Source organism: Salvelinus fontinalis, chromosome 9, assembly GCF_029448725.1.
Source record: "Salvelinus fontinalis isolate EN_2023a chromosome 9, ASM2944872v1, whole genome shotgun sequence".
In the NCBI taxonomy this organism is placed as follows: Eukaryota; Metazoa; Chordata; class Actinopteri; order Salmoniformes; family Salmonidae; genus Salvelinus; species Salvelinus fontinalis.
The window spans coordinates 24,295,683-24,439,861 of NC_074673.1; the positions used below are offsets into that span (position 1 = coordinate 24,295,683).

The following is a 144,179-nucleotide window of genomic DNA, read 5'->3' on the forward strand; positions in this document are numbered from 1 at the left end:
AGCTCGGGGATTTGATCCAGCAACCTTTCGTTTACTGGCCCAACGCTCTAACCAAATGTTCTCTGCCTGATTAAACAAAAATAGAACTGTTTGGCCATAATGACCATCGTTATGTTTGGAGGAAAAAGGGGGATGCTTGCAAGCTGAAGAACAACATCCCAATCGTGAAGTACGGGAGTGGCAGCATCATGTTGTGGGGGTGCTTTGCTGCAGGAGGGACTGGTGCACTTCACAAAATAGATGCCATCATGAGGGAGGAAAATTATGTGGATATATTGAAGCAACATCTCAAGACATCAGTCAGGAAGTTAAAGCTTGGTCGCAAATGGGTCTTCCAAATGGACATTGACCCCCAAGCACACTTCCAAAGTTGTGGCAAAATGGCAAAAAGGTCAACAAAGTCAAGGTATTGGAGTGGCCATCACAAAGCCCTGACCTCAATCCTATATTAGATTCTTCAAATAAAGTGGTGATCCTAACTGACCTAAAATTTAATGTCAGGAATGTGAAAAATTTAGTTTAAATGTATTTGGCTAAGGTGTATGTAAACTTCCGACTTCAACTGTATGTATTCCTCTTGTTCAGATGGGATAGGGCAGTGTGATGGCGATTGCATCGTTTGTGGACCATTTGGGGCGGTATGCAAACTGAAGTGGGTCTAGAGTGGCAAGTAAGGTGGAGTTGATATGGTCCTGGACTAGACTCTTAAGCGCTTCATGATGACAGAAGTGAGTGCTACGGGGCGAGTCATTTAGTTCAGTTATCTTTGCCTTCTTTGGTACAGGAACAATGGTGGCCATCTTGAAGCATGTGGGGGACAGCAGACTGGGATCGGGACGGATTGAATATGTCCAGAAACACACCAGCCAGACGGCTAGGGATGCCATCTGAGTCAGCAGCCTTGCGAGGGTTAACACGTGTAAATGTCTTACGTCTGCCACGTAGAAGGGGGGGCACAGTCCTTGGTAGCAGGCTGCTTTGGTGGCACTGTATTATTCTCAAAGCAGGCAAAGGTGTTTAGTATGCAGTATGCATTTGTGTGAAATGGCTAGCTAGTTAGTGGTGCGCTTGTAGCGTTTAAAGTAGTTATTTAAGGGCCGCGGCTTTTGTGGAGTGATAATTATTCATGGGAAGCAGTTGACGTGACATCAAAAATTGTAATATCTTATCTTCCACGGAATCGTGGCTGAATGACGACATGGATATTCAGCTAGCGTGACATACGCTGCACCGGCAAGATAGAACAGCACACTCCGGTAAGACGGTCTGTGCATATTTGTAAACAACAGCTGGTGCACAAAATCTAAGGAAGTCTCTAGATTTTGCTCGCCTGAAGTAGAGTATATCATGATAAATTGCAGGCCACATTACTTGCCTAGAGAGTTCAGCTATACTTTTTGTGGCTGTTTATTTACCACCACAGACAGATGCTGGCACTAAGACCACACTCAGTCAGCTGTATAAGGAAATAAGCAAACAGGAAACCACTCACCCAGAGGTGGCGCTCCTAGTGGCCGGAGACTTTAATGCAGAGAAACTCGAATCAGTTCTACCAAATTTCTATCAACATGTTAAATGTGCAACCAGAGGGAAAAAATTCTAGATCACCTGTACTCCACACACAGAGACACGTACAAAGCTCTACCTTGCCCTCCATTTGGTAAATCCGACCACAACTCTATCCTCCTGATTCCTGCTTATTAGCAAAAATTAAAGAGGGAAGCACCAGTGACTCGGTCTATAAAAAAGTGGTCAGATGAATCAGATGCTAAACTACAGGACTGTTTTGCTATCACAGACTGGAACATGTTCCGGGATTCTTCCGATGGCAATGAGGAGTACACCACATCAGTCACTGGCTTTATCAATAAGTGTATCGAGGAAGTTGTCCCCACAGTGACTGTACGTACATACCCCAACCAGAAGCCATGGATTACAGGCAACATTCGCACTAGAGCTAAAGGGTGAGAGCTGCCGCTTTCAAGGTGCGGGACTCTAACCCGAAAGATTACAATAAATCCTGCAATGCCCTGCGACAAACCATCAAACAGGCAAAGCGTCAATACAGGGCTAAGATTGAATCATACTACACCGGCTCCGACGCTCGTCTTATGTGGCAGGGCTTAAAACTATTACAGACTACAAAGGGAAGCACAGCCGCGAGCTGCCCAGTGACACGAGCCTACCAGACGAGCTAAATCACTTCTATGCTCGCTTCGAGGCAAGCAACACTGAGGCATGCATGAAAGCTTCAGCTGTTCCCAGACGACTGTGTGATCACGCTCTCCGTAGCCGACGTGAGTAAGACCTTTAAACAGGTCAACATACACAAGGCTGCGGTGCCAGACGGATTACCAGGACGTGTGCTCCGGGCATGTGCTGACCAACTGGCAGGTGTCTACACTGACATTTTCAACATGTCCCTGATTGAGTCTGTAATACCAACATGTTTCAAGCAGATCACCATAGTCCCTGTGCCCAAGAACACAAAGGCAACCTGACTAAATGACTACAGACCCGTAGCACTCACGTCCGTAGCCATGAAGTGCTTTGAAAGGCTGGTCATGGCTCACATCAACACCATTATCCCAGAAACTCTAGACCCACCCTAATTTGCATACCACCCAAACAGATCCACAAATGATACAATCTCTATTGCACTCCACACTGCCCTTTCCCACCTGGACAAAAGGAACACTTATGTGAGAATGCTATTCATTGACTAAAGCTCAGCATTCAACACCACAGTATCCTCAAAGCTCATCACAAAGCTAAGGATCCTGGGACTAAACACCGCCCTCTATACCTGGATCCTGGACTTCCTGACGGGCCGCCCCCATGTGGTGAGGGTAGGTAGCAACACATCTGCCACGCTGATCCTCAACACTGGAGACCCCAGGGGTGCGTGCTCACTCCCCTCCTGTACTCCCTGTTCACCCACGACTGCATGGCCAGGCACGACTCCAACACAATCATTAAGTTTGCAGACGACACAACAGTGGTAGGCCTGATCACCGACAACGACGAGACAGCCTATAGGGAGGAGGTCAGAGACCTGGCCAGGTAGTGCCAGAATAACAACCTATTCCTCGACGTAACTAAGACTAAGGAGATGATTGTGGACTACAGGAAAAGGAGGACCGAGCACGCTCCCATCGACGGGGCTGTAGTGCAGCAGGTTGAGAGCTTCAAATTCCTTGGTGTCCACATCACCAACAAACTAGAATGGTTCAAACACACAAAGACAGTCGTGAAGAGGGCACGACAAAGCCTATTCCCCCTCAGGAAACTAAAAAGATTTGGCATGGGTCCTGAGATCCTCAAAAGGTTCTACAGCTGCAACATCGAGAGCATCCTGACTGGTTGCATCACTGCCTGGTACGGCAATTGCTCGGCCTCCGACCGCAAGGCACTACAGAGGGTAGTGCGTACAGCCCAGCCCATCACTGGGGCTAAGCTGCCTGCCATCCAAGACCTCTACACCAGGCGGTGTCAGAGGAAGGCCCTAAAAGTTGTCAAAGACCCCAGCCACCCCAGTCATAGACTCTTCTTTCTACTACCGCATGGCAAGTGCTACCGGAGTGCCAAGTCTAGGACAAAAAGGCTTTACCTTTTTACCCCCAAGCCATAAGACTCCTGAACAGGTAATCAAATGGCTACCCGGACTATTTGCATTGTGTTCCCCCCCCAACCCCTCTTTTACACTGCTGCTACTCTCTGTCTATCATATATGCATAGTCCCTTTAACTATACATATGTACATACTACCTCAATTGGCCCGACCAACCAGTGCTCCCGCACATTGGCTAACCGGGCTATCTGCATTGTGTTCCGCCACCCCCTCTTCACACTACTGGTATTCTCTGTTCATCATATATGCATAGTCACTTTAACCATATCTACATATACATACTACCTCAATCAGCCTGACTAACCGGTGTCTGTATGTAGCCTCGCTACTGTATATAGCCTGTCTTTGTTTTTATTTCTTTACTTACCGATTGTTCATCTAATACCTTTTTTGCACTATTGGTTAGAGCCTGTAAGTAAGCATTTCACTGTAAGGTCTACACCTGTCGTATTCGGCGCACGTGACAAATAAACTTTGATTTGTTTATAGGGTCCCTGATTCAAGCCCGGGTTGGGGCAAGGAGAGGGACAGAAGCAAGACTATTACACACACTCATTAGCTGTAGAGGGTGCTGTGAGCCAACTATTCAACTACACAGACAGATTGAGGTGCACTGAGCCTGTCATCGGCTGCATTTAGACAGCCCAATTCTGATATGTTTCCTCTCACTAATTGGTCTTTTGACCAATCAGATCAGCTTTGAAAAGGATGTTATGTCAAAAGACCAATTGTGGAAAAAAATATCAAAATTGGGCTGCCTGTCTAGGCAGTCCATGACCTAGAATGAGTTGTGAATACACGTCATGAATCAATGTTACTACTTAGAAACATTTAATATGCATGTCTTATTGGTTTACGTTACCACATGTATTGTCCATTGCAAATTAAATGAACCTCAAGTCAGTCCATTGCCATGGATACCTGGAGTGATGTCACAGGTAAGGACAAGGCAGCGTGAGTTTGACCTGTTTTGCCAGATGAACAATGCTTGGGTGTAAAACCACATGTATGCATGAGTGTTTGTGCGTGTTGGCATGTAGTGTCAATGTTGCAAACCAAAGGTGGCAGAAAAATACAAATATTAGTCTATAATCATCACAAGAAAGAAATTGAGGCCATCATTGTTGAAGGATGTCATCGTTTCACCACAGCATTTATTTTATTAACAAAATAATGGAAATTAGTCCACTAACGTCCCCATCCAATGGAAACAGACGGGTGGGGGGTTAGGGGGATATGTAACCTGAAACCATTATGAAACTTATCGTCAACATCATAACAGTGCACATCCACCCATTCACCTCCCTTTGTCCATCTATGCACTTTATATCTATGGTCCTCTCATCTGCTACAAGGCTGTAGTTGTCATCCTCTTAGTTTCTCTTTAAAATAATGATTTGGTGTAGGAATGTTACCATCCGCAATGTCACACCAACCATGTGACGTCACATTAAATATAAAGTTGCCTTTTTGGTACATGTTCCAGAAAACCAGACTGTGAAGGAGGATGACAAGTAAAAAGAAGAGTCCCTTTGTATTTATATCCACACATTCATGCATGCTACTCACTCACTCAAGCATACAGCAAAGGCACTCACACAGTCATGCACACACACAGCTCTCAATATGTAAGAGTGAGTTGGTCTATCGAGAGCAAGTTGGTCTTAAATTGGTCTATTCCATCATTTCCATGGATACAATAATTTTGGGATGTCAGTCATGGAAACCATATTTGGAACCAAATAGAGATATTATTTGTGGAAACCACATTTGGAACCAAATAGAGATAATATTTGGGGAGGGTGGTGTAATTAATTATAACATCGAAATACATCTATTACAATTTAGCTAACAAAAACAAACACACTGCAACTAAGGCATGCAAAGGCACAAGTACCTACAAATAGAAAAGTGTCCATTCTTCTCCTAGAATAAGAAGAAACAAAATGCAAAGGCCCCCCCTTTAAAAAAATAAAAATAAAACCTTGGCCGGTTAAAACAAAACCATTTTAAAAACAGTGAAAAACTCCAGCCTTAGTGACAGTTGTACAAATATTTTACACAAACGTTTTCTACAAGGCATTTTAAAACCTTTCAGAGATCAACATAAGTTAAGGTTAAAAGAGACGTTCTCTACAAAGTGTCCATGATCCGCCCCCCTCCAGTCACAGATGTCCCCAAGAAAGTCACTGAGCGCACTCTGGCCACCACACTGCCTGTACAGAAAGAGGGTAAAACAAAATGTTTAGATAACGCCCCTGATATGCTAGGTGCCTTGTCATAATGCCGATACAATCCCTTCAGACATACACACCAGGTTAGGGGGGGTTTATTTGGGCATCTGGGCAATTTATTTGGGCAATTGAGCATCTGTCCAGGCCTGACTCTAGAAAGTCTTAAAAGGTCCCGAACAGTTATTCCGATTCCCACGTAAAATAGCCTTTTGAGTGACCGAAACAATCACCCAAAATATTTTTCTCAATAAAAATGCTCAAATTCTTTCTTTACGAATTTCTCGCATGTCAAATTACCAGGAAGTCTGAAAAGAAAGACTGAGTGGGCGGGGAGCTACAAGGTTGAGTGGGTGGAGAGCTCACCTTCTCTGACAGTTCTTTGAAAACACCTATGGTGAGCAGTATTGCAGAGATTATTTCAAGCAAATTTGCTGATACACAAAGCAACAAACATTACAATTGCATACATCATCCAATCCTGTCATACATCACATAAGGTTTAACAAATTATTTGTTTAACCAACTGTTTGGTTATTATAACAGCATCAATATAGACAAAATGTTGGCTATATCATTTTGCTAGGTAGCCCAAATAGAATTGTCAGCACTGTTTATCATGCTAGCTAGCTCATCTTGGACAATTTTAGTTGAACATTTGCAGGGTGAAGTCAGGGTACATGACATATATACAGTATATTGACTGTCAGACAATATTAAGATATCATAACTATCAATGATGTCAAAAAGTTTATAGGAGTCTCCCGTTTTACATGTTTCATGATGTAAATGACAACTGCGTCAGAGTTTTGAGAAACCCTTTCTTCGCTTTTGTTCCATGCAGGCTGAAGACCTAGCTAGCCAGTAACTAGCGAACACCTGACACAGATGAAAGCGGAACCCTATAAGTATATTTGCCTTACAGTGCCTTCAGAAAAGTATTCATGGTGCAGAGGTCTAAGGCACTGCATCTCAGTGCTAGATGCATCACTACAGACCCGGGTTTGATCCCGGGCTGTGTCGCAGCCGGAAGACTCATGAGGCGGCACACAATCGGCTCAGCGTCATCTGGGTTAGGGGAGGGTTTGGCCAACCAGGATGTCCTTGTCCACTCGCACTCTAGCGATGGCGGGCGCAGTGCATGCCGACTTTGGTCGCCAGTGTACTGCGTTTCCTCTGACAAATTGGTGCGGCTGGCTTCCGGGTTAAGCGAGCAGGGTGTCAAGAAGCAGTGCGGCTTGGCAGGGTCGTGTTTCGGAGGACGCATGGCTTTCGACCTTTGCCTCTCCCTAGTCTGTACGGGAGTTACAGCGATGGGACAAGACTATCTACCAATTGGATATCACGAAATTGGGGAGAAAAAGGGGGTAAAAAGTACAACAATGTGTTATGTTACAGCCTGAATTCTAAATGTCCCGTGTAGCTCAGTTGGTAGAGCATGGCGCTTGCAACGCCAGGGTTGTGGGTTCGATTCCCACGGGGGGCCAGTACAAAAAAAGTATGAATGTATGTACTTGTAAGTCGCTCTGGATAAGAGCGTCTGCTAAATGACTTAAATGTAAATGTTAAATGTAAATGGAACACATTGTATTTTTTTCTCAACCATTATTGGACATTTTCCAGTACATATGTGCCCATTATACATTTTGTGGTATTCAGCAGGATAAGTGCACCCTGTGTGTGTGTGTCTAGGTCATTAGACACCTTTGGACATGCACCTGTCTGGGGAATGGGCATGTATGTTTATTTTTGTACCATTGCTATGGCATGTTTCTATGCCCTAATGTGAAACCAAACTACAATTTGTGCAAAGCAAAAAGATAATGGTGGCTAAATCATTAACATAAAGAAGAATTACTATGTGTGAGACGTAAGGATGAAACCTGTATAAAAAGTGTGTGCCAAGACTGGAAAGGGAATTACTTCATGAACCAGCTCGGCTTATATTACTTTGTAATAAAGTCTAATTGAACTCAGACTCCGGTATTTGAGAAATATTAGAGACAATATTTCCACGACATAAATGGCGAGCTTGCCAGGAGTGGCGAAAAGGGACCAGAGACGGTGAAAATCTGCAGCTGCGGAAGGGCTTCTTGGATGAACTGCACAAATAAATGGCCACTTGATAATAAAAGGTAAGCAACGTTCTTGCCTATAGTATAGAGTTTGTGTGGTTCGCTCTGGGGACCTGCCTCAGCGGTAGGTCACCAAGTGGGTCCCTCCAAATTTGACGAACCAAATAAATATTGGGAGCTTTTTGGTTCAATGAAATACATGCAAAATAATGAGGGGATAAAAAGCTGAGGGTTGCAACAGTGAAAACAGAGGATAGTAATTGGTGTGTGACCACTGCAGAAGGAGATTTATGTGCTTCATCTGTCTTGACAGGCTCAGTTGAGTGGGGTTATTCACTAATTTGTTCAGGCAGTTCATCTGACCAGTTTGTTCAGTCTGTTTTGAGTTGTGACTGTTGTCTGATTCAGTTTGACTGGACTTATTTGTTTAGACCCGTTTGAGTTTGAACACAAAACGCAACCCATTCATCTTATTCAATCAGTCCGAGTTGGGTGGGTCATTCAAGTCATCCAGCTCGCTCAGTCGCTCATCTGGGATGGTTGTTCCGTCTCGTTCAGGTAATCTGTCTGCCCTATTGACTGTTCTGTACAATCTAGTTTGAAGTGGCAACCGTCTATCTGCATGGTCAAATAAAATTATATATAAATTAATTAATAAAGCCTGTGCAGACATATTTATTTTCCTGTGGAATCCACGTTATAAATTAATTGAGGACCGCTCAAACAGGAAAATAAATCTGTGGTTACTGCTTTATAAATTAATTGAAGACTGCTCAGACAGGAAAATAAATCCGTGGATAGCGCTCTAGGGTAAATGTATCGACAGGTAAAACCCTGTATTATCAGGTCGCTTAGGAAAGCGTAAGAGGTGTGAAAGTGAGTGTGTAAGTTCTCTGCTGTTGGTGGGGAAGGGAATGCGCACCTCTCCCGAACCGTTGCTTAAAGTGTAACCTGGTAGGGAGGACACACCCAGTCCTACACTAAAGGGGTGGACTGTGAATGGTACATGAATAACCATTGAAGTAATATGATACTAGAAGTTTGAATAGTTAAATAAAAAAAATACATGAACATTATAGTAAAATAGTAATAAATGTCAAGATGACATCAGTGATTGCCCGGTAAGGCCATTAAATTGCATACTGTGTTGCAAGGTAGAAGAATATACAGTACAGAGAAATATAGAAATTGGAACATTTGAAGTAAGAATATACTCAAAAAGAGAGAACAATTATAAAAAACTAGAGACAGGGGCAATAACCAATAGACCGAGTACAATAATCAGAGAAAGAAAAATAACGTGGATATAAATTGGAGGGAATAGGTTGTGGTCAAGCCATCCAGGGCTTAAACAGACCTTTAGAAAGATTTAGCCCTGGACCTGTAGGGAGAAATCTAAGAAGAAGAGAAAGAGAGTGGTTTTAATAAAGTGAATAGCACAATAAAACAAAACTAGGGAGTGAGGAAATCTAAAACACCCTAGACACAGTAGGGAGAAGTTTAGGAACAATAACTATTCATATGTTGACAAATAGCCCGTTTCTCTCTTTAATATGGAGCTAGAGGATTTTAAAAAGCCATGGAGTCGCTGAGAGAAGCGCACGACAATTCTACCAATTTGGCTCAAATATGGGAAGAATTGCACAAACTGGATAATATTGGGCAACATTTCCCTGCCGAGGGAGAATTCAAATCAAATAAAGAATTCAGGGAGGCAATGATGACTTGGCACAATCACATAAAACCAAAAGCTCAATATACCAGCGTATTGAAGTTAGCATTCTATCAGCGTAAGTGCACGAACCGCACTATTTGAGTATGGATACTGTTAAATGGGGTACTTAGTAAAATCGCTCAGGCTATTTTGTTCAGATTTCAAAGCACTAGTTTGGATGTACCAGAGTGCAGAATAACTGATGAATTTACAAATGCTCAAAGCCGGGTTGAATATGGCCGGTGTCAGTAAGCGTCAGGGGAAATAATGTAATTTGAATTATTGCCAGCAGCACAGTTAGTAACCAACGTTTTTAACAAACAAGTAAAGAGCCTAACCAGCTCTGCGAGGTGAGTAGAATGGAGAGTGAAAATGTATTCTCTTGTTTATGTCTGGAAGTAGCGATAGCTAAATTACCTAGCCAACTTTAGCCAGTTAGCTTCGGTGCTTGACTGCCTTGTGTCAAGAAAATAATTATGCATCAGAGTTTGGATCAACACTGCTTCTTAGCAGAGCAGGGTTGAGTAATCCTTGAGAGAATCAAGGAGAGTGGATATTAGGTAACATATTAAAATGGGCAATATATAGGGGCAAGAGCACGAATGATGTTTAAAAATATTCTAACTTTGTATCTTTGAACACCGCATTCAAACAATTGCTAAAAAGTTGTAGATTTGGGGGTTCTGTGTTGATACAATATGTAAGGTAGTGTATTTGTTATTGGCATAAAAAGACGAAGAAACTCATATGCCAAACATCGCCACATTAGTAAACTATGTGGTAGAGCAGGGTCACATGGAATTATAGCTATGGTAAAGTACAAGCGGCGAAACAAGAGAACATATTTGGGGGTTTTGAGAACCATGTGACTCAAGAAGAAAACCCTAGGAGTTTTAGACTCGTGAGACTATTTTATTTAATTCTAAAAAATATTTATTGAATTGATGAAAGGGAGGAAGAGATTAGAGTAATTAACGTGGCCTCCCTGTGAACAGAAGTTGTTGTTTTGACTATAATTAAAGAAAAATTGTTCTCTTAGTAAAATAACGTTAGTGGAAAGACAGGTGGAGTATGGTTAAGATTGTAGAGAGCTTTCTGAGTTTAAGGGAAGAGATGTAGACTAGGGAAGGTAACAAGAGTTAGTCAATTGGAAAGGAAGAATTTCGAAGTTAAATTCTTTGGATTGATAAAAAAAAATTGGCTGATGTATTTTCTACATTTTGGCATTACACAAGTTAATCTTAAAATAACATGTTTAATGAGTGTGAAGCAGTGGTTAGTAATAAAAAAGATTGATGTAAATATATTGAGTGTTGACAGTATGTGAATAGTAATATGTTAGTGTTTTTTATATCACTCTAATGATGTGATATTTTAGTAATTTGAAAAGCTGAGGTTTCAATACAAGGTTAAATGATGAGTAGAGGGATTGAGCGTTGAGATTGTAAAAAAGATTAGCTGCGGTTGAAAGCAAGCAGGTAGTGGGATATTTTAAGTAGCGGTATGAGAAACATTATTTGAAAGTTTCTGATGGTCGTTGCTTGGTTTTATAGTTGGGTAACACCAGTGAATTTGAGCAGGAATTGAATGTATTCTAAAATTATAATCTGTTTCCATTATGTAGAAGCGTGTCCAGTAATAAAAGTAGAATGAAATAAGTATTGACTATTAAGCTGATAAGACAACACCAGCTTTTTAAAGGTTCTACATTTGTTAAACAACAGTTTTGTATTTTACTAAATTAATGCAACAGGTTAAACTGATAGGATTACCAGAAAGGGGTTCTGGGATTGTTTTTTTTAGCATTTTCACATTTGGATGAAAAGCATACCCAAATTAAACTGCCAGCTACTCATCCGCAGAAAATAAGATATGCATATTATTAGTAGATTTGGATAGAAAACACTCTGAAGTTTATAAAACTGTTTGAATCATGTCTGTGAGTATAACAGAACTTATTTAGCAGGCGAAACCGAGGACAAACCATTCAGAAATCTTTTTTCGAGGTCACTCTTTTCAATTAGTTTTCATTGGGAAACCAGATTTCCACTGAAATCTGGTTTCCACTGATTTCCACTGAAACCAGATTTCCACGGCTTCCACTGGATGTCAACAGTCCTGAGAAATTGGTTGAGGTTATTCCTTTGTTGGTTTCCACTGATTTCCACTGAAACCAGATTTGAACGGCTTCCACTGGATGTCAACAGTCCTGAGAAATTGGTTGAGGTTATTCCTTTGTGTAATGAAGAAATATGGCCACCTTGAAGTCGAGTCACTCTAGGTGTCCTGTTTGATCGAAGCGCGTGAGCAGAAGGCATGCTACGGTTGGTTTTAATCCTGTATTGAACACAGATCATCCCGTCTTCAATTTTATCGATTATTAACGTTAAAAAATACCTAAAGTTGTATTACAAAAGTAGTTTGACATTTTTTTGGCAAAGTTTACAGGTAACCTTTGAGATATTTTGTCGTCACGTTTGAGCAAGTTGGAACCTGTGTTTTTCTGGATTAAACGCGCCAAATAAATGGAAATTTTGGATATATATAGACGGAATTAATCGAACAAAAGGACCATTTGTGATGTTTATGGGACACATTGGAGTGCCAACAACAGAAGCTCGTCAAAGGTAAGGCATGAATTATATTTTTATTTCTGCGTTTTGTGTCGTGCCTGCAGGGTTGGAATGTTGTCTCTCTTTTGTTTACTATGGTGCTATGCTCAGATAATAGCATCGTATGCTTTCGCCGAAAAGCCTATTTGAATTCTGACATGTTGGCTGGATTCACAACCAGTGTAGCTTTAATTTGTTATCTTTCATGTGTGATTTAATGAAAGTTTGATTTTATAGTAATTTTCTTAGTAATTAATTTGAATATGGCGCTCTGCATTTTCTCAGGCTTTTTGCCAAGTGAGACAGCAGCGTCCCGCCTAAACTCAGATTTTTGGATATAAATATGAACTTTACAGAACAAAACATACATTTTAGTGGCAATGAAGGAGATGGGGAACAAAGTGAAAATGACATGGCTTGGGAACACCTCTCGGAACCGGGGGTCGAAAAGGGGAAGACTGGGCGAAAGCATGAGGAGGCTTTTTAGGGCTTTCATTTTTGTGGAGTCCAGCAGAAAAGTATCCTGGAGGCATAGAGTCAGGTGAAGAGAGAGTGGGAATTGTCATGGTCTCAGACTTTGGTTTATGCATATATAATTATGCATAGCTTATCACATTGTTAACTGTTATTTTTTGTGTTTCTCATTGTTTTGCAAGACTTGTGCTCTTAGAAACCAGAAGGAGAAAGTGGAGAAACTAAAAGCAGCTCAGCTGAAGTGAAGGAAGTCACCAGCTTCAGCTGGAATGCCATTCTGTTGTGTGATGAGAGATAGAACAATCTTATTTCTATGATCACACCATACAGAGGCCATCTGACTTTTTAAACCTCACGGAAAGAAGGTGAAAACCTGAACCAAGACCAGAGGTTCCCCGTCCAGTGATCCCAGGCGACCAGGTTTACATCCGAGTGTTCCAGAGGAAGTGGAACAAGCCAAGGCGAGAGGGTCTCTACAAGGTGGTCCTAGCAACACGAATAGGTGGAAGGAAGCACCACGTCGTAACATCTAAACCACTGCACCAAAGCTCCATGGGTGATCGAACGACCATTGAGCCCGGAGGGAACGAAAGGAGAGGATGCTGATACTCCAGGCAGGAGTCCGGAGGGAACGGAAGGAGAGGATGCTGATACTCCAGGCAGGAGTCCGGAGGGAACGGAAGGAGAGGATGCTGATACTCCAGGCAGGAGTCCGGAGGGAACGGAAGGAGAGGATGCTAATACACCTTATCACAGCCAATAAACTCTAACTGTTTTAAAGTCACCATTGGCCTCATGGGAAAATCCCTGAGCGGTTTCCTTCTTTTCCGGCAACTGAGTTAGGAAGGACACCTGTATCTTTGTAGTGACTGGGTGTATTGATACACCATCCAAAGTGTAATTAATAGCATCACCATGCTCAAAGGGATATTCAATGTCTGCTTTTAAAAAACCCCATCTATCAATAGCTGCCTTTCTTTGTGAGGCATTGGAAAACCTCCCTGGTCTTTGTGGTTGAATCTGTGCTTGAAATTCATTGCTTGACTGAGGGACTTTACAGGCAATTCTGTGTGTGGGGTACAGAAAAAGTCATTCAAAAATTATGTTAAACACTTATTTCACACAGAAAGTCCATGCAACTTATGTGACTTGTTAAGCAAATTTGACTCAAGACATTTCCGTTGTACATTTGTTAATTTGTACGAATTTCTACAAACATCATTCCACTTTGACATTATGGGGTATTTGTGTGTTGGCCAGTGACACAAAATCTAAAATGTAATTCAGGCTGTAGTAACAAAATAAGGAAAAAGTCAAGAGGTGTGAATACTTTCTACAGGTACTGTAGATGAGTAGAGGAAACCTGTACCGTAATTTCTGGACTATTAAGCGCACCTGAATATAAGCCGTACCCACTGAATTTTTTTAAAATATGTATTTTGTACATAAATAAACCGCACATGTCTATAAGCCGCAAGTGCCTACCGGTACATTGAAACAAATGAACTTTACAGAGCCTTTAAACGAAACACGGCTTGTAACAAAAATAAATAGGCTTTTAAACGAAACACGGCTTGTAACAAAAAAAAAATAATAGCAGTAAACAGTAGCCTACCAAGAAAGTCAAACTTCATTGCGGTGGCGATTGTTTTGGCTTTCAGTCGGATCTGCACAGTTGAAGCACCTTGGCCGTCTGATCTCTGTGTGTTGACCCAGTCTTCAAGCTCATTTTCTAGTTCGGGCCATCTGCTTTTCTTCTCTGAAAGCTTTTGTTGTCTTTTTGCACCAAGTCAGTTCCTCACACTGCTGTTTCCAACGTCTTATCATCGACTCATTAAGGCCAAGCTCCCGTGCAGCAGCACTATTTCCTTTTCCAACAGCCAGATCGATCGCCTTCAACTTGAAAGCTGCATCATATGCATTTCTCCGTGTCTTTGCCATGATGAGGGTGAAAAATGACTACCGTAATCAGAATGATGGGAAGTTTGAGTGCGCTCGATTTACGTCACATTATGTGACGGTGCTCAGTTTTTTGGCGGCGTGAATCTTGTGGAGAAAAAAAATCATAAATTAGCCGCGTCATTGTATAAACCGCGAGGTTCATAACGTGGGAAAAAAGTAGCGGCTTATAGTCCGGAAATTACGGTAATTATATTTTGCTGACACGCTGAACCAGTACACTAACTACTAGCTATGTAAACCATGCCCCTTTGCGAACACGCCTTCTGCGATGTTGGTTACAAGGTACTTGTTGGTACTTATTCCAAGTGTTTGACATGGGGTAGGGAACCAGTAACTTTATGATCAAACTTTATCAGTGTAGAAGCAACTGTAATTTTTCATACTTTGGTAGATCTACTTTGATCTGGTGTCTTCCAAGTATCATCAAATTTCATGAAAAACATATTGACTGTTCGGAACCTTTATTACAACCTTTCTGTTAATACTGCACGTAATTAATTGCCTTTTATGAACAGAGTATTTATAACATTACGTTATACACGCTAAGTTATATTTAAGCAATAAGTCACCTCGGGGGTTTGTGCTATATAGCCAATATACCACGGTTAAGGGCTGTTCTTAGGCACGACGCATCACGTCGCAAATGTTATAAATGCCTTACTGCTATTATAAACTGGTTACCAAAGTAATTAGAGCAGTAAAAATAAATATTTTGTCATACCCGTGGTATACGGTCAGATATACGGCTGTCAGCCAATCAGCATTCAGGGCCGAACCACCCAGTTTATAATTATGTTTTGCCTACCCTAGAAGAGGCCACAGTCCTTCAGGTTGTTCTTGATGATGACGTCGGTGACTGCGTCGAAGACAAACTGCACATTCTTGGTGTCGGTGGCACAGGTGAAGTGGGTGTAGATCTCCTTGGTGTCCTTCCTCTTGTTCAGGTCCTCAAACTGACACTGGATGTAGGCCGCCGCCTCCTCGTATGTGTTGGAACCTGGGAGAGACGGGGCAAGGAGAAAGTGAGCGAGAGAGAGTGAGAGAAATACCTATAAGATTAGGTATTTTAGGGATATACTGTCTGTTTTTTCTTCACCATTAGGAGTTCCTGAGATGTTAAACACTTTTCCAGGTGTTGCGAGATCTAATAATCTGCACAACGCGACTGCAATTAAGACGACTTGGAACGCACTGTGTGTTCGAGTCGATTGATCTGAGCAAGACTTCAGATTCACCAGAATTTTGAATTCAAGATGATTTGTAGATAGAGTAACAGATGGTGTGTGTGTGTGTCTATTACCTGCGTACTCCGGGTAACAGATAGTGAGAGGACTCTTCTTGATCTTCTCCTCGAACAGATCCTTCTTGTTGAGGAAGAGGATGATGGAGGTGTCTGTGAACCACTTGTTGTTGCAGATGGAGTCAAACAGCTTCATGCTCTCATGCATCCGGTTCTGAGGGACAGAAAGATAACCACACAATGCTTTTAGTTACATGTCCAGTGGTCCCATTATAGCCTGGTCCCAGATCTGTTTGAGCCGACTTGCCGGGAAAATGACCATTGTATTGGCAAGACAGCACAAACAGATCTGGGACCAGGCAGGCTAGTCTAGGCTTGGACGGTGTACCGTATACAGTGGCTTGCGAAAGTATTCACCCCCCTTGGCATTTTTCACATTTTATTTCCTTACAACCTGTAATTAAAATATATTTTTGGGGGGTCTGTAAGAAATTGTAATAGAGACTGGAAACTAGTAATAACAACATTTCAACATAAGCCATCTTTTATACAAAATACACATACTCCTCATTTCTCTTGGACATATGCTGGACTTATTAAGACACCAACTACAGACACACACAATTCCCCTCCCCCATGATAACCACAGACACACACAACTCAAGGTTGGAGCTCAAGACAAAGAACTATCTCAGGAACCAATGGAACGTTGACACCAGGCCTGTTCAGGACTACCCAAGACCCAGATCGACCAATCGGAAGGCCAGACTTCCAGATCAACCTACTTTGCTTGTTGTCTATATAAAACTGTACAACTGCTTAAACTGTCTCTCTTCCGACGATTCTATACGAATCAGACAGAAGGAGCCGTGCGGCACGATTTGCCAGATATCCTCACACTGAATAAAACTGTCTTACTAAATACTGTTCCACCCTGTCCAGCCTATTGACTTGGTCTCATTTCTCTAGTAACGAATCATCAACAGGTCTATATCATTTGATTTACACAACATGCCAACCACTTTGAAGATGCAAATTTTTTTTTTTATTATTGTGAAACAAACAAGAAATAAGACAAAAAAACTGAAAACTTGAGCGTGCATAACTATTCACCCCCCCAAAGTCAATACTTTGTAGAGACACCTTTTGCAGCAATTACAGCTGCAAGTCTCTTGGGGTATGTCTCTAGTAGCTTGGCACATCTAGCCACTGGGATTTTTGCTCATTCTTCAAGGCAAAACTGCTCCAGCTCCTTCAAGTTGGATGGGTTCCGCTGGTGTACAGCAATCTTTAAGTCATACCACAGATTCTCAATTGGATTGAGGTTTGGGCTTTGACTGGGCCATTCCAAGACGTTTCCCCTTAAACCACTCGAGTGTTGCTTTAGCAGTATGCTTAGGGTCATTGTCCTGCTGGAAGGTGAACCTCCATCCCAGTCTCAAATCTCTGAAAGATTGAAACAGATTTCCCTCAAGAATTTCCCTGTATTTAGCGCCATCCATCATTCCTTCAATTCTGACCAGTTTCCCAGTCCCTGCCGATGAAAAACATCCCCACAGCATGATGCTGCCACCACACTTCACCGTGGGGATGTGGTTCTCGGGGTGATGAGAGGTGTTGGGGTTGCGCCAGACAGTGTTTTCCTTGACAGCCAAAAAGCTCAATTTGTCTCATCTGACCAGAGTACCTTCTTCCATATGTTTGGGGAGTCTCCCACATGCCTTTTGGCGAACACCAAATGTGTTTGCTTATTTTTTTCTTTAAGCAATGGCTTTTTTCTGGCCACTCTTCCATAAAGCCCAGCTCTGTGGAGTGTACGGCTTAAAGTGGTCTTCTGGACAGATACTCCAATCTCCGCTGTGGAGCTTTGCAGCTCCTTCAGGGTTATCTTTGGTCTCTTTGTTTCCTCTCTGATTAATGCCCTCCTTCCCTGGTCTGTGAGTTTTGGTGGGCGGCCGTCTCTTGGCAGGTTTGTTGTTATTATTTAAAAAGAATAATGGATTTAATGGTGCTCCGTGGGATGTTGATATTTTTTTTATAACCCAACCCTGATCTGTACTTCTACACAACTTTGTCCCTGACCTGTTTGGTGAGCTCCTTGGTCTTCATGGTGCCACTTGCTTGGTGGTGCCCCTTGCTTAATGGTGTTGCAAACTCTGGGGCCTTTCAGAACAGGTGTATATATACTGAGATCATGTGACACTTAAATAAAGTCCACCTGTGTGCAATCTAACTAATTATGTGACTTCTGAAGGTAATTGGTTGCACCAGATCTTATTTAGGGGCTTCATAGCAAAGAGGGTGAATACATATGCACGCACCAGTTTTTCATTTTTTAAATTTCACTTCACCAATTTGGACTATTTTGGGTATGTCCATTATATGAAATCCAAGTAAAAATCTAATTTAGATTACAGGTTGTAATGCAACGAAATAGCTAAAACACCAAGGGGGATGAAAACTTAAAAGCACTGTATACCATATACCTGGGAATTATGCTTCTATATTTTTTCTTCAAAACAATTTCTTTTAAGTTTATTAATACATTTTTAGCTACTTTAAGTTAATACCTGCAGTCAACTTGTGCATTAAATTAGGAGATTACTTTACAGTGTGATGCTTTGTTCCCAGAACAGTTTAATTTTATTTTTTACTTCACCTTTATTTAACTAGGCAAGTCAGTTAAGAACAAATTCTTATTTACAACGATAGCATACCGGGGAACGGTGGGTTAACTGCCTTGTTCAGGGGCAGAACGATACATTTTTAACCTTGTAAGTTCAGGGATTGATCCAGCAACCTTTCGGTTACTGGCCCAACGCTCCAACCACTAGGCTACCTGCTGCCCCAGTTGAGCCAGTCAGGTGTTCGTAAATAGCACAATGAGAGAAAGCGGAAGCTGTCAAGTCCAGCTGTCTATTTGGTTTAACTTGCTAGTTCGCTAAGTAAGTAGCTGAATTAATAAGGAGACCGGGCATCATACATTGTTAGCTTTCTGCAGTGTTTGAGAAGTCAAAGCGCTTTGGATGAGTTCTGTACAGCTGCCACCTGGATTTTCTTGTGTTTTTTTTCTGCTCCTCCTGCTCCGCCCCCCTCTTCTCAGAGCAGAGCAGGCAGGCCCGTTGCCCTAGCGACTCCAGACAGACACAGCATGTACACATGCTGCTCCAGAGCCAGTGCTGAGCTTCCTTCAGACAAGCATGCCTCAAAACTATAATTTTCAATGTGTCCCAGTCGCTTGTAAAAGTCCAAACTCACCCAAAATGACATTCGGTAGCTACTAACTATACTTATATAACCTCATGAGCTGGATTGCCTGTTTAAGAAATTTGTTTATTTCCATTTGCGCTCATTAGCCTGTTTAGCTAGCAGCCTCTATGGAAACTCACTAGTACTTGTGCTAATTTTGTTAACATTCTGGTACAAGATGCCCAATGGTCTATTCCCACTTTTAGTGCCATCTTGTGTACTAAAACAGTAATACCGTAAATCCCAGAAGAGAGAAGGACGGTATGACGATAAGAAAATATGGATACCGCCCAACCCTCGGCTAGCCCCAGTCTCCCAAGAAGGGAAATTCATCCGGTTGTGTGTAACACACCATACAAGTACATTATTTGAAATAAAGAACTAACACAGCACAAGTTTTTAGAAATGCATATAACAGATATCACAACCGTTGCTACGGTTATGTAATTTGTCTTTGATGCAATAAAAGGGAGGAAAATGTGAAACTCAATCCATGTGAATAAATATACACTTGTTTTATATGAGAGATCACTTGGAAAGGGGGATACCTAGTCAGTAGTAAAACTAAATGCATTCAACTGAAATGCGTCTTCGGCATTTAACCCAACCCTTCTGAATCAGAGAGGTGCGCGGGGCTGCCTTAAATCGACATCCAGTGTCATCGGCACCCGGGGAACAGTGGGTTAACTGCCTTGCTCAGGGGCAGAATGACAGATTTTTACCTTGTCAGCTCGGGGATTCAAACCAGCAACCTTTCGGTTACTGGCCCAACGCTCCTACCCGCCAGTAAGGGTTGAAAAATGTGCAAAGCATGAGAAAGTGTAGGAGGGGGATGAGGAAAGGATGAAATTGAACAAGGGACAAGGATGACAGAGGGATAGTGCACAATAACAATGACTGATGAGCAGTGGCTGAGAGAGATAGAATGAGGGCAAGGGAGGGATGAATCTCACCATCTCCTCGTCCTCGGCCAGGACCAGGTCGTAGTCACTCAGCGCCACACAGAAGATGATGGCAGTGACTCCCTCAAAGCAGTGGATCCACTTCTTCCTCTCGGACCTCTGACCCCCCACGTCAAACATCCTGGGGAGGAAATATAAATACAGACTTAGCATGTACGCGCAATCACACATGAAAACTCAAAGTATTTTCAAACATCACACTACTCATTAACACTACAGCCAGCAAACTTCAGCCCTGAACTGAACACTCTAGACTATAGAGGGTGACGCACACCCAGTGGGTGTCGTGAGTTGGCTTAGACTATTGAGATAGAGTGTGTACACTAGAGACTAAGGGTCTGTGTCTCACTTGAAGTGGAGGTCTTTGAAGGTGAAGTGCGTCTCCACAATGCCGGTGGTCTTCACCCTGGTCCTCAGCACATCCTGCTGGGTGGGTACGTACGCTCCGTGGGATATCCTATTCAGGTCATTCAGATAACTGAGAGAGAAAAGGCGGAAGGAGAGAGTAGGAGTGAGATGAGGGGCAGGAGTGGATAGGGAGGTCTGTCGTAGTTGGAGTTGTGTGAAGGATGTTAGTGTACTCTGAAGCAGGAGTGTGTGTGTGTGCGCAAGGTTCTCCCCAAAGAATGTAAGAGGATCACAACAACTCCTTGTGGGCTTGTCTGCGCCACCATGTAAAAACCTCCCCTCTGAAAAAGATAATGTCCGAAAGTGCCCTGCATTTCTAATATACAGTACTAGTCAAAAGTTTGGACACACCTACTCATTCAAGGGTTTTCCTTTATTTTTTACTATTTTCTACATTGTATAATAATAGTGAAGACATCAAAACTATGAAATAACATATGGAATCAAGTAGTACCTAAAAGGTGTTAACCAAATCAAAATATATTTTATATTTGAGATTCTTCAAAGTTCCCACTCTTTGACTTGACAGCTTTGCACACTCTAGGCATTCTCTCAACCAGCTTCATGAGGAATGCTTTTCCAACAGTCTTGAAGGAGTTCGAACATTTGCTTAGCACATGTTGGCTGCTTTTCCTTCACTCTGCAGTCCAACTCATCCCAAATCATAGCAATTGGGTTGAGGTTGGGTGATTGTGGAGGCCAGGTGCAGCACACCATCACTCTCCTTCTTGGTCAAAAAGCCCTTACACAGCCTCAAGGTGTGTTTTGGGTCATTGTCCTGCTGAAAAGCAAATGATAGTCACACTAAGTGCAAACCAGATGGGATGGAGTATCGCTGCATAATACTGTGGTACCCATGCTGGTTAAGTGTGCCTTGAATACTAAATAAATCACAATGTGTCACCATCAAAGCACCCCATACCATCACACCCCCTCCTCCATGCTTCACGGTGGGAACCACACATGTGGAGATCATCCGTTCCCCTACTCCGCATCTTGCAAAGATTTGGACTCATCAGATCAAAGGACAGATATCCACCGGGCTTATGTCCATTGCTCGTGTTTCTTGGCCCACACAAGTCACTTCTTCTTATTGGTGTCCTTTAGTAGTGGTTTCTTTACAGAAATTTGACCATGAAGGCCTGATTCACACAGTCTCCTCTGAACAGTTGATGTTGAGATGTGTCGGTTAACTGAACTCTGAAGCATTTATGTGGGCTGCAATCTGAGGTGCAGTTAACCTCTCTGGGGTAGGGGGCAGTATTTTGACATCCGGATGAAAAGCGTGCCCAAAGTTAACTGCCTGTTACTTAGGCCCAGAAGCTAGGATATGCATATAATTGGTAGATTTAGATAGAAAACACTAAAGTTTCTAAAACTGTTAAAATTATGTCTGTGAGTATAACAGAACTGATATGGCAGACGTAACCCAGAGGACAACCCCCCCCCCCCCCCCCCCCCCACCCAAAAAAGTCAGCTTACCACTATTTTCAATGGCTAGTACTATAATTATAAGCCCAAGTTCTCCCAAATTGCAGTTCCTAGGGCTTCCACTAGATGTCAAGTCTTTAGAAAGAGTTTCAGGCTGGTTTTTGATGACCCAGAAATTGTACTTTTTCTAGGTGGCTTCCGTTTTGGCTGTAGTGTTTCCAAGAGCGTGGAGGAAAGCGTGTTCTTTCTTATCTCCGGTAATAAACATACTATTCTCAGTCTTAAATTGTATAGTTTATTTGCGTATTAGGATACCTAAGGTTTGATTATAAACGTTGTTTGGAAAAGTTTATTAGTAACATTTGGGATTCATTTTGTATGCATTTTGATGGAGGGAAACTGAGGGGATTATTGACTGAAGCGCGCCAGCTAAACTGAGTTTTTATGGATAAAAAGGACATTATCGAACAAAAGGACCATTTGTGATGTAACTGGGACCTTTTGGAGTGCCAACAGAAGATCAAAGGTAAGGCATTTTTTTATATGACTATTTCTGACTTTTGTGTTGCACCTGCCTGGTTGAAATATGATTTATGTGTTTGTATGCGGGGTGCTGTCCTCGGATAATCGTATGGTTTGCTTTCGCCATGAAGCCTTTTTGAAAGCCGGATTAACAAGAAGTTAACTTCTTGTCAATACGGGGGCGCTGTTTCCACTTTGGAAAAAATCGTGCCCAAATTAAACTGCCTCGTACTCTATTCTAGATCGTACAATATGCATATTATTATTGGATAGAAAACACTCAAGTTTCTAAAACTGTTTGAATTATATCTGTGAGTAAAACAGAACTCATTTTGCAGCAAACTTCCAGACAGGAAGTGAAAAATCTGAAAACGATGCTCTGCTCCAGGGCCTGCCTATTCAATTGCCTAATATTTATGGCTATGCATGCACTTCATACGCCTTCCACTAGATGTCAACAGGCAGTGGAAGGTGGAATGGGGTGTCTAGCTTGATCTGAGGTCGAACAAGAGCTCTTGGAATGACGTGTCCAGAATTTCCTTTCTCTACCTAGGCGCGGGAAGCACCTCCATATTGTCTTATGATAAGCTTTCGGTATACACGGCTAATATCTCTGGCTGTTTTTATTTGATACATATTAGAAAAACATCATAAAGTAGTTTTTTTTCAACCGAGTTTCATCAGTTTATTCAACGTTTAATGGGACTTGGAGTTTTCCATTCTTTGCGCCGAGAGAAGATGGGCATGTTCGCACCACATGGCTAGCTAAGGTTGCTAATTCGACAGAAGAAATGGACATTCTAAAACCAAACAACGATTTATCCTCGACCTAGGACTCCTTGTACAAGATTCTGATGGAAGCTCAACAAAATTCGTATTTCTGTGGAAAATGTTATTCCTATTCTCGGCCGTTTTGGCGGGCGCTGTCTTGCAATAACGCAAGCTGTTTGTTATGGGAAAGTTATTTTTTAAACTCTAACACGGCGGTTGCATTAAGAACCAGTGTATCTTTCATTTGCCATACAACAAGTATTTTTATGTAAAGTTTATGATGAGTTCTTTGGTCAGATTAGGTGAGTGTCCAAACTAGCGCCGGACATTCTGGTGAATCGATGCTACATATTCACAATGTATAACCACGGTTTGCAGCTCTAAATATGCACATTTTCGAACAAAACATAAGTGTATTGTATAACCTGATGTTATAAGACTGTCATCTGATGAAGTTGGTCAAGGTTAGTGATTAATTTTATATCTTTTGCTGGTTTTTGGATGAAAGGTGCCCATATCAAACTGCCTGCTCCTCAGTCATAGTTGCTAATATTTGCATATTATTATTAGTATTGGATAGAAAACGCTAAAGTTTCTAAAACTGTTTGAATTATGTCTGTGAGATTAACAGAACTCATATTGGCAGGCAAAATCCTGAGTTGAAATCAAAACAGGAAGTCAGAAATCTGAGCTTGCATGTATTCACCAGAGTCCCTAAAGAAATCCCCTTGAGCTATGAATGATTGTGCACTGCCTGGGGGTTCCACTAGATGTCAACCATCAATATAAATTATAAATGAGACTTCTATGATGTTGTGGGACAGAATGAGAGCAGAATCAGTCAGGTGTCCATCAAGCAGCCATTTTCTGATCATGCTTTTTCCTCGTGGAAGTCACTTGCGTTCCATGGCTCACGAAGACAAGAAGGAATACTCCGGTTGGAACTTTATTGAAGCTATATGTTAAAAACATTCTAATGATTGATTGTGTACTTAGTTTGAAATGTTTCTTCAACCGGTAATATCATTTTTGGAAGTTTTTGTCCGATATAACGCTGACCAGAATTAGCGTTTGGATATGTAAACCAGACGCGCTAACAAAAAAAGGTATTTGGACATAAATAACATTTTTTTCGAACAAAACAAACATTTATTGTGGACCTGGGATTCCTGGTGTGCTTTCTGATGTAGATCAAAGGTAAGGGAATATTTATCATGTATTTTCGTGTTTATGTTGACGCCATCTTTGCAGCTGTGGTATTTTACTTTTGAGCGCCGTCTCAGATTATAGCGTGCGTTTCTTTTTCCGTAAAGTTTTTTTGAAATCTGACACAGCGGTTGCATCAAGGAGAGGTATATCTATAATTCCATGTGTATAACTTGTATTATCATCTATATTTATGATGAGTATTTCGTTGAAACGATGTGGCTATGCAAAGTCACTTGATGTTTTTGCAACCAGTGAATCTAGTCGCCTCAATGTAAAGTGATTTTTTTTATATAAATATGAATTTAATCAAACAAAACATGCATGTATTGTGTAACATGAAGTCCTATGAGTGTCATCTGATGAAAATAATCGAAGGTTAGTGATACATTTTATCTCTATTCTGGTTTTTGTGAAGCTACCTTTAGCTGGGAAAAATGGCTGTGATTATTGTGGTTTTGTGGTGACCTAACATAATCGTTTGTAGTGCTTTCGCTGAAAAGCCTATTTGAAATCGGACACTTTGGTGTGATTAACAATAAGATTACCTTTAAAATGATATAAGACACATAAATGTCTGAGGAATTTTAATTATGAGATTTCTGTTTTTTGAATTTGGCGCCCTGCACTTCGACTGGCTGTTGTCATATCATTCTCGTTAACGGGACTGCAGCCATAAGAAGTCAATACATACATAAAATCAATACATAAGTATATATTTTTAAACCTGCATATTTAGTTAATATTGCCTGCTAACATGAATTTCTTTGTGTCACTTCTCTTGCAACAGAGTCAGGGTATATGCAGCAGTTTGGGCCGCCTGGCTCGTTGCGAACTGTGTGAAGACTATTTCTTCCTAACAAAGACAGCCAACTTCGCCAAACGGGGGATGATTTAACAAAAGCGCATTTGCGAAAAAAGCACAATCGTTGCACGACTACCTAACCATAAACATCAATGCCTTTCTTAAAATCAATACCCAGAAGTATATATTTTTAAACCTGCATATTTAGCTAAAAGAAATCCAGGTCAGCAGGCAATATTAACGAGGTGAAATTGTGTCACTTCTCTTGCGTTCATTGCACGCCGAGTCAGGGTATATGCAACAGTTTGGGCCGCCTGGCTCGTTGCAAACTAATTTGGCAGAATTTTACGTAATTATGACATAACATTGAAGGTTGTGCAATGTAACAAGAATATTTAGACTTATGGATGCCACCCATTAGATAAAATACGTAACGGTTCCGTAATTCACTAAAAGAAAAAATAAATTGTTTGAGATGATAGTTTCCGGATTCGATCATATTAATGACCTAAGGCTCGTATTTCTGTGTTTTATTATGTTATAATTAAGTCTATGATTTGATAGAGCAGTCTGAGCGATGGTAGGCACCAGCAGGCTCGTAAGCATTCATTCAAACAGCAATTTTGTGCGTTTTGTCAGCAGCTCTTCGCAATGCTTCAAGCATTGCACTGTTTATGACTTCAAGCCTATCAACTCCCGAGATGAGGCTGGTGTAACCGATGTGAAATGGCTAGCTAGTTAGCGGGGTGCGCGCTAATAGCGTTTCAAACGTCACTCGCTCTGAGACTTGGAGTAGTTGTTCCCCTTGCTCTGCATGGGTAACGCTGCTTCGAGGGTGGCTGTTGTCGATGTGTTCCTGGTTTGAGCGAGGAGAGGGACGGAAGCTATACTGTTACACACAATACTAAAGAGCCTATAAGAACATCCAATAGTCAAAGGTATATGAAATACAAATCGTATAGAGAGAAATAGTCCTATAATTCCTATAATAACTACAACCTAAAACTTCTTACCTGGGAATATTGAAGACTCATGTTAAAAGGAACCACCAGCTTTCATATGTTCTCAGCAAGGAACTTTAACGTTAGCTTTCTTACATGGCACATGTTGCACTTTTACTTTCTTCTCCAACACTTTGTTTTCGCATTATTTAAATCAAATTGAACATGTTTCATTATGATTTTGAGGATAAATTGATTTTGATGTATTATATTAAAATAAGTGTTCATTCAGTATTGTTGTAATTGTCATTATTACAAATAAATACATTTTAAAAATCGCCCGATTAATCGGTATCGACTTTTTTGGGTCCTCCAATAATCGGTATCGGCGTTGAAAAATCATAATCGGTCGACCTCTAGTAAGTATTCAGGTAGGCCTATTTTATGACGTTTCCACTGGATCAGAGCATGACATTTTTCCCCTTTTACGTTGAGTGGTTATCGAAAAGGGAGAGAGCTGGAAATATTTTTCAAAATCATTGAGGAACAATTGTCATTCTCAATTAATGTAAAAACAGACTTACTTTGCCTCATACAGCAAGAAAACATTACTTTGAGAAGCTCCACAGCTCATTTGTGGTGTTGCTTAAGCCAATCAGAAATACTATCAGATCCCCAAATGGGCACATCTATATGCCTATATTTGTGAGCAGGTCATGCAGCCTACAGGCCTACTTCTATACGCAATCCTTACTCAACATTGATAAGAGCGCTCCAAACGAAAGACAATGACTAAATTCACAAAACTCATAAATGGAATGAAATAAACCAAAACTTGTTTTCACAAGTGTTAGCATACGGTCTGCAAACAACGTGTCCACTCCGACAATGAGATTGGTAAAAGACTGGAATAATATATTGAATGCTTTAACAGAAATGACCGTAACCAAACAAACATTGTAGATTAGAAATGAAAAGAATTAACGGTAAATGTACTACTACTGATGTGTGTAAATAGGAAATTGATAGACAAACAATCAAACAATTCACACAAGGAAGTTACGAAAAAATATATGTGCACAAATTGGTGGGAGAGAGCGAATTCTGGAGAGACATGCATTGTGCAGCAGATACAGAAGAAGAGAAGGTAGAGGAGTGAGTGAAAGGATGATCAGTCCCCAGGAAGTTTAGTTTTACTCAGTTTTTCACTCAGCTGCCAGCAGCCTGTTCTGTAAGCTTGCAATGAGTCACTTGTCCACGGAGCAGGAGAGGAAGGCCTGTGGGGTTTTTATAAGGTTTTTGACATGCTTAACTAACTATTCTTATGCATTAAAGTTTGAATTGCTGACTCTTGCTACTCTTACCAGTGCTCAGGGCCTAACCATGAATATCAGCCTGAAATGTGTGTGTGTTAAAGAGAGCGCTGTACTGTATGAAATATGTGTGTGTATGCAACAAATGTATCAGTAGTGTGGGCGCTGTACTATGTGACCGGGACTGTGCCAATCTGAGAGAGACACAGGAGGGGGGTGAATCAGGAGACTGCTGACCAGACAATAACAGATAAACTATACACACGAAAAACATATGTGAGTTTCTGAGTTATGCACTATAACCCAATACTATAACAAACGTGATTAGCAACTGTATTGTATGTGCTTGAATACTATAACAAACGTGATTAGCAACTATATCATATGTGATTGAATATTGTATGTGATTGAATACTATAACAAATGTGATTTGATATTGACAAACTGTTTGAGCGCCTGGATGTCTGTGTGTGTGTGCTGGAAGTAACAGTTAGCTCAGATAAGAAGCTGGGAAGCTGTAGTTAGCCTTGAGCGAGAACAGAGGACAATGCATACAGGTGCAGATATCTCAGACAATGTTATAAAACTGTCTGACCTCAGTCTTTGGGGTGAAGGAGCGTAATCTACACAGCAACAGTATCGGGACATCATATGCGCTAAGGGGCCAGGACTGGCTTAAGGCGCCAACATCAACGATAGGCTGGGTGAGTCTAAACCACGCCCAGTCTCTACTCTGACAGGCCGGCTCGGAAGCGGGAACAATCTCTGTTACGAGTATAAAATATTATCTTTGTCAGAAACAAATCAGTTCTCTGTCTTATCCTGCGTGATGAAACATTGAACCCGTATATACGGAAATTGTATTTGCCATTTATTAACTTTTGAATTAAACAATTATTTTAACCAAGTTCAGGTGTTCCTATCTCAGTTGAACTTTCGCAACCCTAACAAATGGTGACCCCGACCGTGAACTGAGGGAACTTCGCTGGACATTGAGGCATCCAGCCTTTGGCCTAGACTGTCGCCAGATGGGGTCCTCTCACAAAAAGCCCGGGTCTACTAAAAAACAGGTAAGCAGAGCCTATTGTTTCAAAACTGAAATTCTGCATATTGGACTTAACCAAATTTATTTTGTGAGAAAACCTAACTGGTGTAAGTTGCTAAATTTTGAACCATATGTTCACCACAACAAAGTAAGGATAAAACTAACTACGTATTATTTAATTACGTACTACTTGATGGCGAATGCATTTTCAATTGGCCAACAGAATGACAATGGAATGACTGTGTGTATGACGTGATATTAAAAGCCTGTTTGTGTGTGTGTATGTATCTAAGCTAGGGTTGTTTTATTAAAAGTCTTATATATAAGACTTTAGGGAAGTGATTGAGGACAATGGCCACATAACCACCGTGAATGGCGGAATATTGGAAATAAGACAAGTTCTAATAATTGAACGGCAATATACCGGGTTCACGGATTTTTATGTATTTACATGGTATGTGGGATATAAGACAAATTGTCGATTAATAAGTCTAGGTGGACCCTCGACTAAAAGTGGACGGCAACATAGTCCAGGGGAAGGCAGAAGTATTGGATATAAGACAAGTCTAGGTGGACCCTCGACGGCAATACACTGTATAAGACAAGTCCCCTGTAACAAGTGAACGGCAAGACATTGGATATAAGACAAGTTGGGTTTATATGCGCATATTACCGAACGGCAATGTTTTGGAAATAAGACAAGTTCACTGATTGGATAAGACGTGTTGGATATAAGACAAGTCACACTGTATGTCTGTTGCTTTATGATTGTATCCCTCTGTATGTACTGTATCAGGCTTTTATGTGAAGGGGAGTAAGGACATATATACATAACGTAACCATATATACTTAAGTTGTACATTAACCACATACTATAATCTCACATTATTTGTCACGGACACTCTTGTCTAACTACGTAATAACAGATAAAAACAAAAATTATTAAACAAAAGATATAATAAGAAACAGGTATGTGTCAAATAGTTGGGGGTGGAGAGCTATGCAGAGAATGGACAAAAGATGGCAGTATTGCAGCACTCAACGGTCTCCCAGTCGAAGGGGAGCCTGTTTGAGTGCTGGTCACATAACAGAAAACTTAAAACCAATTCGGAGTAGAGAGAATACAGTTAATGACTTATTTAGGTTAAATTTTGGTACGTTTACACTTTGGAGTAGAGAAAGTTGAGAAGTTGATTTTACTTATACGATAGTTTTGATGCAAAACTCAGTTGGAGTAAATAGATGTTTTGCCTAGAGGCATGAATAAGACAGTTAGTTTTGGTATTGGCTACTAATCAGTGTATGTTGCTGGAGACAGGATGATTTGTTTTGTAACGACGTAAAATAACGTCACTAGGGGGGATACACGATTACGTTACTCGAATGGATTTGGTCATTGTTCAGGTACACTATTTCCTTTACTTCATGCAGTATAGTTTTGATTAAGAGATGTTGATTGACGTTGTATATTCTATTCAAGATCCAACCTTTGTGATAAATTGGGTTTGGTTTATCGAATCCGTACTATTGCCTGTTGCAGTTAGTTAACAGTGAGAGAAAATGTGTGTTTGCGTTCACTTTTCAAAAGTGGCTAAAAGTTATTGGTTTTTGTTTAGGTAACACCAGGGATTTCGAACAAAAAGTAAACGTAGTCTAAACGTGATCTGTTTTCATTATGGTGAACAATGACCGGCCCGCAAACTGGTATGGCTGGCTGGGAATTTTTAAAGGGACAGTACACGTTTATCACAGTTGTGTGAATGAGTTACATGAAACATCGGGGAAATTTAAAACGAATGATTTGAGGGTATTATCATAATTATTAGTTTTTGTTTTTGTGGTAAACGTTTGGGTTAAGGGGTTTTCCATGTTCCCGAGAGACAAGATAATATTAGGAGTTTTACTTTCTGAGTTTTATTTAGACAAGGGATTTTTTAAGATAAAGGGTTCTTTTGATATGTCTAGACATGGGATGGAACACGAATGTAGGTGTAACCTTTTTGACCTATTTTCGTTGCATTTTCCTGTGATTTGATCACTCACAGGGAGATGTAGTGAGAGTAATGCAATTGTGGTCATTTGGGAATACTAGTTCTGAGGTAAATTGATTATAATAGAGTTTATAACTCTTGAACATAATTGTAGTTTGAACCACTGAGGAGTCAGGATTCTGTTTTTAAACATTGGTTATGAAGGTTTTGAATTGGCTATTATTGTTTTGGTATTACAACAGAAAAATGATACATTGAGGTTTGAACAGGAGATATTTTAAGCCAATAGGGCAGGAAAGTAATAGGTTTCAGTTCTTAGAGGAGTGATCCTGGGGGGAGAGAGCTTATTTAAATAGTAAGGACTTTAGAGATTGACACTATAAGACATGTTGTTGTTATTTTTAAATCCATGATAGTCAAAAGTGAGACACTTAGTTAATATTTATTAGAAAAAGGCAGACAGATGGGTCTACCCCGCACTGTTGAGACCTTGAAGGTTTGAGAGCAGAGTGGGGAGGGGGGTACCATGAAATGAGCAAGGTAGGCTGTGAAATAAGATAGGAGAGAAGGGGTTTAACATATATAAGCAGCACAGATACATTTTAAAGTAGATAAGTCACTTGACAGAGAATTGGAAAAGTATAGATATGAATGGACGCCCAAGGTACAATTGGACATGTGGAAAATGAAAGGGGCGTTCCTATTGTATAATGTAGAACATAAGAATATTTTACTACTCATAATTAAGTCCTTATTTAGAGTAGGTAAGGTTGTTACCTGGCCAGAGCCAGGTATCAAACGGGGGAGGGGTACATTGTGGACTAGGATAGGATGGGGCCTATTGGATAATAAACTAATAAAAAAAATATATATATATAAAAATAAAAAAAATTCTAGCTAATAAATAGGCATAGAAGTTAAATATATAATCAGATAGAACAAATGACAAACTGTTTGTTAACCAAACCTGTATGTCCAAGATTTTATGCACTACAGGTGAATTACAGGTGAACTCACTCAATCCAGTCCCTGAGGCCTGTTGGGGGGACCATACCAAGGACTCCTGGTAACAGCTAGCTGAAGTAGCTACCCGGATTCATATCACACTGCGGGAGGGTAGGACACATTGACACTGTCGAACAAGCACAGTGTCCGAGAGGAGAACTGGAATTAACAGAATTCTGGGGGCCATCTCTCGGATGAAAATTTCCTTTTCCCGTCATTCCATCCCTGTGTTTGTTCATAGAAGTGAAGGTGTGTCTGGCTTCTTGCTGATGATGTTTTCTCTGGGAGAGGGTGGGGCTTTACAGGACTGCTTGTGGTCCTGAGTTGTCTGTTTAGGATACGATGGGGATGCTACCATCACAGTACTGCCAGAACCACCACCAGTTCCAACAGACCAGGTTCAGCCGGCCTCCTCCACCACTTCAAGACCAAGTCCCACACCACCACCTAAGCTCTCCAATCTGGTATAGGTAATAAATGTGAAAGACATCTCAGATAGTGACCAATCTGAAACTGGTTATGAGGGTGGGGAGAACATGTGGTTGGCCTATATGAGATACACTGCCAAAACACTTAATAGAAAGGACTGTGTCGTATGTGGACATGCCAGACCTATTCTGGCTGCTCACCCATTTGCCCTAAGTAATGGGGAAGGTTGGATGTGCATATTGGAAAGTTTAAGCCAAATTCAACCCTGTGTAAAACTCTGAGTCTTGTGTTCCCAGAAGTCCGTCCCCAGAAGACACCATGGGGGTTAAGGCATATGGGGGATATTACAGCTGTAACACTGGTACAGGTAGGGGTATAGACTATGGGAGGCTCCCTACTGCTGCCTGCATCAACTAATGTCACTATTAACTAGAGGTGTTGCTGATGTATGGTGGATGTGTGGACCTGTCAGGCGGTTGACCCCATTTTGAAAGGAGATTGTCAGGGCACATGTGTTTTGGCCAGTCTGATAAACACCATTGCCTATTATTGAGGTTACAGCTGACCAACTTTTGGGAGCTGCACATGACAGAGGCTTGGGACCAACCCAGGAGACGGCAGAAACGTGACGCTCCTTGGTCCGAGGGTACAGATAACATCCACACCAACCTGTTGGGGTCCCAATAGGGGTTCCCCACGAATTCCAGACATTAAACAGGAATGATGGCCTGTGGCATTTATTGCCCATTATTGGCCCAGCTATTGTTGATGCTAAGCAGAATGCCTGGATCAATTATATCTGGTATAATCAACAATGATTTGTTAACTACACCCACACTGCACTTACAGGGATAGCTGAACAATTGGATGCCACCTCGTAGACAAAATAGACTAGCACTAGACATGATTCTGGCCAACCAGGGGGGTGTTTGTAAAATGTTTGGAGAACAATGTTGCACGTTTGTCCCTAACAATACCAGTCTGGATGGGAGCATTTCAAAAGATCTGAGCGGGTTGGAGAAGTTATCTGTGGAGATGAAGGATCTTGCAGGTGTGGAGGAGAGTGGACTGTTCTCCTGGCTGGGTGGTTGGTTTGGTGAGTACACTGTATTCCCCTTGATGGTTACTGGATTTCTGACCCTAATAATTGTATTTTGCTATGTTTTCTGTTGTGCTGCTTGCATTTTACCTTGTGCCAAGAAATCTATTGCAGATGCTGCTAAGGCCTCTGGCATGATGCCCCTGCTTGCAGCTAGTGGGGAGGATGCAGAGACCAATGAACAGATGGGGTTGACTGAGGGTGACCCATGGTTTGCTGTAAAAGAGGTTTATGAATAACACTGTTCTCCCTAAGAAGGTTATAAGTTCCTGGGTGGTAACGAGCCCACCTGGTATATGGAAAAGGGATGGAATTTTTATTGGTTGTGACACCTTACAGGTGTCAAACGGGGGAATCAAAAATAAAAATGTCAATCAAAAATGTTTAAGTAATAAAAATGTCTATGTTAATCAAAAATTGTTTATGTTGACACCTATAGGTGTCAAACGGGGGATTGTGGGGTTTTTATAAGGTTTTTGACATGCTTAACTAACTATTCTTATGCATTAAAGTTTGAATTGCTGACTCTTGTGAACCTGCATTTTCCATTTGTCTCTACTCTTACCAGTGCTCTGTCTAGCCATGAATATCAGCCTGAAATGTGTGTGTGTTAAAGAGAGCGCTGTACTGTATGAAATATGTGTGTGTATGCAACAAATGTATCAGTAGTGTGGGCGCTGTACTATGTGACCGGGACTGTGCCAATCTGAGAGAGACACAGGAGGGGGGTGAATCAGGAGACTGCTGACCAGACAATAACAGATAAACTATACACACGAAAAACATATGTGAATTTCTGAGTTATGCACTATAACCCAATACTATAACAAACGTGATTAGCAACTATATCATATGTGATTGAATATTGTATTGTATGTGATTGAATACTATAACAAATGTGATTTGATATTGACAAACTGTTTGAGCGCCTGGATGTCTGTGTGTGTGTGCTGGAAGTAACAGTTAGCTCAGATAAGAAGCTGGGAAGCTGTAGTTAGCCTTGAGCGAGAACAGAGGACAATGCATACAGGTGCAGATATCTCAGACAATGTTATAAAACTGTCTGACCTCAGTCTTTGGGGTGAAGGAGCGTAATCTACACAGCAACAGTATCGGGACATCATATGCGCTAAGGGGCCAGGACTGGCTTAAGGCGCCAACATCAACGATAGGCTGGGTGAGTCTAAACCACGCCCAGTCTCTACTCTGACAGGCCGGCTCGGAAGCGGGAACAATCTCTGTTACGAGTATAAAATATTATCTTTGTCAGAAACAAATCAGTTCTCTGTCTTATCCTGCGTGATGAAACATTGAACCCGTATATACGGAAATTGTATTTGCCATTTATTAACTTTTGAATTAAACAATTATTTTAACCAAGTTCAGGTGTGCTATTGTTCCTATCTCAGTTGAACATTCGCAACCCTAACAGGCCGAGCGGAAAGGCGACAATGCGAATCATAGGACGCGGAAAGGGAGGAGAGTAGGGTCGAAGAAGCAGAATCAGGAGAGGTGACCGGCTGAGGGAGAAGGATTTAGCAAAAGGGAGAGATGATAGGATAGAAGACATGATGATGAAATATATATATGCGAGCGCGATAGAGAAGGTTCATGACCATCTGGGTAAGGGCTAAGATTGGAGAAAAAGAAACAAAGTAGTGACCAGAGACCTTGAGGGGGGTTGCAGTGAGATTAGTAGGCAAACAGCCTCTAGTAAAAGATGAGTTCAAGCATATTGCCTGCCTTGTGAGTTGGAGGGGATTGGGAAAGGGTGAGGTCAAGAGGCAAAGAGGGGAAAGAGAGAGTTGGAAATAAATGAATTGAAGACCAATGCAGTGATGTTGAAGTCGCCAAGTACGAAGAGTGGTAAGCCATCGTCAGGAAATTAACTTATCAAAGTGTCAAGCTCATTGAGGAACTCTCCAAGGGCACCTGGTGGGCAATATATGACAAAGTTGAGAGTGGAGAAGTGACAGCATGGAATTCAAATGAGGATGGACCGGTGAGAGTGAGATGAGAAAATCTCCAGTTAGAAGAAATGAGTAGCCCTGTGCCACCACTGCGACAACCACATGCTCTTGGACTATGAGAGAAAACGTAGTCAAATGAAGAGAGAGCAGATGGAGTAGCAGTGTTCTCTGGGGTGATCGAAGTCTCCGTCAAGGCCAAAAAAGTCATAGGACAATGGCAGCATAGGCTGAGATGAACTCAGTGTTCTTCACCGCAGATCGGCAGTTCCAAACGCTGCCAGAGATACGTAATTCCACTGGAGTTGTGCGTGCAGAGTACATTAAATTAGAAGGGTTGCAGCCAAGGCATGGGGAGCATCTGTAAAGCCTACAAGGAGAGGATTAAACAGGTATAGAAAAACAGTTGCCAAAGCTACAAAAGAACTAAATTAGATAAAAAAATAACTAGGTAAGATACTGGTGTGGCACCATTCTCAAAGATCAACTCGTCAGAACAGTCTAAGTTTTGGCGACAAGACCGCCACGACTGCTGCTGAGAAACCAGGGGAGACTGAAGTACTAATTGCCTAGCAGAGGTGAAGAGCACACCTCCCTACATATTGCTGATTGCCTAGGAGAGGAGAAACCACTCCCCCTCCACTGATTACCCAAACAAGTCACAAATTGCCCTGCCCCTTAATCCTGGTTGATGTGTCAATCATCTGCAAGTTATGAGCAGTCAGTAGTCCACACACCAAGTAGGCACCTAGGAAGACAGGCAGCACTTAACGTAGACAGACCTAGCGAGCAAAAAGATAGTACTATCACTCATCAGGGGTCCTCTAGTTATAGAATGGTTCAAAAACGCGCTGCCCCCCACCTCGTTACTCATCTACACCCCCTTGTTAAAGAACCTTGGGGCAGAACTCTGTTGTGTGTGTGTGTGTTTGCTACTCACTAGGCGGCGGAGTCGTTGAGCTGGTACTCTCGTGACCGGCTGAAGCAGGCCTGGACCCCACCGTCCTTCCAGAGGCGCTGGATGACTCCGGCCAGTTCGCCGGTCATGAAGCCCTCCTCTGCCGATCCCGCCAGCACAAACAGCTGACGAGCATCATCCTGGTGGGGGACAGGAGACATAACCAACGGTTAGGAGGCAAAAGCAGTAAGGTAGGTTTATTCTGACATTCTCCCTATTGTTTTAAACCTAATATGACTTGCAGAGCCTCTCCCACCCTAGCTGGGTGAAGTTTGGGATATTCAACTATATTCTTAGAGGGGCTAGATTTTAAAATGGTTATTAACTGGGGGGCCCCAGACATTTTCTACATGGATTACACTTCCTAAAACCGCTATATAAAACAATGCACAAACAATTACAATCTTATAAAGCACTTTTATTACAATTAAATGTTGCTAAAAGTGCTTTACAATTAAACAATTTGATGCACAGAATTAGGCTAAATAGTGGAACACATTTGTACTGATTACACACTTGACCTGTATCACGTCACATGTCCGTTTTACATAGCTTAATCTTTATTTACACACAGGAAACCTTTAACGCATGACATATCTCAGTTGACCAGAATCATATTGGCTCCTGAGTGGCGCAGTGGTTTAAGACACTGCATCTCAGTGCAAGAGAACTGCTGTACCTGGTTCAAATCCAGGCTGCATCACGTCTGGCCATGATTGGGAGTCCCATAGGGCGCCGCACAATTGGCCCAGTGTCGTCCGGGTTTGGCCAGGGTAGGCAGTCATTGTAAATAAGAATGTTCTTAACTGACTTGCCTAGTTAAATAGAAAGGTAATAGAAAATAATGAAATATAATTATTTTTTATTTTTAAATTAAATGTATTTGTTTTACACTTAGAAACTTTTTATGCGTTGCATATATCTCAGCTGACTAGCTTTTGCAGAGAAGTCTCTTGCCCCCCACATTAGTAGAGAACGGGTCCCTATAACAAACTGCACCACCTCTGTGGGGATTTAAACTGAAAGCTAACTTTGCAACAAGATTTGATGAGTTTATCTAAAAACTCTGACATCACGGGCGTGATCTGTACTGATGACTGAATATAGTTGTAAGGAATTGAGTGTATTGTTTGGGCTCAAATCAGGAGAAAATAATGTTTGTTTTTCAATCATGTCAATAACAGTTTTAAACGTCCCCGTAGTCCCAAATTGAGTCTATTCAATTGATTGAAAATGTCACAAAAAAAAGAATAGAACATCTGATACAAACTCATCAAGCATTTGCTAGATATGTGTTGGCTGTCTTTTGGCGGCAATTGAGGAGAAAAGCATCTCCTCCCTAAGCTCACATAGGCTGCTCTCGAAAGCATTATTACCCTTGCTTAGCCACCGAACATTATGTAAAAGTAGATCATGATGCTCAGCAGACTACAAAACAAGCAATGTTGAAGGCTAGATGTTGATTGGATACAGTTTATTATAAACACCATGGACTCAGTTATGGCTAACTGAGTCCATGGTGTTTATAACACCACTGAGTAAAGTGTAAAGCACACTCTGGTATCAGGCAGTGTAGTGATCTCATCTGCGGTGAAAGAGCCAATAGGCAGGCCGGCAGACAGACAGACCCTGTTAGCAGTTCTTATTGGCTGTAACTGGTATGTTGAGTGATACTGATTGAGAGCACTTAAATGGGTGGGACTACAGAAAAAGATAATTTTTTTAAAATTCATGTTTTATGATGTTGATCAAGGGCCATTCTATTCTGGTTAGAGCCAGTGTGCGCTGTTCTGTGAAGGGAATATTACACAGCGTTGTACGAGATATTCTGTTTCTTGGCAATTTCTCACATGGAATAGCCTTCATTTCTCAGAACAAGAATAGACTAACGAGTTTCAAAAGAAAGTTATTTGTTTCTGGCCATTTTGAGCCTGTAATCAAACCCACAAATGCTGATGCTCCAGACACTCAACTAGTCTAAAGAAGGCCAGTGTTATTGCTTCTTTAAATCAGAACAACAATTTTCAGCTGTGCAAACATAATTGCAAAAGGGCTTTCTAATGATCAATTAGCCTTTTAAAATTATAAACTTGGATTAACTAACACAACGTGACTTTGGAACACAGGAGTGATGATTGCTGATAATGGGCCTCTTTATATATTCCATTTAAAGAAAATAAAAAAATCTGGTGTTTCCAGCTACAATAGTCATTTACAACATTAACAATGTCTACACTGTATTTCTGATCAATTTGACATTATTTTAAAATGGGCATTTTTTTTGGGTGCTTTTCTTTCAAAAACAAGGACATTTCTAAGTGACCCCAAATGTTTGAACGGTAGTGTATGTGTTGCCACCCTAGGGTCACACACTACACAAAGCAAATGTAGAACTTTTATTAAATCAAAAACACGTCAAACCGTCAAAAATACCATATGCTATAGGTTGGCTATATCGCCCTAATCAACCCTACCCCTGCCTCTTACAGTCGAACCCTACCGCCTGCCGTTTAACCCCATTAACTCACAACCTCCACCCCTCCTAGACTCCCAGATCTAGGATCAGCTTTCCCTCACCAAATCTTAACTAGGGCCAGAACGATACCAGTATCGCGATACTTGTTTGTATCATGGCAAGGTAACAAAACACAAAGTGGATTAACTGCTTTAGGAAAACAGCCCTAATGTTGGAAACCAACATTATGTTGTCATCCAGAGTCACATGTATTTATTTTCCATACTATAGCACACCATTTTATATACAGAAGGTTTTTTTAAAGGACCAAAGAGTTTGGAAGGACCAAAGCGGTCTGCTTCATGTTTTCATTTTATCCATGGGAAAAATATTGCGATACTGGTATCATCCTAGCCCTAATCCTAACCTGAACTATAAGGAGTTAAAAGCACAAAACTGCTCTTGGATCAGTGTCTAGAGCTCCCAGTGTCCTATTCCACTCACCGCTCTGGCTGCATCGGAGAAATCGATCTTGAGGCGCCCCATGGCTCTGATGATGGCGATTATGGACTGGATGGTGTTGCTGTACACCACCGCTTTGTACTGCTTACACTCTTCCTCTGAATAGCCCGCCTCATGGATGATCCTGGGAGGGGGGGGGGGGGGGGGGGGGAGGGTTTTGGCTCTGTACTCAAGCACTTTGGATTTGAAAATGCTACAATGACTATGAGGTTATTAAGGTGCAGACTGTCAGCTTTAATTTGAGGGTATTTTAATCCATATTGGGTGAACTGTTTAGAAATTACAGCTCGTTTTGTACATAGTCTCCCCATTTTAGGAGACAAAGTATTGGGACAAATTCACTTATGTATTAAAGTAGTCAAAAGTTAAGTATTTGATCCTATATTCATAGCATGCAATGATTACATCAAGCTTGAGTCTACGAACTTGCTCGAAGCATTTGCTGTTTGTTTTGGTTGTGTTTCAGATTATTTTGTGCCCAATATAAATTAATAGTATATAGTGTGTCATTTTGGAGTCACTTTCATTCTAAATAAGAATTTATGTTTCTAAACACTTCTACATTAAAGTGGACGCTACCATGATAATGTAAAATCCTGAATGAATCGTGAATGAGAAATGTATAGAAAAAAATAATAAATCATACCCCCCAAGACATGTTTACCACTCACCATTAAAATAAACTTGGGAGGTTAGCATTTTTGGGGGGTATGATATTTGTGCGTCTAACTTTCCTCGCTCATTATTCAGGATTCATTCAGGATTATCTGTATTCATGGTAGAATGCACATTAATGTAGAAGTGTTTACAAACATATTCTATTCTTATTTACAATAAAAGTAACTTCAAAAATTACAATTTATGATGTGTGAATGTCCCAATACTTTGTGTAGATAACGAGAAACTTACTTCATCTGTTTGACAATTGTACTCTTCCCTGACTCGCCAGCACCTGAGACAGTGAGAGGCCAATTAGTGAGTGAAGGCAGACATTACACATTTAACACATTCATTCATTGTTGTTTTGACTTGAGATCATAACTTGTAGGCCTAACTCACGTTTTGCATAAGGCCCTACAAGAGTCACCTGTCCAGATACTGAGTAGCTAATAGCTATACAACATTGGGAAACCAAGTGTCTGATCAGCCCCTTACAGGACAGTTAGACAGGCATTAGTATAAATTGGATTAATCAACTGGATCCTCCCACCAATGAGATTATAGCTTCAGCGTGGCAGACCGAAACTGATTTCACATAGGATTTACGGTATTTTTCCAGTGAAAAAAAAGGCCAATGTTTATATGACCACCTTACAAACCGGCCCAGTTTTACCACATTGTTGCCTGCATACGCCTTTAATACCTCTTTTATATCTCCCATACAGATGCTGGTGATGAGTGGTAGTAGTGGTGTGCATCTATTTTAATAAATCCAGTGAATATCCACCATCAAAAAGAAATCCATTATTAATTTGTTTAGGCATGTCCTAAAACACAAGACTAATAACATTTATTTTCTAAACAATAGAGTGGCATTTGAGTTGAATTATGCTACGTCCAAATTAATTAAATCAATGGTTCATTTAAGAGACAAGACACACATACCCCGATCACAGTAAACACACATTTTATAGTAAAAATTTAACACAAATATTTGTGTCACAGGAACATGTGGAACCGGTGTCATATAAAAGTTATATTTTGTAACAGAGCTCAAACCCATACTTTTTCGATCTACCTTTCCTCTCTTTCCTACCCTCACTCCACTTAGTAAGGGAGCAGGCTTAGGGTCTTACATTGAGAGTATCCTTATGACACCGTTAGAAAATAATAGCAATCCTATTTTCAAAAGCATGTGAGTCTCATGTACAACTAGGCTTGCGCATCTTGGGGAATATGCAGAGGTGGAAACTTGCCATGGGAATTAACAGGAATATAAGCAAATTAATATTAATGCAATTTAAAATGTAGATGTTTTTTGCATTGGATATATTTACCATATATGGAGACAAACAAACCTTTTACCTTATCATAAGTAGATAATTGCAAATGATTGACGAGCTCTCTGGGATGTCTCTGGGATGACTCTGGGACGACTCAGAGAACAGTGACGTCACTTCCTCTTGAGTTTGCAGACGTGTTGCTGTGCGTTTTGTTGCTGTGCGTTTTGTTGCCAACTTTACTTTGCTAGCTGACAACTTTACGTTTTTTTTCTTCTTTTTAATTACCGTTTATATTTTTAGTTTTTCCATCGCAACTTTTTTCCCTCATTCAACTTTTCACTCCGGACGCTTTATCTGGACATGGTTCGTCAGCACCTTCAACAGCCGAAGCTAAGTAGTAACATTAACATGATGTCTTCTAATTGCAGTCGCTGTACTCATAATATACAGGAGAACGATCGCCTTATGGCGAGGATAGCTGTGCTGCAAGCCCAGCTTCAGACGCAATCGTTAGGCAAGGGTTATTTCAGTGTAGGAAAGGATGAAACAGCGTCTGTGCCACCAGTAAGTACAGATAGTAAAGTTAGTATAAATCCCCCCGCACAGTCCCCGCAGCCGGACAACTTTCTCATGGCTTCTGGAGGGAAATGCTGTTGGAATGCTCAACTGGTGTCGCTCATTCAGCCGACAGAAACTTTCAACCGGTTTTCCCCATTAAGTAGCGAGTCGGAGTCTGAGTCTTCTCTTGTCTCTACTCCTCCCGTTACGGGGTCTGAGACGCCAAAGGCTCCAACCATTAGCTCTGACAAATTGAAAACCCTAGTCATTGGCGACTCCATTACCCGCAGTATTAGACTTAAAACGAATCACGCAGCGATCAAACACTGTTTACCAGGGGGCAGGGCTACCGACGTTAAGGCTAATCTGAAGATGGTGCTGGCTAAAGCTAAATCTGGCGAGTGTAGAGAGTATAGAGATATTGTTATCCACGTCGGCACCAACGATGTTAGGATGAAACAGTCAGAGGTCACCAAGTGCAACATAGCTTCAGCGTGTAAATCAGCTCGAAAGATGTGTCGGCATCGAGTAATTGTCTCTTTCCCCCTCCCAGTTAGGGGGAGTGATGAGCTCTACAGCAGAGTCTCACAACTCAATCGCTGGTTGAAAACTGTTTTCTGCCCCTCCCAAAATATAGAATTTGTAGATAATTGGCCCTCTTTCTGGGACTCACCCACAAACAGGACCAAGCCTGACCTGCTGAGGAGTGACGGACTCCATCCTAGCTGGAGGGGTGCTCTCATCTTATCTACCAACATAGACAGGGCTCTAACTCCTCTAGCTCCACAATGAAATAGGGTGCAGGCCAGGCAGCAGGCTGTTAGCCAACCTGCCAGCTTAGTAGAGTCTGCCAATAGCAGTCAGTGTAGTCAGCTAAGCCATCCCCATTGAGACTGTGTCTGTGCCTCGACCTAGGTTGGGCAAAACTAAACATGGCGGTGTTCGCCTTAGCAATCTCACTAGGATAAAGACCTCCTCCATTCCTGCCATTATTGAAAGAGATCGTGATACCTCACATCTCAAAATAGGGTTACTTAATGTTAGATCCCTCACTTCAAAGGCAATCATAGTCAATGAACTAACCACTGATCATAATCTTGATGTGATTGGCCTGACTGAAACATGGCTTAAGCCTGATGAATTTACTGTGTTAAATGAGGCCTCACCTCCTGGTTACACTAGTGACCATATCCCCCGTGCATCCCGCAAAGGCGGAGGTGTTGCTAACATTTACGATAGCAAATTTCAATTTACCAAAAAAAAAAATGACGTTTTCGTCTTTTGAGCTTCTAGTCATGAAATCTATGCAGCCTACTCAATCACTTTTTATAGCTACTGTTTACAGGCCTCCTGGGCCATATACAGCGTTCCTCTCTGAGTTCCCTGAATTCCTATCAGACCTTGTAGTCATAGCAGATAATATTCACATTTTTGGTGACTTTAATATTCATATGGAGAAGTCCACAGACCCACTCCAAAAGTCTTTCGGAGCCATCATCGAATCAGTGGGTTTTGTCCAACATGTCTATGGACCTACTCACTGCCACAGTCATACTCTGGACCTAGTTTTGTCCCATGGAATAAATGTTGTAGATCTTAATGTTTTTCCACATAATCCTGGACTATCGGACCACCATTTTATTACGTTTGCAATCGCAACAAATAATCTGCTCAGACCCCAACCAAGGAGCATCAAAAGTCGTGCTATAAATTCTCAGACAACACAAAAATTCCTTGATGCCCTTCCAGACTCCTTCTGCCTACTCAAGGACGTCAGAGGACAAAAATCAGTTAACCACCTAACTGAGGAACTCAATTTAACCTTGCGCAATACCCTAGATGCAGTTGCACCCCTAAAAACGAAAAACATTTGTCATAAGAAACTAGCTCCCTGGTATACAGAAAATACCCGAGCTTTGAAGCAAGCTTCCAGAAAATTGGAACGCCACACCAAACTGGAAGTCTTCCGACTAGCTTGGAAAGACAGTACCGTGCAGTACTGAAGAGCCCTCACTGCTGCTCGATCATCCTACTTTTCCAACTTAATTGAGGAAAATAAGAACAATCCAAAATTTCTTTTTGATACTGTTGCAAAGCTAACTAAAAAGCAGCATTCCCCAAGAGAGGATGGCTTTCACTTCAGCAGTAATAAATTCATGAACTTCTTTGAGGAAAAGATCATGACCATTAGAAAGCAAATTACGGACTCCTCTTTGAATCTGCGTATTCCTCCAGGGCTTAGCTGTCCTGGATCTGCACAACTCTGCCAGGGCCTGGGATCGGGAGAGACACTTAAGTGTTTTAGTACTATATCTCTTGACACAATAATGAAAATAATCATGGCCTCTAAACCTTCAAGCTGCATACTGGATCCTATTCCTGCTAAACTACTGAAAGAGCTGCTTCCTGTGCTTGGCCCTTCTATGTTGAACATAATAAACGGCTCTCTATCCACCGCAGTAATAAAGCCTCTCTTGAAAAAGCCAAACCTTGACCCGGAAAATATGAAAATATAAAAAAAACTAAAATCGGCCTATATCGAATCCTCCATTCCTTTCAAATTTTAGAAAAAGCTGTTGCGCAGCAACTCACTGCCTTCCTGAAGACAAACAACGTATAAGAAATGCTTCAGTCTGGTTTTAGACCCCATCATAGCACTGAGACTGCACTTGTGAAGGTGGTAAATTACCTTTTAATGGCGTCAGACCGAGGCTCTGCATCTGTCCTCGTGCTACTAGACCTTAGTGCTGCCTTTGACACCATCGATCACCACATTCTTTTGGAGAGACTGGAAACCCAAATTGGTCTACACGGACAAGTTCTGGCCTGGTTTAGATCTTATCTGTCGGAAAGATATCAGTTTGTCTCTGTGAATGGTTTGTCCTCTGACAAAATCAACTGTACATTTCAGTGTTCCTCAAGGTTACGTTTTAGGACCACTATTGTTTTCAATATATATTTTACCTCTTGGGGATGTTATTCGAAAACATAATGTTAACTTTCACTGCTATGCGGATGACACACAGCTGTACATTTCAATGAAACATGGTGAAGCCCCAAAATTGCCCTCGCTAGAAGCCTGTGTTTCAGACATAAGGAAGTGGATGGCTGAAAACTTTCTACTTTTAAACTCGGACAAAACAGAGATGCTTGTTCTAGGTCCCAAGAAACAAAGAGATCTTCTGTTAAATCTGACAATTAATCTTGATGGTTGTAAAGTCGTCTCAAATAAAACTGTGAAGGACCTCGGCGTTACTCTTGACCCTGATCTCTCTTTTGACGAACATATCAAGACTGTTTCAAGGACAGCTTTTTTCCATCTACGTAACATTGCAAAAATCAGAAATTTTCTGTCCAAAAATGATGCAGAAAAATTAATCCATGCATTTGTTACTTCTAGGTTAGACTACTGCAATGCTCTACTTTCCGGCTACCCGGATAAGGCACTAAATAAACTTCAGTTAGTGCTAAATACGGCTGCTAGAATCCTGACTAGAACCAAGAAATTTGATCATATTACTCCAGTGCTAGCTTCCCTACACTGGCTTCCTGTTAAGGCAAGGGCTGATTTCAAGGTTTTACTGTTGACCTACAAAGCGTTACATGGGCTTGCTCCTACCTATCTTTCCGACTTGGTCCTGCCATTACATACCTACACGTACGCTACGGTCACAAGACGCAGGCCTCCTAATTGTCCCTAGAATTTCTAAGCAAACAGCTGGAGGCAGGGCTTTCTCCTATAGATCTCCATTTTTATGGAATGGTCTGCCTACCCATGTGAGAGACGCAGACTCGGTCTCAACCTTTAAGTCTTTACTGAAGACTTATCTCTTCAGTAGGTCATATGATTGAGTGTAGTCTGGCCCAGGAGTGTGAAGGTGAACGGAAAGGCTCTGGAGCAACGAACCGCCATTGCTGTCTCTGCCTGGCCGGTTCCCCTCTCACCACTGGGAGTCTCTGCCTCTAACCCTATTACAGGGGCTGAGTCACTGGCTTACTGGTGCTCTTCCATGCCGTCCCTAGGAGGGGTGCGTCACTTGAGTGGGTTGAGTCGCTGACGTGATCTTCCTGTTTGGGTTGGTCCCCCCCCCCCCCCTTGGTTTGTGCCGTGGCGGAGATCTTTGTGGGCTATACTCGGCCTTGTCTCAGGATGGTAAGTTGGTAGTTGAAGATATACCTCTAGTGGTGTGGGGGCTGTGCTTTGGCAAAGTGGGTGGGGTTATATCCTGCCTGTTTGGCCCTGTCCGGGGGTATCATCGGATGGGGCCACAGTGTCTCCTGACCCCTCCTGTCTCAGCCTCCAGTATTTATGCTGCAGTAGTTTATGTGTCGGGGGGCTAGGGTCAGTTGGTTATACCTGGAGTACTTCTGTCTTATCCAGGACCATACGTCACGGCAAACCGGGCATGATGACTCCTTGCTGTCCCCAGTCCACCTGGCCTTGCTGCTATTCCAGTTTCAACTGTTCTGCCTGCGGTTATGGAACCGCCACCTGTCCCAGACCTGCTGTTTTCAACTCTTAATGATCGGCTATGAAAAGCCAACTGAAAATGATTCATGATTATCATTTGACCATGCTTGTCACTTATGAACATCTTGGCATAGTTCTGTTATAATCTCCACCCGGCACAGCCAGAAGAGGACTGGCCACCCCTCATAGCCTGGTTCCTCTCTAGGTTTCTTCCTAGCTTTTGGCCTTTCTAGGGAGTTTTTCCTAGCCACCGTGCTTCTACACCTGCATTGCTTGCTGTTTAGGGTTTTAGGCTGGGTTTCTGTACAGCACTTTGAGATATTAGCTGATGTACGAAGGGCTATATAAAATAAACTTGATTGGACGTACTGCCAAATTCTCGAAAGCGACGTTGGAGGCGGCTTATGGTAGAGAAATGAACGATCAGTTCTCTGGCAACAGCTCTGGTGGACATTCCTGCAGTCAACATGTCAATTGTACAAAATGAGACATCTGTGTTGTGTGACAAAACTGCACATTTTAGAGTGGCCTTTCATTGTCCCCAGCACAAGGTGCACCTGTGTAATGATCATGCTGTTTCATAAGCCTCTTGATATGCCACACCTGTCAGTTGGATGGATTATCTTGGCAAAGGAGCAATGCTCACTAACAGGGATGTAAACAAATTTGTGCACACAATTTGAGAGAAATAAGCTTTTTGTGCATATGGAACATTTCTGGTATCTTTTATTTCAGCTCATGGAACATGGGACCAACACTTTACATGTTGCATAGATATTTTTGTTCAGTGTACATAACATGCTGGAAAAATGTTCTAATAAATTCAGCCGACTAGATATGATCATGAGCAGCACTCACCTCAGCTAACATTTCCCCAGTTTAATTGTAGCCTAACCAATATCCAAACGGAGATTCAGTGTACACAAAAAGCTGACATTGATTTATCAATACGAGCCCCCACGCTTGTCTCAAAGCAGCCCGATAGCGCTGTCCCAATCAAAACTGTGCCAAATTGTCATCTAGTTGACCACATGCAGGTAGGCTATTGCTTCAAATTTATTACAACGATGACTTTGGGATTTTCAGTAAGAAAGAATTTGAATACATGCCTTCAATTGCATTAGCCTACTTTATTCCAATATTTTCATCATTCAGTGATATTTAATCCCACAGTAATTCAGTTGTGGTTAAGAAAACAGTGCATGCTTAGTGGTGGGCTATGCGAAGAGATGGGAGAAGTGACATGCCTCTAAGTTTTTAGAACTGAAAGTAGGACGGTTAACTGGTGCTGCTTAGCAACCATCAAGAGTTTAAGAGCGTAGTGCGTGCCAATGCCACCTTCAGCATTACAGTTTCATACTAAGCTGTAGGCAGATGTTTACCGAAATGATTACTAGGTTGTTAGGCGGATATACAATTTTCGGCTTTGATACCGGCAATACCTTTCAGATATAAGGTATGGTAAAGTCGGCGGAGAAACATCTCAGTATTAAAGGCTGGTGCAGTTCAGATATTACCTAGCAGGGATATTCTACTCTTACCCTACGAGGTCCGGAACCTGCTGGTACTGTTCTACCTGATAATTAATTGGTGTCCGAGGTCTAAAATCTGTCCCTGATTAGAAAGGAACAATATATTTTTTAAAAGTGGGACTGGCTTCGAGGTCTAGAGTTGCATTTGAAGGACCTAAAACGTCCTTTAACAGTTCTGATAAAAGCGAAAGAAAAAGTAGCAAACCTTGAAGCGTGCCCTCAAATCCTCTGAAGCCTTGGTTGGTGTATTGAGCTCCTCACACATTTTAATTACCCCCGCTCTGCTGAGGGCTTGGTTTCCCTGGAGAGCATTGCTCTCCAACTCGCTGTCCCACATGACAACACACATGGCTAACTTGTCACTTAAGTAACACACACACATGTCATGCACACACCTCAGTAAACCTCACTGATTACGTTGCTATTTAATCTAAAGTCAGAGCTCAAACACACACCAAGACACACTGGGTTGGCTGGATGGACAAATAAGACTGCAGGCCTTGTAGCTCAATTTGTAGCTCAGTTGGTAGAGAATAGCCTTTGCAACGCCAGGATAGTGAGTTTAATTTCCGGGACCACCCATATGTAAAAAATGCATGCACCCATAACTAAGTCGCTTTGAATAAGAGCGTCTGCTAAATTGCATATCAACTCAGCAAAAACGTCCTCTCACTGTCAACTGCGTTTATTTTCAGCAAACTTAATATCCCTGAACAAAAGGGGGTGTCAAAATCAAAAGTAACAGTCAGTATCTGGTGTGGCCACCAGCTGCATTAAGTACTGCAGTGCAGCTCCTCCACATGGACTGCACCAGATTTGACAGGTCTTGCTGTGAGATGTTACCCCACTCTTCCACCAAGGCACCTGCAAGTTCCCAGACAGTTCTGGGGAGAATGGCCCTAGCCCTCACCCTCCGATCCAACAGGTCCCAGACGTGCTCAATGGGATTGAGATCCAGGCTCTTCACTGACCATGGCAGAACACTGACATCCCTGTCTTGCAGGAAATCACGCACAGAACGAGCAGTATGGCTGGTGGCATTGTCATGCTGGAGGGTCATGTCAGGATGAGCCTGCAGGAAGGGTACCACAAAGGAGGAGGATGTCTTCCCTGTAACGAACAGCGTGAGATTGACAACAATGACAACAAGCTCAGTACGATGATGCTGTGACAAACCGCCCCAGACCATGACGAACCCTACCCCTCCATCAATCCCGCAGAGTACAGGCCTAGGTGTAACGCCCATTCCTTCGACGATAAACGCAAATCCGACCATCACCCCTAGTGAGACAAAACCGCGACTTGTCAGTGAAGAGCACTTTTTGCCAGTCCTTTCTGGCCCAACGACGGTGGCTTTGTGCCCATAGGCGAAGTTGTTGCCAGTGATGTCTGGTGAGGACCTGCCTTACAACAGACCTACAAGCCCTCAGTCCAGCCTCTCAGGCTTTGCGGACAGTCTGAGCACTGATGGAGGGTTTGTGTGTTCCTGGTGTAACTTGGGCAGTTGTTGCCATCCTGTACCTGTCCCGCAGGTGTGATGTTCGGACGTACCGATCCTGTTCAGGTGTTGTTACACGTGGTCTGCCACTGCGAGGACGATTAACTGTCCGTTCTGTAGCGCTGTTTTAGGTGTCTCACAATACCGACATTGCAATTTATTGCCCTGGCCACATCTGCAGTCCTCATGCCTCCTTGCAGCATGCCTAAGGCACCTTCACGCAGATGATCAGGGACCCTGGGCATCTTTCTTTTGGTGTTTTTCAGGGGCAGTAGAAAGGCCTCTTTAGTGTCCTAAGTTTTCATAACTGTGACCTTAATTGCCTACCATCTGTAAGCTGTTAGTGTCTTAATGACTGTTCCACAGGTGCATGTTCATTAATTATTTATGGCTCATTGAACAAGCAAGGGAAACTGTGTTTAAACCCTTTACAATGAAGATCTGTGAAGTTATTTGGATTTTTACGAATTATCTTTAAAAGACAGGGTCCTGAAAAAGGGACTCCTTTTTTTGCTGACTTTATTATTATTATTATAGGCCAACACGAACACCACTGGCCCAGGGGACAGAAATTTCCTTCTGAGCATCTGTGAAATAGAAACATTTCTTCTAAGCACAATAAACAATGAGACTACTCACTACACAGGTCCAACACACAATCTGTGACGATCCACCCACTCAAAACACTCATCTGAAGATGATTTCATCTGATGATTAATGCCGACATCCCCAGCGCAATCCCTGGCATAGGAAAATCAATGTGCTTATGAGTCATAGTCTGACTGCACACACACACACAAAGGATATCCCATTTAAAGCATTGAAGTGGATCAACGTGTTAAAGATTTAAGATTACAAACAACCACATGTTCTGTTGAAGACACTTGTCCACATACCCCCTCCTGTGGAGTGCTCCTGAACCGCTCACAGAGCCAGCCAGCCAAGCCCCCATACATGCCCCATGCAGGTGCTACTGTGGGCGAGGAAAATAACCTGCCATAAAAATTCAAATTAGGCTCATCTCAAATGACGCTTAGTCTACACATCACCATCAGAGTATGTGAGTGGTCGGAAATCCCACTCACTCATGGAGCGGAGCTTGGCGCTCCACATTCTTTCCAACCGCTCCGCTAAACACTCCGCTCACAGGAAAAAAAAAAAAAAAAAAAAAACTGCCGCTCAAAATCGCTCCATTTATGTAAATTTTACCACCACATCTATTTTTGTGACTACCCGGACCTACCATTTTGTTTTGAAGTATTGAAACCAAGCGATATGATTTGAAAGAAAAGTATTTTAATGTACATGAAAAGGTGAATGTAAGAAGCGCTCATCATTTCAAATAGGCTACATGTAGTATTAAAACAGCATATAAAACACTAAATTAGGTCAGGAACCAGATAAGAGCCTAAGAAGGAACAAAAATGAATTATTTTGGCTATATTATTTCAAGGCTATAGCCTACAAACAATTACATTGTGAAGCATTTGCGAGTGCGACACTAGGCTGGTAGGGACATAAAGCACTCAGCATTTCATTGTACGCAATCATTATAGTCTATAAATTGCGCATATATTCTGTGACTTACTTAGAATTAAATACAAATTAAACAAAAAAATGCCTTAGTCTGCAGTGCCTTTGAATTTATTTTTAGAAACAGAGTTTGGCCAGAGTCTGTGGCTTCAGGGTCATGCAATAGTGCCTGGAGAACAGGCCAGCAGTGGAGAACATCCTCTCCACGCTTGGAGAACCACTGGGGATGCTAAACACCCTTCGGGACACTCTTTCCAGAATGGGCAGATAGGCCTACCTATATAAAAAAATATGCATCAAGGTTTTAAGGCAAAATAACCCAAACAGAAACCTCCTTGAAAGTGGGAATATGCCAGGCCTATTGGGCCAAAATCAATTACAGTATAGCCTAGATAATAGAACAAAAATGAACAAAACTTTTAAGATCAGATTTTTTGTTTCTAAAATACTTTGCTACAATGACACACTTAGCTACCCACCTCGTTCCTTTCTTTTAGAATGTGCACGTAGTACACCATCATGCTTTCGGGATAAGTGTCTTTCCAGATTCCACAATTCTATAGTTGGACACTACATCACTGCACTCGGTCCTCATCATTGTAAGTCACCTTGATTTTGCACCTGTGTGTTGTATCAGTTTCTTTATAAAAACATTTAGTGAACTCCATGACAATAGCTAAAGCAAGAGGTTATAGCAACAAACAAGTAGACTACAAATGCATGCTGGCCCAGGGATGCCCTGAGCTCGTGAATTGAGCGCTACTGGAGTGAAATTGGAGAGGCCTCTTGGCCCAGGCAAATTGGGAAAACTTTACTCCAGCTCTGCTCACATTCTCTGATCCCCATACTGCTGCTGCAGTGAGCGTAATGTGCACCAAACAAAAAAAAAAAAACAATCCCAACTCAGAGTAGGTTTTAGAATGATGTTTTAAGACACTGCTCAGACAAACTGAGCCAGGAGTAAAAACAACAAAGGTATCTCAGCTGGTAATCACAACAGTTTGAGGTAACACAAAAGGAAAGCTAGTGATGATGGCATTCATTAACATTGGTTATTCTTCCTCATTTGCAACAATCTCGATGAGGCGTTGCCAGATGTGAACTCTATAGCACACTTTAGACAACCAGAGTGAATGTGACTGTACGTCAAAAATTGCAATGGTAAACCGTTTGATAAACAGTGCCTTCGGAAAGTATTCAGATCCCTTGACTTTTTCCACATTCTGTTACGTTACAGCCTTATTCTAAAATGGATTCAATAAATAAAATTCTCCTGTTTCCATTGATCGTTTTTATTTTTATTTATTTCACCTTTATTTAACCAGGTAGGCAAATTGAGAACACGTTCTCATTTACAATTGCGACCTGGCCAAGATAAAGCAAAGCAGTTCGACACATACAACAACACATAGTTACACATGGAGTAGAACAAACATACAGTCAATAATACAGTGAAAAATAAGTCTATATACAATGTGAGCAAGTGAGGTGAGATAAGGGAGGTGAAGGCAAATAAAATATATTAATAAATAAAAATATAAAAAAGGCCATGGTGGCAAAGTAAATACAATATAGCAAGTAAAAAAAACACTGGAATGGTTGGTTTGCAGTGGAAGAAGGTGCAAAGTAGAGATAGAAATAATGGGGTGCAAAGGAGCAAAATAAATAAATACAGTAGGTAAAGAGGTACCTTTACCATGCTTGAGATGTTTCTACAACTTGATTGTTGTCCACCTGTGTTAAATTCAATTGATTGGACATGATTTGGAAAGGCACACCTGTCTATATAAGGTCCCACAGTTGACCGTGCATGTCAGAGCAAAAACCAAGCCATGAGGTTGAAGGAATCGTCCGTAGAGCAGAGACAGGATTGTGTCGAGGCATAGATCTGGGAAAGGGTACCAAAACATTTCTGCAGCACTGAAGGTCCAAGAACAGTGGCCTCCATCATTCTTAAAAATGGAAGAGGTTTGGAACCACCAAGACTCTTCCTAAAGCCAAGACGGCGTAGCAGTGTAGACGTCTTTGTCCTGTCGTGTCCCGTGTCCCTTGTATATATCTTTTTACATCTTTTTCTTCGCATATCTTTTAAAAATACTTTCTTAAACCTCAACTTCTAAATACTCTCCTGCAACCCGCCTCACCCAATGTGGCGTGGATCTGCTTTTTTCTAAAGTATTTCTATTTACTTCTGATCTGGAATCCATCTACTGAAGATAGCCAGCTAACTGCCTACCAGCTATCAGTTAGCAAACCATTGCTAGCGATCATCAGCTAACCTTTAGCTCGGAAAGCTCTCGCTAGTTCGAACAACGTGACTAAAACCAGAGCATAACGGACCTATTTCTCTCCATATCCCCGGATTCCTACCGCAAACTCTGAACATTTTCATCTGGATCTTCGCAACTAGCTAACCACAATCCCGGGTGACCACTCCTGGCTAGCGTTTCCATCCCGGAGCAGGCACCGGAGCAGGCACCAATTAGCCTGAAGCTAATTGGCTAGGGCTCCTGTGCTACCACTGAAGCCCACTCCTGGGCTACAAGACCCGGACCCATTTACTGCCGGTACGGAGCACGGAACCCCGCCTATCCTCTACGACTGGAATACCGACATAATCTGCCCGGGGACTCCAACAGGCCCCTCAGGCGTGACGCCCGCTGAAGGCCCATTCTGCTAACCTACTAGGCCTGTTAGCTACCTAGAGCTACCTGGAACCCTACTAATTCCACGACTTGTCTATCGACGTCACCGCACGAAGAGGCAAAAACAGACTTCCCCCCCCATCGCGACGTCCCCCAAAGGCTAACTTGCCTGCCCCGGTCTGCTAACTGCTAGCTTATCTTGCAGCTAGCGCAGCCAGGAAGCTAGCACCAGTTAGCAAACACAATTCTACAATTCACAACCTCTCTTTCGCCATCGCTATCCGGCTTGGATTCTCTGTCGACACGACCACGTCTGGTTTGCAGACGTGCCCTCAACCGGCCTCCGTCTGAGCAGACCCCCTCCGTCTGAGCAGACCACCCCCCCGGGCTACTAACTTTAAACGCGTGCTAGCTTAGTGGAGGCCTCACTACTCCATCTACGGCTGCCCCCTGGACACTATGATCACTTGGCTACATAGCTGATGCCTGCTTGACTGTCCATTAATTCACGGTACTCCATTCTGTTTATTTGTGTTTTATCTGTCGGCTCTGTGCCTTAACTCAGGATCTGTGTGTAGTTAATCCGACCTCTCTGCCCAGTCGTCGCCATTTTTACCTTCTGTTGCTGTGTTAGCTGACTAGCTGCTGTTATCTCACCTGCTGTTTTAGCTAGCTCTCCCAATCATGACCTGCAATCACTTTATGCCTTATTGTATGTCTCTCTCAAATATCAATATGCCTTGCATACTGTTGTTCAGGCTAGTTATCATTGTTTTGGTTTGCAATGGACCCCGTAGTTCCACTCTCCGTACCTCTGATACCTCCTTTGTCCCACCCCCCACACATGCGGTGACCTCACCCATTGAGACCAGCATGTCCAGAGATACAACCTCTCTTATCATCACCCAGTGCCTGGGCTTGCCTCCGCTGTACCCGTGCCCCACCATACCCTGGTCTGCACATTATGCCCAGAATCTATTCTACCACGCCCATAAATCTGCTCCTTTTATTCCTTGTCCCCAACGCTCTAGGCGACCAGTTTTGATAGCCTTTAGCCGCACCCTCATCCTACTACTACTCTGTTCCTCGGGTGATGTGGAGGTAAACCCAGGCCCTGCATGTCCCCAGTCACCCTCATTTGTTGACTTCTGTGATCAAAAAAGCCTTGGCCTCATGCATGTCAACATCAGAAGCCTCCTCCCTAAGTTTGCCTTACTCACCGCTTTAGCACACTCTGCCAACCCTGATGTCCTTGCCGTGTCTGAATCCTGGCTTAGGAAGGCCACCAAAAACTCTGAGATTTCCATACCCAACTATAACACTTTCCGTCAAGATAGAACTGCCAAAGGGGGAGGAGTTGCAATCTACTGCAGAGATAGCCTGCAAGGTTCTGTCATACTTTCCAAGTCTATGCCCAAACAGTTCGAACTTCTAATTTTAAAAATTAATCTCTCCAGAAATAAGTCTCTCACTGTTGCCGCCTGCTACCGACCCCCCTCAGCTCCCAGCTGTGCCCTGGACACCATCTGTGAATTGATCGCTCCCCATCTAGCTTCAGAGTTTGTTCTGTTAGGTGACCTAAACTGGGATATGCTTAACACCCCGGCAGTCCTACAATCTAAGCTTGATGCCCTCAATCTCACACAAATCATCAAGGAACCCACCAGGTACAACCCTAAATCCGTAAACATGGGCACCCTAATAGACATTATCCTGACCAACTTGCCCTCCAAATACACCTCTGCTGTCTTCAATCAAGATCTCAGCGATCACTGCCTCATTGCCTGTATCCGCCACGGGTCCACGGTCAAACGACCACCCCTCATCACTGTCAAACGCTCCCTGAAACACTTCTGCGAGCAGGCCTTTCTAATCGACCTGGCCCGGGTACCCTGGAAGGATATTGACCTCATCCCGTCAGTTGAGGATGCCTGGTCATTCTTTAAAAGTTACTTCCTCACCATATTAGACAAGCATGCTCCGTTCAAAAAATGCAGAACCAAGAACAGATATAGCCCTTGGTTCACTCCAGACCTGACTGCCCATGACCAGCACAAAAACATCCTGTGGCGAACTGCAATAGCATCGAAGAGCCCCCGTGATATGCAACTGTTCAGGGAAGTCAGGAACCAATACACGCAGTCAGTCAGGAAAGCAAAGGCCAGCTTTTTCAAGCAGAAATTTGCATCCTGTAGCTCTAACTCCAAAAAGTTCTGGGATACTGTAAAGTCCATGGAAAACAAGAGCACCTCCTCCCAGCTGCCCACTGCACTGAGGCTAGATATCAGTGGTGACCGTGTTAAGTCCGTGATAATCGAAAACTTCAACAAACATTTCTCAATGGCTGGCCATGCTTTCCACCTGGCGACTCCAACCTTGGCCAACAGCCCCGCCCCCCCCGCTGCTACTCGCCCAAGCCTCCCCAGCTTCTCCTTTACCCATATCCAGATAGCAGATGTTCTGAAAGAGCTGGAAAACCTGGACCCATACAAATCAGCTGGGCTTGACAATCTGGACCCCCTATTTCTGAAACTGTCCGCCGCCATTGTCGCACCCCCTATTACCAGCCTGTTCAACCTCTCCTTCGTATCATCTGAGATCCCCAAGGATTGGAAAGCTGCCGCTGTCATCCCCCTCTTCAAAGGGGGAGACACCCTGGACCCAAACTGTTACAGACCTATATCCATCCTGCCCTGCCTAGCTAAGGTCTTCGAAAGCCAAGTCAACAAACAGATCACTGACCATCTCGAATCCCACCGTACCTTCTCCGCTGTGCAATCCGGTTTCCGAGCCGGTCACGGGTGCACCTCAGCCACGCTCAAGGTACTAAACGATATCATAACCGCCATCGATAAAAGACATTACTGTGCAGCCGTCTTCGTCGACCTGGCCAAGGCTTTCGACTCTGTCAATCACCATATTCTTATCGGCAGACTCAATAGCCTCGGTTTTTCTAATGACTGCCTTGCCTGGTTCACCAACTACTTTGCAGACAGAGTTCAGTGTGTCAAATCGGAGGGCATGTTGGCCGGTCCTCTGGCAGTCTCTATGGGGGTACCACAGGGTTCAATTCTCGGGCCGAATCTTTTCTCTGTATACATCAATGATGTTGCTCTTGCTGCGGGCGATTCCCTGATCCACCTCTACGCAGACGACACCATTCTGTATACTTCCGGCCCTTCCCTGGACACTGTGCTATCTAACCTCCAAACGAGCTTCAATGCCATACAACACTCCTTCCGTGGCCTCCAACTGCTCTTAAACGCTAGTAAAACCAAATGCATGCTTTTCAACCGTTCGCTGCCTGCACCCGCACGCCCGACAAGCATCACCACCCTGGACGGTTCCGACCTAGAATATGTGGACATCTATAAGTACCTAGGTGTCTGGCTAGACTGCAAACTCTCCTTCCAGACTCATATCAAACATCTCCAATCCAAAATCAAATCTAGAGTCGGCTTTCTATTCCGGAACAAAGCCTCCTTCACTCACGCCGCCAAACTTACCCTAGTAAAACTGACTATCCTACCGATCCTCGACTTCGGCGATGTCATCTACAAAATAGCTTCCAATACTCTACTCAGCAAACTGGATGCAGTTTATCACAGTGCCATCCGTTTTGTTACTAAAGCACCTTATACGACCCACCACTGCGACCTGTATGCCCTAGTCGGCTGGCCCTCGCTACATGTTCGTCGTCAGACCCACTGGCTCCAGGTCATCTACAAGGCTATGCTAGGTAAAGTGCCGCCCTTATCTCAGTTCACTGGTCACGATGGCTACACCCACCCGTAGCACGCGCTCCAGCAGGTGTATCTCACTGATCATCCCTAAAGCCAAAACCTAATTTGGACGCCTTTCCTTCCAGTTCTCTGCTGCCTGCGACTGGAACGAATTGCAAAAATCTCTGGAGTTGGAGACTTATCTCCCTCAACAACTTTAAAAATCTGCTATCCGAGCAGCTAACCGATCGCTGCAGCTGTACATAGTCCATCTGTAAACTACCCACCCAATTTACCTACCTCACCCCCATACTGCTTTTATTTATTTACTTTTCTGCTCTTTTGCACACCAGTATCTCTTCTTGCACATGATCATCTGATGATTTATCACTCCAGTGTTAATCTGCTAAATTGTAATTATTCGATTTATTGCCTACCTCATGCCTTTTGCACACATTGTATATAGATTCTCTTTTTTCTACCATGTTATTGACTTGTCTATTGTTTACTCCATGTGTAACTCTGTGTTGTTGTCTGTTCACACTGCTATGCTTTATCTTGGCCAGGTCGCAGTTGCAAATGAGAACTTGTTCTCAACTAGCCTACCTGGTTAAATAAAGGTGAAATAAAAAATAAAATAAAAAGCTGGCCGCCCCTTCAAACTGCGCAATCGGGGGAGAAAGGCCTTGGTCAGGGAGGTGATCAAGAACCCGATGTTCACTGACAGAGCTCCAGAGATCCTCTGTGAAGATGGGAGAACAACAATCTCTGCAGCAATCCACCAATCAGGGCTTTAGGGTAGAGTGGCCAGATGGAAGCCACCCCTCAGTAAAAGGCAGATGACAGCCCGCTTGAAGTTTGCCAAAAGGCACCTAAAGGACTCCCAGATCATGAGAAACAAGATTCTCTGGGTCTGATGAAACCAAGATTGGCCTGAATGCCAAGCGTCACGTCTGGAGTAAACCTGGCACCATCCCTACGGTAAAGCACGGTGGTAGCAGCATCATGCTGTGGGAATGTTTTTCAGCGGCAAGGACTGGGAGACTAGTCAGGTTCGAGGCAAAGATGACCGGAGCAAAGTACAAAGAGATCCTTGATGAAAACCAGCTCCAGAGCGCTCAGGACCTCAGCCTGGGGTGAACGTTCACCTGCCAACAGGACAACGACCCTAAGCACACAGCCAAGACAACGCAGGAGTGGCTTCGGGACAAGTCTCTGAATGTCCTTGAGTGGCCCAGCCACAGCCCGGATTTGAACCTGATCGAAAATCTCTGGAGAGACCTGAAAATAGCTGTGCAGCTACGTTCCCCATCCAACCTGACAGAGCTTGAGAGGATCTGCAGAGAAGAATGGGAGAAACTCCCCAAATACAGGTTTGCCAAGCTTGTAGCGTCATACCCAATAAGACTTGATGCTGTAAATCTCTGCCAAAGGTGCTTCAAAGTACCAAGTAAAGGGTTTGAATACTTATCACATTTACATAGAATTTTTTAGTGCATAAATTAGAAAAGAAAACAAAAAAACAGGTAGTGTGTAGATTAATGAAAAATAAACGATTTAATCAATTTTAGAATAAGGCTGTAACATAAAATGTTGAAAGTCAAGGGGTCTGAATACTTTCCCAAAGGCAATGTAATTAGCCTGACACGATCACTTTGCTTACTCTTAATTCTTTCCTAATGTTGACATGAATACCCTTTTAACCAATTCTGATATTTTGAATGCGATAGGCATATTGCACTGAATCATACATGGTTGTTAATAGCGGAATTTTGATAACACCCTAACTCTAAATCACTTTGGCACAGTAGGCATCAAGTCACTTGTCAATAATGTTGCAGAAAATGTTTGAAAGGTCTATCATTTTCACCGAAAACAATCAAAGTTAACATAGGCCCTAGGATGCTTTCAAATGCCCAAAGTATAGGCATCTAAAAGAAAATACAAGTGATTTTGCGCTCCAAAGGGATAAGTTGAACTAACATGTAGGTTAATGAAATAATCCAAAATATATTTTTGGTAAGCCTAGTTGATACTAGTTGGTATTTTGGCATTTCATGTGAATTAGGCCTCATGCGAAATCGTTGTCAAAATACTGTTGCATATAGGCCTAGATTATTTATGGGTCCGTCATTACAAAGATCCCCCCCCCAAAAAATTCTACAACTCCAAAGAAAGTTTGTCTATTGTGCAGGAACAACTGACTCGCTGCCTACTTAATATGTCGACTAGATGGAACTCATAACTAAAAAGATTCATGCATAGCTTTTATTTTTACTCATACGAGTAAAATGTCTATTCTCAGTACTTATGACCAATTTTTTATACTTGAGACACTTTGTGGATACAGCACCTGATACTGCAATTAAGCCCTGGCCTAGAACATGCCCGATATGCAGAGAACCCAATGGCTGGGAAAAGCTGCTTTAATGCCAGAGACCCTATTGAGGCAGCTTCACAGCAGCTTCCCAGCAGTCAGGTAAGTTTGGTTCACCCAATCTTAGAGCTACAGTGACTTCAGAAACTTTTCCACATTTTGTTGTGTTGCAACATGAATTTAAAATTGATTACATTCAATGTTTGTGTCACTGACTTAGCCCATAGTCAAAATTGAATGTTTTTAGAATTTGACATAAAAATGTAAAGCTGAAATGTCTTGTTAATAAGTATTAAATCCCTTTGTTATGGCAAGCCTTAAGTTCAGGAGTAAAAATGTGCTTAACAAGTCACAAGTTGTATGGACTCAAATGAGTGCAATAGTGTTTAACATATCTTTTTTTTTAAAGCAGGCTGAATTAAAAACATACTTTATTGGCTGTGATAGGAGAAAACTGTTACTTCACAATACTAAACTAATTGACAGAGCGAAATGGAAGCCTGTAGAGAATACAAATATTCCAAAACATGCATCCTGTTTGCAACAAGGCACTTAAGTAATACTGCAAAAAATGTAGCAAAGCAATTAACTTTTTTCCTGAATACAAAGTGTTGTTTGGGGCAAATCCAATACATTACCGAGTACCATTCTCCATGTTATGGGTATGCTTGTAATCATTAGGACTGGGGGGTTTCTCAATATTAAAAAAAAGAAACATAATGGAGCTAAGCACAGGCAAAATCAGAGGAAAACCTGGTTCATTCTGCTTTCCAACAGACTCCGGGAGATTAATTCCACTTTCAGCAGAACAATAACCTAAAACCAGTGGTGTAAAGTACGAATACTTTAAAGTACTACTTAAGCAATTTGTGGTATTTATATTTTTGCCAACTTTTACTCCACAACATTCCTAAAGAATATAACGTACTCCATACATTTTCCTTGACACCCAAAAGTACTCGTTATGTTTTGACATGAAAATGGTCCAATTAACACGCTTATCAACATAACATCTCTGGTCATCCCTACTGCCTCTGATCTGGCGGACTCACTAAACACAAATGCTTTGTTTGTTGGTGTGTGCCCCTGGTAATCCATCAATTAAAAAAAAAAAAAACACATGGAAAATGTGCCGTCTGGTTTGCATAATAAGGAATTTTAAATGGTTTATACTTTTACTTTGATACTTAAGTACATTTACTTTTGATACTTAAGTATATTTAAAACCAAATACTTTTAGACTTTTACTCCAATAGTATTTTACTGGGTGACTTTCACTTGACTCATTTTCTATTAAGGTATCTTTTACTTATGTATGACAATGGAGTACTTTTCCCCCAACACTGCCTAAAACAAGGCCAATTCTACACTGAAGTTGCTTACCAAGTACACAGAGAATGTTCCTAAGTGGAAGAGTTTATAACAATCGGAAATCGATATTTTTGGGCGCCGATTCTTTTTATACCTTTATTTAACTAGGCAAGTTAAATAAGAATGTGTTCTTAACTTCAATGACGGCCTAGGAACGGTGGGTTAACTGCCTTGTTTAGGGGCAGAACGACAGATTTTCACCTTGTCAGCTCAGGGGATCCAATCTTGCAACCTTACAGTTAACTAGTCCAACGCAATAACGACCTCTCTCTCGTTGCACTCCACAAGGAGACTGCCTGTTACGCGAATGCAGTAAGCCAAGGTAAGTTGCTAGCTAGCATTAAACTTATCTTATAAAAAACAATCAATCATAATCACTAGTTAACTACACATGGTTGATGATATTACTAGATATTATCTAGCGTGTCCTGCATTGCATATAATCTGACTGAGCATACAAGTATCGAAGTATCGGACTGAGCGGTGGTAGGCAGAAGCAGGAGCGTAAACATTCATTCAAACAGCACTTTCGTGAGTTTTGCCTGCAGCTCTTCATTGTGCGTCAAGCATTGTGCTGTTTATGACTTCAAGCCTATCAACTCCCGAGATGAGGCTGGTGTAACCGAAGTGAAATGGCCAGCTAGTTAGCGCGTGCTAATAGCGTTTCAAACGTCACTCGCTCTGAGCCTTCTAGTAGTTGTTCCCCTTGCTCTGCATGGGTAACGCTGCTTCGATGATGGCTGTTGTAGTTGTGTTGCTGGTTCGAGCCCAGGGAGGAGCGAGGAGAGGGACGGAAGCTATACTGTTACACACAATACTAAAGAGCCTATAAGAACATCCAATAGTCAAAGGTATATGAAATACAAATCGTATAGAGAGAAATAGTCCTATAATTCCTATAATAGCTACAACCTAAAACTTCTTACCTGGGAATATTGAAGACTCATGTTAAAAGGAACCACCAGCTTTCATATGTTCTCAGCAAGGAACTTTAAGGTTAGCTTTCTTACATAGCACATGTTTCATTATTTATTTAAGGCTAAATTGATTTTATTGATGTATTATATTAAAGTTAAAATAAGTGTTCATTCAGTATTGTTGTAATTGTCATTATTACAAATACAATTATTTATTTTTTTAAATCGGTATCGGCTTTTTTGGGCCTTCAATAAATCGGTATCGGCGTTGAAAAATCATAATCAGTCGACCTCTAGAAGAGTTACAGTTTTGACTTAAATCTACTTGAAAATCTATGGCAAGACCAGAATGATTGTCTAGCAATGATAAACAACCAATTTGACAGAGCTTGAATAATTTTGAAAATAAAAATAGGCAAATGTTGTACAATCCAGGTGTGGAAAGCTGCCGAAGGTGCTTCTACAAAGTATTGACTCAGGGGTGTGGGTACTTACAGTATGTAAATTAGATATTTCTGTATTTCATTTCCAAACATTTCCCCCCAAAAATATTCAATTTGTCATTGTGTGTAGATGGGTGAGAAAATATATACATTTTGAATTCAGGCTGTAACACAACAAAATGTGGAATAAGTCAAAGGGTATGAATACTTTCTGAAGGCACTGTAGGCAAGTTTGGTTCATCCCCAAGCCTTAGAGCCAGGTAAGTTTAATTAATAACGCCCAGGTCTTCCAGCAGCAGTCAGGTGAGTGGTTCATCATGCCCCAGTTGCGTTTGTTTAGCCCGCTGTTGACCTCACTGCTGGTAATGTGAACCAGCCTGTGCATGTTGCCAAGCAACCGCCAACTGGAGACAGGACTACCAAATGGGTGAAGGAGGTGACTAACACAATGTACTCAAAGATATAAATGAAGTTCATGGGTAAAAAAAATAAAAACTTACATATTTTCCTAATTGATATAGAATATTCTAACATCCCTGAAATGCATAAATAGGAAATGATCAAAGTGTAATATGCTTGTGTCTCTCTGGTTGTATTTATTATACTGAACAAAAATAAAAGAATGTGAAGTGTCCCATGTTTTTATTTTATTTCTTTAAATTTTAGTAATTGGTAGTTAGTCTAGTCTCATCACTGCAACTCCCCTATGGACTCGGGAGAGGCAAAGGTCGAGGGCCATGCGTCCTCCAAAACACAACCCTGCAAGCCGCACTGCTTCTTGACACACTGCTTGCTTAACCTGGAAGCCAGCCGCACCAATGTGTGGGAGGAAACACTGTCCAACTGACGACCAACGTCAGCTTGCAGGCCCCACAAGTCGCTAGAGCACGAGTCCAGGAAATCCAGGCCAGCCAAACCCTCCCCTAACCCGGACAACGCTGGGCCAATTGTGCACCGACTCATGGGTCTCCCGGGCACGGCCAGCTGTGACACAGCCTGGGATTGGGGTGGCAGGTAGCCTAGTGGTTAGAGCGTTGGACTAGTAACCGAAAGGTTGCAAGATCGAATCCCCAAGCTGACAAGGTAAAAAAAATATATGCCGTTCTTCCTCTGAATAAGGCAGTTAACCCATTGTTCCTTGGCCGTCATTAAAAATAAGAATTTGTTCTTAACTGACTTGCCTAGTTAAAAAATATATACTTTTTTTAAATTGAACTGGAGGCTGTAGTGACGCCTCAGCACAGCCTTAGACCACTGCACCACTTAATGAGCTGAAATAAAAGATCCAGTAAGCACAAAAAGCTTATTTCTCAAATTTCGTGCACAAATTGATTTACATCCCTGTTAGTGAGCATTTCTCCTTTGCCAAGATAATCCATCCACCTGACAGGTGTGGAATATCAAGACGCTGATTAAATAGCATGACCATTACACAGGTGCACCTTGTATTGGGGACAAAAGGCCACAAAAAATGTGCAGTTGCGTCACATAAATGTCACGTGCAATTGGCATTCCGAAAGCAGGAATGTCCACCAGAGCTGTTGACAGAGAATGTAATGTTGATTTCTCTACCACAAGAGAATTTAACAATATGTCGAACCGGCTTCACAAAACGCAGACGACCGTGTAACCACGCCAGCCCAGGACATCCACATCCGGTTTCTTCACATGCGGGATAGTCTGAGACCAATCACTCAGGCAGAAATACTCTTGTTTCATCAGCTATCTGTAATAAAGCCCTTTTGTGGGTAAAGATACACTGTTGGCTGGACCCGGCTCCCCAGTGGGTGGGCCTAGGCCCGACAATGGCTGTGCCCCTGCCCAGTCATGTGAAATCCATAGATTAGGACCTCATTTATTTATTTCAATTGACTGATATGAATTGTTAACCCAGTAAAACTGTTGAAATTGTTGCGTTTACATTTTTGTTACGTTTACATTTTTTTATTTTGGTCTTTTGTGAAATTTGTATATTGTTCTGTACAATGTTCGTGTGATGCAATAAAAATACTTATGGCCATCCAACGTTTAGGCTAAATCACAAGTTTAGGGAAGAAAGACTGTGGTAGACATTTCCTACAGAGGCTTTGGGTTGCACTTTTTGCAACAGATGTGTGTAATGGAGCTCGTCATGGCCCTCAAAAGGCCAGCATGCCAGGTACACTGGCCCCCTTCCAATTTGCCTACCGCTGCAACAGATCCACAGAAGATGCCATTTCCATCTCTATTCACACGACCGTAACACATCTGGACAAGAGGAACACTTGTGAGAATGCTGTTCATTGACTACAGTTCAGCATTCAACAGTAGTGATGCACCGATGTGACATTTTTGGCCAATACCGATATCCAATATTTTCCTTGCCAAAAAAAACATACCCAATATTTAAAAAGATGTGCAGCCTTTTAACAATTTAACTGTACTAGAATGCTCAACACACACACAGCGGTCTAAAGCACTTCGTGTCGGTGCAAGAGATGTCACTACAGTCCCTGGTTCGAATCCAGGCTGTATCACATCCGGCCGTGATTGGGAGTCCCATAGGGCAGCGCACAATTGGCCCATTGTCATCCGGCCAGTCATTGTAAATAAGAATTTGTTCTTAACCGACTTGCCTAGATAAATAAAAGGTTACACACACCAAAAAGTTATTTTGTTGGCATTTACGTATGTCCCCATTACAAGTTAAACATAATCAAAACCTATTTCTTTCACTTACTTGCTGTGCTGTTTTGTTGTTCATTTATTCAGTCGTTTCATTTTCAACCAGGATTTCTATGGAACGCCATTAACACTATTTGACATGTTTTTTTTATTTTTATTTTACCGTTATTTTACCAGGTAAGTTGACTGAGAACACGTTCTCATTTGCAGCAACGACCTGGGGAATAGTTACAGGGGAGAGAAGGGGGATGAATGAGCCAATTGTAAACTGGGGATTATTAGGTGACCATGATGGTTTGAGGGCCAGATTGGGAATTTATATGTCATAAGCTTGTTGGCCAATCAGGACCTGAATATGACTGCACGTCACAATTTAACATGTTCATACATTTTTTACATAGTTACACATTGATTACACCATTGCTCGTATTCAATATGTCAACGATTCATCGATACGTATGCTATGATGCTAGTAAAGATGTCTCGTGCACCTACAGTGCTGGTCATTTTAAAAAAGCTAGCTAGCTCATGGACGGAAACAATGTTCCCCAAAAACATTGCAAAACGACAATCTAGGTGTCACCTAAAATAACCCTAATTTATAAGACAGTCCTTATTTGATTATGTGAAGCTAGCCACAATAAGGATTAGCCACAAGAGTGGACGTGTGGTTAGCCTTCAAAATAAAAGTATGGCATAATTCTACTATTTATATTAATTTGCATCACTGTCAATGGCATACTTTTATTTTGAATGCAAACCGTAAATTCCACTATTCTGCTTAATCCTTATTGTGGCTAGCTTCACAACACATAACCCGGTCGAGCATCACTAGCCAGATGATGTTTGCTGGCTGATTATAACATTAGCTTTGGGCAACAGGGTTAAGTAGCTGGCTAACTATTTATTTTCATGAACTGAAGTTCAATTTCAAAAGCGAACAACAAGTGGCCACCTAGCTAATGCTTACACACAAGGATTCCTAAATCATTGCTAAGAATAATGAAAATGACTGCAGTTTCTAATAGTTATTGTTTTCAGGCTGGTTGTATTGGCGCTAGCTAGGTACCAAGCTAAAGCTAGCTACCCCAGAAGTTGCGGTCAAACAAATGTTATTACCAACGTGGTATTGTAAACACATCATTCGTGGCCGGTATTTGCAGACTTTTTTGTACAGCTTTGACAGTGCTACTGTATATTTGACACGCAAAGACCCAAACGGCGTTCTATAGTATGTATGTCATGAAGCTAATAGCAGTGACGATATTACTGTGCAACTCCGGTAGGTCAACATCTGAAAAATAGCGCAGTAGTGTGTACCGGTGCTCGACCAGTCGGCTAAAGCCAATATCACCCACGACAGAGAACTGCTGATTGTCAAAGGCAATGAATTCCATTATCTTGGCTTTAATGGATTTTGCATTCAAGTTCTCTCGCCGAATTTCTCTTACTCTTTCTTTTTTCGACTTGTTGACTGCTCGATCCACACAGCAGACATTGTGTGGGCAAGGTTAGGAATGCTGTGTTGCACAACATTTTACGTGGCGTTATTACGTCATGTACCTACGTTAAATAGGTATGCACGGTAGCTTTGACATCAGTTAACATCGGCGTTAAACTAGATATCGGGCCGATACCGATGTTGCCATTTTTAGCTAGTATCGGCCAATTCCGATATGGTCACCGATATATTGTGCATCCCTTTTCAACACTATTGACCTCTCAAAGATCGAAACCTAGATCAGAGCCCTGGGTCTGATGCCCACCAATGACGAGTCAGCGTATAGGGAGGAGGTAAGTGAACTGCCGTTGTGGTGTCATGACAACAACCTCTCCCTAAATGTCACCAAATCAAATGGAGTTGAAGGTTACATTCACCGATCTACATCAATGGGACTGTAGTAGAGAGACTGATAAGTTCCACATCACCGAGGACTTATCATGGACCAACACCACTCTTGTCAAGAAGACAACAGCGTCTGTACTTCCTAAGGTGGCTGAAGAAGTTTGGCATGCCGCCCCAGGTACGGGAATTGGTACGGGAATTGCTCCATCCAGAACCGCAACATCCAGATCCAGAACATCTACTCAAAACGGTGCCGGAGGAAGGCACGCAGCATCATCAAGGAACCCCCACACCCCAGCAACGAGTTATTCTCTCCCTTAACATCGAGCAGACGTCTGATACCAACAGGCTTAGAAACAGTTTCTGGACAAGGAGTCTTGCAAATGGTTTAAGAACTATTTGACAGACAGGACACAGTGTGCTTTCTGATGGTGTCAAGTGTAGTTTCCTCTATTATGAAAGGTGTAATGCAGGGGTCAATTTTAAAACCTGTTCTCTTCACCATTTTCATAAATATTGGTCTATGTATTAAATCCTGTAATATTCATCTGTATGCAGAAGAAAAATGTATGCATGCCATTGCACCAAATGTTGACCAAGCTATGTTAGATGCAATCTGATTGTTACATTATCAAATTTATTTGTCACATACACATGGTTAGCAGATGTTAATGTGAGTTTAGCGAAATGCTTGTGCTTCTATTTCCGACCATGCAGTAATATCTAACAAGTAATACAACCTAACAATTTCACAACAACTAAGTGTAAAGGAATGAATACGAATATGTACATAAAAATATATGAATGAGTGATGCCCAAACGACATCGGCAAGATGAGGTAGATGGTATAGCGTACAGTATATACATATGAGATGAGTAATGTAGGGTATGTAAGCATTATATAAAGTGACTAGTGATAAATTGATTACATCAATTTTTCCATTATTAAAGTGGCTAGAGTTGAGTCAGTATGTTGGCAGCAGCCACTCAATGTTAGTGATGGCTGTTTAACAGTCTGCTGGCCTTGAGATAGAAGCTGTTTTTCAGTCTCTCGGTACCTGCTTTGATGCACCTGTACTGGCCTCGCCTTCTGGATGATAGCGGGGTGAACAGGCAGTGGCTCGGGCTGTTGTTGTCCTTGATGATCTTTTTGGCCTTTCTGTGACATCGGGTGGTGTAGGTGTCCTGGAGGGCAGGTAGTTTGCACCCGGTGATGCATTGTGCAGACCTCACTACCCTCTGGAGAGCCTTACGGCCTGCCGTACCAGGCGGTGGATACAGCCCGACCGGATGCTCTCGATTGTGCATCTGTAAAAGTTTGTGAGTGTTTTTGGTGACAAGCCGAATTTCTTCAGCCTCCTGAGGTTGAAGAGGTGCTACTGCGCGCCTTCTTCACCACGCTGTCTGTGTGGGTGAGCCATTTCAGTTTGTCCGTGATGTGTAAGCCGAGGAACTTAAAACCTTTCACCTTCTCCACTACTGTCCGTCAATGTAGATAGGGGGCTGCTCCCTCTGCTGTTTCCTGAAGTCCACGATCATCTCCTCTGTTTTGTTGACATTGAGTGTGAGGTTCTTTTCCTGACACCACACTCCAAGGGCCCTCACCTCCTCCCTGTAGGCCATCTCGTTGTTGATGGTAATCAAGCCTACCACTGTAGTGTCGTCTGCAAACTTGATGATTGAGTTGGAGGCGTGCATGGCCACGCAGTCCTGGGTGAACGGAGTACAGGAGAGGCCTGAGAACGCACCCTTGTGGGGACCCAGTGTTGAGGATCAGCGGGGTGGAGATGTTGTTACCTATCCTCACCACCTGGGGTGGCCCATCAGGAAGTCCAGGACCCAGTTGCACAGGGCGGGGTCGAGACCCAGGGTCTTGAGCTTAATGACGAGTTTGGAGGGTACTATGGTGTTAAATGCTGAGCTGTAATCAATGAACAGCATTCTTGCATAGGTATTCCTCTTGTCCAGATGGGTAAGGGCAGTGTGATGGCGATTGCGTCGTCTGTGAACCTATTGGGCCGGTAAGCAAATTGGAGTGGGTCTAGGGTGTCAGGTAGGGTGGAGGTGATATGGTCCTTGACTAGTCTCTCAAAGCACTTCATGATGACGGCGGCGAGTGCTACAGGGCGGTAGTCATTTAGCTCAGTTACCTTAGCTTTCTTGGGAACAGGAACAATGGTGGCCCTCTTGAAGCATGTGGGAACAGCAGACTGGGATACGGATTGATTGAATATGTCTGTAAACACACCAGCCAGCTGGTCTGCGCATGCTCTGAGGACACGGCTAGGGATGCCGTCTGGGCCTGCAGCCTTGCGAGGGTTAACACGTTTAAATGTTTTACTCACGTTGGCTACAGTGAAGGAGAGCCCGCAGGTTTCAGTAGCGGGCCATGTCAGTGGCACTGTATTGTCCTCAAAGCAAGCAAAGAAGTTGTTTAGTCTGTCTGGGAGCAAGGCATCGTGGTCCACGACGGGGCTGGTATTTCTTTTGTAGTCCGTGATTGACTGTAGACCCTGCCACATACCTCGTGTCTGAGCCATTGAATTGCGACTCCACTTTGTCTCTATACTGACGCTTAGCTTGTTTGATTGCCTTGGAGGGAATAGCTACACTGTTTGTATTCGGTCACCTTGCCCTGATTAAAAGCAGTTCGCGCTTTCAGTCTCGCGCGAATGCGGCCATCATTCCACGGTTTCTGGTTGGGGAATGTTTTAATAGACGCTGTGGGTACAACATCACTGAATCAGCGTATTTGTCAATGTTGTTGTTCGACGTTATGCGGAACATATCCCAGTCCACGTGATCAAAGCAATCTTGAAGCGTGGAATCCGATTGGTTGGACCAGCGTTGAACAGACCTGAGCGCGGGTGCTTCCTGTTTTAGTTTCTGTCTATAGGCTGGGAGCAACAAAATGGAGTCGTGGTCAGATTTTCCGGAAGGCGGGGGAGGGCCTTATATGCGTCGCGGAAGTTAGAATAACAGTGATCTAGGGTTTTGCCAGCGCTGGTAGCACAATCGATATGCTGCTAGAATTTGGGGAGCCTTGTTTTCAGATTAGCCTTGTTAAAATCCCCAGCTACAATAAATGCAGCCTCAGGATATGTGGTTTCAAGTTTACATAGAGTCGAATTAAGTTCTTTCAGGGCCGTCGATGTGTCTGCTTGGGGGGAAAATACACGACTGTGATTATGATCGAAGAGAATTCTCTTGGTAGATAATGCAGTCGGCATTTGATTGTGAGGAATTCTAAGTCAGGTGAACAAAAGGACTTGAGTTCCTGTATGTTGTTATGATCACACGGCGTCTAGTTAATCCTAAGGCATACACCCCCGCCCTTCTTCTTACCAGAGAGATGCTCGTTTCTGTCGGCGCGATGTGTGAAGAAACCAGGTGGCTGTACCGACTCAGCGTGTCTCGAGTGAGCCATGTTTCCATGAAACAAAGAACGTTACAGTCTCTGATGTCTCTCTGGAATGCTACCCTTGCTCGGATTTCATGTGGTGCGCAATGTGCCCGTCTACGGCGCCTGACCAGAAGACCGCTCAGTCTACCCCTTCTACGGCGCAGTTGTTTTGGGTCGCCGGCTGGGATCCAATCCATTGTCCTGGATGGTAGGCCAAACAGAGGATCCGCTTCGGGAAAGTCGTATTCATGGTCATAATGTTGGTGAGTTGACGTTGCTCTTATATCCAATAGTTCCTCCCGACTGTATGTAATAAAACCTAAGATTTCCTGGGGTAACATTGTAAGAAATAACACATAAAAAACAAAATACTGCATAATTTCCTAGGAACGCGAAGCAAGGCGGCCATCTCTGTTGGCGCTGGAAATTGGTGGTGCTAAGATCCCTCCCTTACAGAAACCCCTTGTTGATTTAAAACTTGTACTTAATGCAGACAAAACTAAATAGATGTTCTCTAATTCACGGAAGCATTTGTCAGATGGGTTACATATTCACTCATTGGATGGTTCTTTCATCGAGTTGGTTCCCATCTGTAAATATCTGGGCGTTTGGATTGATAAAGATCTAATGTTTTTTTGTTTTTTTTAACATACTGATGCTAGTTAAAAAGCTGAAATAAAATGTTGCCTCTCCATGAACAGCCGGCAGCAGATTGTACAGTCAACGTTCCTGCCAGTTCTTGACTATGGCGACACCATTTACCAGAATGCAGCAGCCACTACTCTTAAACCTTTGGATACAGTCTACCATAGCGCCCTTCGCTTTATTACAGGTGACAGTTTTGATACTCATCACTGCATCCTGTATCAGAAGGTCTGCTGGAATTCACTAAAATCCCATAGATCACTTCATTACTCCCTTCTCGTTTACAAAGATCTGATCCACAAGCTTCCAACATAGCTCACTTCCCTGTTGAAACAAAAATATGAGATACCAAACCCGTTTGAATGAAAGGTCCCGTCGGTCTCTACAGTTTGATAAATCCCCCTTTAGTTAACACAGCACAGTTATGGAATACCTTATAAAACAAATTACAACCTGGATTGCCTGGTGCTAATAGGGCAGTTTAAAACTCTTGTTGAATAAGTTCACTGAAGAGTGCAACTGTATCAATTGATTTGTACAACTTGTTGTAATAACCTGATGCAATGTATTTATAGCTGTCTTGAAGTTATTTTTTGTTGTTTTGATTTAATATTTTTTGTCCTTAGGCCACCATTATAAAATGAGACACAGGTCTCAAATTGGGTTCCACTGAACATATAAAAGTTGCTAAAAATATCTACAAGTGAAACTGCTGAACACTTGAACGACGACCTGCTCTGATTCTCCGTACCTTAGCACACGTCACAACTGCTACTACCAGACTCCTATTATACACTTGACCCCCACATCTCCAATACACATGTAAATATTGTTCTATAAATTGTGCCTTCCTGTATTATACTTAAGCTAAAATGTTTATTATATTCTGCCATTTACTATGTTCGTATTCCTATTTATTTTTTATTTTTACTATTCCTTATTGTTGCTGCATTGTCGATAAGGAACGTACAAGTAAGCATTTTGTTGGATGATGTATACCATGCATATTCCGTACATGAACTCAGCAAAAATAGAAACGTCCTCTCACTGTCAACTGCGTTTATTTTCAGCAAACTTAACATGTGTAAACACTTGTATGAACATAAGATTCAACAACCGAGACAAACTAAACAAGTCCCACAGACATGTGACTAACGGAACTGGAATAATGTGTCCCTGAACCAAGGGGGGGTCAAAATCAAAAGTAACAGTATCTGGTGTGGACACCAGCTGCATTAAGTACTGCAGTGCATCTCCTCCTCATGGACTGCACCAGATTTGCCAGTTCTTGCTGTGAGAGGTTACCCCACTCTTCCACCAAGGCACCTGCAAGTTCCCAGACATTTCTGGGGAGGGGGGGGCCCTAGCCCTCACCCTCCGATCCAATAGGTTCCAGATGTGCTCAGTGGAATTGAGATCGGGCTCATCGCTGGCCATGGCAGAACACTGACATTCCTGACTTGAAGGATTTCACGCACAGAATGAGCAGTATGGCTGGTGGCATTGTCATGCTGGAGGGTCATGTCAGGATGAGCCTGCAGGAAGGGTACCACATGAAGGAGGAGGATGTCTTCCCTGTAACGCACAGCGTTGAGATTGCCTGCAATGACAACAACCTCTGTCCGATGATGCTGTGACATACCGCCCCAGACCATGACGCACCCTCCACCTAAAAATCGATCCCGCTCCGGAGTACAGGCCTCGGTGTAACGCTCATTCCTTCGACGATAACCGCAAATCTAACCATCATCCCTGGTGAGACAAAACCGCGACTCGTCAGTGAAGAGCACTTTTTGCCAGTCCCGTCTGGTCCAGCAACGGTGGGTTTGTGCCCATAGTCAACGTTGTTGCCAGTGATGTCTGCTGAGGACCTGCCTTACAACAGGCCTACAAGACCTCAGCCCAGCCTCTCTCAGTCTATTGGGGACAGTCTGAGCACTGATGGAGGGATTGTGTGTTCCTGGTGTAACTCAGGTAGTTGTTGTTGCCATCCTGTACCTGTCCGCAGGTGTGATGTTCGGATGTACCGATCCTGTGCAGGTGTTACACGTGGTCTGCCACTGTGAGGACGATCAGCTGTCCGTCTTGTCTCCCCGTCTTAGGCGTCTCACAGTACGTACATTGCAATTTATTGCCCTGGCCACATCTGCAGTCCTCATGCCTCCTTGCAGCAAGCCTAAGGCACGTTCACGCAGATGAGCAGGGACCCTGGGCATCTTTCTTTTGGTGTTTTTCAGTAGTCAGTAGAAAGGCCTCTTTAGTGTCCTAAGTTTTCATAACTGTGACCTTAATTGCCTTCCGTCTAAGCTGTTAGTGTCTTAACGACAGTTCCACAGGTGCATTAATTGTTCATGGTTCGTTGAACAAGCATGGGAAACAGAGTTTAAACCATTTATAATGAAGATCTGTGAAGTTATTTGGATTTTTACAAATTAGCTTTGAAAGACCGGGTCCGGAAAAAGGGACAATTCATTTTTTTGCTGAGTTTATAACTAATTAAACTTTAACCTGTTGGGGATGGGGGCGCTGTTTAGACTATTTATGCTAATGTGGCTAATTTTTTAAACGGCTTCCCACAAAATCCTTGATCGTACAATATGCATATTATTATTATTATTGGATAGAAAACAGTCTATAGTTTCTATAGGAGTTGAAATTTTGTCTCTAAGTGGAACAGAGCCCATTCTACAGCAATTTCCCTGACATGGAGTCAGATTTGAGAAACGTTGGCCACTTTTCTGAAGTCATTTAAACGGGCACTGTCGTTGCTATGACTATACGGACACTTCTTACGTCTTCCCCTGGATGCCTTTACGTGATGACGATTCCAACGGGCTCGATTGCTCGTTCACAGGCCCTACAAATGAAAAAAACCTTTAGCTAGCAAGTCTTTTCTTGCTGCGTAACGCGCGTGGAAGACACCGACCCTCTCCTGTTCCAAGCATTAGTTTAGCCTGTTATATTTCTCCGGTCATCTTTTCACTCGTTATAGGAGTTACAAACATCACAAAGTAGTTAATTTAAAGCGTTTTATAGCAATTTATATCCGTTTAGTGCGATTTTGGGACATTTATTTTTGCAACGATGTGAAAAGTTGGGAACGCTTTTCAGTTCATCCCGAACGTAGTTGACATTTCCACATGGCAAGAGGACAGCTTTCCACCAAAAGACGATTTCTCCCAAGAAAGGATCCTTTGCCCAAGATACTGATGGAAGAACAGCTCAAGGTAGGACATTTTTATTATGATAAATCGTGTTTCTGTCGAAACATTTTAGTGGCTTAGGACGCCATGTTTTTTGACGTAGCTTCGCTTGGCGCAAACTGTATTGAAAAGTAAGGATAAATTAAAAAATGTAATAACGCAATTGTATTAAGAATTAAATTGTCTATCAATCCCTGTCCACCCTATATTTTTTAGTCACGTTTATGAGTATTTATGTATAAGAGTAGATCACTGTCTAAGTGGCGCAAGGACGTTTTCTTTACCAGCTTGTCTACATTTCACATTGTCTAACCATGATTTTGGTGGCTAAATATAAACATTTTCGATCAAACTGTATATGCATGTTGTAATGTGATGTTACAGGAGTGTCATCGGAAGAATTCTGAGAAGGTTAGTGAAAAAATTAATATCTTTTGGCGATGTTGACTTTTATCGCTCACTTTGGCTAGAATCAATGCTGGGCTGCTAATTGCTATGTGCTAAGCTAATATAACGATTTATTGTGTTTTCGCTGTAAGACACTTAGAAAATCTGAAATATTGTCTGTATTCACAGGATCTGTGTCTTTCGATTCGTGTATGCTGTGTATTTTTACGAAATGTTTGATGATTAGTAGTTAGGTAAACACGTTGCTCATTGTAATTATTCTAGTCCATTTGTGATGGTGGGTGCAATTGTAAACTATGCCATATACCTGAAATATGCACTTTTTTCTAACAAAACCTATCCCATACCATAAATATGTTATCAGACTGTCATCTAATGAGTTTTTTTGTTGGTTAGGGGCTATAAATATCTTAGTTTAGCCGAATTGGTGATGGCTACTGGTGTTGGTGGACAAATAAAAGATGGTGGAATATGCTAATGTGTTTTTAGGTAATAGATGTACATCTTTACATATTGTGTCTTCCCTGTAAAACATTTTAAAAATCGGAAATGTTGACTGGATTCATAAGATCTGTGTCTTTCATTAGCTGTATTGGACTTTAATGTGTGAAAGTTAAATATTTTAAAAAAATATTTTTTTTGAATTTCGCGGCACTGGTTTTTCAGTGGGGGGGGGGGGGTGTGCCGCTAGCGCCACGCTGATCCTAGACAGGTTAATACTAGACTACCTGAGTTGCCAATGGACGTTCTCTGGGAAACCAGGGTGTGGAGGCGGAGTCTTTGCATGTAAACACACCACACAGACAGCACTCATGAGCCCTATACTACAAATCAGGTTTGAGGAGTTGGCAAAGTAACTTTGGTCAACTGAATTCAAAATGGGATAACCAGTAACAAGAAAGTGGCTCACCTTTTATCCAGGTACATTTCTATAGCAATGAATCCTTCAGAACTAAAACATTTATCTTACAAATGAATTGTTTATTCTAAATGCCTAACTATTTATCTGTACATGGAATTGTATTTGTTTTATTTTTTTACAGGAAAATGCCACAGGCACTGTCTAATGTGTGGAGACATTTCACTGCAGCTATTATAGAAGGAAAATCTGTGTACATTTGCAAATACTGTGCCAAATCATGCAACAAAAGATGCAGAATCATCTGGCCAGGTGTTCATGACCCCTCAGCGCTCACAACAAGCAACCCCTGACAAAAGTCCCACATTGCAGATGAGCTGAAGGCAGTATGCAATGACCTTGGACCACAGAAGGTATTTGCACTAGTGACAGATAATGCTGCAAACATGAAGGCTGCTTGGTCTTAAGAGGAGTCCTACCCTCACATCACACCCATTGGCTGTGCTGCTCATGCATTGAATCTGCTCAAGGACATCATGGCACTGAAAACAATGGATACACACTCTACAAGAGAGCCAAGGAAATGGTTAGGTATGTGAAGAGTCATCAAGTTATAGCAGCAATCTACCTCACCAAGCAAGGTGAGAAGAATAAGAGCACCACATAGAAGCTGCCCAGCAACACCATTTGGGGTGGCGTTGTCATCATGTTTGACAGTCTCCTGGAGGGGAAGGAGTCTCTCCAAGAACTGGCCATATCACAGTCTACGGCTATGGACAGCCCAATCAAGAGGATCCTCCTGAATGATGTATTTTGGGAGTGGTAAGCAGCCTGAAACTTATAGCAGTAGCCATTGCACGGACTGAGAGAGACAATGCCATCCTGTCTGATGTTCAGACTCTGCTTGCAGATGTAAGAGAAGAAATCCATACTACCCTGTCCACTTCACTGTTGCTCCAAGCAGAGGAAACTGCAGTTCTGGAATACATCAAAAAGTGTGTATTCCAAAAAGTGTGAAGACTTCTGCCTGAAGCCCATACACACCACAGTATACATGTTGGACACCAACTATGCTGGCAAGAAAAACATGTACATTTAAATTGTATTAATATTCATTTGCATATATTCCCATTAATTCCCACGGAAAGTTTCCACCTCTTAATATTCCCCCAAAATGTGCAACCCTACTGGCTATCTTTAAAATAAAACATTTAATATTTTAATAATATATACAAAACATACATCTATTCGAGAAGCAAACAGAAACATAATAAATGATAAAGCCTGACCATTACACAAATAACATGGGTAGTTGACTGACAAACAGACACATTATTATGCTGTGGGAATCTTAGAACTATTATTACAGCAAAAAGGAGAGTGGAAGAAGCCATGTCCATTTACAGCAAGAGTTTAATGACTCATACTTTTAGCTACTACGATTCGTCATATGGCTCATACTAGTAGCGATCTATGTTACTGTAAATGCAATTCCAAGTCTCGCTAGACTACTTAACCATTGGATGAATTCATTGCAGTTTTGTAGCCAAATTAGCTTGCTAATCTCATTCCAAAATCATGGGCAAACCCATATTCGTCCGTCGGAATGCCAGATGGTGAAGCGTGATTCATCACGCCAGAGAACACGTTTCCACTGCTCCAGAGTCCAATGGCGGCAAGCTTTACACCACTCCAGCCAATGCTTGGCATTGCGTATGGTGATCTTAGGCTTGTGTGCGTGCACTGCTCGGCCATGGAAACCCATTTCATGAAACTTCCGACGATCAGCCCTTGTGGTGACAATTTGGAACTCTGTAGTGAGTGTTGCAACCAAGGACAGACGATTTCTTACACGCTAAGTGCTTCAGCAGTTGGCGGTCCCGTTCTGTGAGTTTGTGTGGCCTACCACCTTGCGGCAGAGCAGCTGCTGCTCCTAGACATTTCCACTTCACAATAACAGCACTTACAATTGACAGGGTCAGCTCTAGCAGGGCAGACATTTGACGAACTGACTTGTTGGAAAGGTGGCATCCCATGACAGTGCCACGTTGAAAGTCACTGAGCTCTTCAGTAAGGCCATTCTACTGCCAGTGTTTGTCTATGGAGAATGCATGGCTGTGATCGATTTTATACACCTGTCAGCAATGGGTGTGGCTGAAATAGCCGAATCCACTAATTTGAAGGGGTGTCCACATACTTTTGTATATATAGTGTAGCTATGATTCATTATTTTTCAAGCTATCTGAGTGCACACACAGTTGTGCACACTCAGCTGAAAATTTGAGAACCCTTTGTTCAATAAATCAGTGTCAGAAAAAAGAAAAACTTGGCTGTAGTAGCTCAAACGGCTTTGCTAAGGCAGTGCAAATCAAGACAGGATACTTTGCTAATTTAACATCAGCTAGGTAAATAATTTGGTTTACTAGCTAGGTAATGTTAGCCACCTAGTTAATCTGATCATTGAGACTAACATTAACGTTAGTTAGCCATGACACCTGAATCACTGAGATACCTAGACGGATTAGCTAGGCGTTTAAACTCAATTCCATCATTCACAATGGAGTTGAACAGCAACTCGTGTAGGCGGACTGGAGCTCATACGACACAACATTTATGTTTTATTAAACTACTGATTTCATCACCCAAAGAATTTTCCGCAATTAAACACGACATTGTTGTGTGTACTTGCGGGATGTTCTTTAGGTGCGGAAATCAGTACAATAGTATATAAAATAAGTGACGTCAGAGCTCTAGTCCGCTCACACTAATTACCGCTCAACTCCATTGTACATCATTGAGTTTAGCCGGCTAGGGACTAGTTAGCCAATAAGGCTAGGGATAGTTACCTAGCAACCGTAGTTAGTTCATTGCCAGTAGGACTAACTCAACAGGACTAGCTAACTATGTTAAGTAGCTAACGTTAGTTCGCTATTTAGCGAGCTAACGTTAACTAGCTATTTGAATGAGTTAATTTTAATTCCATTCATAAAAAGTTGCCAATATTGGCACTATCAAACTCTTGTGCACCACCTGTATAAAACTAGCTAACGTTAGCTGGGTATATAGCTAGCTAGTTAACCAAGGTTAGCGAACTAGCAAATTTTTCATTCAACCATTCGTTCAACACTCCGTCTTGGTCTCACCGAGCAGAAGCAACTTAACCTCCCGTGCTGCTTTTTCCCCGTCGTCCCGTAAATTTCTGTCGATCATTTTACTGCGCTCCTGCGCCTGCTTATCATCCGTGCTCAGAGTACACCCCATCTTCAAGCCGATTCCCAAAACGTAACAGTTAAAAAGACCAAATATACACAATGCAATAACATGCACAAGCTAAAACAAGGAGGGAGCCTCCCTCTGAGATTCAAACACGCCCTTGCCTCGCACCCAGTCTAGCCAGATAAATTGTTTCTCAGCAGCACTTCTAAAATTACTTTCCTTCAAAAAAAGCTTTTCGTTGTGGTTTCTATTTATCTTCTATAACGATTTAGAAGTACTCAGATGATCATTTCCCAATTTTAAAAAGAGGAACGGTTAAGGAGCGTTTTTTTTTTGCCTGTTTGAGCTGTTGATCAATGGACTGTTTCCCGTTGTTCACGTACCCGATGTCTGCGCATGCGTGATAGCGCGCAGCCCTTTCCTCAAAATTGTATTTTCTGTCGGCACAGTGGCACCAAAGTTATAATATTGCTGCTTTCTTGAGGTGATTCGCTAAACTCTTTGAGATGAGGGCAAAATGTTGTACCTATGAGTTTACATACATGACGGGCTAAAAAGGCAGTTGGGTGCATTACATACAATATTTTATCTAACCTATCGCTGTGTTTTCTTTACAGACATTCAGAAGTCAGGAAAGTAGCCTACCTAATAGTGCAGTGCCAGGTTTCAGCCTGGCCCAAAGATTTGACTACAAACAATGTAGATACAGTATCTGGATGAGGGTCCATTTCCCTGTTCAATTGCACTTTAATAGTCATTGATTTAACATTATGAATGTTAAATCCTAATTTAGAAAATGCTAATAATTCACAATATAGTTGATTATGTGTTGATATGTGATTATATGCTTCATAATGTCAAATGCATGAGGGTTGACTGTGTAGGGCCTATGGAGAGGATCCAGACAGGCTAGACAGCATAATCTAAAATGGATTATAGAGAGTTAACGGAGACTAATGGAGATTAGGCATTAAGTTAACTAATGAATGCCTTAATTTGCATGGCTGATGTTTGTTTGTTTGTTGGTTGCTGCGGGGGCATTGTGCCCAGTCAAGATGCTCAGCCACTTAGATGATGACACGTTGTAATGTTTTTATGGATCCCAAGACTCCCTGAAAAACAGTGTTAATACATCTGAATATTAATATATCTGAAGACAGTAGCCTATGTTTCACAGTCATATGTTGGCCCAAATTTCAAATCTCCATTCAATGTGTGCATTTGTGTTCATATGTAGTACATGTTTTGCGTGCAAGTGTTTGTGGAGATTTTAATTCATATTTAATTTATTCTGTATAGTGCATAGTTTATGAGCAGGAGTGGATTTGCATTGAAAGCTACAGCCATAAAAATAGGAGTTATACACAGCAGCCTTATATACTGTCAGACAGAGATGCTATTCAGGGCCATTGGTTGAAAGCAAAAATAAGCTTTCTTATTGGACATGTTCAGGTAGTAGCCAAACTTCCTGTTTCACTGTTTCTACACCTTGCCTACTGAACACGACCCTGACATAAGGGTCATAACCCTTGGGTAGTTCTTCACTCCAACCACATCCAGAAGGATTAGACATTCAAATGACTGTATCCTGACAGATGCCTAATGGGTCATAGAATACAGAGAGAGTGAACCTCAATCATAGAAGTAGAATGAGTAGAATGGTCAAAGGACGTTCCATTCTAAGCAACTCTTTGTGGTGTGTGGACCACCACAGTCATAATGGGTCACGACTGACCATTTGGAATGTTTGATTATCTCATCTTTGCTCAGAATACTGTGCCTCTTTCAGTGCTTCACACATGCAGCTATGGCATATTCCAGATCCATTAAATATTGTGTAAATAGGTGGCTTCATTCTATTGTTTATATATCTATGGCTTCACCATAGATATAGTCACACAGGTGCAATGCTTAGATATATTAAAAAGGCAATGGGAGATATGGTCATAATTCTCCTCCTTGCTTTACATGGCATTTCCATTTCAGATGGGGCCTTACATGCAAACTAGTGGCAGAATTTTTTCGATCCACTCACAGGGAAAGATTTTCCTAAGCAACCACACAGGATTAGAGAGCACAGACAAAAACAAAGACTTGGTATTGCTCAACACAAGGGGCTTACATTTCAGCACAAAGTCTTATTTCCTTTTTTTCTGTTGTCACACATTTCTGTGCCCTCATTAGATTTATAATCTGAAGGGACAATTCACTGCTTTTAGACCTCAAATTCATTATCTACAACACCATACCAGTGTCTACTCGTGTTTGAGTAAACAAACGTGTTATAAAGTATAAAGATGGTCTGTGATTTCTAGTGAGACTAACACAGTGAGTTAAATCTGTGAATAGGAGTTGTACCGGTTTCTTAGGGGGCGAAGACAGGGCAAGAGACTTGTTTAGTTATACACAGGCTTGCCATGTGAACAACCCTATCACTAAGGTTGTAACGACCTGGGTGTCGGTGGGGTGTGAAATCAGACGCAGGAACAGCAGAGCTTCAATGCGGTGATATTTAATGCCTAACCGGCAAACCAAAATGTCCAACACGGACTTACTGGGTGTCAATAAACACCTGTCTTCTAACACGGGAGACAAACCCAGTACACAATACAAAACCCACTCCCGAAATCCACAGCAACAGACGAACAATCCCGCACAAAGAAGCATACAATCTGGCTGGCTAATAAAGCCACACTAATTACCAATTACCCCAAACCAGGTGATACAAATAAACACATAGGGAGGGGGAGAAAAGGATCAGTGGCAGCTAATAGGCCGGTGACGACGACCGCCGAACGCCACCCGAACGGGAAGGAGAGCCTGCCTCGGTTGAAGTCGTGACAGTACCCCCCCTCTGACGCGTGGCTCCCGCAGCGCGCCGACACCGGCCTCGAGGTCGACCCGGAGGACGAGGCGCAGGGCGATCCGGATGGAGGCGATGGAAATCCCTTAACATAGATGGATCCAAAATGTCCTCCACCGGTACCCAGCACCTCTCCTCCGGACCGTACCCCTCCCAGTCTACGAGGTACTGCAGGCCCCTCACCCGGCGTCTTGAGTTCAGAATGGCCCGTATCGTATACGCCGGGGACCCCTCGATGTCTAAAGGGGGAGGAGGGACCTCCAGCACCTCACCGTCCTGCAGGGGACCAGCTACCACCGGCCTGAGGAGAGACACATGAAATGAGGGGTTAATACGATAATAGGAAGGGAGTTTTAACCGATAACACACCTCGTTTATTCTCCTCAGGACTTTGAAGGGCCCTACACACTGCGGCCTCAGCTTCCGGCAGGGCAAGCGGAGGGGTAGGTTTCGGGTCGAGAGCCAGACCCTTTCCCCCGGTACAAACACGGGGGCCTCACTGCGGTGGCGGTCAGCGCTCCTCTTCTGCCTAGTAGTAGCTTGTTGGAGGGACTCCTGGACGGCCCTCCAGGTCTCTTTGGAGCGCTGTACCCACTCCTCCACCGCAGGAGCCTCGGTCTGGCTCGGCTGCCATGGTGCCAGAACCGGCTGGTACCCCAACACACACTGAAAGGGGGACACATTAGTAGAGGAGTGGCGTAGGGAGTTCTGGGCCATCTCGGCCCAGGGAATGTATCTCGCCCACTCCCCTGGCCGGTCCTGGCAATACGACCGCAGAAACCTACCCACCTCCTGGTTCACTCTTTCCACCTGCCCATTACTCTCGGGGTGAAAACCGGAAGTCAAGCTGACCGTGACCCCCAGACGCTCCATGAACGCCCTCCATACTCGGGACGTGAATTGGGGGCCCCGATCAGAAACGATGTCCTCCGGCACCCCGTAGTGCCGGAAGACGTGAGTGAATAAGGCCTCCGCAGTCTGTAGGGCAGTAGGGATACCGGGCAACGGGAGGAGACGGCAGGACTTAGAAAACCGATCCACAATGACCAGAACCGTAGTGTTTCCCTGAGAAGGGGGGAGATCTGTCAGGAAGTCTACGGACAGATGAGACCATGGTCGTTGTGGAACGGGGAGGGGTTGCAACTTCCCTCTAGGAAGGTGCCTAGGAGCCTTACTCTGAGCGCATACCGAACAGGAGGAGACATAAACCCTAACGTCCCGAGCTAAGGTAGGCCACCAATACCTCCCCCGAAGGCTCCCCACGGTCCTCGTCACCCCAGGGTGACCCGAGGAGGGTAGGACATGAGCCCACCGAATCAGTCGGTCCCGAACACCAAGCGGTACGTACTTACGGCCCGCCGGACACTGAGGAGGCGCGGGTTCCGCCCGTAGCGCCCGCTCGATGTCCGAGTCCACCTCCCATACCACTGGCGCTATCAGCCTCGAGGCGGGGATGATGGGAGTGGGTTCGGTGGTCCTATCCTCCCTGTCGTAAAGGCGGGACAATGCATCAGCCTTTACGTTTTGGGAGCCTGGTCTATAAGACAACGTGTACCGAAACCGGGTGAAAAACATGGCCCACCTTGCCTGACGCGGGTTCAGTCTCCGAGCTGCCCGAATATACTCCAGATTCTGGTGGTCGGTCCAGATGAGAAAAGGGTGCTTAGCCCCCTCAAGCCAGTGTCTCCACACCTTCAGAGCCCTGACCACCGCTAACAACTCCCGATCCCCCACATCATAGTTACGCTCCGCTGCACTGAGCTTACTAGAGAAGAAAGCGCAGGGGCGGAGTTTTGGTGGCGTACCCGAGCGCTGTGATAGCACGGCACCCACCCCAGCCTCGGACGCATCCACCTCCACTATGAATGCCAAAGAGGGATCCGGATGCGCCAACACGGGAGCATCCGTGAACAGAGCCTTCAACCTGTTGAAAGCTCCGTCCGCCGCCGCCGACCACCGCAACCGCACCGGGCCCCCCTTTAGCAGTGAGGTAATGGGAGCCGCCACCTGGCCAAAACCCCGGATAAATCTCCGGTAGTAGTTGGCAAAACCCAAAAACCGCTGCACCTCCTTCACCGTGGTTGGAGTCGGCCAATTACGCACGGCCTTTATGCGGTCACTCTCCACCACCACCCCCGAGGTGGAAATGCGATAACCCAGGAAGGAGACGGCTTGTTTGGAGAACACACACTTCTCAGCCTTGACGTATAGGTCATGCTCCAGCAGTCTGCCAAGCACTTTGCGCACCAGAGATACATGCGCGGCGTGAGTAGTTGAGTAGATCAGAATGTCATCGATATACACAACTACCCCCTGCACGTGCAGGTCCCTGAGAATGTCGTCTACAAAGGATTGGAAAACGGCTGGAGCATTCTTTAACCCATACGGCATGACGCAGTACTCATAGTGGCCCGATGTGGTACTAAATGCGGTTTTCCACTCATCTCCTTTCCGAATACGCACCAGACTGTACGCGCTCCTGAGGTCCAGTTTTGTAAAGAACTGCGCTCCGTGAAATGATTCCACCGCCGAAGCGATGAGAGGTAGTGGGTAACTAAACCCCACTGTGATGGCATTTAGACCTCTATAATCAATACACGGACGCAAACCTCCCTCCTTTTTCTTCACAAAAAAGAAACTCGAGGAGACGGGTGAGATGGAGGGCCGAATGTACCCCTGTCCCAGAGACTCCGCGACATATGTCTCCATAGCCAACGTCTCCTCTTGGGACAAAGGGTACACGTGACTCTTAGGAAGCGCAGCGTTAACCTGGAGATCTATCGCACAATCCCTACCCGGTCGATGTGGTGGTAATTTCGTCGCTTTCTTTTTACAGAAAGCGATTGCCAAATCGGCATACTCGGGGGGAATGCGCACCGTGGAACCCTGGTCTGGACTCTCCACCGACGTGGCACCAATGGAAACTCCCAGACACCTTCCAGAACACTCCTCTGACCACCCCTGGAGAACCCCCTGTCTCCACGAAATATTGGGATTGTGCCGGGCCAACCAGGGAACACCCAGCACCACTGGAAACGCAGGCGAATCAATAATAAAGAGACTGATACGTTCCCTATGATTCCCCTGCGTTACCATGTCCAGGGGAACTGTGACCTCCCTGACCACCCCTGACCCTAATGGCCGGCTATCTAGGGAGTGAACGGGAAAGGGAGAATCTATCGGCACAAGCGGAACGCCCAACTTACGGGCGAGTCCGCGATCCATAAAGTTCCCAGCTGCACCTGAATCGACTAGTGCCCTATGCTGGGAAGAGGGGAAAAAATAAAGGAAAAAAATTGAGACAAACATGTGACCAACAGGGGGTTCTGGGTGAGTTTGGTGCTGACTCACCTGGGGTGATCGAGAAGCGTTCCGCCTGACATCTCGACTCCCAGACAGACCCCCCCAGCACCGGTCGAACGTGTGTCCTCTCCGACCACAGTTGGTGCAGGGGGGGCCTCCTCCTCCGGTACCCCTAGGCGCGGCCCCTCCCAACTCCATCGGGATGGGAGCTGGGGCGCTGGGTGGTGGAACGCACAGGACCCTCTCCGAACGCCCGCGGGCAGCCAGCAGAGTATCCAGTCGGATAGACATGTCAATAAGTTCATCTAGAGAAAGCGCGATGTCCCGACACGCTAGCTCCCTGCGGACGTCCTCCCGGAGACTACACCGGTAGTGGTCAATAAGGGCCCTGTCGTTCCACCCTGATCCCGCGGCCAAGGTCCGGAACTCCAGCGCGAAATCCTGTGCGCTCCTCTTCTCCTGCCTGAGATGAAATAGTCTCTCACCCGCCGCTCGGCCGTCTGTGGGGTGGTCAAACACGGCACGAAAACGACGGGTAAACTCCGGGTAGTGCTCCTTCGCGGAGTCCGGGCCATTCCAGACTGCGTTGGCCCACTCCAGAGCACGACCCGTTAGGCAGGAGACGAGGACACTCACCCTCTCCGCTCCCGAGGGAGTGGGGCGAACAGTGGCCAGGTATAGCTCCAGTTGGAGTAAGAACCCCTGACAACCTGCCGCTGCTCCATCATAATCCCTCGGGAGCGTAAGACGGAGCGCGCTGGAGCCGGGGGATGAAGAGTCCTGGGGGGGGGGAGCCGAAGGTGGAGAGAGGAGCCCACTCCTCTCCCATCGCTCCATTCTCTCCATCATTTGGTCCATGGCGGATCCGATCCGATGGAGGACAGTTGTGTGGTGGAGAACCCGTTCCTCCATCGATGGGAGAGGGTTGGCTGCTGCTCCTGCTGACTCCATTTAAATTGGTGCGGGATTCTGTAACGACCTGGGTGTCGGTGGGGTGTGAAATCAGACGCAGGAACAGCAGAGCTTCAATGCGGTGATATTTAATGCCTAACCGGCAAACCAAAATGTCCAACACGGACTTACTGGGTGTCAATAAACACCTGTCTTCTAACACGGGAGACAAACCCAGTACACAATACAAAACCCACTCCCGAAATCCACAGCAACAGACGAACAATCCCGCACAAAGAAGCATACAATCTGGCTGGCTAATAAAGCCACACTAATTACCAATTACCCCAAACCAGGTGATACAAATAAACACATAGGGAGGGGGAGAAAAGGATCAGTGGCAGCTAATAGGCCGGTGACGACGACCGCCGAACGCCACCCGAACGGGAAGGAGAGCCTGCCTCGGTTGAAGTCGTGACAAAGGTTCCAGTTAAGCTGTGCTTTCTTTTAGCAGTAAGTGATAGCACCCCCAGTATGTGTGTATGTGTGAGGTTAATGGAGAGTTTAAATTAGTGCCTTGCTAGCACTGTGGTACTTATTATGCTCCCAAGAGAACATGACCTCCACGTGGGACTGACTAGTGTGTGTGTGTGTGTGTGTGTGTGTGTGTGTGTGATGTCTGTGTAATGTGCACAGGGTCCCACAGGGTGGAAAGAAATGTACAGACAGCCCAATATGTTTCTATTCAATTTCCTTTTGGGCTTCTTTAGGGGTTACATGGTCTTCCCACTGAGGAATGAGATTCCTCATTCTCGACCCTCCCTCACAATCTCTCTCCACCCTTTCTCGATGCTCTGTCGATATCCATTTCTTCTGTCTCTCTTTCTACTCTACCCCCTTTGCTCCCTCACTCCAGGACCAGTAACTCCTTGCTATACAGCAGAGGTGGATAAACCAGGTCCAGAGGAACCACAGTGTGTGCAGTCTTTTGTTCCAATCCAGCATTAGAACATCTGAATAAATGATCAATTGACCATGGTTAGTGTATTATTTAGATCAGTTGTGTTAGTAGTGCTGAGCAGGAACAAACGTTGTCACAACCACAGCCCTCTAAAACCAGGGTTGGCCACAAAACATTTAACTGCAGCTTTAAACTATTTTGTTTAAACTATACCCATAATCCCATATCATTATTCAAATACACTAACACACGATGCAAGGTGTGTTGGGGTTACCATGAGAACAAATCACTGTCTGAGAGAGTAACTCAGACTTTTAGGAGGTTGAACTGCTAGTTGCCCGATCATATGGTGTTGTGAAACAATGTCCCTTTGTGGTAGTAAGATGATTGATTTGTGAGTTGCCCCTTGCACACCCTATAATTTTGTATTTCTTTGTGACTAATTTGTATACAGGTACTCCAGAAAAACCACATGCCTGATTGGCAGAAGAGTGGCAACCCTGATTAGAAGCACCTGCTGCTCATCTGTGGTTCTTTACAAATGCCTTTTTGAATTCAAAGAAAATTGTACCTACACACTGAAGAAGGTGGTAAAGCTGAAACACTATCCCTGATGCAATGAAAATAGTTAAAAACATTGAATAATGAAGTAAGCGTTATGCAACATCTTTTTGAGTGCAAAGCTTTTACACCTCTTTGTTAATAAGATGAACAACAGCCTGGTGAGCATTTGGAACTGAGGATGTCACCCCTTTTCACTAATCTTGACCATGTTTCTACTATAAATGGCCATGCTAGTCAAAAGTGTTAGTCTTGATATCAGGCTGGGTCTCTAGGTCTAAGTCTGGGTCTTGTCTTGAAAAACAGGGTCTTGTAGGTCTCTCTGTGTCAAGAGGCTGTGTCTTGGTCTGGTCTTGGTCAGGTCTGGGTCTTGAGGGTTCTAGGCTTGACTCCCATCTCTGCTGTCATCTGGTGGTGTCCCATCTGGTGGTGTCCCATCAGTACTAAAACACTTAAACAATTATCCACTAGATGGCAGGGATGTTGCTGAAAGACAACTCTGAACTAGGCAACAGGTCAAATCAAATCAAATTTTATTAGTCACATGCACAGAAATACAACAAGTGTAGATCTTACTGTGAAATGCTTACTTACGAGCCCTAAACCAACAATGCAGTTCCAGAAATAGAGTTAAGAAAAGACTTACAAATAAACTAAAGTAAAAACGAAAATAAAAAGTAACACAATATAATAACAATAACGAGGTTATATACAGGGGTCATCGGTACCGAGTAAATGTGTGAGGGTACATGTTAGTCGAGGAAATGTGTATATGTAGGTAGGGGTGAAGTGAATATGCATAGATAATAAACAGCGAGTAGCAGCAGTGTAAAAACAAAGTGGGGGGAGGGGGGTCAATGTAAATAGTCTGGGTGGCCATTTGATTAATTGTTCATGAGTCTTACGGCTTGGGAGTAGAAGCTGTTAAGGAGCCTCTTGGACCTAGACCTAGCATTCCGGTACCGCTTGCCGTGCGGTAGCAGAGAGAACAGTCTATGACTTGGGTGACTGGAGTCTTTGAACATATTTTGGGCCTTCCTCTGACACCGCCTAATATATAGGTCCTGGATGGCAGGAAGCTTGGAACCAGGGCCGTACACACTAACCTCTGTAGCTCCTTACGGTCGGATGCCAAGCAGTTACCATACCAGGCAGTGAGATGTAACCGGTCAGGATGCTCTCGATGGTGCAGCTGTATATCTTTTGGAGGATCTGAGAACCCATGCCAAATCTTTTCAGTGTTTTGAGGGGGAAAAGGTGTTGTCATGCCCTCTTCACGCTGTCTTAGTGTGAATGGACCATGGTAGTTTGTTGGTGATGTGGACACCAAGGAACTTGAAACTCTCGACCCGCTCTTCTACAGCCCTGTCAATGTGAAATGTAGCCTATATCACATGCATTCCCTGATTTGTAAACTTATTCATCCAACCAATTATAACCTAAAAGAGTACACATCTCTCATCATTAGAATTTATTTTATTTTATTTTATTGGGTTGCTTTGTAAGACTGGTTGATTCCACCCATAGGCCTAAACCCCTCACCCCTTTCATCTCCCTGTCGGTGTCTATGTTATAAAGAAAGATGATGATCCATAACAGTATTGCTTTAGAGCCATATATATAGTTTGGCTACCTATCCTGTAGGTTTGCAACACATGTTCCAAGACAATTACATTCTTGTGTATCGGTAACTGCATAACTGACAAGCATCAACCAATACAGAAGCCAGTGGCTAGTGGAAATACTAGGCCGGCTTTATCTTTTCTTATGAAGAGGAAGTCTCAAGTTTAATGTGGCCGCACTGAAGTCAGATGCTGTGGATATTACAGAGTGACCTCATTTCCTTTGGCACCTTGGGGCATTTCTCCATATAGAGTCAAACAGGAGAGCACTGCTTTGTTCACTGGTCTTCTCTTCCTCACACACAGATTAGTGGACCATCATCTTTCATGGGAACAGTGTAATAAAGGGGCATCCCACCATAGCACCACTCTTGAACTTAGACAGCAAGAAAACACTCTGGTGCGTGGGGGATGTGTGTGTGTGTGTATCACTAAGTCTTGGATTATAGTTCATGCGCCCTCGGCACTACTGCATCTCTTTTATACTGATCATGTGACATGTCCACTCTTTTACCTCTAAAAGCGCATTCATTAGAGCTTATGAATGTACACACAACACACAGTAGTACACTCTTAGAAAAAAAGTGTTCCTAACAGGCTCTTTGGCTATCCCCACTGGAGCACCCAGGTGGGTTCCATTTGGGTTCCATGTAAAACCCTCTGTGAAAAGGATTCTACAGGGAACCCAAAAAAGTTCTACCCTTCAAGGTATAAAAACAATTCTGAAGCCTATGGCCCTCTTGCATATGTTTATTATGGAATGAGACTGCTTCAGTGCCTATTGCCTATATGGCTAGTAGAACTGATGCAGGAACAGATTTCGTCCAAAAGTAAAACTTACTTTTTGGAATACATGTCACTCATAACATAACATATTTATCAAAGAGCAGCCTACAGAAAGGCACTGTCACAAACACACAAGTTTGCTTTGGGCAATAATGCAATGAAAATCCCAGGTAGAAACCCAGCAGAAAATAAAAGGGAGAGAAACCCAAGGTCTGACATTTAGTTGATTGGTAGGCTTGGATCAATCCTCTGACTATTCTAACCAACCGTTTATCAAATCTAGGAAATTTACATACCTCAAGACTATTAACCCACTGATCCTAAGCCTATGTGTAAGAGATGGCAGCTAACACAAGTCTTAAGGTCTCAGGAATAAAAGTGAATCAGAGAAACTACCTCTGTTACACAAACACTGTAACAGAAAGCAAAGCATGATGCACCTTTGGACATTTATCATTCAATGAATGGAAATTTGCATTTGTTTTGTCACAATACAATACCCAGCACCCTGGGACACAGTCTACACATACACAAGAATGGAAGCAGACAGAGATGCTCCCCTGGAGCAGTTGATGGGCTACATTTCTTGTTCAAGGGCACATTGGCAGTATATAGCACCTGAGACAGTGATATCAGCAGCAACCCTGTCACGAATTCCGCAGAGGTCGGTCCCTCTCCTTGTTCGGGCGGCGTTCGGCGGTCAACGTCACCAGTCTTCTAGCCATCGCTGATCCATCTTTCATTTTCCATTGGTTTTGTCTTTATTTTCTACACACCTGGTTTTCATTATCCAATTACATGTTCATGTATTTAACCCTCTGTTTCCCCCATGTTTGTTGTGAGTGATTATTTCTATGTTCAGTTCGGTTTATGATGGCTGGTTTTACACAGCACCCGTGCGTAATATTTACCATTGGTCAAGTGTATTTGTTTACCTTGTGCCTTTATTTTTTGAATAAAGTACATTGCTCACTCATTTTGCTCTCCTGCGCCTGACTTCATGCACCAGCTACACTCACCTTCTGACAAACCCTCAGGTTGCACGCTAACATCCCAACAGATTTGTCAACCGTCCAGTCACTGGCCCTCTTACACATACCATAAAGCTGCCCTTCTCAAATGATACGACAGTGATAAACAGGCATCAGATACAGTAGCTCTAAATATGGTTCTGGGTATCATATACCATTGTGCTGCCATCATTGAATACTGGTTAATGCTTCAGATGATCAAAGCTCTGTGTCTAAAAGACCAATCACAAAGTGACAAAAGAATGGGCCAACGTTTAGCATTGTTTGTCACCATCGAGAGACGAGGTCTTTGAATATGATGCTTACTGTAATAAAAATGACTGATCACAGACAATAAACATAATGTAATCAGAGATACATTCAATTATATGGTAATAATGATGTGTTTAGCACAGGAGGTTGGTGGCACCTTAATTCTGGAGGACGGGCTCATGGTAATGGCTGGAGCGGAATTTCCATGTGTTTGATGCCATTTCAGTCGTTCTATTCCAGCCATTATTAGGAGCCGTCCTCCCCTCAGCATCCTCCACCGGTGTGGAGTCTAATGGTGTAACGTAGACACAGGGAGTCAGGAAGCAGGTGCAGTGAGTTTAATAATGAACATGGAGCGATACAAAACAATAGAAGAGCCTGACATAGAAACAAACAATACTACCTGATGACTGATAACAAACGAGTGCTATATTAAAAAGGGTAAGTAATCAAGGGAGTAATGAAGTCCAGGTGTGATTGAAGATGAGACGCAGGTGTGCGTAATGATGGTTGCCAGGTGTGAGTAGAGATGGGTTGCCAAGACCGGTGGTTAGTAGACCGGTGACGTCAAGCGCAGGTACGGGGGAGTGGGAGTTGATGTGACAAATGGGGTGGAAGCTGCAGACATGCTTGTGTTGTGGTCAGTAGTAGTCTCTGCAGAGACCCCGGCATGGAAACACTAAACCCTTTTTTTTTAACTTAGTCATCTGTTATGTATGAATTGTATTGTGTGCATATTTGGGACATAACTACAAAGACCCATATCCAAAACTGAGGCACTGAGGCATCTGATAGGATGTCAGATTACTATGTTACATTGTACAGAACAGTATGTACTATGCTACTATTAACCATGACTCGGGATGAGAATAACATGACAATGATATGTGAGCTCTTCCATTCTCACCCAAAATTATTTTTAGTGCCTTGTATGACCGTGTTCGATTTTTGGTGTGTAATTGTTTGAGTGTGGACACCATTATTCCCTCTAGTAATTCCATCAGGGTAAGGTCACACTCAGACTGGGGCAGTTTACGTCAAACATGGTGAAGGTCAAGACAACAGTTTTAAAGGTTAACATCCTCCGGCTACAGAATAACTATGGAGATGAGTAGAGTCTCGTTCCCTCATTGTGCTGAGAGGGAAAACCAGACTGTTCTACATGGATCCATTTTGTTGAGCATTTTTCACATTCTCCATAACCATTTTTCTCTAAATACTTTTGTAAAGTCCCTCATATGATTGTTGGGATACAAGTAAGTGAGAAACAGCTAGGCCCATTAACATGGAATACATGGTTTATACAGCAAATAGGACTGATACAGGGATATATTTCATCCACTGAGTAAATGGAATAATGATTGAATGGTGTTTTATACATTTTCAGTCATAACAATCAACTCTTAGTATCAAACACTGAACTGTGGTTTTGAACTGTCATTGTTCCGGTTAAAAAGCATAAAATTCATTCATTTTTAATTAAAAATTAAATGCTTGGATTCTCAAACACTGGCAGGCTTTCTGTTTGTCAGAGCTTGTTGTAATGAATTCATGGCCAATGCAGTATAGCAAAGTTGTTGACCGACGTCCGTTCGATTGGTACCGTGAGTGAGCGCATTCCATAGTTGAAACAAAACCATGCACGCAGGGGCATTCGCCACACCCTAGCTCAACACTAACAATTTAAAAAAGCTTACTAAAATCATTCCAATCCCGATTAAAAAGCTAATTCAGTTTAGTGGTATTAGTGGGCTGACACACACACACTTCCCACTACACCATAATTAACAAAATAAAATCAGTTCACCAAGATGCAATTCGAAATGTGGAAACTGTACTGTTGAAGAAACACCCCTTTACAATAAAGCCATGATAACATTTGTGATAGGCTACAGGCATAGGCTACAGTTGAGCAGAGGTGGGGAGTTTTCTCACACATTCAGAACATTTGTTACCAGGGTCGGGAAAATAATTGGCCCAGGCAAATAAAGTGCCACACAGATTGTACAATATTAGGAGACATATTAATATATACTGTATATATACACAATATACAGTGCATTCGGAAAGTATTCAGACCCCTTTTTCCACATTTTGTTACGTTACATGCTTTTTCTAAAATTGATTAAATATTTTTTTCCCCTGATCAATCTACACACAATACCCCATCATGACAATAAAAATCGGAAATATCACATTTATGTAAGTATTCAGTGCTTTGTTGAAGCACCTTTGGCAGCGATTACAGCCTCGTCTTCTTGGGTATGACGCTACAAGCTGGGCACACATGTATTTGGGGAGTTTCTCACATTCTTCTCTGCAGCTCCTCTCAAGTTCTGTCAGGTTGGTTGGGGAGCGTCGTTACACAGCTATTTTCAGTTCTCTCCAGAGATGTTAGATTGGGTTCAAGTCCGGGCTCTGGCTGGGCCACTCAGACATTCAGAGACTTGTCCCAAGGCCACTCCTGCGTTGTCTTGACTGTGTGCTTAGAGTCGTTGTCCTGTTGGAAGGCGAACCTTCTCCCCAGTCTGAGGTCCTGAGCACTCTGGAGCAGGTTTTCATCAAAGATCTCGCTGTACTTTGCTCTGTTCATCTTTCCCTTGATCCTGACTAGTATCCCAGTCCCTGCCACTGAAAAACATCCCCACAGCATGATGCTGTCACCACCATGCTTCAAATAAAATCAAATTGTATTGGTCACATACACATGGTTAGCAGATGTTATTGCGAGTGTCGTGAAATGCTTATGCTTCTAGATCCGTTGTTGTTGGTAATCAAGCCTACCACTGTAGTGTCATCTGTAAACTTGATGATTGAGTTGGAGGCGCGCGTGGCCATGCAGTCGTGGGTGAACAGGGAGTACAGGAGAGGACTGAGAACGCACCCTTGTGGGACCCCAGTGTTGAGGATCAGTGGAGTGGAGATGTTGTTTAGTACCTTCACCACCTGGGAGTGGCCCGTCAGGAAGTCCAGGACCCAGTTGCACAGGGCGGGGTCGAGACCCAGGGTCTCGAGCTTAATGACGAGTTTGGAGAGTACTATGGTGTTGAATGCTGAGCTGTAGTCAATGAACAGCATTCTTACATAGGTATTTCTCTTGTCCAGATGGGATAGGGCAGTGTGCAGAGTGATGGCGATTGCATAATCTGTGGACCTTTTGGGGCGGTAAGCAAATTGGAGTGGGTCTAGGGTAACAGGTAGGGTGGAGGTGATATGATCCTTGACCAGTCTCTCAAGGCACCGTAGTGAGTGCTAGTCCTTTAGTTCAGTTACCTTAGCTTTCTTGGGAACAGGAACAATGGTGGCCATCTTGAAGCATGTGGGGACAGCAGACTGGGATAGGGATTGATTGGATATGTCCGTAAACACACCAGCCAGCTGGTCTGCGCATGCTCTGAGGACGCGGCCAAGGATGCCGTCTGGGCCGGCAGCCTTGCGAGGGTTAACACGTTTAAATGTTTTACTCACGTCGGCCACGGAGAAGGAGAGCCCACAGTCTTTGGTAGCGGGTGTGTCGGTGGCACTGTATTGTCCTCAAAGCACGCAAAGAAGTTGTTTAATTTGTCTGGGAGCAAGACATCGATGTCCGCGACGGGGCTTCTTTTTGTAATCTGTGATTTTCTGTAGACCCTGCCACATACGTCTCGTGTTTGAGCTGTTGAATTGCGACTCCACTTTGTCTCTATAATGACGCTTTGCTTGTTTGATTTCCTTATGGAGGGAATAATTACACTGTTTGAATTCTGTCATGTTTCTAGTTGCCTTGCCATGATTAAATGCGGTGGGATGGTGCCAGGTTTCCTCCAAATGTGATGCTCGGCATCAAATCAAATCAAATCAAATTGTATTTGTCACATACACATGGTTAGCAGATGTTAATGCGAGTGTAGCGAAATGCTTGTGCTTCTAGTTCCGAGGCATGCAGGCAAAATAGTTAAATCTTGGTTTCATCTGTCATGGTCTGAGAGTCCTTTAGGTGCTTTTTGTCAAGCGTTAAGCGGGTTGTCATGTGACTTTTACTGAGGAGTGGCTTCCGTCTGGCCACTCTACCATAAAGGCCTGATTGGCGGAGTGTTCCAGAGATGATTGTCCTTCTGGAAGGTTCTCCCATCTCCACAGAGGAACTCACCTCCTTGACAAAGGTCCTTCTCCCCCGATTTGGCAGTTTGGCTGGGCGGCCAGCTCTTGGAAGGTTCTTGGTGGTTACAAACCTCTTCCATTTAAGAATGAGGGACCTTCAATGCTGCAGAATTTTTTTGGCACCCTTCCTCAGATCTGTGCTTTAACACAATCCTGTCCCGGAGCTCCAAAAACAATTTTTCAACCTCTTGGCTTGGTTTTTGCTCTGACATGCACTGTCAACTGTGGGACCTCATATAGACAGTTGTTTGCCTTTTCAAATCATGTCCAATCCATTGAATTTACCACAGGTGGACTCCAATCAAGTTGTAGAAACATCTCAAGGATTATCAATGGAAACAGGATGCACCTGAGCTCAATTTCGAGTCTCATAGCAAAGGGTCTGAATACTTATGTAAATAAGGTTTAATAAATTTGCAAAAACTTCTAGAAACCAGTTTTCACTTCGTCATTATGGGGTATTGTCTGTAGATTGATGAGGAAATGTTTTATTTAATAATTTTTACAATAAGGCTATAACCTAACAAAATGTTTCAAAAAGTCAAGGGGACTGAATACTTTCCAAATGCACAGTTTACAAGAGTGTGTGGACACCCCTTCAAATGAGTGAATTCTGCTATTTCAATCACACCCGTTGCTGAGAGGTGTATAAAAATGAGCACACAGCCATGCAATCTCCATAGACATACATTGGCAGTAGAATGGTCTTACTGAAGAGCTCAGTGACTTTCAACGTGGCACCGTCATAGGATGCCACCATTCCAACTAGACAGTTCGTCAAATTTCTGCCCTGTTAGAGGGGAAATGCTTACTTACGAGCCCCTAACCAGTAATGCAGTTTCAGAAAAATATGGATAAGAATAAAAGATAAAAGTAAGAAGTAATTAAAGAGCAGCAGTAAAATAACAATAGCGAGATTATATACGGGGGTACCGATATAGAGTCAATGTGCGGGGGGCACCGATTAGTTGAGGTAGTATGTACATGTAGGTAGAGTTATTGAAGTGACTATGCATAGATGACAACAGAGAGTAGCAGGGGTGTAAAGAGGGGGTGGGGGAAGGGGGAGGCACTGCAAATAGTCTGGGTAGCCATTTGACTAGATGTTCAGGAGTCTTATGGCTTTGGGGTAGAAGCTGTTTAGAAGCATCTTGGACCTAGATTTGGCGCTCCGGTACCGCTTGTAGTGCGGTAGCAGAGAGAACAGCCTATGACTAGGGTGGCTGGAGTCTTTGACAATTTTTAGAGCTTTCCTCTGACACCGCCAGGTATAGAGGTCCTGGATGGCAGGAAGCTTGGACCCGGTGATGTACTGGGACGTTCGCACCTCCCTCTGTAGTGCCTTGCGGTCGGAGGCCGAGCAGTTGCCATACCAGGCAGTGATGCAACCAGTCAGGATGCTCTCGATGGTGCAGCTGTAGAACCTTTTGAGGATCTGATGACCCATGCCAAATCTTTTCAGTCTCATGAGGGGGAATAGGTTCTGTCGTGCCCTCTTCACGACTGTCTTGGTGTGCTTGGACCATGTTAGTTTGTTGGTGATATGGACACCAAGGAACTTGACGCTCTCAACCTGCTCAACTACAGCCCCGTCAATGATAATGGGAGTGTGCTCGGTCCTCCTTTTCCTGTAGTCCACAATCATCTCCTTTGTCTTGATCACGTTGTCCTTGCACCACACAGTCAGGTCTCTGACTGAGCAGGAAGGAAGCTTCTGTCAGCTACGATGTTGTCACGTATTATAATGGACTAGCTTATGGGCAATGATACTTACTCTCTCCTGAGGGACTTTCCAATAATTTTTTTATCAGGACAGATCAGGTAATCACATCTCTGTCTGAGTAATGTTTCAGTTGTTGTCACTTAACAGCTATTTCAGTGGTCTTCTTCCATTTTCAAAATGTAGTTGTGGTGTTTGTTTTTGTCATAGGGAAATGCTATACCTGGAAACCAAGGTATGTTCTTTTTTACTGTCAGACAAAAGAAGGAGAGTGTTGGGGTTAGTGCACTCAGTCAGCTAGAGATTAGCCAAGACTGGATCAGAGAGAGCTTAGGGTCTCTCTCTCTCTCAACCCCTGAATGCTCAGCTATGAAAAACCATCTGACATTTACTCCTGAGGTGTTGAACTGCTGCGACGTCTATAACTTCTCTGCGCTACGGATCCCTTTTACGGGATCATTTTCATAAACAACCGCTGAATTGCAGGGCGCAAAATATTATTAAAAATATTTATAATCATGCAATCACAAGTGGAATATACCAAAACACAGCTTAGCTTGTTGTTAATCCACCTATCGTGTCAGATTTTGAAAATATGCTTTACAGCGAAAGAAATCCAAGCTTTTGTGAGTGTATCAATCAATGCTAGAACAGCTAGCCCCAAATTAGCATGGTCACAAAAGTCAGAAAAGCAATAAAATTAATCGCTTACCTTTGATAATCTTTGGATGTTTGCACTCACGAGACTCCCAGTTATACAATAAATGTTATTTTTGTTCGATAAATATTACTTGTATAACAAAAAAACGCCATTTGGATTGCGCGTTATGTTCAGAAAACCAAAGCCTTGTTCCGTTCGACAAAAATTCCAAAAAGTATCCGTAATGGTCGTAGAAACATGTCAAATGTTTTTTATAATCAATCCTCAGGTTGTTTTTAACAAACATAATCGATAATATTTCAACCGGACCGTAACCTATTCAATAAGAGAGAAAAAGAAAATGGAGAGCTACCCCTCTCGCGCGCAGGAACTAATCAGAGGACACCTGACTAGTTTTGAAAAATATCGCTCATTTTTCAAAATAAAAGCCTGAAACTATGTTTAAAGCCTGGTCACAGCCTGAGGAAGCCATTGGAAAAGGAATCTGGTTGATACCCCTTTAAATGGAAGAAAAACGGGCCAGGAAACACAGATTAAAAAATTTAAAAAATCACCTCCCGGGTTAGATTTTATCAGGTTTTCGCCTGCAGAATCAGTTTTGTTGTACTCACAGGCAATATTTTGACTGTTTTGGAAACTTTGGAGTGTTTTCTATCCTAATCTGTAAATTATATGCATATTCTACGATCTGGACCTGAGAAATAGTCAGTTTACCTTGGGAACGTTATTTAAAAAAATAAAAAAAATCTGACCCCTAGCGTCTATAACCAGCGTGGTTATTATTTGACACTGCTGGTCATCTACAGTATGAACATTTGAAGAGGACTGGCCACCCCTCGGAGCCTGGTTCCTCTCTAGGTTTCTTCCTAGGTTCCTATCTTTGTAAGGAATTTTTCCTAGCCCCTGTGCTTCTGCATTGCTTACTCTTTGGGGTTTTAGGCTGGGTATCTGTATAACACTGTGACAACTGATTTGATACATTCACCTCTGACGGTAAATAATGTACTTACATTCAATAATCTTGCTCTGATTTGTCATCCTGAGGGTCCCAGAGATAAAATGTCCCATAGTTCTGTTTCATAAAATCAATTTTTATATTTAAATGTAGGAACTGGGTTCTACAGTTTGAAGCCCTGCTGTTTCTGGCTCCACACCCACCACGCCCGACCATCTAGATGTGTGAAAGTTAGTGTACAAGCCAATGATCCATCATGTATGACATTCCTGAGAGTGTGTAAACTTAAATTTTGTATTGCCATATCATTTTTTTATGTTCCCTATAGTTATGTACTTGAAAATGTATCAATTGACCAATTTGGCACATTTGGGCAGACTTGATACAAAATATTGTCCAGTGTTGCAATGCTTCACTGGATCAATCTGGAACTTTGCACACACACAAAATCTAAATTGCGCCTAAACTGCAATATTATATTATGGCCTTTCTCTTGCATTTCAAAGATGATGAAACTTTTTTTTTTATAGAAAATGCATGTTTTTTGTTTGCATTGTTTTTTTTTACCAGATCCTGAGCTACTGTCAGTTAGATTTGGGTATGTCATTTTAGGTGAAAATTTAAAAAAAGGGTCTGATGCTTAAGAGGTTTTAACCCACTGTTACCCGGGTGCCGTGGATGTCGATTAAGGCAGCCCTCCACACCTCTCTGTTTCAGAAGGGTTAGGTTAAATGTGGAAGATACATTTCAGTTGGACAACTGACTAGGTATCACCCTTTTCTTAGATGGAGGGGCAGATAGCCTACACACACATACTGGCAAAGATTTTCTGCAGGCAGACACTGGAATACGTTTCTGAATGACAGATGGAGGGCTTTGCATAGGTGCTATGTTGTGTTTTTTTTGTAGAACTGGAGAGAAAAAAATCCCGGAATGTAAAATAACATTATTAACCGGTTCCCATGCTTTTAAAATAGCAGTTCTGTTCCGGGACATTATAGATAACTTTTATTCTCAGTTTTTATTCTTCTTTCAAAAAAAATTATTTATTTTCTGGTTTTCAGTTCTGTTCCCTGAACCAGTTCCAACCTCTGCAGACAGAAGATTTGGTTCTGGGTTCCAAGTTTTGCCTGAGTCAAATTCCAATTTTACCTCAGAAACAATTCTGTGTTGAGGGCCAGGAAAGTGTTGAGGAAATGACTTCTACATGCCTATTGTCACGTTCTGACCTTAGTTTATTTTTTATGTCTTTGTGTTAGGTTGGTCAGGGCGTGAGTTGGGGTGGGCAGTCTATGTTCTTTTTTCTAGGTTGTTTGTTTTCTATGTGTTTGGCCTGGTGTGGTTCCCAGTCAGAGGCAGCTGTTTATCGTTGTCTCTGATTGAGAGCCATATTTAGGTAGCCTGTTTTCCATTGTGTGTTGTGGGTGGTTATTTTCCATTTCAGTGTTTGCACCATACGGGACTGTTTCGGTTGTTTGTTTGTACTTTTGTTATTTTGTTCAGTCTTCTGTTGATTTATTAAATATCTCATTATGGACACTTACCACGCTGCACATTGGTCCGATCCTTGCTACTCCTCCTCAGACGAAGAGGAAATTCGTTACACCTATAGGATTAAGGGAAATAACTTGAAATTCTTAACTTGGCTTTAATACCCAGATTAGCTTTCTGCTTAAATGTCACCTTGTATGTTTCCAGGCAAACCAGGAAATGGAAACGATCTCTCTTAGAGGTGAGGATGACCTAATTATGTGTTGACACTTGACCTGTCAGGTCACATCCTATCCTAGTGAGTACATCCATGTCACCAAAGAGCCAGGAGGGTAAAAATACAGATAAAAATGCATTAATTGTCACGCCCTGATCTGTTTCACCTGTCCTTGTGATTGTCTCCACCCCTTCCAGGTGTCGCTTATTTTTCCTTGTATATTTATCCCTGTGTGTCCTGTCTCTTTTGCCAGTTCGCCTTGTATGTTCAAGACAACCAGTGTGTTTTTTCCTGTGCTCCTGCTTTTTCTATTCTCTTTACTTGTCCTCCTGGTTTTGACCTTTGCCTGTTTTTCTCGACTCCATTCCCGCCTGCCTGACCATGCTGCCTGCCCTGACCTCGAGCTTGCGTGCCATTTTGTACCTCTGGAACTCTGAACTGGTTTTGACCTTTTGCCTGTCTTGTGTAGCTTGTTAATAAACATCTTGGACCTCCTGTGTCTGCATCTGGGTCTCGCCTTGTGCCCTTATATTCATAGCAAAGATGAGCCAAATACAGTACAACTAGGCCATGGTATTGCAGAAGAGCATTAAAGTGATAGTTCACCTAAATTACAAAATGTATTTCTATATGTTTCCAAATCATCCCAACATGACTGAAATTGATTGTGTAGCTCGGTGAAGTTACTTAAAGATTGAATCCTTATTTGGTGAAACTGCCAATTCTGTTTGGGATACAAAACAATAATCCTTCATACCTGTCCTAAAATGTCTAGGGTGATACTGCATATTGATTTGGGTAAATAGGACACTACTGTGTGTATTTCTAAACCCTTCAGCTATGGGAAAGGACCTGTATTTGCTCATCTAACCATTTTTTCCCACCTGAGTTAAGGAACACTGACTCACACAAACACACACCTGCTCTCTCCACTACCAGTCAGGAAGCTGGTGTTGTAAACTACAAAGGAACCGAGTACAGTATCATAAGGATTGTGAGGAATACAGAGAAAATGTGCACACACACACTGAAAGAGATGCACTCATGCTTTGACTTAATACATTTAGGGATACATTTTGGTTTCCTGGTCCAAGATTCCCGGACTAAAAAGAATGCTTAATGGAGAATCTCTTATGAAAAACATATTTCATCTTTGTCATTTCCAGGTGTATCAATGTTCTGAGACTGGCAGAAGCATAATTGAAAATAAAAACCAAGACCAGACAATATGCTCAACTTCACCAATTACTCCAACCTCAGCTCAGACAATGGAAGCAGTAGTCTCTTCTCTGGGAGTCCCTATAAGACGTTAGGGATTGTCCTCATCATCCTGGGGGCTGGGTCACTCAGTCTCGTCACCGTCATTGGCAACATCCTGGTTATGCTCTCCATAAAGGTTTGGAATAAAGATCCATCACTTAATTATTTTCATTGTTTATATGTGTATGTGTATTATATGTTGTCTCTCCAATAGTTGAAAATGTCACATTTTGTTATTACAAAAACAGGAGGCAAATAGCCAATATCCATTACAACAAAAAAACTGGAAACCTGTTATTCTTTAGTGTTGTGATGCAAAGATATTGGCAAAACACATGCCACATTTTAGGGTCAGGAGTTATTCCTGACCATGTGACCTGACCAGGAAAATCTGGGCTTCAGTCATAGCCTTGGTCAGATCGTACGGTCAGGAAAAACTCCTGGGTCTACACATATTATTGTATTATTTGACAGTACTCTATGTTCTAATTTTCTCATGTACAGTATGCTCTTTCATGAAAGTCAGTGGGAACCTCCAGACTGTCAACACCTATTTCCTGTTCAGCCTGGCCTGTGCTGACCTCATCATTGGCCTGTGCTCCATGAACCTCTACACCATCTACATCGGGATTGGACACTGGCCCTTAGGCCCGGTTGTGTGCGACCTGTGGTTGGCCATTGATTACGTGTTCAGCAACGGCAGTGTTGTGAACCTCCTCAACATCAGCTTCAACCGCTACTTCTGCATCACCAAGCCTCTCAACTATCCGGTGCGGAACCTTAATGCAGCGATGATGATCGTAGTGACCTGGGTGATGTCCTTCTCCAAAGTGACAATGACGTTCAGCACGGCCATCGCTGCTTTCTACCTGCCCGTGGCCATCAGGATCAGACTCTACTGGCGCATCTGCAGGTGCCATGAGGATGGGTGCAGGGCTGAGCCATATGACTGCACTGTGACTGGGGAGTAGGAGGAGGAGGGTGGGGATGAAGAGCACAATGGCAGGAGGCCCTGCAGAGGGGAAGGGCCAGACAGAGAAAGCTCTACCACAACAGTCAGTAACCTTGCATCATCATCCAGTCAAAGAGAAGAGCCTGGCCTATCACAGAAGGTGCCAAACAGTGAGGCCAAACCCAGACAGACGTAGTGTTGCTCTCAAAACCAGGTCACAGGCTGTGGCCCCAAACTCTCCTGTATCAGAAGTAACACCCAGCTTGAAGGAGAAACATATACAATCACTTACAGCTACACAGACCACCCCTGCCGCAGAGAAACATAGCCTGGTGACACGGACACTGTTAAAGGTGACTGATATATAAAATGTAGGCCTACAGAAAAATAGACAGAAACTTACAGTAAATAAGAATATGAAGTATGTGTATGCAAATACTGAATGAGAAATTTCAAGTGATCTAAACGTTTATTTTATTTCTAACCAAAATCTAAAATCAGAAGATATTTTATGTGTGGTAGGGTAAAATGTATCAACATGAAAAAATGCATGCATCCCGGTTAAACCTCGCTTTTCTGTCTCCAGGTGACCAGGAACTCCAAGCAGAGCCCCAAGAGAAAGACTAAGAGGAAGGGCCGTCCGTCCCGGGAGAAGATGACCTGCACCATCATGGCCATCCTGGTGGCGTTCGTGGCCATGTGGATACCCTACAATGTGATGGTGCTCAACACCTTCTGCTCCAGCTGAATCCCCAACTCGCTGTGGACCATCGGCTACTGGCTGTGCTATGTCAACCCATCAACCCAGCCTGTTATGCCCTGTGCAACACCACCTTCAAGAACACCTTCAGACAGCTGCTGCTTCGCCAGTACAGGAACATAAGCACAACACAATGAGGTCATGAGGACCAGGTGGTCAGGGTTTAGTGCAGAGAAGCTGCTGTCTTCATTCACTCAGGACTGGATAAGCGTAGTAAATGTCCTGAAAGTACTTATAGCTATCGTTTACATCTATCCAGTCATTTTAGATCTGCACAGGGGGCTGAAGGAGGGGAGAAGAAACACGGAAGATGGAAGAGGGGAGCACTTTTTGTGAATGAAAAACAACTGGTGTATCTATCTAAGGTGGAGTTGGTGGTGGTGGTTTTCTATGATTTGGTTCCAAATTAGAATGCTATGATCATGAAATGTTTGGTTCCAACATTGTGGCCAAACTCTGTTTACATAATGGCTATCTATAGTATGTATTGGGTATGTCTACTCTAAGGTATGTCTCGGGTGTGTCTGGGTGATTATGTCTTACATCTTGTGATTGATTATTGTCCAGCGCTTGTTTGCTGTTTGTTACACAGGTGCAGTGGCAGACGTTTGTTCAGAGCTGTTTCTGCACTTTTCAGATACTAAAGGTTTGTTGGTAATGTGTTGCTACAGTACTATGACACATGGTTATAGATCTTCCCCTTTGTAAGTATAAATGAGGTTTCTGAGAAAGAACACCAAAAACACGCTTTCTATGTGTTTGATGCCATTCATTTCACTCCATTCCAGACATTATCATGATCCGTTCTCCCCTCAGCAGCCTCCACTGCTGTACAAATAGACCTGTAAATACACACTGAACAAAAATAGAAACGCAACATGTGAAGTGTTGGTCCCATGTTTAATGAGTGGAAATAAAAAATCCCAGCAATGTTCCATAACCACTAAAACCTTATTTCTCTAAAATGTGTGCACAAATTTGTTTATATCCCTGTTAGTGAGCATTGCTCCTTTGTCAAGATAATCCATCCAACTGACACGTGTGGCATATCAAGAAGCTGATTAAAACCTGTTTGGGATAGGGGGCAGCATTTTCACTTTTGGATGAATTGGTGCCCAAATTGAACTGCCTCCTACTCTGTCCCAGATGATAATGTATGCATATTATTACTATTGGATAGAAACCATTCTGAAGTTTCTAAAACTGTTTGAATTATGTCTGTGAGTATAACAGAACTCATATGGCAGGCAAACTTCCAAACAGGAAGTGAGAATTCTGAAAAGGGTCGATGTGAAAGTCATCGCCTATTCATAAATTCCCTGTAATTTATGGATCTGTTTGCACTTCATACGCCTTCCACTAGATGTCAACAGTCAGTAGAACGTGGAATGAAGCCTCTAGTGTGATGTGGGGCCGGATGGGAGGTGTTTCAGTCACTGGTCTGGCAGATTGCCAGTTCCTGGTCACACGCGCTAGTCATGGAATGGCAATGTGTGCCATTACTTATACAGACATGAAGAAATGCTCCGGTTGGAACGTTATTGGATATATATGATAACAACATCCTGAAGATTGATTCTCTACTAAGTTTGACCAGTGTATTCGACTTGTAATATAACTTTTTGAAGTTTTCGTCCGACGTTTGCCTTCACTTGCGCCAGTGTTTGGACACATGTACTACACATGCTAGCTAAAGTTGCTAATTTGACATAAGTAATGGACATTATCGAACAAAAAAAACGATTGTGGAAATAGGATTCCTGGCATTGCATTCTGATGAAGATAATCAAAGGTAAGGGAATATTTATGATGTAATTTCGTATTTCTGTTGACTCCAACATGGCGGAGAAATGTTATTTATATTTGAGCGCCGTCTCAGATTATTGCATGGCGTGCTTTTTACTAAAGTTTTTAAAAAGTCTGACACAGCGGTTGCATTAAGAACCAGTGTATCTTTAATTATGTGTAAAACATGTATCTTTCATCAAAGTTTATGATGAGTATTTCTGGTATTTGACGTGGCTCTCTGTAATTACTCCGGATATTTTGGAGGCATTTCTGAACATGGTGCCAATGTAAACTGAGATTTGTGGATATAAATATGCCCATTATCGAACAAAACATAAATGTATTGTGTAACATGATGTAAAACATAAAAAAAATTGGACACGATGGGTAGATTAACAAGATGTTTATCTTTCATTTGCTGTATTGGACTTGTTAATGTGTGAAAGTTACATATTTCAAAAAATGAAAAAATAATTTCGCGCGCTGCCTTTTCAGCGGTGTTACGCACGCCTCTGAGAAGAGGGAACGCAACTCCCTGCTACAACTCAACTCTCTGAAGTGCAAGAGGTATGGACTGTAGGTGCGAGCAAGGATGACACAAAAGCAGATTTTACCATTTACTTGGATTTATTTTCTTACACGGTAATATGGGGAAAAGGGGCTGGACGGAACCAAAGCAAAGTAAATATCAAAGTTCCCCCTCTCCTATCTAACCTGCCTACCCACTTAACTTACCTAACTTAGCACCGTCTGGTGCCCTAACCAAAATACAGGGGGTGGTCCGCCCAGGTCTTACCTAGTGTGCCTAGACAGTAAATATACTACGGGTATATGTATGCCCGCGGGCCTCTTGCCTAAGCACTCCCAAAGTGCCTTCTCCTTCCCCCCTGGGAACAAACGAAACAGAGTAATTTTTAACGATTTCACAAACACTCACAAACACAGGACATAGAAAAACTGCTACCAACAACAACAGAACTGCTACCAACAACAACAGTACATACCACACTTTCTGATACACAACCAACACTATATCACAATCTAATTTTTCTCTCTCTCAATCTCCAAATCTCTACTCCTTATCTCATCTCTCCTCTCTCAATCTTCTCTTGGGCAGAACACTGGCTTTTATCTTCAGGTGGCAATGGTGATTAGAGTCAGCTGCTTCTTGACGAGGGGGCGGGGTCAGCTCCAATCACCAATTAGCCTGGGGTTGACCAATCACCTGGTTGGGGAGTACTTCAGGAAGCCATCTCCTGAAACACACACTCAAATACAAAACAGAACACAGAAACTGGGGAGCGTAACACGCCCACCACAAAAATTGCAAACATACAGTTTGTAATAACAAAAACCAACGCTTCCCCAGTTAGTAAACCCGTGATAGAGCGTCAGCAACCACATTCGCTGAGCCCTTCATATAGGCTATCTGTACATTATATCCTTGTACAATCAGAGCCCACCGCATAAGGCGGCGGTTCTGATTGTACATTTGCTTTAAGAACACTAAAGGATTATGGTCCGTGAAGACCATTACAGGCAAGGCACTGGATCCCACATATACCTCAAAGAACTGTAAGGCTAGCAATAAAGCTAGCGTCTCTTGTTCAATTGTGGAGTACCTTGACTGACACGAGTTGAACTTACGGGAGAAGAAACTGACGGGCCGATCCACTCCGTCTTCATCTTCCTGTAAGAGAACCGCACCCACCCCCACTATACTAGCGTCAACCTCCAACTTAAAAGGTTTGTCAAAGTTGGGGGCGGCAAGCACTGGGGCACTACAAAGTAGCGCTTTAGCGGACTCAAACGCATGGTTACAGTCCTTGGACCACCTAAATGGTACCTTGGGACTAAGCAGAGATGAAAGGGGAGCTACTACCGTCGAGAAATTCTTACAGAATGTACGATAGTACCCTACCATCCCTAGGAATCTGCGCAACTGGCGTCGAGTCGTGGGAGCAGGAAAAGCAACAATTGCCTCCACCTTGCCAGTTACTGGGCGCACTTGACCTCGTCCCACTTGTTTCCCTAAGTAAGTCACCGTAGCCTTCCCAAACTCACACTTGGCCAAATTGAGGGTTAAAGAAGCATTCTCCAACCGCTGAAACACACTTTTCAAAGTGGAGAGATGATCAGACCAAGTAGACGAATGTATCACCACATCATCAAGGTATGCAGTACAATTTGGCACATCTGCAAACACAATGTTAACTAGACGCTGAAAAGTAGCAGGTGCATTACACATGCCAAAGGGCATCACAATGTATTGTACAAAGTTATCAGGCGTAACAAAAGCCGATATGTCAGAAGCTCTAGAGGTCAGAGGCACCTGCCAATAACCTTTTAACAAATCTAACTTACTAACGTAAGCAGCAGAGCCAATTCTATCAATGCAGTCATCTAATCGAGGTAGAGGAAAAGAATCAGACTTTGTAACTGCATTTACTCGACGATAGTCCGTGCATAAGCGGGACGTACCGTCAGGCTTAGGAACAAGAATACATGGGGAACTCCAGGAGCTGTTACTGGGTTTTGCCATGTCATTCTGTAATAAATAAGCTACCTCACTTTTCATTACCTCCCTTTTCTTTGTGTTAACCCGGTACGGATGCTGACGTATAGGAGCAGCATTCCCTACATCCACGTCATGTTCCAAGATGGACGTGCGACTTGGAACGTCCTGAAACACACTGAGAAAACTGTTTATCAATAGGATAAGGTCCTTAGTTTGATCGTTATCCAAATGTTCCATTTGAGAGGGTAACTTCTTCAGCATCTCTGAATTACATAGGCGTTCACACTGCTGTAACGTATGGCGTAACTCCAACCCATCCTCCTTATCCTCCTCTAGGTCCCAGCCAGGCTTCAGCACCACCGCAGCCACACTGGAGACGGCGGGCTGGACCGGCTTACTTGAGGAGCTGTGTGGAGAGTCACGTACATAATATTCTTTTAGCATGTTAACATGACACACACGGGAAGAACGCCTTCGATCTGGGGTCTTTATCACATAGTTTGTGTCACTGAGTTTCTTTTCCACCAAATATGGTCCAGAAAAACGTGCTGACAGAGATGAGCCAGGAATTGGCAACAAAACTAAAACTTGATCCCCTGGTGCAAAAGAACGGCCAACAGCCTTTTTGTCATAATGCACCTTCATGCGTTTTTGCGAAGAGGAAAGAGACTTTTGGGCCAACGCACATGCGGCGTGCAGTCTCTCCCGCATCTTACTGACATAATCCAACACATTTTTAGGGGCGCTACTGGGTGTAGGAGATAAGATATGCTCCTTCAAAACTTTCAGCGGACCCCGTGGGGTGTGTCCAAACACAAGGTCAGCAGGGCTGAACCCTAAGGACTCTTGTATCGTTTCCCTAATAGCAAATAGGACAAAGGGCACCCCCTCATCCCAATCGGTACTGGTATCCATACAATACTTGCGTAGCATTGCCTTCAGCGTCTGATGCCAGCGTTCGAGAGCCCCTTGACTCTCTGGATGATACGGACTTGAGACCTGATGGGAAATACACAATGTCTTTAACACATTTGAAAACATTTTGGACATGAAGTTGGATCCCTGATCAGTTTGGATTACTTTAGGGAGTCCAAACGTAGAGAAGAACTTCACCAGTGCCTTCACCACAGTCTTAGCCGTAATAGTACGGAGAGGAATAGCCTCTGGGTATCGAGTAGCACTGCACATTATTGTTAATAGGAACTGGTTACCTGACCTGGTTTTCGGCAATGGACCTACACAATCAACTATCACTCTTTCAAACGGTTCCCCCACCACAGGAATCGGGTAGAGCGGTGCTCTAGGAACTGTTTGATTCGCTTTCCCAGTGAGTTGACATACGTGACATGTTTTACAAAATTGGACCACGTCAGACTTCAAACCTGGCCAGAAAAAATGACGAAGGACCCGGTTATAAGTCTTTGTGATCCCCAAATGTCCAGACCACGCCTGGTCATGGGCGAGTGACAGCACCTGCTGTCGGAACGGTGTAGGAACAACCACTTGACACACTTCACTCCAGTCATTAACGGTGTCATGAGCTGCCCATTTACGCATCAAAACTCCTGCTTCCATAAAGTAGGCAGTCTCTCTAGTTTTAGCTTCCTCAATGGAAATTACCGAAGCAAAACACTTCCGAAGACTGGTGTCTCCTTTTTGACATTCAGTCACCTTCTCAGGGGTGACAGACAAAAGAATGTCATGTAATTGGGGCGCGATTTCACAGTCCCCTTCCTTAGTTTTTACAGGAGTAAAAACTGTCGGACTTGCAGAAGGAATACTCGGTGCATTGTCTTCTACTTCAATATTCTCAAAAATGGAACTAGCCAAATCCACCACATCTCCAAGCTTGCGAGATTGTGCCCTCGTTAACACACAAGCAGGAAAAACATGTGGAAATGCTTGAACCAATTTCTCATCTGCAATTTTGATTTCTGGGTTGTCTACTACCTCTAACACAGGAGTAACGTTACCACCAGCAATATCATTCCCTAATAGCAATGTGACTCCTTTTACTGGCAGTGTAGACACCACACCAACACGGAAACATCCTGATACCAAGTCTGACACTAAGTGGACCCAGTGTAATGGTACAGGTACTGTTTTTGTCTCTATCCCCTGTAATATAACATGCGAGCCACAATACGTTTCAGGAGACCAGGGTAAAGCATCAGTAATAATTACTGACTGCGCCGCCCCGGTGTCTCGTAAGATTTTAATTGGCTTTTGATCAGCTTGTTCTCCAGTTAAGGAAACACAACCGGCAGAAATAAACGGAGCATAAACAGGATCCGGTTTCTCAAATGCTGAATCAATACCTCGGACCAACGGACGAGCCAAAGACTTGACTAAACCCAAACTTTTCCTTTTTGGGGACGGTGACTGGGACTGTTTCGGTTTATTTTTCAAAACTGGGCAGTCCGCAATCACGTGACCCTTTTGGTGACAGTAAAAACATTCACGGATCTCATGAAAAGACTTGTCAGAGGAAAAACGACCTGAATGAGGCACTGATGACGTAATCAGTCTACCTTCAAAACGAGGTGCACCAAAGACAGTCTTGTGTGTCAAAGCGTACTCATCTGCCAACACTGCTGCCTGGGCCAATGTCACCACTTTCTGTTCATTTAAATGAACTACAACTCTATCAGGGAGGTTGCTTTTAAAATCCTCCAACAGCATCAACTCCCGAATATCAGCAAAGGTGTTAGCTTTGCTGGCTGAACACCATCGATTAAACAGAGACTCTTTGTCCCTAGCAAACTCAACAAAAGTACGGTGAGAGGGTTTCTTGTGGTTCCTGAAGCTCTGTCTATAAGCTTCAGGCACCAACTCATAAGCCCGCAACACGGTATTTTTAACTGTTTCATAGTGTAAACTGTCTTCCAGGGAGAGAGCAGCTACTACTTCCTGGGCTTTCCCAGACAATTTACATTGTAACAGGAGAGGCCAAACATCGAGTGGCCAATGCAGCGCAGCGGCCACACGCTCAAACGCAGAGAAATAGGAATCAACTTCCGACTCTCGGAATGGTGGGACTAAAGCTATATTTTTACTTACATCAAAGTGGGCTTGATGATGAGCAGCTTTTGGAGTCGTACCGGAGCTAGCATCTAGCTCTAGCTGTCGGATCCTCACCTCCTTGTCGGCTTCTATTTTCCTAATTTCAAGATCAAAATGCATTTGTCTCTCTTTATCTTTTTGCTCCATTTCTAACCGGGCCAGCCTCACCTTTAGCCTAGCGGTCCCGTCTGAACGACCTGAAGCAGAAGATAAAGGATCGAATCGAGGCAATGTAAAGGGGGTACGAGCAACCCCTTCCTCCGCCCTGTCCTCCGACTTGGCATCGGAAAGTCTACCCGTCTCCTCTCCTTTCAATGAGAGAATTCTTTCTCTCACTAAACCCTCCCTGACTAGTACCAAAAGCTCAGCTTTTAGGGCTTTCTCAGGGATAACAAATCCATAATGGTCAGCTATAGCTATAAGGTCTACTTTTCGAAACCTCACCAAACAATCAATAGAGGGCGCTTCAATGAACTTGGAGATGGCTGAGGCAGCCATCTTGTACACAACAATCTACTGAACACACAAACTAAACAAGTCATCCAAACTCACAACCTACCATCACACCTCAATCACTAACCACAGAGATCTCAGTGCAGCAGGGTCCGGTGGGTTTAATGGAATCCCGGATGAGCCCCCATTATGTTACGCACGCCTCTGAGAAGAGGGAACGCAACTCCCTGCTACAACTCAACTCTCTGAAGTGCAAGAGGTATGGACTGTAGGTGCGAGCAAGGATGACACAAAAGCAGATTTTACCATTTACTTGGATTTATTTTCTTACACGGTAATATGGGGAAAAGGGGCTGGACGGAACCAAAGCAAAGTAAATATCAAAGTTCCCCCTCTCCTATCTAACCTGCCTACCCACTTAACTTACCTAACTTAGCACCGTCTGGTGCCCTAACCAAAATACAGGGGGTGGTCCGCCCAGGTCTTACCTAGTGTGCCTAGACAGTAAATATACTACGGGTATATGTATGCCCGCGGGCCTCTTGCCTAACCACTCCCAAAGTGCCTTCTCCTTCCCCCCTGGGAACAAACGAAACAGAGTAATTTTTAACGATTTCACAAACACTCACAAACACAGGACATAGAAAAACTGCTACCAACAACAACAGAACATACCACACTTTCTGATACACAACCAACACTATATCACAATCTAATTTTTCTCTCTCTCAATCTCCAAATCTCTACTCCTTATCTCATCTCTCTCCTCTCTCCTCTCTCAATCTTCTCTTGGGCAGAACACTGGCTTTTATCTTCAGGTGGCAATGGTGATTAGAGTCAGCTGCTTCTTGACGAGGGGGCGGGGTCAGCTCCAATCACCAATTAGCCTGGGGTTGACCAATCACCTGGTTGGGGAGTACTTCAGGAAGCCATCTCCTGAAACACACACTCAAATACAAAACAGAACACAGAAACTGGGGAGCGTAACAAGCGGAATGCTGTGGGTGTTTCCGCTAGCGGAACCCCTGGGTTAGAAAAGTTAAACAGCATGATCATTACACAGGTGCACCTTGTGCTGGGGATAATAAAAGACCACTTTAAAATGTGCAGTTTTGTCACACAGCACAATGCCACAGATGCCTCAAGTTTTGAAAGGAGCGTGCAATTGGCATGCTGACTGCAGGAATGTCCACCAGAGCTGTTTCCAGAAAATGTAATGTTAATTTCTTTACCATAAGCCACCTTCGACGTCGTTTTAGAGAATTTGGCAGTACTACCAACCGGCCTCACAACCGCCGACCATGTATAACCACACCAGCCCAGGACCTCCATATCTGGCTCCTTCACCTGTGGGATTGTCTGAGGGGGGAGGAGTATTTCTGTCTGTGCTAAAGCCCTTTTGAAAAACTCATTCTGATTGGCTGGGCCTGGTTCCCCAGTGAGTGGGCCTGGCTGCCAAGTAGGTGGGCATATACCCTCCAAGGCCCACCCTTGGCTGCACCCCTGCCCAGTCATATGAAATCCATAGATTAGGGCCTAATACATGTATTTCAATTGACTGATTTCCTAATATATATATATAAGAACAAAGTTAAGAACAAATTCTTATTTACAATGACGGCCAAACCCAGGCGACGCTGGGCCAATTGTGCGCCGCCCTATGGGACTCCCAATCACGGCCGGATGAACTGTAACTCAGTAAAACCTTTGAAATTGTTGCATGTTGAGTTGATATTTTTGTTCAGTATACATATGTCTGTGAGTGAATGAGTGTGTGCACACCGTGCGTACTCTGCACATGTCTTTCTGTGGTTATGGGGGGATGGGTATACTATATACCAATAATACCACACCTGTCATTCCTGTAAATGTACAACGTAGCCTATTGTGATATAACTCCCTTTGTTCCACATGACCTATTAATGGACTGTCAAATTGTATGGGGGACATCAAGTGTAACACAGCTCTCCAAACACACACAAGCACATCCGCACGCACGCACACACACACACACACACACACACACACACACACACACACACACACACACACACACACACACACACACACACACACACACACACACACACACACACACACACACACACACACACACACACACACACACACACCCTATGTGTTTTTGTTTATGTACTGTATAGTACTATGATACTGTGGGTGTCAGGATGAGTAGCAGGTTGTGGGAGCGCCAGTGGCTCATGTCTGTTATTCACTGTACTTGGATTCCGATGTCTGAACTCCTACCAGCTCCCCTTGCATGGATTGTTAAGGTGTTAGTGCCCTCTAGAGGTAAACTTGATGGGACACAACAACTTAGTGATACTTGCATGCCAGTTGGCTGTACTTTGACATTTTGTATGTAATGAAAAGCACTATATAAAATAAATACATTATTATTAGTAATGGATGTACACGATACATAGTGTGAGTATTGTGGTATGGCCCGGGATATACTGCTTTGCTGCCAAAAACAAACGTGACTTCAACGTTGCACTGTGCGAGCTAGGGGGGAGAACATCAGTATGTTGTGAATGTAGCCAGGGCCAGTGTTAATGTAGCCTATTCTGTCCATAATCATTAATATCAGGTTTACAGCCTAGTGGTTGACATGAGACATTTATTAAAGATGCAGTCTGGGATCTTGAAGCACAATAAATATGTAACATATTGTATGAATAGAATAAGTAACATATCATACGAATTGCAAATACATTTTTTTTTTGCAGGTCGTAACATATCATATGAAATGGATGATGTAGGACACAATTGGATGACATAGTAGTGTTTTGGCTCATGTGCACCACTTTCAAAACTACTGGCTGAAATTATCCAAATGTTCTGGAGCATCACTTTAATTTGCTTGGTAAACCCAGGTTTGACTCAGGCTTTCCTATCCTCCAACTTTAGGCTAGATAACATACTTTCTTAAGGGGCATTTCTGATGTAAACAAACAGGAAGCAGGTGGCACTATATGGTGTCAGGACACAGTTTTTTCACGCCACTTCGACTTTGCTAACCCTAACCCTTTCCTAACCTCAACCGCCGTCTCCTAACTTGCTACGTTAATTCTTCTAACCTGCTGCGTACGTTCTCCTAACCTGCTTCAAAAATAGTCACTAACGCTGCATTCATAACAATTGGGAAACTAAAAATACTACTTGTAAACTGGGAGCAAAGAGTTGTGTGTTCAGGGGCTTTGAACTCGTTGAGAACACCGATTGGCTAATGGGAAACAAGCTGCATCAAGCATAAACTAAAAGTACAGCTATCATGCCCACAAACAAATTATTAATAGATTGTTTTTCATAAATAATATTTTGTTGTTGCATTTAACTGCCGAAAATGATGTTATAGTGGTCATTTCCTTAGTAGGTGATGTCAGATTTCATCATGTGGGAGAAGTTGGAGCTCAGAGATGATAGAACAGTTTCCCACTAGTAATTATCAGTTGGAGGGGTGTTCAAGTGGATTTTTTCCAGTCGTATGCTGGTACTTGCGAATTTACGAGATGTTATGAACGCAGCATATGTATTTCTCTCTCTCTACTACACTGAACAAAAATGTAACGCAACATGTAACAATTTCAAAGATTTTACTGAGTTACAGTTCATTTAGGGAAATCGGTCAATTGAAATATATTCATTAGGGCCTAATCTATTGATACAGATATGCCTCTGTTGTTCACAGATACAGTACCTCAAAAAAAGAAATAGGGGCGTGGATCAGAAAACCATTCAGTGTCTGGTATGATCCCCATTTGCCTCATGCAGCGCAACATCACCTTCACATACAGTTGATCAGGCTGTTGATTGTGGCCTGTGGAATGTTGTCCCATTCCTCTTCCCAGTATATCTGTGCATTCAAATCAATAAAATGCAATTGTGTTCGTTGTCCATAGCTTATGCCATACCACAACCCCACAACCCCCATGGGCACTCACAATGTTGACATCAACACACCGCTTTCCCACACAACGCCATACACACTGTCTATCATCTGCCCGGTACAGTTGAAACCAGGATTAATCTGTGAAGAGCACACTTCTCCAGCATGCCAGTGGCCATCGAAGGTGAGCATTTGCCCCCTGAAGCTAACAATTTGTGCAGAAATTCTTTGGTTGTGAAAACCCATAGTTTCATCAGCTGTCCGGATGGCTGGCCTCAGACGATCCCGCAGGTGAAGAAGCCGAATGTGGAGGTCCTGGACTGGCGTGGTTACACGTGGTCTGCGGTTGTGAGGCCGGTTGGACGTATTGCCAAATTCTCTAAAATGACGTCAGAGGTGGCTTATGGTGGAGAAATAAACATTCAGTTCTCTGGTAACAGCTCTGGTGGACATTCCTGCAGTCAGCATGCCAATTGCACACTCCTTCAAAACTTGAGACATCTGTGGCATTGTGCTGTGTGACAAAACTGCACATTTTAAAGTGACCTTTTATTGCCCCCAGCACAAGGTGCACCTGTGTAATGATCATGCGGTTTAATCAGCTTCTTGATATGCCACACCTGTCAGGTGGATGGATTATCTTGGCAAAAGAGAAATGCTCACTAACAGGGATGTAAACACATTTGTTCACAACATTTTAGAGAAATAAGCTTTTTGTACATATAAACATTTCTGGGATATTTTATTTTAGCTCATGAAATATCAAATAAAATTTTATTTGTCATATGCACCGAACACAACAGGTAGACCTTACAGTGAAATGTTTACTTACAAGCCCTTAACCAACAATGCAGTTTTAAGAAAAAAGTGTTAAGAAAGCATTTCCTCAAATAAACTGAAGTAAAAAACTTGAATAAATGCTTATTGGTAAGCCTATTTGGTCGTCATTTTCTCATGTTAACCCTAACATTTTACAAAGCTAAACACAGTGTTGCAAGGCTGCCATTTAGACTGCTGGCTGGCAGCAATAATGTAATTACTTGTGTATGTCAGACCATGAGACATCCTGAAAATTGGTCTTCTCACAAAAATGGCTGTAGCGTCTGAACGGTTTGGCCTACAAACTATTATGACCACTCTATGGAAAGGGTAGACTCTCAGGGAAACGTAGTGTTCTCCGTTTTACTCTATGACCCCCACATGTGTCATAGGACTTGTTTGAAAGTAACCCATACAAACGAATGGAATTTTGGAGGTACTGTAGTTTTGTGCTAACAAAAATAAGGTGTTAAAAATGTGTCCAAAAAACCCCAAATAGTTCCTGAGCTTTCTTATGTCTCCTAGATACAGGGCAGACAGTAGAAAACCTAATTCCTTATGATACATTTTTTTGCCATTTATGAATGTGTGTTAAGATATTTTATCAAAGTTTAAGATAAATTATTAAATAATTCTACACAGAAACTTAACCATTAGGATTAGAGGTTATGTAGCATGGACATGGGAAGAAAGGAATGTATGTGTGTGTGTCTAAAGAAAACTAAGTGGATCATTAAACTATGTTTGAACCGACCAAGCTATAACTCTGTGGAGATAAGGGAAGACAGTAAAAGCCCCTCCAGGTTTTCTGTATCTGGGGGGGGGGGGGGGGGACTGGAACTGTCAGCTAAGTGGTAATAAATTGTGGTGAGACTTCAGGAGATAATCCAGATAAAGTGTGTATGTATGTGCGTTAGTAATAGAAGGGATAAAAATAACGGTTTTGAATATGCACGTCAGAGATCTCTCGTGAATAAACGCTATTCTTTAATTTGGTGGCTGGTCTTTGTCTATTTTATGCAAATAAGGATCTTACAAATTCTTAGAAACGGACAGAGTGTTTGCTTTGTTATAATTAAATTGGTTAATGAACATATAGAAAACAAATTCCTTCATCAATGTGTTATTCAATGGATTTCTATGGGCTATAGTAGTAAAGGCCAAATTCAATAATTTATCAAATCATTATTAAAAAAAAAAAATGTTATGCTCTCTGGCCGCGGCCCACCCTCTTTCTCTGCCAGTGATGGCCTTCGTTTCAGCATTCAGCATCTTCTACCATATACCTCTCACGTTCTGCCTCCGCTGGTGGTGCAACTGTTTTTTTGGTTGGCTGCTCTGGCCTCCCAGCTATCTTGCCTGGTCCATCTTCACAGCCTTTGGCTCCTCTCCTCGCCTCAGGTCTCACTGGTGTCATGAACCAGCTCGTAGCCCGTAACAAAGAGGGAAACAACGTGGTTATGGAATAACAAAAATACATTTATTAAATAAAGTAAACTATATACAATTAATAATGGTGTGTGTAGTCAGTAGTCAGTAGTCAGTAGTGTAACTGAGTGGATGCATTCATAGACGGTGATAATGAGGGGTGTTGAGAGGTGCCAAAACAAATGAAAACAAAGAAGCCTCAAAATGCCACAACCAAAAATAACAGTGTGTCTGCGTGGAGGGAGTCTCCTTATGTATGGGGGAAAGGTGTATTTATCCCTGGGACACACCCGAGCCCAGGTTTGTCCCATTTCGGTGACGACCCTCCCGACTCCACCCACCGACATCCTATTAAGGGAAACAAGAGCAAAGAGGAAGAATTCCACAGACAGAATGGGGTCGTCACACTGGCCCCATGTCCGGTGCTCTGGCAGTGGCTTACCCTCTTTCTCTGCCAGTGTTGATCTCTCTTTCCCTTAGGTCCCGCTGGCCCCGTGACTGCTGTCTCTTCCTCGCTTCACCAGTAGATCCTAAAAGGTACCACTGGCTCACCTTCTCTCTGCCAGTGACAACCTCTCTCCCCACCTCAGGTCCCTCCGGCCCCATCCTTGGCCTTCTCGTACTACAGAGACGTCATCAGCCTGGCCCACCCTTCTCGCTGCTAGAAGTTGGATGACTCCCACTCCATCGTTATGTATCTAGCCGTTCTTTTTGGTGGCGCAACAGTCTCGAATGCCATTGCCTGCTTTTGTCTGTCACTGTCTCCAGGCTCCTACAGTGAAATGTCAGCACATACTGGAGCGCTCTCGACAGCTGTACGGTCGTTTCTTGGTCCACAGGTTGTCCATCCCACCCTGCCTGCATCCTGTCTGCCCCGACGCCAGTGGCCCCTGATGCATCCCCACACTGGCTATGCTTGCTGCTCCGCTACATTCCCTTCCTTCCTCTGGACAACGCAGCCTTTGCATCCTCCTCTGTTTTGAGAGAAAGCTGTCATCCCCCCATGCTTCAACGGCCTGGTTACTACACGGAACAAAAATATAAATGCAACATGGAAAGTGTTTATCCGATGTTTCATAAGCTGAAATAAAAGATTCCAAAAATGTTCTATACGCACAAAAAGCTTATTTCTCTCAAATTTTGTGCACAAATTTGTTTACATCCCTGTAAGTGAGCATTTCTCCTTTGCCAAGATAATCTATCCACCTGACAGGTGTGGCATATCAAGAAGCTGATTAATTAACTAATAACAGTCTAAGCCCTGTCCAAGCCAGGGGAGGGGGAGGGGGGTTCTACTTAGCTATGTGGAATTGTTTTAAGGTCATACCAAAGATCATTTAGCTTTTTGATTTGGAATTTTTGGACCCCTTGAAGTATCAATTTTTAAAATGTAAATTATATTTTCGGCCTTACTGCTATTAGCCTATACAATGACATTGAATAACAGATTCACTACATGGAACAATAGATAGTCGCCCAAAAAAATTTAAAGGAAGTTTGTTCTGAAGTGTCTGTACTATATCAAAGAGATACACTACATGACCAAAAGCATGTGGACACCTGCTTGTCAAACATCTCATTCCAAAATCATTGGCATTAATATGGAATTGGTCCCCCCTTTGCTGCTATAACAGCCTCCACTCTTCTAGGAAGGCTTTCCACTAGATGTTGGAACATTGCTGCTCGGACTGTCTTCCATTCAGCCACAAGAGCATTAGTGAGGTTGTGCACTGATGTTAGGTGACTAGGCCTGGATCGCAGTCGGCGTTCCAATTCATCCCAAAGGTGTTTGATGGACTTGAGGTCAGGGCTTTGTGCAGGCCAGTCAAGTTCTTCCACACCGATCTCGACAAACCATTCCTGTATATGGACCTCGCTTTGTGCACAGGGGGCATTGTAATGCTGAAACAGGAAAGGGCCTTCCCCAAACTGTTGCCACGAAGTTGGAAGCACAGAATAATCTGAAATGTAATTGTATGCTGCATCATTAAGATTTCCCTTAACTGGAAATAAGGGCCCTAGCCCAAAACATGAAAAACAGCCACAGACCATTATTCCTCTTCCACCAAACTTTACAGTTGGCACTGTGCATTGGGACAGGTAGCGTTCTCCTGACATCTGCCAAACCCAGATCCGTCAGTCGGACTGCCAGATGGTGAAGCGTGATTCATCACTCCAGAGAAAGTGTTTCCACTGCTCCAGAGTCCAATGGCGGTGAGCTTTACACCACTCAGTGGCGATTTTAGCATGTGGGGCAAAGAAAACAAAAAAAAATGTAAATACATGCCAGCACTACACAACACAATACAACACTAAACAATACATTAATTGCACTATAATGGTGACAAACGGTCCCCACAAAGTGTTAGGGCCTACATAAAGCTGTCCCAACAGCAGAGTCCCAACAGCAGTCCCAACACCTTACCACTGCTACACCTGGCTATCAGCGGAGCCTTGTCTGGCAGCGAAACAGTTTATTCTGCCTCAGTTACTGCCTTTTTAAAAGACATAGCTGACATGGCTGACTTGCTTAAACAAATGTGGCTTCTACTGACAACTGAGATGTAAAAACTACGGCATAAGGGGACAACGAGCAGATAAGAGGCAATCTGTAATTTTGATTAAGACATTAATGAGCGAGCTAGAATGGACGAAGTCAATATAACTGTTTGTTCAGCACTTTTGAAATGTACAGCGACAGAATTCAGAACATGGGCCATTCTTACAGTATTCTCCCTGTACACCAAATCAAATCAAATCAAACTTTATTTGGCACATGCACCGAATACAAGTGTAGACCTTACCATGAAATGCTTACTTACAAGCCCTTAACCAACAAAGCAGTTCAAGAAAGAGTTAAGAAAAGATTTACCAAATAAACTAAAGTAAAAAATAATAAAAAGTAACATAATAAAATAACAATAACGAGTCTGTATACAGGGGGTACCGGTACCGAGTCAATGCGCGGGGTACATGTTAGTCGATGTAATTTGTACATGTAGGTAGGGGTGGTGTGACTATGCATAAATAATAAACAGCGAGTAGCAGGAGTGTACAAAACAAATGGAGAGGGGGTCAATGTAAATAGTCCAGTGGCCATTTTATAAATTATTCAGCAGTCTTATGGCTTGGGGGTAGAAGCTGTTGAGGAGCCTTTTGGTCCTAGATTTGGCGCTTTTATGGGCTTTCCTCTGACACCGCCTAGAATATAAGTCCTGGATGGCAGGAAGCTTAGTCCCAGTGATGTACTCGGCCGTACCCTCTGTAGCGCCTTACAGTCAGATGCCGAGCAGTTACCATGCCAGGCGGTGATGCAACTGGTCAGGATGCTTTCAATGGTGCAGCTGTATAACTAACTGAGGATCTGGGGACCCATGACAAATCTTTTCAGTCTCCTGAGGGGGAAAAAGTGTTGTCGTGCCCTCTTCACGACGGTCTTGGTGTGTTTGTACCATGATAGATCGTTGATGATGTGGACAGCAAGGAACTTGAAACTCTCGACCCGCTCCACTACAGCCCCATTGATGTTAATGGGGGCCTATTCGGCCCACCTTTTCCTGTAGTCCACGATTAGCTCCTTTGTCTTGCTCACATTGAGGGAGAGGTGGTTGTCCTGGCACCACACTACCAGTTCTCTGACCTCCTCCCTATAGGCTGTCTCATCATTGTCGGTGATCAGGCCTACCACTGTTGCGTCGTCAGCAAACTTAATGATGGTGTTGGAGTAGTGTTCAGCCACACAGTCATGGGTGAACACGGAGTACAGGAGGGGACTAAGTACACACCCCTGAGGGGCCCCAGTGTGGCAGACGTGTTGTTGCCTACCCTTACCACCTGGAGGAGGCCGGTCATGAAGTCCAGGATCCAGTTGCAGAGGGTGGTGTTTAGTCCCAGGGTCCTTAGCTAAGTGATGAGCTTCGTGGGAACTATGGTGTTGAACGCTGAGCTGAGTCAATTAACAGCATAGGTGTTCTTTTTGTCCAGGTGAGAAAGGGCAGTGTGGAGTGCGATTGAGTCATCTGTGGATCTGGTCTGGCGGTATGCGAATTGGAGTGGGTTTAGGGTATCTGGGAGGATAATGTTGAATGTGAGCCATGACCATTCTTTCAAAGCACTTCATGGCTACCGACGTGAGTGCTACGTGGTGGTAATCATTTAGGCAGGTTACCTTCACTTCCTTGGGCACAGGTACTATGGTGGTCTGCTTGAAACATGTAGGTATTACAGACTCCGACAGGGAGAGGTTGAAAATGTCAGTGAAGACACTTGCCAGTTGGTCCTCGCATGCTTTGAGTACACGTCCTGCTAATGCGTCTGGCCCCGCAGCTTTGTGAATGTTGACCTGTTTGAAGGTCTTGCTCACATCGGCTCCCGAGAGCATTATCACACAGTCGTCCAGAACAGCTGGTGCTCTCGTGCATGCTTCTGTGTTGCTTGCTTCAAAGAGAATAAAAGGCATTTAGTTAATCTGGTAGGCTCGTGTCACTGGGCAGCTCGCGTCTGTGTTTCCCTTTGTACATCCGACGAGCGTCAGAGCCGGTGTAGTAGGATTCAATCTTAATCCTCTATTGACGCTTTGCTTGTTTGATGGTTCGTCTGAGGGCACAGCAGGATTTCTTATAAGCATCCGGATTAGTGTCACGCTCCTTGAAAGCGGCAGCTCTAGCCTTTAGCTTGATGCGGATGTTGCCTGTAATCCATAGCTTCTGGCTGGGACATGTACGTACGGTCACTGTGGGGATGACGTCGTCGTTGCACTTATTGATGAAGCCGATGACTGAGGTGGTATACTCCTCAATGTGATTGGATGAATCGCGTAACATATTCCAGTCTGTGCTAGCAAACAGTCCTGTAGCGTAGCATCCACGTCATCTGACCACTTCCATACTGAGCGAGTCACTGGTACTTCCTGCTTTAGTTTTAGCTTGTAAGCAGGAATCAGGAGGATAGAATTATGGTCAGATTTGCCAAATGGAGGGCATGTAACGCTTGTCGTCTGGAGGAGAAGAAGAGGACCAAGGTGCAGCGTGGTAAGTGTTCATATTCTTTAATTAAATACGCAACACTAAACAAAAACAACAAACACGACAAACGAACAGTCTAGAAAGGTGAAAACAAACACTAAACCGGAAACAACCACCCACAAACACAGGTGGGAACAGGCTACCTAAATATGATTCTCAATCAGAGACAATGAATGACAGCTGCCTCTGATTGAGAACCATATCAGGCCAAATACACAGAAATAGAACACAAGGTCAACATAGAACACCAGACATAGAATGCCCACCCAAACTCACGCCCTGACCAACCAAAACAGAGACATAAAAAGGATCTCTAAGGTCAGGACGTGACAGGGCAGGGGAGAGATATGTATGAATCTCTATGTGTGGAGTAAAGGTGCTCTAGAGTTTTTTTCCCTCTGGTTTTACATGTGACATGCTGGTAGAAATTAGGTCAAACGGATTTAAGTTCGCCTGCATGAAAGTCCCCGGCCACTAGTAGCGCCACTTCTGGATGAGAATTTTCTTGTTTGCTTATGGCCTTATAGAGTTGGTTAAGTGCGGTCTTAGTGCCAGCATCGGGTTGTGGTGGTAAATAGATGGCTTCGAATAATATAGATGAGAACCCTCTTGGTAGATAGTGTGGTCTACAGCTTATTATAATGTACTCCACCTCAAGCGAGCAATACGTCGAGACTTCTTTAATATTAGACATCGCACACCAGCTGTTATTGACAAATAGACACACACCCCCACCCCTCATCTTACCAGACGTAGCTTTTCTGTCCTGCCGATGCATGGAAAATCCTGCCTGCTCTATGTTATACGTGTTGTTGTTTAGTCACGACTCAGTGAAACAAAAGATAATACAGTTTTTAATGTCCCGTTGGTAGGATAATCTTGATCGTAGGTCATTGATTTTATTTTTCAATGATTGCACGTCGGCCAATAGAACTGATGGCAGTAGGAGTTACTCGCTTGTCCATGAATTCTCAGAAGGCAGCCCGACCTCCGCCCCATTTTTCTCTGTCTTTTCTTCACGCAAATGATGGGGATTTGGGCCTGTTCCCGAGAAAGCAGTATATCCTTTGCGTCGGACTTGTCGGACTCGTTAAAGGAAAAGCTTCTTCCAGCTCATTCGCTGTGCTGATGTCCAGAAGTTATGTCGGTCATAAGAGATGGTAGCAGCAACATTATGTACAAAATAAGTAAAAACATTTGTTACAAACAAAGCAAAAAAACGAACAAAATAGCTCAGTTGGTTGGGAGCAGGAAAATCGTTAGCCATTTTCTCCGGTGTCATTCTATGAAAGGGGCTTATAAGCAGAATATTAAAGCTCTTACAAAATTCAATGATTACATACAGTTGAAGTCGGAAGTTTACATTCATCTTAGCCAAATACATATATACTCAGTTTTTAACAATTCCTGGCATTTAATCCTCGTAAAAAATCCCAGTCTTAGGTCAGTTAGGATCACCACTTTATTTTAAGAATGTGAAATGTCAGAATAATAGTAGAGAGAATGATTTATTTCAGCTTTTATTTATTTTATCACATTCCCAGTGGGTCAGAAGTTTACATACACTCAATTAGTATTTGGCAATATTGCCTTTAAATTGTTAAACTTGGATCACGTTTCGGGTAGCCTTCCACAAGCTTCCCACCATAAGTTTGGTGAATTTCGGCCCATTCCTCCTGACAGAGCTGGTGTAACTGAGACAGGTTTGTAGGCCTTGCTCGCACATGCTTTTCAGTTCTGTCCACAAATGTTCTATAGGATTGAGGTCAGGGCATTGTGATGGCCACTCCAATACCTTGACTTTGTTGTCCTTAAGTCATTTTGCCACAACTTTGGAAGTATGCTTGGGGTCATCGTCCATTTGGAAGACCCATTTGCGACCAAGATTTAACTTCCTGACTGATGTCTTGATGTTGCCTCAATATATCCACATAATTTTCCTCCCTCATGATGCCATCTATTTTGTGAAGTGCACCAGTCCCTGCAGCAAAGAACCCCCACAACATGATGCTGCCACCCCCGTGCTTCCCGGTTTGGGATGGTGTTCTTCGGCTTGCAAGCCTCCCCCTTTTTCCTCTAAACATAACGATGGTCATTATGGCCAAACAGTTCTATTTTTGTTTCATCAGACCAGAGGACATTTCTCCAAAAAGTACAATCTTTGTCCCCATGTGCAGTTGCAAACGTTAGTCTGGCTTTTTTATGGAAGTTATGAAGCAGTTGCTTCTTCCTTGCTGAGCGGCCATTCAGGTTATGTCGATCTAGGACTCGTTTCACTGTGGATATAGATACTTTTGTACCTGTTTCCTCCAGCATCTTCACATGGTCCTTTGCTGCTGTTCTGGGATTGATTTGCACTTTTCGCACCAAAGTACGTTCATGTCTAGGAGACAGAATGTGTCTCCTTCCTGAGTGGTATGACGGCTGCGTGGTCCCATGGTGTTTATACTTGCGTACTATTTTTTGTACAGATGAACGTGGTACCTTCAGACGTTTGTAAATTGCTCCAACGGATGAACCAGACTTGTGGAGGTCTACAATTTTTTCTTCTGAGGTTTTGGCTGATTTCTTTTGATTTTCCCATTATGTCAAGCAAAGAGGCACTGAGTTTGAAGGTAGGCCTTGAAATACATCCACAAGTACAACTCCAATTGACTCAAATGGTGTCAATTAGCCTATCAGAAGCTTCTAAAGCCATGACATAATTTTCTGGAATTTTCCAAGCTGGTTAAAGGCACAGTCAACTTTTGTGATACAGTGAATTATAAGTGAAATAATCTGTCTGTAAACAATTGTTGGAAAAATTACTTGTGTCATGTACAAGTAGATGTCCTAACCGACTTGCCAAAACTAGTTTGTTAACAAGAAATTTGTGGAGTGGTTGAAAAACGAGTTTTAATGACTCCAACCTAAGTGTATCTAAAATTCCGACTTCAACTGTTTTTAGTCACCTCATTCAAGTACTTGGGAGTATGGCTAGACGGTGCACTGTCCTTCTCTCAGCACATATCAAAGCTGCAGGCTAAAGTTAAATCTAGACTTGGTTTCCTCTATCGTAATCGCTCCTCTTTCACCCAGCTGACAAACTAACCCTGATTCAGATGACCATCCTATCCATACTAGATTACGGAGACATGATTTATAGATCGGCAGGTAAGGGTGATCTCGAGCGGCTAGATGTTCTTTAGCATTCAGCCATCTGATTTTCCACCAATGCTCCTTATAGGACACATCACTGCACTCTATACTCCTCTGTAAACTGGTCATCTCTGTATACCCGTCGCAAGACACACTGGTTGATGCTTATTTATAAAACCCTCTTTGGCCTCACTCCCCACTATCTGAGATAATTACTGCAGCCCTCATTCCCACCTTACAACACCCCTTTCTGCCAGTCACATTCTGTTAAAGGTCCCCAAAGCACACACATCCCTGGGTTGCTCCTCTTTTCAGTTCGCTGCAGCTAGCGACTGGAACGGGCTGCAACAAACACTCAAACTGGATAGTTTTATCTCAATCTCTTTGTTCAAAGACTCAATCATGGACACTCTTACTGACAGTTGTGGCTGCTTTGCGTGATGTACTGGTGTCTCTACCTTCTTGCCCTTTTTACTGTTGTCTGTGCCCAATAATGTTTGTACCATGTTTTGTTCTGCTACCGTGTTGTTCTGCTACCATGTTGTTGTCATGTTGTATTGCTATCATGCTGTGTTGTCATGTGTTGCTGCCTTGCTATGTTGTTGTCTTAGGTCTCTCTTTATGTAGTGTTGTGTTCTCTCTCTTGTCGTGATGTGTTTTGACCTACATTCATATTTTATTATTAATAGTTTTTTAAATCCCAGCCTCTGTCCCTGCAGGAGGCCTTTTGCCTTTTGGTAGGCTATCATTGTAAATAGTATTTTTTTCTTAACTGACATGTTTAGTTAAATAAAGGTTAAATAAAATAAATAAAATAAAAATGACTCTAAAACAGGCTATAGGCTACATGTGCACCACCAAGTCAGAACAGTAGGCTAAGTTAAGAGGGGAAAGGGACTAAATTATTAGGGTGAGGCACATGGGCTACTAACAGCTTACTACACAACATACACTTAGTATTACTTTCTTAGCTACAATATACATATCTCCCTGGCATATTACATAATTTATGCAGCAGCATACAAGACATTTTTGGACTCCCCTTTGTTGTGTACTGAGAATACGAAATATACTTATTCATGTCAATGCGGGAGAGAGTGTAATGTATAACGTTTACATTATATCAGGGACCTAAAACCTTGTGGTGCGGCGGGAAATTTTCTTTGTGTGCAAATTTTGTCATCAAACGTTGTCATTTAAGTTTGGCATTCTCTGCATTTATGGTCGTTTCAAGACAATTGGGAAAAAAACAAGGTTGACTCATGATGACGTAAATGATCTTCAGTTCGTAGCTCTAGAAAGAGGCCTAAGTTCCTGACTTGCAATTCTGAGTTGGATGACCGTTCAAAATGTATTTTCCAAGTTGGGGCTTGTTTTTTTCAGAGTTCCCAGTTGTCTTGAACTCGCTGGTGTCAGATTTCCCAGTACTGAGTTTCCAGTTGTTTTGAGCGCGTCAGAAGTCAAGCTGGATTGACAGCATGGCCAATATTGAATGTTTATCATTTTAAGCTTGGAAAAGAGACCCTTGAACCCAGACTTGGGACCACACACCCACTCCACTGAATAGCAGGCTAGTGATTGCTTTGCAATTAGCCACTGATATCTTCCAAACCATTCATTGTTGAATTCGCGATTTCCAACTTGTTGTGTAATGTTTATGTCCAATGGCTGAAGAGCACCGATACGTTTTATCTATAATTTCTCTTAACTCTTTATCTTCATATGACAAGGATTAAAAAGGATTTGACAGTAGACTGTCAACTTGAGTCACGTTCCTGACCTGTTTTCTGTTGTTTTTGTATGTGTTTAGTTGGTCAGGGCGTGAGTTGGGGTGGGCATTCTATGTTATGTGTTTCTATGTTGGGTTAAATGTGTTGCCTGATATGGTTCTCAATTAGAGGCAGGTGTTTGACGTTTCCTCTGATTGAGAACCATATTAAGGTAGGCTGTTCTCACTGTTTGTTTGTGGGTGATTGTTGCTGTGTCTGTGTTTGTGCACCACACGGTACTGTTTCGTTATGTTTAGTCTGTTCGTGCGTTCTTCGTTTTATGTTAGTTCGCATGTTCAGGTCTGTTGACGTCGTTTGTTGTTTTGTAGTTTGTCTTGTATTTTCGTATTCGTTATTATAATTAAATTCATTATGTCTACATACCTCGCTGCGTGTTGGTCCGATCCATGCTCGTCCTCCTCCTCGGAGGAGAACGACTTCGACAGCCGTTACAGAATCACCCACCAACAAAGGATCAAGCAGCGGGGTAACGGGCAGCAGCGACAGCAGTGGCCAATTACACAGGACTCCTGGACATGTGAGGAAATTTTGGGGGGAAAAGGACCCTGGGCTAAGGTTGGAGAGAATCGCCGCTCTCGGGAGGAGAAGGAGACAGCTAAAGCCCAGGAGCGGTGGTATGAGGAGGCAGCACGTAAGCGAGGCTGGAAGCCGGAGAGTCAAGCCCAAAAATGTATTGGGGGTGGGGATAAAAGGTAGTGTGGCGAAGTCAGGTAGGAGACCTGCGCCAACTCCCCGAGCTTACCGTGGAGAGCGAGAGTACGGGCAGACACCGTGTTATGCAGTAGAGCGCACGGTGTCTCCTGTACGTGTGCATAGCCCGGTGCGGGTTATTCCACCTCCCTGCACTGGCAGGGCTAGATTGAGCATTGAGCCAAGTGCCATGAAGCCGGCTCAACATATCTGGCCTCCAGTACGTCTCCTTGGGCTGGTGTACATGGCAACAGCCTTACGCATGGTGTCCCCGGTTCGCCTGCACAGCCCAGTGCGGGTTATTCCACCTCCCCGCACTGGTCGGGCTACGGGGAGCATACAACCAGGTAAGGTTGGGCAGGCTCGGTGCTCAAGGGAGCCAGTATGCCTGCATGGTCCGGTATGTCCGGCGCCACCTCTCCGCCCCAGCACAGTACCACTAGTGCCTACACCACGCACCAGGCTTCCTGTGCGTCTCCAGAGCCCTGTTTCTCCTCCACGCACTAGCCCTGTGGTGCGTGTCTCCAGCCCAGTACCTCCAGTTCCGGTACCACACACCAAGCCTCCTGTGCGTCTCCAGAGCCCTGTACGCACTGTTCCTTCTCCCCGTACTCGCCCTGAGGTGCGTGCCCTCAGTCCGGTACCACCAGTTCCGGCATCACGCACCAGGCCTATAGTGCGCTTTGAGAAACCAGTGTGCCCTGTTCCTGCTCCCCGCACTAGCCTTGAGGTGCATGTCTCCAGTCCGGTACCACTAGTTCCGGCACCACGCACCAGGCCTGCTGTGCGCCTCAGCAGGTCAGAGTCGGCCGTCTGCCCAACGCCGCCTGCACTGCTCGTCTGCTCAACGCCGCCTGCACTGCTCGTCTGCCCAGCGCCATCTGAGCTGCCTGCACTTCTCATCTGCCCAGCGCCGTCTGAGCTGCCTGCCTGCCCAGCACCATCTGAGCCATCCGTCTGCCCAGCGCTGTCTGAGCCATCCGTCTGCCCAGCGCCATCTGAGCCATCCGTCTGCCCAGCGCCATCTGAGCCATCCGTCTGCCCAGCGCCATCTGAGCCATCCGTCTGCCACGAGCCTTCAGAGCCGCCCGCCTGTCCCGAGCCATTAGAGCCGTCCGTCAGTCAGGAGCTGCCAGAGCCGCCAGCCAGTCAGGAGCTGCCAGAGCCGCCAGCCAGTCAGAAGCTGCCAGAGCCGCCAGCCAGTCAGAGCTGCCAGAGCCGCCAGCCAGTCAGGAGCTGCCAGAGCTGCCAGCCAGTCAGGAGCTGCCAGAGCCGCCAGCCAGTCAGGAGCTGCCAGAGCCGCCAGCCAGTCAGGAGCTGCCAGAGCCGCCAGCCAGTCAGGAGCTGCCAGAGCCGCCAGCCAGTCAGGAGCTGCCCGCCAGTCATGAGCTGCCCTCCAGTCATGAGCTGCCCTCCAGTCATGAGCTGCCCTCCAGTCATGAGCTGCCCTCCAATCATGAGCTGCCCTCCAGTCCGGAGCTGCATCTAGTCCGGAGCAACCATTCAGTCCAGAGCTGTCTCTCTGTCCGGAGCTGCCCCTCTGTCCTGAGCTGCCCCTCTGTCCTGAGCTACCCCTCTGTCCTGAGCTACCTCTCTGTCCTGAGCTACCTCTCTGTCCTGGGCTACCTCTCTGTCCTGAGTTGTCTCCTCTATTTAGGAGGGGCCTTGGTGAAGGTTCCTGGACCAGGGTCGGGGGCGAGGGTCGCCACTCAAGGGACGCTAAGGAGGGGGACAAAGACAATGGTGGAGTGGTGTCCTCGTCCTGTGCCGGAGCCGCCACCGCGGACAGATGCCCACCCAGACCCTCCCCTTGAGTTTTAGGGGTGTGCCCGGAGTTCGCACCTTGAGGGGGGGGGTTCTGTCACGTTCCTGACCTATTTTCTGTTGTTTTTGTATGTGTTTAGTTGGTCAGGGCGTGAGTTGGGGTGGGCATTCTATGTTATGTGTTTCTATGTTGGGTTAAATGTGTTGCCTGATATGGTTCTCAATTAGAGGCAGGTGTTTGACGTTTCCTCTGATTGAGAACCATATTAAGGTAGGCTGTTCTCACTGTTTGTTTGTGGGTGATTGTTGCTGTGTCTGTGTTTGTGCACCACACGGTACTGTTTCGTTATGTTTAGTCTGTTCGTGCGTTCTTCGTTTTATGTTAGTTCGCATGTTCAGGTCTGTTGACGTCGTTTGTTGTTTTGTAGTTTGTCTTGTATTTTCGTATTCGTTATTATAATTCAATTCATTATGTCTACATACCTCGCTGCGTGTTGGTCCGATCCATGCTCCTCCTCGTCTGAGGAGGAGAACGACTTCGACAGCCGTTACAACTTGATTCATGATGATGACTGCTAGCTTGCTAGCTACGATTTTGAAAGTATGATTTTGACATGATCAGTCCAATCAAAGCTACTGTAGATATAATTTGATTTGCCGTAATTTTATAGGTGGCCATGACCTTGAGCCTTCTTGGATAAGCACTTCTAATGTAACTCTATGGCAGCACCCAAAGGACTTGAATTTTCAAACTCTACCCTTAGATTTGGCGGTGACATAGTGTCCCCGTTAAGTGACAGAACACTGATCCAATCCAGTATGGTGTGGAGCGACATGGAGGACGTGGTCATTAAGGCTCTGAATGCTGCCCACCTGACCCTGAAGCAGAACTACCTCACAGGCTTCCCCAGCCAGCTGGGGCCCAGATCCTGCTTTGAGATCCTGGGCTTTGACGTCCTGCTGGATGCCAAGCTCAAGCCCTGGCTCCTGGAGGTGGGTGGTGTTATTCCACTTCTGACACCAATTGTGGGTTTGTTAGGGAAAACACAAGAGTCATGAGTACGGTTAAGCCATGCCGTTCTACTATCATCTGCCGGTCCTCACGAGGAGAAATTGTGCTTATGCTAAGGAGAATTACTGTGCACTATTTTCAAGATCAATCTCTATTTCTAATCAATTAATTGACTCAGGTAAGAATTGAGCCAAGCCTGTTTCTTCTAAACTGGTTCAAATCACTACTCTATGCTGCCCCAACACACTCCACTCCCAGCAGGTAAACCACTCCCCCAGCTTCGCCACAGACTCCCAGCTGGACTGGGAGGTGAAAGAGGCCCTGCTGACCAACGCTCTGACCTTGCTAAACCTGGGGGCCATCGATCACAGGAGGATTCTGGAGGATGACAAACGCATGACCAAGGAACGTCTCCTGCAGAAGCACCAGCCCTGCCCCAAGGCACGGTTATTTCACCGCCTCATTCAACCAGTATGACTGAAGTGATGTTTTCGATTAACATTCTGAATCCTAATGTGTAAATGTGACTCGGACGTGTGTGTAAATGATTGAAAATGCAAGATTTGTGGAACAAGTTGAGGTTTTGGATCTCAGATTAGAATTCTGCATAATATAATTGATTTGCTCTTTGGTATGTGTTTTCACCAAAAGGGGGCAGCCTTCTATCACGTATTCAACTGGGACCAAACCATTATACCGTCCTAACCAAAGACTGGCTGAACTGTATCATTAATCTCACAGGAGGAAGAAGTTGCTCAACAGCCAGGCATCATGGATGGCTGAGCTGGAGAGGCATGAGCAGGAGCACTGTGGTGGTTTCCTCAGAATCTACCCCAGAGATGACTCCAACAAGAGTTCCTCCAGCAGTCTGGGCCACTCTGCCAGGAGACCTTGGGCTCCAAAGCCACACCAATGTAGAGAGAGGAATGAGACAATGTAGGCATTGTACTGGTATCCTTGTAGTGGACGAAGACAATAAAGACATATATATTAGCATAGTGACTCTCTCACGATTTTTTATTTTTTTTAATTTCACCTTTATTTAATCAGGTAGGTTAGTTGAGAACAAGTTCTCATTTACAACTGCGACCTGGCCAAGATAAAGCAAAGCAGTTCAACACATACAACAACACAGAGTTACACATGGAATAAACAAACATACAGTCAATAATACAGTGGAAAAAGTCTACATATAGTGTGTGCAAATGAGGTAAGATAAGGGAGGTAAGGCAATAAATAGGCCATGGTGGCGAAGTAATTACAACATACCAATTAAACACTGGAGTGATAGATGTGCAGAAGATGAATATGCACCATCCCTCTATTCTTTGTGGGAAGTTTTGTTCTTTAGCCTGATTTGTTCCATATGCATCTGCTGTAGCCAACTTCTTTAATAAGCAGAAAGAAGACACTTGGACTGTTTGTAGTCTGTCTGTCTTTCTGTCAGGAAGATGTTGAGGGAGATATAGATGAAGGAGGAGCTGGTCGGGCGCATGCGTTTGCCGTGGAAACGGTGGAGCCGTGGCGAGGGTCGAGGCCGGCAGGGAGTCGCTGGGTGAGAGAGGCAGCCGCCACAGAACAGTTGCCAAACATGAGGTGCGTCCTGAAGTAGAATGAAGCAACTCCCTTTGAGTTAGCATCAGTAATAGCATTTGTTAACATTAGTTAGTGTTAGCAGTTAATGAATGATGTGTAATTACCTTTTCCTTGGTCCACACAGGGCCAGGTTGTGGTATGGGACTCGAGCCGGCCGGGGCTGATCATGGAAGATGAGGAGCTGGAGCGTCAGCAGGGCCTGGAGCAGAGGGAGAGCCTGCTCATAGCCCTGGGCGTGGTGGACATGGTCTACAGCTTCCTGCAGTCCGGAGTCACCAGCAGCCACAGCGTGTTCAAGAGGTTCCCCTTCCCCCACTGCCATGGAGGGATATGTACGGACAAGTCCAAGTACCAGAGATACTGTAGTTGGTGCAGTCCGTGAACTGGGTGTTTTGGTTTGACTCCTGATCAGAAGTCATCTTTGCACTACTTAGGAAGTCAATACATGGAATGCTAGTAGAATTAGTTATCAAATCTACATACAATTGAATATATGTGTGAACCGAATGTCGCATTGGATAATATATCAACAAAATGACCATATTGTGCTTTTCCTCTCTGGTCAGTAAACTGTCCCATCCCATCAGAAAGGCAGTACTGGCCTCTCCTCTTCTGGCCCTAGCTGGTAAATCAGGCCACCTCCAGCCCCTGTTCGGGGGGCTCTCCCTCCCCTACTCAGCCAGGCAGGAGGCAGTGCTGTGTGGCTATGCTAAACCCTACCACAGACGCCCACGCTGGACCAAAATCCCCAAGGCCTGATTACTGTCTATACGGTTGATCAAACTTGGCCAGCCTGCATATGTAGAGAGAAGTTGCCACAGCCGTGAACTGCTGCGTAAGACTACTCACATAATAATAACAATATATAGTAATTTTGCAAAGTGTCTTACCCAAAGAGACCTACAGTTGACATCTACCAGTGAGACATTGTTTGGTGGGAGTGGATTGGGTGGTGAATTTTATTCTGTCATTTTTGGACAAATAATTTGAAAGATATCAAACATAAAGTGAATGACTATGTATGGACTACAGTTGGAAGGGAATTACATTTGGTCACATTTACTGTGTCTTCTCACCCAGCTAGTTGTGCTGGAAGCTGGCGCAACCGGACTGCGCTGCCTGGGGCTGTGAGGCATGATGCACAGGTATTACAGCTTGGAGATGCAAGGGCACTGTTCTCTGACCCACTGTCTGTCCTATCTGGGGGGCCTACAAGGCAGGGTGGGTGTGGGCCCAATGCCTGTCAGCTCCACCTCCAGCACAGAACAGACCCTCCCTTACCTGGGGCCAGGGTTTGACGAAACTGGAGGGCCACTTCAAAAGGTACCCTCCTCCCCTCACTGAACTCATTGTGCACTAACTAGATGACAGGTGTGTTCTGTTTTGTTATCCATATATAAATACTATCTAAGCCTGGTTAGGCTGTACATTAGCCATGGAAGGAGCTTATGGGGCTTTGTTAAGCAAGAACAACAGACTCACCCTTCATACGCACACACACCCCTTAGTGATAGTAGTATAACAATTTAGTTAGGGATCAACATGTATCAAACACAGGAGATTAAAAAGATGTTGAATCATTTTTGTATTTTTCTTGTCTTGTCCTACCGGTTTGACTGACTGAGAAGAGTTCAACTCAGGTTGTTACAGGTTGTGACCTGCCTCCAGAACGGTTAACTAAGTAAATCCTATCTTGCATCTTTCTAATACCTCAGGGGGACCGAAAGCACATTATTTACACTTAACGCATTACAGGACCAAGGCCTGGGAGAAAGAGATGCATCATCTCCTATCACAAATAGAAGAGTATATCTTTCTATGCTTATGGTACATATGCCGAAATATACAGGTAACTTCAAAAATCAAGGAACCACCAACATAAAGTGTCTTAGATTCTACAAGTGTCTGGAACTATATTGGAGGGATGCGACACCATTGTTCCACAAGAAAATCCATTATTTGGTGTTTTGTTGATGGTGGTGGAAACCGCTGTCTCAGGCGCCGCTCCAGAATCTACCATAAGTGTTCAACTGTGTTGAGATCTGGTGACTGAGACGGCCATGGCATATGGTTTACATCGTTTTCATGCTCATCAAACCATTCACGTACCAGGACATTTCAGCCTAAAACCTGGTTGCCTTTGCCAGGAGACTGACACTTGGCCGCAAGTGGCTCTTCCAGCAAGACAATAACCCCAAGCACAAATCAAAATCCACAGCAACAACAAAAAAATTGTACCACAAAATCAGCATTTTGCAATGGACATCTCAGTCTCCGTGATTTTAATTGAAGAGAGCAGTCCATAAACGCAGATGAAAGATAACAAGGATCTGGAAAGATTCTTTATGGAAGAATGGTTTTAAGATCCCTCACAATGTGTTCTTCAATCTCATAAAATATTTTAGAAAAAGGCTCAGTGTCATTATCCTCTCTGGGGGAGGGTGCTGGAGCATTTAAAACAGGAGTGCCAATAATTTTGACCACAATTTATTTGTATTACTTGTTAAACAAAATCTCTTTCTCTGAGCAAATGTATTAGTATAGTAGCGATCCTCGCTATATGAGCCACATTACAATTCCCACCAAGTGGGTTATCCCTATTGGCGCGATGCGTAGGGTGTTTGCCTTTCGCCTCGCTGGTCGCTACAGCATATTTGGCATACAATATAGCTGGCGGGTGTGAGGCGGGTGTGATGGCGGGTGTGAGGCCACCGGACTGAGTAGTCGATTAATGGGGACGTGCCTTCCCATTCGGAGGAGGCAGTGTAGCGATCCTCGCTGTATGAACCACATTACAATTCCCACCAAGTGGGTTATCCCTATTGGCGCGATGCGTAGGGTGTTTGCCTTTCGCCTCGCTGGTCGCTACAGCATATTTGGCATACAATATAGCTCAGCATTTGTATTATATATTTTATACAGTCTGTTTTGCTCATCTTTATCAAGGTTGCCAGTCATTTTGCACCTGACTGTATACAATGTGAGACTCAAGTATTTGACAGGCTTTTATGTGTAGTGGAATCTTACAGCTTGCTCAAGTTTCTCCTATTTAAGTTTCTTCCAACACTTCATCAGTTTGTAAGGCGCAGGAGGTTGGTGACCCCTTAATTGGGAAGGACACGCTCGTGGTAATGGCTGGAGTGGAATAATTGGAATGGTATGAAATACATAAACACATGTTTTATGCTATTGTAAAAACTTATTAATATAATAATATTATGGTCAGGGAGTTCAGGATTATTTGATGTGTATGTAGGACATATGTGTATGGTGTGCAGACCTGCAGAAGTGCAGGCTAGGCTCCTGCCTGACTGCCCCGGTGTCATTGCCCCCACTTTGTTCTAATGACAGCAAACAAATTCTAATGACAGCAACAAATATTACCTGTTCACCCAGGGGCAAGGGGGAATTGTGATGTGTGCAGTGGGCCCTATGTTATTTAATGTAATTCTATTTTATTCTATTCTACATCATCTTCAATTGCTTTTCCTTATACTGTATGACAAACTGACAAAACTGTGTAGAATCACTGATGTGAAAGAACTGTGTAGTTGAGAGTCATTATGTATATTATGGCCTATGGTGAGAGTATTGTCATAGCAACAGTATTAAAATCTGTCCAATCTTTTCCTTACTGACTATGTAGGAGAGGAGACTAGAACAGGACTCTTAGTATGTATACATTTTATGCAGTCTATTGTGATGACTTGAAAATAATCTACAAGATCACGTGAGAAAAAGTTAATTCAATGCTACTTCGGGAGGGCAGGAGGTGACTCAGAAGATTCCAAGCGAAGCAGACACACCCCCGCCAACACCCTACGGGGCCACCTAGAACTTCTGTCATCGCTTACACTCTACTGTATATAATATCTGCCGTCTTTCTCCATTAGGCACCAAAGGCAACTGGACCATTGTCACGATAACACAATGGGTTGTATACAAAGCTTCAGGCAATGCTGTGACCGGCCGAAAAATACCAATGTCCGAATTAGTCTTCCAGCAGTGTGTTTCATATGGCAAATTGCCATGATCATCTTATTCGGCATTTTTATCCGTTATAACGAGGAATCGGATGCACATTGGATAGAGCATAAAACTTCTAATAACATATCCAGTAACATTGAGAACGACTTCTATTTCAGATATCCAAGTAAGTGACCCAAAATGACCTGCTCTTTTGCTTTTCAATTTTGCTTTATGTTTTCTTTTTATATTGGTTTATTATTTTGATTTTATTTCACCAACCAAACATTTCTGAAATAAAATAATTCTATATATTCTCAACAAAACTTTGCCAATTTGGTTGTTTTATTTAGAAACGTAGGCTATTAGGGTAGTCCTTTTCCACAAATTATCACTTTTTATTGTCACATTAAGAAAATTATTGAACACATAAGCTTATGAGAGCTGATGCTTCGCAATTCCATATGCTTATTTGTACTTGCAAGGCAATGACCAGAACTTGAACATTATAGTTGAACATTGCATAAAATTATTAAATAAAACTTTTGTTCAGCAATAACATGTCATGTAATAGTTGTGAAAAATATAGATTATAATAGGTCTATTACCCAGAGGTAGAATTTTTTGGCATTTTCCAGGAATGTCACACTAACTTTCAATGATCTGCCACATATACACACAGGTGTACAATATATTTCCAGTGGGCTTGTCCCTCCTTCCTAAAGTTCATTATCTCCCGCACCCTCTCACAACAGGTGCATCTGCAGACTCCAGGATGCTTATATCATATGAAATGGCTAGAATTACAAGATTAATAATGAACATCAAGGCGGTGCGTGTGTGTGTTACATGTGTGTGTTGTCTGTGCATGGGTGTATGTGTGTTTTTTAGCTTCAGTTCAATTCGTTGTATAGAATCTTATTTCACCTGTTATAGAATTATGAGGGTGTGGTTGAATTTAGCTCAGTACAGGTGTGGGTGTCAGTCCTAACGCAGGACCATCTCTTATAGGGTGTTGGATGTCAGGTGATAAATGATTTTGCTGTCACAGTCTGTTGTATAGAGACCAATCAAGCATGAGATCGAGGAGTAGGTCATTTGATCTCTGAAGTCAGTATGGGAACAATCTGAACAAGGCAGGGAATTTTCTTCAAGGGCCATATTGTTTGTCTGGTACAAATAGATGCTGTATTTGTTAACCTGATATTATATAAGAGTGGGTAACATGTAGGATTTTAATTTGATCACCCTGTTGCAGGGGAACTTTCCTGAAATGCAGGACATTTAAAACTTGCAGTGTATTTAAGAATTTTTTTTTTTAATGTTACATACACCAGATAGGTGCAGTGAAATGGTTGTTGACAGGGTTAGCCATAGTAGTACAGCGCCCCTGGAGCAAATTAGGGTTAAATGCCTTGCTCAAGTACACATCAATTTTTCTCCTTGTCGTCTCATGTATTTGAGCCAGCAACCTTTTGGTTACTGCGCTAACTGCTAGGCTACATTTCTACTTGTAATTTTGACTTGATTTTCCTTTACAAAAAATGTATCAAACCCTACAAAAAGGTCAATTTGATTATAATCCACATAATTCACATTTTCTGTTGCTGCAGGATTATTTTCCTGCTGTAGCAAACTACCTCAAATGAAGATCCTACATCTGTGGTAGTATATTAGACTGTTGTGTACACTTTTTATTTGAGTAACTAATGTTTCACAGTGCGAATGCGACCTGTAGTTCTCTGGAATGCACCAGACAGTTATGGCTGCTCATCTTGAAAATGATACTGGCTTGTTAATGCTAGTATTTATTCATACTGGTGTGTCCTGTGGATGTAGCCAAGAGTAATTTCTGTTGGCCATATGATTATTTTCGGGCGGCATGTATCCTAGTGGTTAGAGCGTTGGGCCAGTAACCGAAAGGTTGCCAGATCGAATCCCTGAGCTGACAATGTAAAAATCTGTTGTTCTGCCCCTGAACAAGTCAGTTAACCCACTGTTCCAAGGCCATCATTGTAAATAATAATGTGTTCTTAACTGACTTGCCTAGTTAAATAAAGGTTAAATAAAAATAAATACATTCACTTGGATGATGACTGAATTTCGAAGTCAGTGAAGGGGGTGCATGCTCAGTCCCCTCCTGTACTCTCTGTTCACTCATGACTGCATGGCCAGGCACGACTCCAACACCATCATTAAATTTGCCGATGACACAACAGACAACGATGAGACAGCCTAAAGGGAGGACAACAACCTCTCCCTCAACGTGATCAAGACAAAGGAGATGATTTGATTGTGAACTACAGGAAAAAGAGGACAGAGCACGTTCCCATTCTCATCGACGGGGCTGCAGTTGCGCAAGTTGAGAGCTTCAAGTTCCTTGGTGTCCACATCACCAACAAACTATCATGGTCCAAACACCAAGACAGTCGTGAAGGGGGCACGACAAAACCTATTCCCCCTCAGGAGACTGAAAAGATTTGTCATGGGTCCTCAGACCCTCAAAAGGTTCTACAGCTGCACCATCGAGAGCATCCTGACTGGTTGCATCACTGCCTGGTATGGCAACTGCTCGGCCTCCGACACTACAGAGGGTAGTGCGAACGGCCCAGTACATCAGTGGGGCCAAGCTTTCTGCCATCCAGGACCTCTATACCAGGCGGTGTCAGAGGAAAGCCCTAAAAATTGTCAAAGACTCCAGCTACCCTAGTCATAGACTGTTCTCTCTGCTCTATTTGCACTGCCCCCCTCACCCCCTCTTTATACCACTGCTACTCTCTGTTGTCATCTATGCATAGTCACTTTAATAACTATACCTACATGTACATACTTCCTCAAATAACCGGTGCCCCCGCACATTGACTCTATATCTGTACCCCCTGTATAGTCTCGCTATTGTTATTTCACTGCTGCTCTTTAATTGCTTGTTACTTTTATCTCTTATTCTTATCTGTATTTTTTAAAACTGCATTGTTGGTTAGGGGCTCGTAAGTAAGCATTTCACTGTAAGGTCTACACCTGTTGTAGTCGGCGCATGTGACTAATATAATTTGATTTGATTTTAATTTGTTTAATTGTAACAAATGTCAAATTGAGTATTTGCGTCTACCAAGTTCACAGTAATGTTTTGGATCCCTTTGTACCTGTACATTATTTATACATACTGTATATGTTTATGTATGACCTCCGTACATCACCTTCTATGTTTTAGTCTGTATATTGTGTCTATGCCCTTGAGAATGCTCATGTTTTCCTTTTGAACATTGTAGAACTGCAATGTGAGTATCCCAAGAAGCTTAATCTTGAGTTTCGGTATGGTACGTTCTAGTTGAGCCCTCGATGATTTTGCATGGGGGATGTACACATTGTAAATATGGGGCTTCCAGTATGGACAGAAACCAAAACTTCCATGTAAACAGCTTTCTACTCGTACTATGGGTATCTATGAGGTTATTTGTGTATACTGTATCTACACAGTTAGTAAAACTGAGATGTCCTTGAACCATGTTTGCATCATTTTCACTCTTGACCTTTCCATTATCCCCCATGTCACCCTCACTCTCTCAAACGCCATGTTGTGAAACAGTTTTTTTTGAAATACCGGACAATCACAATGATTTTTCTTAATAATAACAGCATTAGAAATATATACAGTACCAGTCAAAGGTTTGGACACATCAACTCATTCAAGTGTTTTTCTTTATTTTTACTATTTTCTACATTGTAGAATAATAGTTTAGACATCAAAACTATGAAATAAGACATGTAGTAACCAAAAAAGTGTTAAACAAATCAAAATATATTTGATATTTGAGTAGCCACCCTTTGCCTTGATGACAGCTTTGCACACTCTTGGCATTCTCTCAACCAGCTTCATGAGGTAGTCACCTGGAATGCATTTCAATTAACAGGAGTGCTTTGTTAAAAGTTTATTTGTGGAATTTCTTTCCTTCTTAATGCGTTTGAGCCAATCAGTTGTGTTGTGACAAGGTAGGGGTGGTATACAGAAGATAGCCTTATTTGGTAAAATACCAAGTCCATATTATGGCAAGAATAGCCCAAATGACCAAAGAGAAACGACAGTCCATCATTACTTTAAGACATGAAGGTCAGTCAATGCTGAAAAGTTCAAGAACTTCAAGTGCAGTCGCAAAAAAACATCAAGCACCATGGTGAAACTGGCTCTCATGAGGACCGCCACAGGAAAGGAAGACCCAGAGTTACCTCTGCTGCAGAGAATAAGTTCATTAGAGTTAACTCCACCTCAGATTGCAGCCCAAATAAATGCTTCACAGATTTCAAGTTACAGACACATGTCAACATCAACTATTCAGATGAGACTGCGTGAATCAGTCCTTCATGGTTGCATTGCTGAAAAGAAACCACTACTAAAGGACACCAATAAGAAGAAACGTACTTGGGCCAAGAAACACGAGTAATGGACATTAGACAGGTGGAAATCTGTCCTTTTGTCTGATGAGTCCAAACCGCTGTATCTTTGTGATACGCAGTGTAGGTAAATGGATTCTCTCTGTATGTGTGGTTCACACCGTGAAGCATGGAGGAGGAGGTGTGATGGTGTGGGGGTGCTTTGCTGGTGACACTGTCTGTGATTTATTTAGAATTCAAGGCACACTTAACCAGCATGACTACCACAGCATTCTGCAGCGAAACGCCATCCCATCCGGTTTGCGCTTAGTGGGACTATCATTTGTTTTCAACAGGACAATGACCCAACACACCTCCAGCCTGTGTAAGGGCTATTTGACCAAGAAGGAGAGTGATGGAGTGCTGCATCAGATGACCTGGCAGCCACAAATCACCCAAACTCAACCCAATTGAGATGGTTAAGGATGAGTTGGACCGCAGAGTTAATGAAAAGCAGCCAACAAGTACTTAGCATATGTGGGAACTCCTGATTTGTTTAACAGTTTTTTGGTTACTACATGATTGCATATGTGTTATTTCATAGTATTTCATTATTCTACAATGTAGTAGGTGTGTCCAAACTTTTTACTGGTACTGTATATAGACCAAAGTATCAGCTATCACACCATGTAAAGGAACAACCTCCTAATTATTTTTTTTTCTCCATAAAATACTCCTACTGTAACTGGATTTATGTCAACTGTAACGGTCGTCATAGTCGTTCTCCTCCTCAGACGAGGAGGAGCATAGATCGGACCAACACGCAGAGTGGGTAGTGCTCACGATAATTTATTAAATCGAAACTGAACACTAACATGAAACAAAATAACAAAATGAAACAACTGACAACAGTTCCGTGTGGCATGAATACAAACACGGAAACAAACACCCACAACACACACGTGAAACCCAGGCTGCCTAAGTATGATTCTCAATCAGGGACAACGATTGACAGCTGCCTCTGATTGAGAATCATACACGGCCGAACACAAACATCCCAACATAGAAAATCACACATAGACAAACCCACCCAACTCACGCCCTGACCAACTAAATAAATACAAGACAAAAGAAAACAGGTCAGGAACGTGACATAACCCCCCCCCCCCTTAAGGTGCGAACTCCGGGCGCACCAGCATAAACTCTAGGGGAGGGTCTGGGTGGGCGTCTGTCCACGGTGGCGGCTCTGGCGCTGGTCGTGGTCCCCACCCCACCATAGTCAAACCCCGCTTCCGTGGCCTCTTTCCAATGGCCACCCTCCATATAAACCCCATTGGATTAAGGGGCAGCTCCGGACTGAGGGGCAGCTCCGGACTGAGGGGAAGCCCCGGACTGAGGGGCAGCCCCGGACTGAGGGGCAGCCCCGGACTGAGGGGCAGCACTGGACTGAGGACTGAGGGGCAGCACCGGACTGAGGGGCGGATCCTGGCTGGCTGGCTCTGGCGGATCCTGGCTGGCTGGCTCTGGCGGATCCTGGCTGGCTGGCTCTGGCGGATCCTGGCTGGCTGGCTCTGGCGGATCCTGGCTGGCTGGCTCTGGAGATCCTGGCTGGCTGGCTCTAGCGGATCCTGGCTGGCTGGCTCTGGCAGATCCTGGCTGGCTGGCTCTAGCGGATCCTGGTTGGCTGGCTCTGGCGGATCCTGGCAGGCTGACTCTGGCGGATCCTGTCTGGCTGGCTCTGGCAGCTCCTGGCTGGCTGGCTCTTGCAGCTCCTGGCTGGCTGGCGGCCTTGGCGTATCCTGGCTGGCTGGCTCTGGCTGGTCCTGGCTGGACGGCCCTGGCTGGTCCTGGCTGGACGGCTCTGACGGATCCTGTCTGGCGGAAGGCTCTGGCGGATCCTGTCTGGCGGAAGGCTCTGGCTGCTCCTGTCTGGCGGAACTCTAGTGGCTCCTGTCTGGCGGAAGGCTCTAGCGGCTCCTGTCTGGTGGAAGGCTCTGAAGGCTCAGGACAGACGGGCGGCTTTGAAGGCTCAGTACAGACGGGCGGCTTTGAAGGCTCAGTACAGACGGGCGGCTTTGAAGACTCAGTACAGACGGGCAGCTCTGACGGCTCGGGACAGACGGACAGCGCTGGGCAGGCAGGCAGCTCAGACAGCGCTGGGCAGGCAGGCAGCTCAGACAGCGCTGGGCAGGCAGGCAGCTCAGACAGCGCTGGGCAGGCAGGCAGCTCAGACAGCCTTGGGCAGGCAGACAGTTCAGACAGCGCTGGGCAATCAGACAGTTCAGACAGCGCTGGGCAGGCAGACAGTTCAGACAGCGCTGGGCAGGCAGGCAGCTCAGACAGCGCTGGGCAGGCATGCAGCTCAGACACTGGCTGCGCTGGAGAGGAGGAAGGCTCCGAGAGCGCTGGACAGGTGGGAGCAACTGGAGAGAGAAGACGGAGAGACAGCCTGGTGCGGGGGGCTGCCACCGGAGGACTGTTACGTGGAGGTGGCACCGGAAAAACTGGACCGTGAAGGAGGGCACGCGCTCTTGAGCACCGAGCCTGCCCAACCTTACCAAGTTGAATGGTCCCCATAGCCCTGCCAGTGCGGCGAGGTGGAAAAAACCCGCACTGGGCTATGCTGGCAAACCGGGACACCATTTGTAAGGCTGGTGCCATGTACGCCGGCCCGAGGAGATGCACTGGAGGCCAGATGCGTTGGGCCGGCTTCATGACACCCGGCTCGATGCCCAACCTAGCCCGACCAGTGCGGCAAGGTGGAATAGCCCGCACTGGACTAAGCACGCGTACTAGGGACACCGTGCGCTTTACCGCATAACATGGTGTCTGACCAGTACGACGCCCTCTCACTCCACGGTAAGCACGGGGAGTTGGCTCAGGTATCCTACCCGGCTTTGCCACACTCCGCGTGTGCCCCCCCCCCCCCCCCCCCAAGAAATTTTTGGGTCTGACTCTCGGGCTCCCAACCGCGTCGCCGTGCTGCCTCCTCATACCAGCGCCTCTCTGCCTTCGCTGCCTCCAACTCCGCCTTGGGATGGCGATATTCCCCTGGCTGAGCCCAGGGTCCCTTGCCGTCCAGGATCTCCTCCCAACTCCATGAGTCCTGTGTCTTCGGTCTCTGCTGCTGCTGCTGTCTGTCCCCACTCTGCGTGATCGTTTCTTGGTGGGTGTTTCTGTAACGGTCGTCATAGTCGTTCTCCTCCTCAGACGAGGAGGAGCATGGATCGGACCAACACTCAGAGTGGGTAGTGCTCATGATAATTTATTAAATCGAAACTAAACACTAACATGAAACAAAATAACAAAATGAAACAACCGACAACAGTCCCGTGTGGCATGAATACAAACACGGAAACAAACACCCACAACACACACGTGAAACCCAGGCTGCCTGATGGAGTGCTGCATCAGATGACCTGGCAGCCACAAATCACCCAAACTCAACCCAATTGAGATGGTTAAGGATGAGTTGGACCGCAGAGTTAATGAAAAGCAGCCAACAAGTACTTAGCATATGTGGGAACTCCTGATTTGTTTAACAGTTTTTTGGTTACTACATGATTGCATATGTGTTATTTCATAGTATTTCATTATTCTACAATGTAGTAGGTGTGTCCAAACTTTTTACTGGTACTGTATATAGACCAAAGTATCAGCTATCACACCATGTAAAGGAACAACCTCCTAATTATTTTTTTTTCTCCATAAAATACTCCTACTGTAACTGGATTTATGTCAACTGTAACGGTCGTCATAGTCGTTCTCCTCCTCAGACGAGGAGGAGCATAGATCGGACCAACACGCAGAGTGGGTAGTGCTCACGATAATTTATTAAATCGAAACTGAACACTAACATGAAACAAAATAACAAAATGAAACAACTGACAACAGTTCCGTGTGGCATGAATACAAACACGGAAACAAACACCCACAACACACACGTGAAACCCAGGCTGCCTAAGTATGATTCTCAATCAGGGACAACGATTGACAGCTGCCTCTGATTGAGAATCATACACGGCCGAACACAAACATCCCAACATAGAAAATCACACATAGACAAACCCACCCAACTCACGCCCTGACCAACTAAATAAATACAAGACAAAAGAAAACAGGTCAGGAACGTGACATAACCCCCCCCCCTTAAGGTG

General features: G+C 43.6%; 2 protein-coding genes across 4 annotated transcripts in view; one reads left to right on the forward strand and one right to left on the reverse strand.

Moving 5' to 3' along the window:
* Positions 1–4,752: 4,752 nt before the first annotated feature.
* On the reverse strand, positions 4,753–78,659 carry LOC129862316 (guanine nucleotide-binding protein G(i) subunit alpha-1). Of its 2 annotated transcripts, none has more exons than XM_055933826.1 (9): positions 78,200–78,659; positions 39,928–39,970; positions 39,001–39,142; positions 36,024–36,181; positions 20,500–20,628; positions 20,142–20,271; positions 16,000–16,153; positions 15,505–15,696; positions 4,753–5,847 (listed from the first exon to the last, which is right to left on the reverse strand). In XM_055933826.1, the coding sequence occupies exons 1-8, from the start codon at positions 78,315–78,317 to the stop codon at positions 15,506–15,508; spliced, it is 1,065 nt and encodes a 354-aa protein (XP_055789801.1). In that variant the 5' UTR covers positions 78,318–78,659; the 3' UTR covers positions 4,753–5,847; position 15,505. The 2 variants fall into 2 exon arrangements, with proteins under 2 accessions (XP_055789801.1, XP_055789802.1); XM_055933827.1 differs by lacking the exon at positions 78,200–78,659 and adding an exon at positions 41,044–45,603.
* Positions 78,660–135,618: 56,959 nt separating this feature from the next.
* Positions 135,619–144,179, forward strand: part of LOC129862318 (ammonium transporter Rh type C 1-like) — a 23,101-nt gene continuing 14,540 nt past the window's right edge. For both annotated transcript variants that reach the window (XR_008760754.1, XM_055933829.1), the window contains exon 1: positions 135,619–135,841. Coding sequence is in view for 1 of the 2 variants with exons in the window: in XM_055933829.1 (XP_055789804.1) it covers positions 135,619–135,841 (223 nt within the window). In the remaining variant the exon portion in view is untranslated. The remainder of the gene's footprint in view (positions 135,842–144,179) is intronic.

Bases quoted from the DNA above. Each gene is read 5' to 3' on its own strand.
- LOC129862316 (XM_055933826.1), bottom strand. From the start codon at position 78,317: ATGGGGTGTACTCTGAGCACGGATGATAAGCAGGCGCAGGAGCGCAGT. The intron at 20,629-36,023 runs GTGAGTAGCAAA...TTTCTCTCTCAG, and splicing joins CTCAACGACTCCGCCGCCTA to TTATCTGAATGACCTGAATA. The intron at 15,697-15,999 runs GTAATAGACACA...CGTCTCTCCCAG, and splicing joins CTGTTACCCGGAGTACGCAG to GTTCCAACACATACGAGGAG.